The 128944-nt window shown below is 39.4% G+C and overlaps 1 protein-coding gene across 2 annotated transcripts; it reads left to right on the forward strand.

Annotated features, from left to right (window-relative positions):
- Positions 1 to 24660: 24660 nt before the first annotated feature.
- Positions 24661 to 107918, forward strand: CACNB4 (calcium voltage-gated channel auxiliary subunit beta 4). Of its 2 annotated transcripts, XR_011601656.1 has the most exons (14): positions 24661 to 24833; positions 73806 to 73925; positions 77998 to 78120; positions 81472 to 81602; positions 83548 to 83624; positions 84775 to 84794; positions 84886 to 84966; positions 87585 to 87643; positions 96279 to 96388; positions 97493 to 97644; positions 99576 to 99671; positions 104229 to 104414; positions 105544 to 105609; positions 106985 to 107071. XR_011601656.1 is itself a non-coding variant. In XM_070957003.1 (13 exons), the coding sequence occupies exons 1-13, from the start codon at positions 24789 to 24791 to the stop codon at positions 107243 to 107245; spliced, it is 1461 nt and encodes a 486-aa protein (XP_070813104.1). In that variant the 5' UTR covers positions 24661 to 24788; the 3' UTR covers positions 107246 to 107918. The 2 variants fall into 2 exon arrangements, 1 of the variants encoding a protein (XP_070813104.1); XM_070957003.1 differs by lacking the exon at positions 105544 to 105609 and having other exon boundaries at positions 106985 to 107918.
- Positions 107919 to 128944: the final 21026 nt, after the last annotated feature.

Below are 128944 nucleotides of genomic sequence, written 5' to 3' on the forward strand. Positions count from 1 at the left end.
CAGGACTTGATTTCATAAATCTCCATGTTTCTAGCCTAGTGCCTTAACTACTAGATTGTTGTTCCAATGGCAGATTATGCTCAAATGAGATCCTGAGTATAAACAGCTCTCAATCTCCACTTGTATCTAGTTGGCAGTGATCAATTCAGTTTTTCTGTTCAGATTATTACTAAATTGCCCTGCTTTTGTCTCTCTGCTTTCTACCTATTTCATATGGAGAAAGCAATGTCCCACCCCATCTGACTCTTCCACCAAGACATGGCACATGCACAACTATCTCTCACAATCTTAATTGTGTTGATCAGACAAGGCAAAATTTTAAGCATGTTTTTTTTTCTCATGTATGGTTTTACCAGGGTGAGCCTGAGAAATATCGCTTTCCTGAAACAATTGCAAAAGTTTATTTATTTGTCTATGCAATTTATAAACCATCTCGGTCTCAAGGCAGTTTGCAGGCGCAATAGTGACATATCCAACTCAAGAATGGAATACTACAATGAACTACATCTTTCTATATAAAGATATCACATTAACACCTGATGCAGTTAGATTCACAAGCCATCAGTTAGGTAGGTGCCATTAAGTTGCGTCAAACCATGAACTGTATTCAGAAATAGCTTGTAGCTCTTCTGAGGACAATCCTGTCTTTGATTCCACCTTAACTATTATCTTCCATTTCCATTCTTGTTCAGCATAGTATTTTTCTTTCTTTTCCTTTCTCTGCATCATACAGGACTATTAAGTGACCATTTGCTTGCTGATCATTACTTCAAGGAAAAACAAAACCTAACTACAATATTTGATCAAAATCAAACCAACCATCAGTCAGTCCTGGATCAAACTGGTTGATGTTTTTTTGAGGTCTGTGGTACTCTTAATCATTTTCAGATTGATAATTCGGAATTGGAAGCTGTTTTTCACCTCTATCTCAGTCACGTTTCCCAGCTATATCTTATTACTGAAAAGGTCATTGTGTTAACTATTCTGATCTTTGGCGTCACTAAAATATTATTTTCCTTCATGATTGTCTAAGTTTGTGATTGACTTCTTCCTTGGGATTAATCTATTTTCTAGCATGCTGTCCATCTAGACAGCATGCTAGATTTATTTTTGAGCTCAAGAAAATAAAACTATCTTTAGTCCTTGGCTGGCTGCTCTAAGTTCACTAAGCATATTCTTTGGCAATACCTAATACTTAACATTCAGCCAGATTTTTCACTTTACTTTGTTTTTTTAAAAAATGGATCATGAAGAAATTGTAGGAATAAAGGTAGAAGAGGCACCAAAGGTAGCATTACTCTCACTATTGGAAGATATAAAGTGTAAAAATGAGACTAAAGAGTTGATAACAAATTTGTTGACCGCAGCAAGGTTAATGATTTCTAGGAACTGGAAGACACGAGGTGATTATTGTTTGGAAGAATGGTATAAGGAAGTATGGGATATTGCCATAAATGAAAAATTGACTTATAATATTAAAGTAAGGAGGTGCATAATGAAAGTAAATGAATTCAATGGAATCTGGAAACAGTTCCTAATATATGTGTTTTCTGGAGGAAGGGGGATACCACCACCAGAAGAAGCTTTAAGATTTTGGAAGCAGGAATGATCCCGAGAGGTGGGGGAACACTCGTTGATTGTTTGTATTGTGTATATTGTTATATATTATATATTATGATTCATGTATGTTATGTATGTTAAATTTATTTTTATTTTTTTTTTAATAATAAAAAAATATAAAAAACAAACAAACAAAAAGTTTCCCCCCATTGTGGATATAATCAGTCATGATTGCATAGATAACTGTCAACTCTTGATTGATAATCCTAACCCTCTTCCATTTAGTGGGGGGAAAAAGGGTGAGGCGGCCAAAATAAACAGACATAATCAATTGTGTGCAAAACCCACAAGTGGGCAAAAAATTCTTTGACAGGCAGAAAAGGAATAAGATTGATGAACCTTTTCCTGTACTTTCAATTACGAAGTGGCATTATTTGTTCTTTCCAAAATTTAATGTTTTTATGCCATCTCTTCTAATCCTGTGATTCCTGTGATATATTTGCTATATAGACTGAACAGTGGAACAATATAGATTCATTCTCTTTCCTCTTCTAAAATACTGTGTTTCTCCAAAATCATGCGTGCAGTACTTCTTGTTCATTGTAGTCAAACTTCCGGTATACGTATTAGCCTAACTGTAGCAATTTAATCCACATTAATAGAAGCTTTACTGTAGTCAATGAAGCAAGGGCAAAATTCCTTAAATTATCTGGCTCTCTCAATTATCCATCATATTTATTTTTATTTTATTTTATTAAAATTTATATTTCAATATCTTTGCTTTTTTAAGTTTCTCTGTCTTTTCTGAAACCTGCTCATTCACCTGGAATTTTATTTGGTATATATGGTGGAATTCTTCTTTGGAAGATATAAGGCAAAACTTTGTGGACTAATATACTGGTTACTGCTCTGGGTGAATTATAGCTTAGGTACCACTTTGGAGGGAAAGTAACAGCATTCTGTTTCGTCATAAGCTCTGTGTTGCGGTATGATGTCGTGTTGGCTGCATGATGGTGAAATCGTCTTTGGACAGTGCTCACTCAATGGCTTACAGAAACAGAGTTTGGCACCACCCTCTAAAGTTGGCTATGACTAGTGGAATAAAACATGCAGGGACATTTTTACCTTAGCTTACCCAGCTTAGATCTTAGATCATGTAATACCAAGTTCCTCCATTTCTCCAATATTTATTTGTTTCCTTGTCGTTTCTTCAGGTGATTTATGTTTCATCTTCCATTTAGGACTCAAAGCAGCATTCATAACACTTCTTCCTCTTGTTTAAAGCAACCATGTGAGATAGGTTGGGCTAAATAAGAGTGTGAAGCCCAAAGTCACCCAGTAGTCTTCCATAGTTGAACATGGACTTGAACCTCAGTCTCTCATTCTTGTCCAACATCTTAATCAGATTCCAATCGTCCAACCCTCCTATGGCAAGTACAGCAAAACTCTACAGTAGATTAGACAGTGAAGCTCATTATGAGAATGTAAGACAAGGGCTCTTTCTCTCAGTACAACCTATGTCCCAGGCTGCTCCAAAAATAAACTAGAAGAAAGTACAGGTAGTCCTCAACTTGCAACAGTTTGGTTACTGACCGTTCAAAGTTACAATGGCACTGAAAGATGTGACTTATTACCATTTTTCATAGTTACGACCTTTGCAGCATCCTCATGATTGTGTGATCAAAATTCAGATGCTAGGTAACTGGTTCATAGTTATGACCTTTGCTGTGTGCTAGATTCACGTGATCACCTTTTGCGAACTTCCGACAAGCTAAGTCCATGGCGAAGCCAGACTCACTTAACAGCCGGGCTACTCACTTATTAACTGCAGTGATTCACTTAACAACTGTGGCAAGAAAAGTTGCAAAATGGGACAAAGCTGATTTAACAAATGTCTCTCTTAACAATAGAAATTTTGGGCTCAATTGTGATCCTAAGTTGAGGACTACCTGTATGTTTGCTGCATGGGTTTTTCAAGCAATGGTTGAACATAATAATGAATGAATATTGCTCCTTTTTCTCTCTCCTTCCTCCCCCCCCCATCTCTGCATCTCCTATTTTCTTATAGAATAAATTTAAAAGTGATGATAGCCCTGTTTGGCCCACTTCCGCTAGGTTTGTGACTCACTGGTGAGTCAGACTCAGCACTTGACAGCTAAAACCCAACACTTTAGACAAACAAACTTTTGGAGTGTGTGTGCATGTATTTTAAACATTTATATCTTAAAACTCAAAAAAAAAAGGGGGGGATTCTATCTTTCTACCTTTCTATCAAGAGAACAGGTCCTTTCACAAGGACGTAGTTAAATAATGCAGGCTGGAGGCAAAAAAAGGAACAAAAGTTTGTTCAAGATAAATGTAGATGCTTGTCTTTTGAGCAAGTATCCTTGAACTGTAAATGATGTGCAGTAACTTAGTGATAAGAATAGAAGCTGAGAAAGAGGAATGCAAATCTCCCTTTTTCCTTATTCTTCTTTTCTCATCATACATCAATTGGACAGTTCAGAAATCAATCAAGAAATTTAACTTGCTAATAGATAGGGCATGAATTTTTCAGCAGTGGAACATACATATCCGTTGAAATGGATCACCCATTATGTATTCTTCCTCTTGTCCCAGAATGATGAGAACACCCTTGGCATTGGACATTTCATGGAAATTTATTCCTTGTTATGGTCAGCATTTAAAGGGGTGGTAACCTACTCTCTGGTTTTAATCGGTTTAAATGCACAACGTGTTCAAGTTTTCTTAACACTTATTTTTGCTGAAAGATGCTTCCGTTCTGAGTTTGCCTCCTTAGGATAGTTGCTCCTATGGCAGACACCCCAATCTGGCATCTTCCAAATATGGAGAGCATTCTCATCCTCCTTCTGCTCCTGAGCTTTGAGTCCTATAAGTGACTTTTCCTTAGACGCTTACCCAGAATAAGCAAAAATGAATTTGACCAAAAAGAACCTGAACACAAGTGCCAAACTCTTTGGGTTTCTCCCATATATACCTCTTTCTTTCCATTTTGCGGCTGCAAGATATTCACTCGTGTGGGGTGTACTGATATTCACTCCTTAAAGTTTTAGCGTTGGTACAAGTGATGATTGTCTGCATCTGCTTCCACTGTTTGGGGAGTGAAAAAGGCCAGTGTGGCAATATATCGTATTTTTCGGACTATAAGACGCACCGGAGTATAAGACGCACCTTAGTTTTTGGGGAGGAAAATAAGAAAGAAGCTGATTGGCGGGTGCATCGGCCTCTCGGAATACCCCCAATCAGCTGTTCCCAGAGGTGAACTTTAGCAACAGGTTCGTTGGTTGTGAGCTCTGTGCCTTGCTTTTTTTTCAGCCTCTGAAACCTCCATTACAGAGGCTGGGCTGGGCTACATTCAGTGTATAAGACACACCCAAATTTTCACCCTTTTTTAGTGGGGAAAAAAGTGCGTCTTATACTTTGAAAAATATGGTAATCTTAGGGCTGTGGAAAAGGGACAGAATGAATAAGAGGTAGGATGAGAAGGCAAGGGCCATACCCTATAGGGAACAGTCACATAGCTTGGAGTTCTTTATTTAGAAAAAAAAAATACCACACAGTGAGTAAAGTAGGACAAGAGAAAGGTGTATCAAAATTGCACAGGATATTGAGAAAACATTACAGAAGTTGATGGAGTTGGCAGAGATGGCTAAATCGACCGTTTTGATCAAAGACAAGAATATAAGTACTTTTGTTGCTACACGAAGACAGCTTCTGGATTTTGTGCTTGAGGTGAGAAAAAAAGGAAACTTTGATTTTGGATTTTACTGATTAGATTGATTTGTCATTATAGAAATGGCTAGTTTTTATTATTATGGAAAAGTAAAAAGTTGAGGTTCGATGTTAGTCCTTTATTCCACTGCAACAGAGGGAGTTGGAAGTCAACGCTTCTTTTTTCTTTTCTCCCTCCCCTCCTCACTTTTCTTTCCCTTTTTCCTCCCCACTGGGTCTTACTATTTGCTTTTGTATTTTATTCTATAATAAAAATGTTTAAATCTTCGGTGGGGGGGGAAGAAAATGGATGTAGACGTTTCCCCTTTCACATTAGAGAACCTATACCCGTGATGGCGAACCTATGGCATGTGTGCCACAGGTGGCATGCGGAGCCATGTCTCCTGGCATGCCAGCTCAGCTCCGGCGCTAGGAGTCTCTGGAGGCTGGGGATAGCAAAAAAGTCACATCCTGTCCAACCGGAAGTTGGGAAATGGGGCATTTCGGGCCTTCGGAGGGGTTCCGAGGGGGTGGGGAAGGCTGTTTTCGCCCTCCCCAGATGCATAGAGAGGATCTGGAGCCAGGTGAGAAAGAAAAATGGGCCTACCGGGCCATCGCGTGCCAGGAGTGGGGGGGGGAAGGGGGTCACACTCACATGCGCGGGGCGCATAGAATTATGGGTGTGGGCAGGTGTGCGAACCTCCCCCATCCCCCCCCCTTCCTGGCACGCGATGGCAAAAAGATTAGCCATCACGGACCTAGACTCTTCCATTAATGAAACAATGCTGCGTGTAGAGGACTGCAGTGCAGTAGACCAACCCTGATAACAAAAACCCCAGTTCACATCTCAATGCTCCGTGTCTCTTGATCTGTTTCCATTCTTGTTACCTGCTCTTTAGGTGAGAGGGTATGACTTGCAAGCAGAGGAAGCGGGAAGTGATGAATTTTGGACCCCGATAATTTAGTCAGCATGAATATGGAGAAATAGCTTTGCATAAATTATGCATGACTTCTTGGGAAAATGTGAATAAAAATGTCTCCCCTCTTCCTCCCTCCCTTCATGAATCATGCCCTAGATTTCGGTGGCACACACACATTCATTCAAATGGCACTTTGGGTTGTTGTTGTTCCACCTGTATTTTTAGTTCTTCCATATGCTGCTCAGTCAACTTGCTCTGAACATTTTGTTCTGGATTTTTCACATCTAGAAAATGCAACTCTTCAGCCTGATTTCCAAAGAGACGCCTTCACTTAGAGCCTAAACTTGTATCAGTAGCCTGCTTCATTTTTAAGGAAAGACCTGCCTTGAGAGTCTGCAGTTCTGATAGAAGGAAAGAGGGGTGCTGTTCCCCTTTAATGGATTTATGGAAAGTCCCACTCCTGGAGGGGCCCCAAATGGAGGCAGAGATTTTAGCAGATTTTGGTAAGAGAAACTGTTTTTGCTCACTTTCATTACTTTGATCAGTTAGATGTAGAGGAAGTGACAGGATCCAATGCTTTGGTCAAAAGAAGGAAAACGGTGTGACAGTTTTGCAATGCAAGTTCTACCTCTTTCATACATGTTTGCAGGGTCACACACCACATACAAAAGAAGCAGAACATGGTTGCTGAGCTGTTTGAACGAATCACCCCACCCTCTACCCTCTGTGGGGGTGCTTCTCGTTGGAGATTTAAACCATACCTCTAGCTTGTCAACTACAGGAAAAAGAACCATGGTTAGGACAGATGTTTTTCTCCTTCCCTTGGAGGCTGCCTCTCAGATGCTAAAGTCCAGAGGTTGTATTTAGCAGTTCTGACCAGTTCTGGAGAACCGGTAGCGGAAATTTTGAGTAGTTTGGAGAACTGGTAAATACCACCTCTGACTGCCCCCCCCATCTATTCTCTGCCTCCTGAGTCCCAGATGATCGGGAGGGAATGGAGATTTTACAGTATCCTTCCCTTGCCACGCCCACTAAGCCATGCCATGCCCACCAAGCCACGCCCACAGAACTGGTAGTAAAAAAAATTGAATCCCACCACTGCTAAAGTCCAATAAAAAATGAAACTTTAGCAACTAGAGAGACAATGTGCTTAGTACAGTGGAACCAGATTTCTGTAAGTGCTTTTTAGGATGTGATGAGCCCTTCACACGTAGCCCCCAAACCGTGATTGCCCTGCCCAATTCAGTACAGTTGGCTGGTATGGTAAAAATCATTTGCCTATAGAGAGGGTATGTGAAATATTTTGTGTGGCCTCCGTAGTCCACAAACAGACTACACAATTAATGAAGTTAACAATCTCCTTCAAATTTCCTGGAAGAGAAAGCTCTACCTTGCATACTTCCAAGTCATCTGCTAAAGATTGTTTAGGGGCCTATCAAATAATAAATGAAAAGCATTTCTCTATATTTCTTCTCATTATATCTTCTTTCACACCTTGCTTTTAAGGCCAAAACTATTTTAAAGCTATCACTAAAAGTTAATTATATTTGGCGGGGGTTTTCGTGTAAACATTCACTTCATTTATATTATCAGACAATACTCACATTATACTCAGATGTGATTAGAGAAAACACAAAACTCTTGTCAAATAGAGTGATTGCTTTTGTCCTGCCAAAAAAGAGATGTGTCATCAAAAAAAGGTCATAAGGAACATGCAGTGCCTTCAGACATTAATTATTAATACGCTTCAGTGCCAACTGAGGAATAATTACTGTATTGTAATGCAAATAGATTTCCAGTAGTAGAGATTTCCAATGAAAATAATGCCCAATGGGCCAGCCTGCCAGATGCTTCATATGTCCCTTGGCTGCTAATTTAATGCTGAATAAGAACCTCTTTATGGTTCTTTGTCTTTACATCAGAACTAGGTTAGACTGTTTATCAAAGAGAAGAGCACCATCTGATGTGAGACAGATGCGTCACTCTCCTGTCAAATTTGCTCTAAAATGTATGTAATGACCTGCAGAATTTAAGAGGCCGGATTAGGCAGTGCCCCAATTCTAGTAGCCAGCAGACCCTGTTTACTGTTCCTGGATACTGCAATATCTATGAATGTGTCTTTGCTCTGCCTTATTGCTACTGAGAGGTAAAATGCTTTGATTAAGTAAGTCAGAATGTTTCCAGAGCAACTTAAATTGCAAAACTAGAAAGAAAAAGATTCACTGATTTGATGGTTTGGTCAGCTAGTGGCTAGTGGTTGTTTGGGGTTTTTTTGTAACAAAATTGCTTCATTTAAACTACTGGTTGAATTTTTGAATTACTCCAATTCTTTCCTTGGAGGAAAAATAATTTTTAAGACATTATAACCGTAATCTGTAGAAGTTGTCTAATGGTAAATGACATGAATTTCAGAGTGTCTAATCTACTGGTAGCTTAAGTTATATTCTTAGCATCACCCAGCCATTGCTGAAGTGATGTAAAGCCTGTCCTCACTGCTGTTATCTTGGCACAATGATGGTTGGATGATTTAAGAAGAGATTATAAATCACTGGTAAGAAAACAATTTTAATCTAGCCAAGTGGATCTGACATTTTACTTGAAAGACCTTCAGCACCAGTTTTTGATTAAAAAAAAAATTCTGAAATGGAGAACTCTCAAAGTCCAAGAAGGAAAAGAAATAGAATTTTTTTCTACCATAGTGCCTTCTGTTTGTAATGATGTTCGTGACTGTATTTTACTTTTGTGTTACAATTTTACCTTCAAAACCGACTGCATCTTTACAACTCACAGTTGAATTCTGCCTAAGTGCCTATTGCTGATAGCAGGCTTCCTCTATTATTCGAAAAGAAAATCCAGCCACATTGGCTACTCCAGAAAAGGCAGAAGTCTCTTGTTTTTTTTTTCCCAATATGTGTTATGCAAGTATCTAGTCCTTCACTCTGCAATTCTCACCCTTCTGAAATTTTTGAAGCACTTACATTAACATTTTTAGTGGCCTATTAAATGCCTTCTTATTCCCAGGTCTTACTTGAATGAAAATGTACATATGGGTTTTGCTTCTGCATTTGTTCTTTGTTTGCTTCCAAATTAATTGTCGCTTTATACCGTTGATATTGCATTAATCCATTTTTATAAAATTGGATTGATTGTAAACCGCTTTAAAATGGGAAGCCATATGTCAATACATTAAATAGAAAAAAATGAAGGATAATTTTATACATGTGCCACTTTTGGCATATTTTTGAGCTGTGAATTACAGATTCTGAATTCCAGGATATTTTTTATTTCTGTTTTATATTCAGCAAGCCTAGAATTGGTGTGAACCTAATTCTTCACATTCCCCCTGTCTTATAGTTCATTGATTGGTGGTCAGTTATCTATTAAATAGGTTTAGATATGAATACAGCAATGCCAAGAGGACTTTTGCATCTTAAGTTAATATGTCGATGCATAAAAAATCCTCTGAAATATTGTATCTGGAAGGCCAGCTATATTCTTTCATAGCCTGTTCATAGAGATGTTTTTGCTCTTATAGATACAGATACAGATCTTTGTCTTAAAACTACAGTTGAGCTCAACAGCAATGGGCTCATAACTAGATATCCAGTTCATCAATCAGGTGATTGTCTCTGGTGTTATTTCCTGCAGGTCTTCTAGTAAATAAGGGAAGGCATGCAGTAGGCAGTCTTGCACAATAGGTTTAATAGTTTTGTCAGATGATAGACATGTGTTTATCCCAAGCAGGTATAAACTCAGTTACTGATGATTGACCTCTGCTGTATTGATGGGATTAAATTTGGGATTGAATTTGATATGATTGGCCTCTTATGTTAGAAGCATTATAACTCAATAACAGCTCTAAGAAATCTGCACTCTGGATCACAGGTAGTTCACCCCTGCTCTGAACCAATTTATTGTCGCTCCTCTCCATGTAAAATGGAAATTTTTGCAAACACTTTAAGTGTAATTGTAAAGACACAAAAAAAATCCTACAGATCATAAAGAACTTTGCCCATTAAAAGTCCTTTTTAATATTGCAACCCCCCCTTTTTTTTTAAAAAAAATCCTTTTTTGTGATAAATTGTCATCCTTTCTATTTTTCTTCCCATTCAATGCTGGAAAAATGTCTTTGAATGAATTTTCAGTTGCAGTTCTACTTTTAAGCCACATGGCGGAGGTGTTACTTTAAAGCAGCAAACAATGCTTTAATTAGGTTTGGCCTTATCTGCCCTCTGCCCCTGTTTTCAAGCAAGTTTTATTTCTTGGTTTGTCATTATCAAAATTATTGTGACAATGGTTGATCGCAATAATGTAGCTTTGTGTAAAGTTGCTAGCTAGTTGATCCCAATAAATGGCAAGATATTTAAAATTGGCAATATCAGAAAAAATGAGGGAAAGATATATCTCATCACCAGGTCTAATATTTTCCAAATTTGAAATATAGAATAGAATAGAATTCTTGATTGGCCAAGTGTGATCGGACACACAAGGAATTTGTCTTGGTGCATACGCTCTCAGTGTACATAAAAGAAAAGATACATTCGTCAAGAATCATAAGGTACAACACTTAATGATAGTCATAGGGAACAAATAAGCAATCAAATCATATTAGGAAACAGTCAATATAAATCTTAAGGATACCAGCAACAAGATTACAGTCATGTAGTCATAAGTGGGAGGAGATGGGTGATAGGAACAATGAGAAGATTAATAGTAATGCAGACTTTGTAAATAGTTTGACAGTGTTGAGGGAATTATTTGTTTAGCAGAGTGATGGCGTTCGGGAAAAATCTGTTCTTGTGTCTAGTTGTTCTGGTGTGCAGTGCTCTATAGCGTTGTTTTGAGGGTTGGAGTTGAAACAGTTTATGTCCAAGATGTGAGGGATCTGTAAATATTTTCACAGCCCTCTTTTTGACTCGTGCATATGTATATGTATATGTATATGTATATGTATATGTATATGTATATGTATATGTATATGTATATGTATATGTATATGTATGTATAACAATACAACAAAGATATAGCCAGTCACTTCTCATATAGCACTCGCTTATACAACACAAAGCGGCTAATACACAATTGATAAATAGGGAAACGATGTCGGTAGAGCAGAAAGTGCATCCATTGATGCACCATTTTTCAGAATTTCAATTTTAAACCAACAAAAAAATGGCAGGTAACTCTATGCTTACTGTAGATGAAATCAGTTTTTACTCATAATAAAAGAGAAAGCATTAACAATATATATGAAGATATCATAAAAATAGCCGAAAACTTTGAAGAAACATTTCTTCCAACTGTGTAAGTACTTTAGTGGAATTATTTATTGAGTTTGGTAATTTTTTGGTTACAAATGTGTTTTTATTCTTGAGTGGTGTAAGCCTATTTTTTCCCCATAAGCCCCGTTATTCATTTTGCTCAATTTTGCAAAGTACTGGCATTTTTAGGAACACAACTATCATGCTTTACAAGAACTGGCTGTACCTACATTCCAATAAATCCCATTTTTTCCTTTTGATCCCACTCTATCTTTGTTCCCAAAACCCCTTTAAATTTAAAACCCCTTTTGAACGGGTTTCCAGTCTGAGGCCTAATATCATAGTGTTAAAATCATTTAATGAAACTTAACAAAGAAAGAAGTAGAGTGAAATAGAAAACAAACAAGAGAAAAGATTTGACAATATTGTGCTCCGTTTAAGTAGCCAAATTTTGATCTATTCCCCTCCCAGCTTTTGAAAGGGCTTGGGAATGTAACCCTGTGACAGTCTAGTAAAGATACATAATTCTAGATTTTTATGGCTGTTGCAGACACTGTTACTACAAATGTTTTTGGTCCTTCTGGATTATATTTCATTTTTTAAAATCCAGAGTTAGCTGCTGAAGTGGTGTTTGGCTGAATTTCTCTGTTGCAAAGGTGAAGGAACAGAAGCGCTTCATTTCCGTTCCTTTTAAGGTACACATAACATATCTCTAGTGTGGGGTTGCAGGCTCCGAATGTCACTTCATATGCTGCATTTTGCTTTTGATAACAATCATCTTATCTGACCAACACTGTACCTGAGAGAGGTCCCTTGGCACAAACCCCATTCTTCCCACCGGAATAAATCTTGCTCTTTGCCTTGGACAGGTTGCACTCCAAATTAGTATGAAATATCTCCCAACTTTGCATAACCTTTTCCCATGGACTATTACAGGTAGTCCTTGACTTACGACCTGCATTGAGCCCAAAATTTTTGTTGCTAAGCAAGAGAGTTATTAAGTGAGTTTTGCCCCATTTTACGACCTCTCTTGCCACAGTTGTTAAGTGAGTCACTGAAATTGTTAGCAATATGTTTGTTAAGTGAATCTGGCTTCCCCATTGAATTTGCTTGTCAGAAGGTTGAAAAAGATGATTACATGACACCAGGATATTGCAACAGTCATGCCAGTTGCCAAGCATCTTAATTTTGATTATGTGACCAAGGGGATGCTGCTACAGTTGGAAATTTGAAAAATAGTCACAAGTTACTTTTTTGAGTGCCATTGTAACTTTGAATGGCCACTAAGCAAATCGTTGTAAGTCAAGGACTACCTGCAAACTTGTGATTTCCTCTGCAGCATCTCTGTGCAATAGATGTGGCTTGCTTAGCACTCTTTTTTTCTTTCGATTTCCAGCTGGGCTATTCATCTATATAGGAAATACATTAATTGGAATTTTAATGAAATTTGGTCTAATGAATTAGAAGCTCGCTGCAGTAATTTGATCTCTCTTTATGCTATTTGAGCTTTGTGTGCCATATCTATCCATAGGCTTGATTTGGTCCTCTGTTCCAGAAAATCTTGGGAATTGCATTTTTATTTTTAAAAAAATCAATTAATGCTAAACAACTCAAATAGATGTCTAATGACTTTGCCAAAATACAATTCCCAGAATTTTGGAGGATTTTTTTTTCTGTGTGTGGGGTATTGTATTGTATAACGATATAAAATACATCGTAATATATATAGGGCTTTGTGTCCAAGTTGGGCCACCCATCTTACAGTTACCAAGGTATCTACAACATTCACAGACTGTGGAATCTCAAACATTAAATCAAAACGAATTAAAACAAATTAAATGTGGCTACAGTTTCTCTATCTACCATAAAATGCCTGAAAATTCTGTCATCTTAAAATCAAAATAAGGACATAAGTGTCAATTTATAAATAACCAGATCACAGTTTTGCTCAGTATTTCCAGCAAGAGTCTTTGTCTGTTTGATGATGACATAAATTGAATCTGGATCTTTCTCTGAGGAAAGTGTGTGCTCTCACTCTGAGAGAAATATCTAATTATGGATAACCAATCTGCTGAAAGGTGTACTCTGATGCCCTCCAGATGGATTGTTGCCTTTAATTCTAGGAATTTTAGTCCATTTCAGAAAGCACCACTTTGGAAAACCAATATACCCAACATTTTCAACATTCTGATGAAAAATGATTGATAGGAATTTAGGTGCAGAGCCCCTATACCTACACTTAAATCACATTTGATTAGCCCAAGGCATTGCGTTTAAATTTTCTTATTTTGTCGGTTTACATGATCACATAGATTGAATCATAAATCCAATGCCAGCATTCTACCCAATCTACAGAAAAAGTCAGTCAAAGTTGAACAACCATGGCCAAGTACAAATGAGTTGGACCTGAGCATATCTGGAGAAATCAATAGAAAACATTTGATTGGCCCATTGAATTGAAACCAGCAATACCGTACAACTTCCATGTGGTTAGATTTGCAAGCAATTTGTACAAAGCTGTAAATACTTTTTTTTTTTCTAAGAAAGGATATTTGGTTCAATGGCTTTACATTTACAAAATCTATCAATGTCCAGAGATCTTGTACTACAGTAGTGGCCAAAATTGTGGAAAACTTTTGGGAAAAGTATATTTTTGAGGTTTGATGGCTAATAACACCACTTTTTTTAAAAAAAATTGGAGTTTCAAGATAATCATATTCCACTGCTGGAATGGCCTGGGAATAGCCCAGACCTTAACCCAACTGAAAATCTATGGAGCCGACTAAAGAAACTAGTTAGTCAGAAGCAACCCAGCAATAAAACCCAGTTAATAGAAGCAATCATTGTCCTGGTTTCACATTTTAGAATGTGCAGAACTAAAAGACTTGGTTCGCTCCATGGGAAGATGTTGTAAGGCTGTAATTCATGTTAAAGGTTACCCAACTAAGTATTAACTGATGTGATAATTTTTCTATATCTTGTTTTTTCTATGGTGATAATTTTTATATATCTCGTTTTTTCTACGTGTTTCACTTTTCTTCTTTATACTGTAACTGCTATTCTAATAGGAAATTCTTCATATTCAAAGTTATTGCATTATATTCTTGATTAAATTATCTTTCCATTGATATATAATTTTATGGTATTACTCTGAAAGAAAGTGGTGTTATTAGCTAGTTTTAGAAAATACACTTTTCCCAAAGGGTTTCCACAATTTTGGCCACTACTGTATTTACAATGGCAACTCAGATAAGTATCTGAAGGGGGCCATTTGAGTTTCAAACCACATTTCTAACCCCATAATTGATTTGTTTGGGCTCCTTAGTCTATTTTGAGGGGAAATCCTTTAGCTTTGAACAATTTCTTTAGTCAGTAGGGTCAACTGCATGTTCAGGCAAAATCTACTTCCTTATGGAATCATGAAATTCTAGCTCAGGGATGTAAGAATGGAATACAGTGTCCTTTTTCAAAAGAAGCTAAGATGGGACTGAGCTATTTGCCATTTAGTGAGACGAACAACTTTCATCCATATTCCAACAACTCTTTAGAAGTATAGGTAACCCTCAACTTATGACCACAACGGAGCCCAAAATTTATGTTGGTAAACGAGACATTTGTTAAGTGAGTTTTGCCCCATGTTATCACCTTTCTTACCAGAGTTGTTAAGTGAATCGGTGCAGTTGTTAAGTTAGTAACACCGTTGTTAAGTAAATCTGGCTTGCCACCTGACTTTGGTTGTCAGAAGATCACAAAAGTGGTTACCTGATCCCAGGAAACTGCAACCGTCATAAAATATGAACCCGTTGTCAAGCATTCAAATTTTGATCATATGACCATGGGGATGCTACAACTGTCATAAATGTGAAAAACAGTCCTAAGTCCCTTTTTTCAGTGCTGTTGTAACTTTGAACAGTCACTAAACGGACTGTTGTAAATCGAAGACTACCTGTATACAGATATCTGTCAGTGATCTGTACCCCTTCTGGCAATCTGCAATTTGAGATAGTTGCTTCAAAAGGCACTTGTGGATAGTATGGAGCTGAAATGGCAATAGATGCAGCTATATGAACTCTATAATCTACCCCTTGACCCTATGTTAGCCAGCTACACCCTGTCACCAGTGTTGGGATAAGTTTCAGCTGCTATCTACTTGGTATCTGTAGCGTGTATCATCTGGCAGCAAAGTCTCCCTGGCTGACCTTGGAAGAGTAAAAGGAAGGCAGAGATAGAGATGGAGGCAGAGATAGAGATAGAGATGGAGCACGGGTGAAATCCAGCAGGTTCTGACAAGTTCTGGAGAACCGGTAGCGGAAATTTTGAGTAGTTTGGAGAACTGGCAAATACCACCTCTGGCTGGTCCCAGAGTAAGGTGGGAATGGAGATTTTGCAATATGCTTCCCCCAGGAGTGAGGAGGGAATGGAGATTTTGCAGTATCCTTCCCCTGCCACGCCCACCAAGCCATGCCCATCAAACCACACCATGCCCACCAAGCCACGCCCACAGAACTGGTAGTAAAAAAATTTGGATTTCACCACTGAAATGGGGGTAGAGAAAGGAAAGCCCCTGATATAGTAACTGCACTGAGCACTGAGAAAGCAGGAAGTTTCTCTTTTCTGCTCTAGTACCGGATCCTCTTCCACTTCCTAATAACGTCCAGCCTGGATTTTTAACCTTTCACTTTCCACATAATAGGATTCCCAGTGTTGATTTATGGAGCAAAATAAGTACTATAATCCTTAAAAAACAAACAAAAAACCTCTTGCCATCCAGAATTTTGTTGGTTGCATGGGCGGCTCTTTATATATAATAACAAAAACTAATATATCTGAAAATACATCTCTCCCACCTTATCTTTACAGTCCAAAAAACTAGGGAGGGTCCCTTCTGTGATGTTTGCCACGCCCACATTCCTTCTGTAGGTTCAGCTGCTTCTTATGTGATTGTTTCCTAGTCTGCAGTTCTCCATCCCGTCTCCCAAGATTGTTCTTCGTGTTTCATTCTGAGTGCCAAAGTTTATGCCAGGTGAGATTGAACCAGACTTTATGAAAAAGCAAGTCCTACTATTAGACAGAGCAAGAAAGCGACTACCAATGGTAGATACTGAGAGCCACAGAGAATCAGCCTTTCTCTTCTTAGCTACTTTACTGGTTTAAGATTCCATGTTTTTTTTCCTCATTAAGCTTTGACTGCTTAAAATGGATTTCCATATAATGAGAATGGAAATTAACTCAGCTGATTTGGTTGTTCATGCCAATTCTCGGTACCCTTGTCTCCAACTTTCTCCCATTCTTATGCAGCCTACATGCTTGCCACCCACAGCCTGCACAAATAATGAACAGACTGGAAGACCCAGTCAGTAAGAGAAGAGGCTCAGTATGCAGAAAGGGGGTGGAATGGCTTTGATATCAATCAAAGGCATTGAGCCTGCTACCTTTTGTATATTCATCAAACGTAGCAGACCTTTTTAGAAAGGGCACTTTATGCGATTTGGCTTCTGAAGTCTGCAAGTAGGTACTATTAAGTATTTCAAAAATAACCTTTTTTAAAAAAATTCATTTTCAAGTTTTGGGAGGGAAGTTAATACAGTAATGTATAGAAAGAAAGTTTAACTCACATCAGATCGTCATGTGGCTGGTTTAGCTGGGCTGACAGATGTTGCTAGAAGTAAACTAGGAAGGGCAGGACTTCCTCATGCATGAAGCTTGTCCCTCACCTCAACTTTCTGGGCAATGGGGATAACAGGCACTTACTTCTTCAGAAATGTTCCTATCCCATTCCTCCTCCTCCTCCTCCTCCTCCTCCTCCTCCTCCTCCTCCTCTCCCCCCCTGTAAATAATTCAGATATCTTAAGAAAAAAAACAGCAAAATCTCTCTCATCATCTCATGAATAGCAGGGATGGTGGGGAGAAGACAGATTGAAGGTTGGTTTGAATTTTGCATTAAAATGATTCTGAAGCAGTGGTGGTTTACAGTAAGTCAAGGATCTCCAACCTTTGGGCTGCGGCACGCTAGCAGACCACGTGGCCTATTTGGAATTGGGCTACATGAATGGCAGAGCAACAAGCAATCGCACTATGTGCGCTGGCCCACCACGTATGCCTAAAGGGCGGTGTGTGGACACGTGCCAGCCTGCCACTCCTGCAGGCCAGTTCTGCTCTCCCCCGTAAGGCCACCAAACTACAAAGGTTGGGGACTGCTGATTTAAGTTCATGGGTATCCTGACAATAAACACTAGATCAAAATATCAGCTGAGGAAGGATAAGTGAGAAAGCCTTTTTCAAATTTGACATCTAAACTACAGCATAGCTTCCTAGGAGTGGCGCACCTAGTTCCTTTTAAAACAGGCTCTTTATCCTGATGTGCATTTTCTTATTCTGTGTCTCTCATGATAGATGAATAACAATCATGTTTGCATAAAACTGCTTATTTTGCATAAATATTTATGAGGCTAAACATGGAATCCAGTACTGGGAGCAAAAGCTCATATGCCAGTTTCCCTGTGACAGGGCCTTAGAGTCAATTGTGCCTGGACTGCTATAAATAGACAATGTGGATGCCAATCCTGTGAGATGGTACACTTTCATCCCTCAGAAATGTACAGAAGTGGTTCATGTACTCATTTCATTTTTTCATTGTCCTCTGTACAAGCAATGCCTCAAATGGACTTGCCTATTTGGAGGGGACATTTATTTTCTTGGCCTTTTGTTTATGTTGGTAGAGAGGCAGAGTAGCAGGGGAAACAATTAGAAAAATTCTATACCTCGAAACATTCAGGCTATCTCATTAAAGAGCCTTACAAACTGGAAGAAATTAATGGGCATATAGGTTGTCTGCCTTCCCTGGTGCAGTAATTCACCAATCAGTTATAAGGTTGCTGGGAAGGAATGCTGAAATTTTCCTATTTAGGGGCAAATAAATGTCTTTCTAATCTGAAATGCTTCTCTCAGCCTTGCCTATGCCTTGAACATTAGTCTGTAATCTTCCCTTGCTGCTTCACCAAAACAAAACCCTCAAAGACCCCTTACAGATTATGCTTAGTCGGATATCAAAGCTGAAACCAGTGGACAACAGAACACTGCAGTCGGTTGCTGCAGTGATGTTAGAACATAATCAAAAGGTACACCCAGCAGTATCAGACTAAAATCCCTGGTAAATTTTCATTGCCAGACTCTAGAAGGGATATAAACCAAGTCTTACAAAATAGTAATCAAGGATGTTAATCTTTCTTATTCTTATTCTTTTTTTTCTAACATTAAAATACAACACTTTGGGGTGGTTGAATTAACACTGCCTTTTACTAACGGAATAAATTAATGGTTGCTTGAGCCCTTTGAGGGTGTTTCTCATAAAGATAATAGGATACTGTTTCAGTCAATTTGCACAAGCATTTTAACCTATCGCTAGGAAGTCTAACTTGGTCCTGAGGTACATAACATACCTCCCAAAATATCCTCCGTAGCTACAATGACCGTAATTTCTTGGAAAAAATAAAGGAGGAACCTGAAAAAGGGGCAAATCCTTTTTCTATAAGGATAAAAAATTACATTTATAACGAAAATAATATCTCAGACCATTCAGTCATTGATACCTGTTATAACAAGTGCCATCTGAATGCCAATTAATGTAATTCCTTTTGTATTTGCTGAGTAATGGCAGGAGTCCACTACTGAAATGAATGTCATAGCCCTCACAAACTTTTGAAGACTGTTGTAAACATGTACTTTTTAATATGAATATTGCATTTCTTTTTATTCTTTTTTTATTTTATTTTATTTATAAGAGCCGAAGTGGCACAGTGGTTAGAGTGCAGTACTGCAGGTTATTTCAGCTGACTGCTAACTGCAGTTCAGCAGTTCAAATCTCACCAGGCTCAAGTTGACTCAGCCTTCCCTCCTTCCGAGGTAGGTAAAATGAGGACTCAGATTGTTGGGGGCAATATGCTGACTGTAAACTGCTTAGAGAGGGCTGTAAAAGCACTATGAAGTGGTATATAAGTCTAAATGCTATTGCTATTATTTGGGTAGGTTTTTATTCGTTCCAATTCAACAGTCTGCGGGAAAGGAATTTCTGATAACTGACATGTTATTTTTTTTTTCTCTTGGCTCTGCTGTATTTTAGAGAATGGTTCTTGGTAAGTATATATACATACTGTAAAGGGATTTAGAATAGACTCTGACAGAGATAGGAATGGGGGAAGAAAGGAGCAAGCTGAAGGGGGACTTTAACAAAAGAATACATAGTCTCATGATAGAAGGAAGTATGAGAAGGAAACTCAAAATAATATATTTATATCAGCCAGGTAGGGCAGGTTAAGAGCCAGGCATGGCAGGGATTCCAATAAGGCTCTTTATTGTTACAGGGTAAAATAACAGAATCTTGGAAGTATTTCAGTCTCTCTCTGACCCATCATACACTAAAGAAAATGGACTTCACCTGGAATTGGCAAGCCTAGATTAACAAGATGGGGAAACTGATTTGTACTGGATTTCTATCATTATTGAGACTTTTTTTTTTTGGCTGTGCCTTGCCTATTCTTTCTTTGGACAGGAATTATCCTATATTCAGATTTTCTTTTTTTGTGGTAAATAGTGTAATTCATTAGTCATTTTTCCTTGCCTCTTCTCTCGTATCTATCATTAGGAAATAATAATAAGCAACTTGGAGAGTTTTTTGTACATTTCATGCAGTTCAGATTAATTTCTCTTTGATGGAAGGATGCTGAAATCTATTTTAAATACCTAACTATACATTTCTTGCTAAGTAATTTCACTGCATTAGCTAAAGATGCCTGTGAGTGTGATAGTTGATATGATATGGAACAGAATTACTCAGAGGAGAGTGACGTTAGTTTTATTTCTCTTAGTGATTCATTGTTTTATACCTCCGGATTGCTGTAGGTAGGAGTAACTATAAACCCTCCTGCTACATTGACCTGATTTACACAGTAAACTAAGCCATGATTTTCTTACTAGGGAGAAATGTGGTGTACAATACTCAGATGACATTTTAGGCCAAAAATTAAACATCCAAAATAAATGTATTAAGCCCAAAAGTTGACCATACCCATTCATTTCCCGAAGATACTGAAAAAAATGATAAAAGTGCAGCTCCCAGCAAAAAAAGAGGCAGATGTGTCCAAATTAGAATGACAGGTAAAGTCAATCATTGGATTGCATCCAGTGGTATCTAGTCATCTCAGGTCTGCTTTAAAAGTTTGGGGGTCCATAGGAAAACACTGGAAGGAGATTGCATATATGACAATAGGTATTAGTCAGCATTTCTCTCTCTTTTTTAAAAAAAATATATTTATTGATAATTTTACATAAAGTAAAAGAAATCTAAAGAAAAGGAAAGAAATTAAATATTAAGAAAGAAGTTCAAGAAGGAAATGAAAGTTACAAAATATGACTTTGGACTTTTTCTTCAAAAGATAATTATAATCTTGTATTAGATATATTAGTTACTATACAAGTCCCTTTAACCCTTCATTTAATTCCTTTTTTAAAATCTTCATAGATTATCATATTGTTTTCTTCTTTCAGCAAAAGGCCTATTTAAGGTTTCCAGTCTTCAAAAAAGATTTTGGTGGTGGCTTGTTCCCCCTCACCTTCCTCACCTTTCCTCAGTTTTGCCATTTCTGCAGATTTTTAAGAGTCCCTCTTTGAGGGAGATGGAAGGTTTAGAAACATGAAATATAAATAAAATTCTAATTTCACAATCTATTCCTCCATTCTGGGAATGTCATTGTTTTTCTATTGTTTAGCCAGCTTTTCTTAACTTTGTGTCCTCAAGACATATTTGACTTCAGCTTCCAGCTGATTTTGAGACATGTAGAAGAAAGTTATTCCTATTTGGAATTTGGGAAGCTGATGGGTGATCAGTAGTCAATCTGTTCTTATGAGATTTATATATAACTGCCATTTGTTTTTTTTTGCTTAGATTATGTGTTATAGCTACAGTTATTTAGATGGTTGTTTTAGTCCTTCAGTTTTGTTCCATGCCCAGGTTTGCTTCCATAAGGAAGACAAAAATGCAGTCCAATAGTTAAATAATTAAATGTTAATAGTGAGGACCCACTAAAGGATTAACATACAGCAGAAATGCAAATTAAGATCTTTTCAAACATGCTGTTGGTTGCAGAGAGATATGTACAGTAATGAAATGGAAAGGAAAAGTGAGGAAAGGCAGGTTAAAAAGAATTGTAATTTTCAGCTGATCCTACCTGCAGATGCTAGGTGATCACATTTTTTAATGGAAAATTCACCAGATGTCTTGTCACTGCAGAAAACTCTGAGCTGGCTTTAGATTAGGCTGCATTCAGGCTTGTCTAATTTTCAGTGGATCTGAGAATTTAAGTGGGTGGTTACATCCATCAACATGAATAACAATCAATGCTAGACATAGGAAGATAGATTGGGGATGGAGTGACATGCTGAGTAACATAGAATACTGGGGAAGGAACGTCTGGGCTAAAGTTTTCCCCACATTTAATAAGTTTTTAAGTTTCTTAATAATGCACAGCTCCTAAAATCTGCTTCCACCACCAAATGCTTAATTCATATAATTGCAAGGATAAAAATTCAGAATGTTTAATGCAAATTTAGAAATAATAGCAGTATTATGACAAATACATTTACGGTATGTATTTTAATGCATGCAAAATTGGATGTAACTTTTAAGAATAGTGCAGAAGCAACAGTATAACTACATTAGTTTTACTGCAGAACTATCCTCCAAAACTAAAAAAAAACCCTTAGTTGATAAATTTAAAAGGCAGCCATTGCCTTAAGATCAGTTTTAAATGTAAATGTTGCTGATAACACAAATTTGGGTGCAACAGATTTTTTACAAGCCAAATTGACAAAATCAATAGATTTTATGTATCATTCCCCAAAGAGAAGTTGTGTCAGGCTTTTTTTAAAACGAGAGATCTGAATGCAGTAAGATTACAACAGTTTGTTCTGTTGGGGTGCTGGGGAGGGGGAGAGGAATTAAAATTAAAAATAGTGATGACACTACACACTATATTCTGTAAAGGGGGGGAAGCTTGTAACCTAATCAAGATAAAGAAACTTGAAATGTGATATCAACATATTTAAATGTCCCCACTTTTTGTAATGGATCTTCATCCAAGACTCATCTGTTTTATGTGACATTTTCTTTTGAAAAAAATTGAAATCTTTGCTTTATTGTAATTTATATTTGATAGTTCTTATTAACAAAGGTGTTATTTCAAAGGTATGCCTCAGTTCTGCTTGCTTTATTTACTGAATACAATACTGCATAATCCTTATAAGGAGAAATGGGCATCTTAACCTCTGATAATGCAGGAGGATGGCAGTGTTCTAGCTTGTTTAAATGCAACTCATGACAGGGTCTTTTCTTGTTGAAATGCAAATTAAAAACAGCACCAGAACAAGGGCACACCCTTACCAGGGCCCTTTAATTGTTAAAATAAGATTAGATAACACTGAAAGGGCTAGATAGAATGTACCCTGTCTTTCTAGCATGCCCACAAATGAGCTTACCAACTGCAGCTATTTTTCCAACAAGTGAGCAAACGCTGTTCCACAATTCATTTCTAGATCTTTTCAGCTTCTATATTTAGAGGTCTCCCATTAATAAAATGTGAAAATCATGCCTCCACTTTAAGCAGTCAAACTTTTATCCAGCGAGCATGTTTGTTGGATTATGCGGCACCCTGAGAAAATATATATCCACTTTGCAGTTTAGACAGCTGAGGTTACTTTATAAATTCTGAGGTTTTTTTTGGTATTACTTCACCGCAGTTCTTTATCATTATCATAAGCAATACATGCCGATTCCTAGGCTGCTTCTAGCTAGTAATTTTAGGGTAGTCTCGCCTGTTTTATTGGCAGAATTCTATAGGAGTTCAGAAGATGATGCCTTACTTTTTTGACTTTTCTTTCCATCAGGAAAGGCAATAGAATTGCTGTTTTCTGATTAGGAGAGTCCATAAATGCCACTAGTTTACTGTTATGTATTTATTTAGATTTGTATTCTGTCTGTTCCCTTCAAAAAGCAGAAGGCAGCTTCTCAGGGAATCTCCTTTTGTTTAATCCTCCCATCAAAAACTTTGAAATAAATTGGGCGACTGGTGCAAAACCACCCAGTGAGTTTCCATGGCTAAAAGTGGACTTGAACTCTGGTCTTACTAGTCTAAGCCTAACCTCCCTACCCATCACAGTGCACCTCTTTTTTTCTGCTTGTGCAAATGATTGCATGTTTATATCCTGGCAATTAAAGTTAAGATTGCTAAGCTTAAGCATACTGTTCCAACTGGGCAGTGGTGGGATTCAAGTAATTCAAGTAATTTAACAACCGGTTCTCTGCCCTAATGATTTCTTCCAACAACCAGTTTGCCAAACTGCTCAGAAAGTTTAACAACCGGTTCTCCCTGAAGTGGTGCGAACTGGCTGAATCCCACCACTGCAACTGGGACAATGGCGGCGGAGCATCTTATAATTGAAGGTTGGCTTCCTTGCGCTCTTCTGTTGTTCTGTTAGTTTTGGCAGAAATATACTTTGCATCCTGTGGGAAAGTTTTTTTTTTTTTAAAAAAAATATTGTTAAATGATTCAAAAGAAGCGGATAGCAAATCCAGCACAGAAATGAACCCTTTCCCGGCCCCAACTATGATAGTGGTCATTAAATCTCTTCCTCCTGGGACCAAAAAAAAAAAAATCAGCCCAGTTTACTTCATTAAAGCCGGCCAGTTATCTCCTGTCAGCCTAACTTCCTTATCAACGACGATGCCTTGTTATTACGATTCTGAGCCCCCGTGGGCAAAATAAATCACGGGAGGTGGGGAGGAGGAGGGAGGGAGGGAAGGGGAGAAAGAAAGAGATGATGCCTGTTCGGAAGAGCCCGTCCTCATGTTTATCATCCCCTTGCACGGAGCACAACGTCTGCAAGTTGACGAGGCGCAGCCACCGAGCCAATCAGGCTTTCCTCTCCTGCCTCCGTGTCATCAGCCTTCGGTCGGAGGCAACGCTTTTGCTTTGCTGTTCGGACTCCGAGAGAGAGAGAGAGGGGGGCAGATAAAATGCCAGCGCTGGGCTGCCTCTCGGGATGACCTCCTCTCCTTCGAGGATGTGAATGAAACAGCGGCGCGGCCCGGGGGGTGGGTGGGGGGAAGCCGCGCAGCCCAACAACTGAACAAGGCAGCCTGAGCTGAGTCGGACTGGCTGGGCCTTTCCCCGCTTTGGCAATCCCAGCGGCGTCTGTGGCCCGGGTGTTTACTTTTTTTTTTTTTTTGCCTTGAAAAAGGGGCTCTTTGGATTATCAGACCTCCATGTATGACAATTTGTACCTGCATGGATTTGAAGACTCTGAGGCGGTAAGTCTCTTTTCCTTCCTTTCCTTCCTTCCTTCCTTCCTTCCTCCCTCCCTCTCCCTCCTTCCTTCCTTCCTTCCTTCCTTCCTTCCTTCCTTCCTTCCTTCCTTCCTTCCTTCCTTCCTTCCTTCCTTCCTTCCTTCCTTCCTTCCTTCCTTCCTTCCTTCCAACCTTCTTCTCTTCCTTCCCTCCTTTCTCTCCTTCCTTCATTGCCCTCTTTCCCTCCTTGCCCCCTTCCTTCCCTCATTCCCCCCCCCCCTTCCTTCCTTTTCAGGCTTTTGGCATGTTTCTCCCCCCACCACCACCACTTCCCCTCCTTCTTCAGCAATAACAAAGTAAGCAGAAGGAAAAGGATACCCAAGAGCTGGGCTCTTTCTTGGTGGGATGATGGCAGTGCATTTGATCTGCAGGCACCTAAAGTAATCCCAGGTTATGTAATTCTTCATTCAGCATCCCTGAAAAGAAAGGCAGGGGTGGAAAGCATTGGGTTGATAGACTGTGCATCCTGGGTTCTCAAGGCAGGCTGGAGGAATGCTTTCCCAGGGGTTTCTAATTTGGAAAAATGTTCTCGCCCTTGTGCCACTATGTTCAACGTCTAAAAGAATGTGGGAATGGTGCACAAAATGCTACCCTCTCTGCTTTGTTTAAGCAGACTGTTATTTTCCAGACCTGATTCCCCCCCTCCCGCCTTTTTATCTAGCCAAATAATCAATGTAGATCCATTTGCTTTTCTTGAACAAAGAAACAGCACAAGTGGTTGGTGTAATGCAATCCTGTAACATCACAAAAACAGTAGGGATGCTTCTAAGAAGCTGATTACTAAGACCGAGGTGTCATGTTGACTGGTCTTGTCATTTTATGAGATGTTGGTACTCCTTAATAAAATACCTGCTCTCTTAAGCCAGGATAGGCATTTATAGGAATTGATTGCCAATTATCTGAAAGCCTGTGCTAGTTGGAAGCCAGTTGAATGTAGATTGGAAAAAGATAATTGAGGATAATAAAGCATAATACTGTAACTGTCTTAGTCAAAATCTTTACCTCTACAGTTTAAAAAAGTCCTTAGGGGGCAATGTTTTCTCTGGACAAAGAGAAAAGTGCTTAGATTGACACAATAAGGTACATGCTGTTCCACATTAAAGGAATGTGTTACATAAGTTTTATCGCAAAGGCATAAAAATGCAGTGATTATAACATAAAACAGTCTATGTATCAATGGGGGCATTTAAGATCACCACTGATAAGATCCATCTGGAAATGGACAAGATCTCATGTATTTTGCAAATGTCCCTGTTGCTCTAATGCTCTTTGGAATACAGCTGCAGAGTACCGCATTTTGAGATTGATTCAGCCACCAATATTTGTTATTGTTACAATTTTTCTAATAGGAAAGTTGAAATTCAAAGTGAGTTAAAACAAAATCTCTTTTGACTTTCAAAACTTGCTGTTTGATTTATTGATTTTATACTGGCATTTCTGCATCCGTCAGATATTTTTTCCACAATGTATATTTTCCCAAACTTCCCTGTCAGTGCATTATTATTTTTTTTTTCTGAGCTAAGGTTTGTTAATACATTCATAACTTTTTTCAAAAGAAGGCAAGAAATTTTCGGTTAATACCTCTTTGGATGAATGACTGGCACTGCCGAAATATACCAGAAATATTTTTAAGTGAAATAGCCAAGCTCAGTGGGAAAATGTCTTGTCTTGAGTTGAGGACACCCGGATTTCTGGATTGCTCATCATTAGCTCTGCAGATGGACTATAACCCCTTCCTTGTCAGGCTCATTTCCCTCATTCAAGGTGTAGCAGGCACAGAAACCTCTCATTCAATATTGTCGTGTGAATGAATGAGAAGCTGCTGTGAAAAAAAACCCGAAACACAAAATATATTGAACAAGAAAAAATAAAGCCAGCTGCGGTACAGAATTTCTACATGATTCACTTTATACACTCAGCCAATACCTGCTGGTTTGTGCATGGACTAAAAATAGTCTGCTTTGGCCAAGATAATCATTTCCTTCCCTGGTTACGGAAGGAACCGTACTTTGTTGCACAAAGTTCATGCTTCTTCCAGAGAGCCTTTAACATTTGCATGGCTCATGCTATTGCCAGCAGATTGTCATGAGTACTTGCTGGACATGGCTGATGATGTGAGTGATAATGCTGGGGCCATTGTGTGAAATAGATTATTTATGCTTAAAATTGATGTGTACTGTCTGGGTTGGGAGAGTAATGGTGGTGAGAGTAGGGAGAGGTCTGTTGAATTGGGGTGGGAGAAGTCCATGTTATCCTTCACCTCACTGGGATGTTTGTCCTTGTAAAACATACCTTTGTGGGTGTGGGTATTTTTAAAGAGATTTCCAAAAAGGAGACTTCAAACCGATAATGATTCCATAATCTCCCTTACTTAAAAAGCCTGTCTTAAGATGTTAAGATTCTGAGAAGTTATTTGCCAGCAAAGGGCAGCCTGCTTGCATTTTCTATTAAGCCAAGATTGTGACCTATTCAAGGGAATATTAATTGTAGTTTTGTATATGAATCTTCTTTCTCCCTTTCCCCCCTTCCTTTTCTTAAAGAGGAAGTTTTAGGACAGAAATTAAATTATACTGCTCATGCTGCATTGATAATAATGCAAAAGAATATATAACTCCGATTTAGTGAATAAGAGTATTATGTTCAAAGTTGAGGCCTTCTGTCACCGAGTTGGTGTTCTGCAGGAATGGGCTGGTAAGAATTTAAAGAAAAAGGGTATTGTAAAAATGCGTTATATGTGTGTTTCTCACTTAAAATGTATGAGTTAAGGGGTTGTAAACAATTCTGGTTTGGTAGAAATCTAAACAAAGCAACCAAATTGTTCAGCTGGGTTTTCATGTATAAAAATACAAAGATATGAATTGAAATTGGATTTTTTGTTTGTAGGGAGAATATCTGTAACTAAAGACCCTCACATTGTAACATGAATAAGTTGGAATGACTCAAGACTGGTACGGCAATTTTTACTGCAGTATGCCTTATAGAATCTAGGTTGCTCAAGTTTGATGCCTGACCCATGCTGCTATGCTGCCAATTCACGAATAAAGTGAGGATTTTGAAGAAAGCCAAAATGTAATTTGAAGATTTTTCAGATTCCAAATTAGTCTTGGATGGAAGGACAATCTGTGGAAATAGGTGCTAATTAATATTTCCCACCTGTCATAATTTTTTGTATGTAGTTTTGTATGTATACCTCAGGCAAGCACAGAAACTTCTCATTCAAGATTGAGAACATTTGGAGACAAATACTGTACCCGTGGCAGGTGGTAGGATCTTGCTGACCTTGGATGATTAGTAGTTGGAAGGGAAACCAACTGTAAAACCAAGATGTGTTAGCTACTCTGGAAAGTTGAAAAAAAAAATTGCAGAAGTGGAAAGTGGCTAGCTAATTCTGGAATCCTGCCCAGAAATCTGCATGGAAGTCTTTATATAGTCAGAAAGACTCAAGCTGAATTCAGGAGAATGTTTATTTTTACCTTATACTTTGTTAGTGAAAGAAGCTCACTCATGTATCATGCCAGAAGAGAGAGTAATTGCTATCAAAGATAAACAAGAAAAAAAGGTTTGTTCATTTAAGAATATAAGTCATATTTTTATTTATGTTTATTTATAAAGTAATAAGGGTTTTTTTATTTAAATGTAGATAGCAATAGCACTTAGGCTTATATACCATTTCACAGTGCTTTACAACCCTCTCTAAGCAGTTTACAAAGTCAGCCTATTGCCCCCAACAATCTGGGTACTCATACCCACCTTGGAAGGATGGGAGGCGGAGTCAACTTTGAGCCTGGTAAGATTCGAACTGCCAAATTGCAGATGGCCAGCAGTCAGCAGAAGTAGCCTGCAGTACTGCATTCTAACCACTGGGCCACCACGGCTCTTATTTGCTTCATAATATCCTGGTCTTATTTGCTTGATGTTCTGTTCAGATGGCTTGCCACAACATATGACCATCATGGAGTCTTCCCATGATGGTTATATGTTCTGACAATCATAAAATGGGTTGGTCACGTGACTGAATAAGCTTTGCAACTTCTTTGCGTGTGCTATTGTTAAGCAAACCAATAACAGCAAAACTGTATTAAGTTGTGGTCCTGTGACTGTGAGATACCACAAATGACTAAGTGAGGCAGTGTTGCCAAGATCCCAAATCTCAAGTCACATGACTGTGGAGGGGCCCCAACTGTTGGAACTTTGAACCCGGGTTGTAAGTTCCTCTTTTCAGGTCCATTGTAACTCTGAAAGGTTGTTAACTGACCAGTTGTAAGTTTGGACTGCCTGTATACAATGCAGTTCAAAAAGCCTTTTGAAGCATGTCTTTGGCCTTCAAAGAGGCATGAGTAAAGACGTGCTTAGAACAAAAAAAAAGGAATTAGTCCAGCTCAAGGTTGACTCAGTCCAGACCTTACATCTTTCCAAGGTCAGTAAAATGAGGACACAGGTTGTTGGGGGTAATATGCTGACTCTAAACAGCTTACAGATGGTGCACTATATATGAAGCGGTGTATAAGTAACAGAATAACAGTCGGAAGGGACCTTGGAGATCTTATAGTCCAACCCCTTGCTCAGGCAGGAAACCCTATACCATTTCAGACAAATTGTCCAATCTCTTCTTAAAAACTTTCAGTATTAGAGCATCCACTACTTCTGGAGGCAAGTCATTTATTCCACTGATTAATTGTTCTGTCAGGAAATTTCTCCTTAGTTCTAGGTTGCTTCTCCCTCTAGGTGGAGACTGCATCCAGGAATGGGTTGTCCTCGTTTGTTCAGTTGAAGGACTGAGTCTGTCAAAGCTGTTAAGCTCCGCCCTTGTTGCTAGGGCTTCCCTGCTTTTGATTCAGGTGCTTTGGAAAATAGGTCGACTCCCTCTTCTTTGTGGCAAAGAAATATTGGAACACTGCTATCATGTTACCCCAGTCTTCAATTTCATCAGACTAGACATACCCAATTCCAGAAACCATTCTTTATATGTTTTAGCCTCCAGTCCCCTAATCCTCTTTGTTGTTGTGCTCTGCACTCAACATCTTTTTTACGTGGTGGTGACCCCCCCCCCAAAATCTTAAGTGCTATTGCTATCTCTCTCAATGCATCTTTTCTATCCCCAACTGTCTTTACTTTTTGTTTGCAATTGCATTTGGATGAAATTAGGAATAATTTCAAAATTGCAAATCTTTGTGATTTGCGATAGTCACCTAGATCCTTTACCCTGAATCTGGTTTACATAGAATGGTTTGAATCTCATAGGAGTTGTGTAATAGTATAAGCTGTCAGTTTATCTGAACATGGGTTTAAATTTTTCAATATATCATCCTAACCTGTGGTGGTTGTAGTTTTCAAAATTTAGGTTTGTAATCATTGTTATAAATTGGCCTTTTAGTAAATTTGGATCAATGCAGTAGATAACACCTGGAGTCATCAGTTTAGTTGTCAGAGATACAGATATCAGCAATAGTTTCTTAAGGGAAGGAGCAGAATGAATGGGTGTTACACAACCGAGTTTTGTAGTGTAAATCTTAATGTCTACTCAGACGAAAGGCTTCACTAGGATTTGTTGGATAGGATAGGATAGGAGTGCAATTGATCACTTTTCTCTAGCCAAATTTAGAATTACTTGTTGTATAGATTTTGAATCATTCAGATTATTTGAGTTTTCCAAATGTGATCTATATAGTTTGAATTTGTTTTCTGACAGATGGTTTAATAACATTGATCTTTGAGGACTCTGATTTCTGACATAAAGAAATACAATGATATAACGATGTTAGATCTGGGCTAAATTGCTTTAAAAACTGATCAGGGAGCTGACTTGATACGGTTGTGGTAAAATATTTGCTATTTGAGAGGCCACTGCCAGAGATGAAAGGTGTTCACCAGGAAGCAAAGTGATCAAAGTGGGTTTCTTAGGATCTGGTCATAATAAATTAGGGTCACAATCCTGAACATACTTAGCTGGGTGGGGATTTTGTAGCATTGTTCTCAGTATGGCTTTTGAATATGTATGCTCAAGATCACCCTTCAAGCTTATGATCTTGCACTTGCATATGTATTTCTAAGGACATTATTTAGGAATGGGAGATATAGAGAACGATATACTCTTTATTTCCTATTCATTTGCTGTTTGTTGAGCTGTTGTTGAGCTGTTGAGCAGAGCAAAACTGTCAGCACATGGTTGTGTTCTCATGACATACTAATCCATGGAAAATTGATTCATGATTTACTTAATTTTATGGTGTACATCGCAACAAATAAAATGAGCTGAGTTTATAAGGTACACTTAAACTTTACACCAAGTTAAAATGTAGTTGGCTGGTTTGTAAGTGGACTATTGTGTTGTATGAATATTATCCACTATCCGGATCTCTTATAAAGTTCTGTGAATGAGACTGGAGCAAGTCTTTGTCCATAGGCTATGAAATAAAGGACTGGTCCATTTGGCACCAAGTTATTTTGTGTTTTTGTGTGTGTGTGTGTGTGATATATACACACACTATGCATGGATTTTTTTCAGTGTTTGTCTTTAACAAAAGAAAGCTGATAGAACTGGGCCAAGCAACTTAGATTTGTTGTGGATGCAGCACAGTGGTGGGTTGCCCCCGGTTCGGACCCGTTCGCAAGAACCGGTAGTAAAATCGGTAGGAGGCTCTGCCCACTGACACCAACATCATTAGGGAACTTCTGTGCATGCGCAGAAGTGCACGCGCACGAGCGAAACAAGTGAGAGCGCGGCCCCGTTGCGAACCAGATAACCAGATAAAGATAAGTACAACCCACCCCTGATGCAGCATGATTCTCTGCATTGCCTTGAAGTGTCTCCACATCTCTTACATGTTAATTGCCAAAAGAGTCTTCCATGCAGGCTCTGCACATGGGCAAAAAGTGGAAAAGTTGGCTATTGGAGAGAGAAAGAACATTCCCTTTAATTTCTGCTCTGGTCCTACTCAACATCCTCAAAGGAATGTTGGGGGGGGTGTAGCCCTTCCCATCCTCCTCATTGAAAAACAGATCTCTGAAAATAGACTAGATTTTTAATAACTGAGATTGCAAGAGACAAGATGAAAATCTGGCTTCCATATGCAAGACAACTTTTTGCTTTCCCCTTAAAGGATACTGTTTTGGGGGAGAGAGGCAGAGGGAGTTTAAGACAAGGCTGAAAAAAGATGATGAGAGCAAAATTTCCATGGCCCCTGACCTGTCTGTTTTTTGCCAATATGGTATCCTGCAGAGAGAATAAGTGAAGTTGTGCAGTGATTCAGAAATACTTTTGGAAGCATTTTGGAAAGGGTGGGATTATGAATTCATGAAAGCAGCCATGTTTTTCCTCAGTAAGCTGCTCTCTGCAGTTGCTTTGAAATCCAGGAAAAGATGTGGCTGCTTTAAAGAGTAACAGGCTGGTACTGTACTTCAACTCTGATGCAACTTTTTGGAATATTGCGTGGTACATATTCTGGATTCTTGTCACCTAGAGAGAAATTGCTTCGTTTGCAGACATGCTCATCACGTTTTGTAATTCTGCCTGCATTTAATTATGTTTTAGTTGCAGTGTCATAATTCGTACACCATAGCGAAGTAGCTCTTACAAAAAACATGGCATTTAGGACTATCTTCATAAAAAGCAATGTAATGATAACAGTAACCACAGAAAGTAAAGCGAACCAAAAATCCCCAACTTCCTCCCCTATCTGTAGAAAATGGATTTTGGATTTAAGATATTAAGCAATTGATTTCCTCCCCATTGCTAATACATCTGTAGAGAAAACAGTGCATTGCTTTAAGCCATCATGTAGAGATAGAAACATTTTCCACTAAAGGAAAAAAAAAACCCCAGAATTCATGATCGCTGCAGGATTAAATAACACAAAATACTAAAACATCCATAGACTGCAGTTTTGACTCCCAACTGTTCAGATGAATTATTCCTCTTCTGTAAAACTGACTTCAGTTTTCTTTGTTGCTCTAGTTTTCATTTGCTTCTCATTTCTTCCTGTCTTTGGAGTTCTAATTACCTGACTTCAAATCGTTGCCTGTGCTGGGATACGATGAAATATTTCTGTGGCAGCAGATCTGTCATAAATCAGCAGCAGCCACATCAGTTTGGTCCTTTTGCTGCCGCTAATAAGTATGGATTTTTGTACACAGGGAATGAATTCTGCTTTTTTAAAAGACGACTACAGATGTGAACTCATTTATCAGAGCTAGGAAGAATTCCTAAGCACAAACAAAACTATTGCCTAATATCAAGGCTTACTGCTTTTCCAGGCTATGTTGGGTGGCCAAAATATTTCGCAGTGTTAAGTTATTGTTTGCTTCAGAATCCAAAATAATTGTGCAACTTTCCCTAAATGCATCATTCACTTTACTGTATACTTGCCTTCCCAAGTGTTGGCGAACACTTACACCTTCTAATGTGTAAGAATTATTGTAGGGATATAGGAGGACACCAAGTTGAAGAAGATTATGGTCTTTCATAAAGGTTAAAACAAGATTGCATCTAATAAGATCTACTAGATTTGGTACAGTTCTTATGTTTTACTTGATTTCCATTAGCTAGAAACCAATGGTTGACCTTCATTGAAAATAGAGTAGTAGATTCCAGAAAGATGAGCTCACCTCAAAAAGAGAATAATTATCATGGACTCTTAAGATGCATTTTAGAAATCAACTTCAGTTTGGGATGAGGAGAATGCTACATGATTCAATTCTGATATTGTAGCTGTTTACTTCCGAACTGCTTTTATTCTTTTGTCAAGTGCTTATGTTCTTTTTTGTTGTCCAAGCTTGAATGGAGGACATGAAGTCTACAAAATTCCAAACTACCAAATATCTGGTAAAATCCTGCTTGGTTCCTTTTTCAGGAAGCCTTGGTTGGATCAAACTTAAACTTCACACAGTTGATAATACAAATACACACAATTATCTTTCTCACACCCTATTCCAGTTTCATGATGCTTTAGTCTTAGTTTTAACAGTCTTCCTCAACCAAGAATCTTTCAGTTATACTGTTTCAATCCAAGGTGTTATTTTCAGAATGATTATATATGTATTCAATTCAGACAATTAAGCTCTTAAGCATTGCATTAAGCCATTAAAAATGAAGGTAGTGTGCAGTTTGAAGGCAAGAGGTAAGTGTCCTGTTCTCTTCATGTCATGTCAGTGTAAAAATTATACACTGTTCCCTCTATGTGCATCCTCTGCTAAAAATTCTTTCCTAATATATAGACTAATTCTGATTAATCCACATTGTTACTTAATTGAAAGCAATGGAATGCATCAGGAGTAACTACAATGAATTATTTTAAGTTAAATACATTTCATGTTAAATGAAGTAAGCCACTGTTCACAGTAAAACATACTTAGTCAGTGATGGTAAATTTGTGGGCCTCCACATGTTGCTCTTCAGCTGAACAATCAATGACAGAAATTTGTTGGGATTTGTATTTCATCAACATTAGAATGGCCAGGAATGTTGCCCATTGGACCATAATAGACTGCTGCATTTCATATTAATTATGAAACAAATTACTATGAAAATATTCAATCCACCATGCAAATGCTTGACCACAAGAAGTTTTGGATAATTCCCAGATTAGTTCAGTATGTCACAATTATGTGGAAAACAGAATTCTGTATTCAGTTACACAAACTTCATAATCTTTCCACATAAAATAAATGGTCAGACACTGAACAATTATTCCATGGATCAATTAGTATGCAATTGTATGATCTGTAGATACAACATCTGTGTTTGCGTGAGAACGGGCTGCATTTGCAAATAGAGAAAGAGGGCAGCCATTCATTTCGGGCCTGACAGATGGCAGTTATCAGCAAGAAAAGAAAACTTACCATAATAAGCTGCTTGACATGTTTTTGTGAAGAGAGTTTTGGTGGTGGCAGTTTTAATGAATAATCAGAAATATTGAGGTATCTACATTTTGCTTTAGTAGAGAAGGATTTGCTGCATCATTTTTGCTTCCATTTCCCTTTTTCTCAGATTCAGTACATTTTTTTTTTTTGGATGAAGCCAACACGGTTATTTTGTGGAGATGCTTCAGTCTCCTGCATTAAATTTGGCTGCAAAAGGCTCCAATATTTTAAGATATCACTTCGTAGGTTTTGCAGAGAAGCAACAGCCAATCACCATTTCCCTTTATGTTCAGCAAGCTTTTCATTGCTGGCAGGTGTGTGTATTGCATATCCTGTCCCTTAGTTTGCACTCAAACATCAACTCCTTTGCCCTCCCCTCTAAATAGATGGGGAGGGGAAGCTGCATGCCTCTTGTCTGCCCACTAGAAAGGCATGCCTCCTTACATGATAGTCCTTTTTGAGGACTATTAAACAGCCGTGCCATCTCCCTGCCATGGTTGGGTGATAGAAGCTGAACAATGAAATGAGCTGGGCCTCTGCCCAATGGCTGCAGAAGCTACCCTATGCATGCTGTCATGTTATTTTTCTTCTACGGCAACTCTTGCTGTTTATAAATGGAAGTTTCACATTTGTGACAAACCAGGCAATGATAGTTGAAGAAGGCCAAGAAAGAGCATCACATGTGGCCAATAGTGGCTTCAGCCAACTACAGAAGGAATCATTTCACTCCATGAATAGTTTGGATCTGATCATCTCCTTAATTTTGGCTCCTGAAACAGAAAGCAAAGGTATGCCCCATTTCCCAAAAGGGCGTACCATGAAATAATACAATTATCATGAAATAGAATTTATCTGAATAATAGAATCCTATGCTTTCTATCGTCTATCTGTTTTTTTAGACATACTTGGATGTTTCTAAGTAGATCAGTTGAAGTCTAGCATGACATTTTAGGAGGGCCCTAGCAATAGTTGGAATTTGGAAATGAAATCGGTAATCCTATTTTATAGAGCCAATTTGATGTAGTGGTTAGACGCACCAGGCTAGAAACTAGAAGACCGTGAGTTTTAGTCCTGGCTGAGCCATAAAGTCAGCTTGATGACCTTGAGTGAGTTGATCTTTCTTAGTCCTGGGAAGCAGGCAAGAGCAAATTATTTCTGAGGAATTTTGCCAAAAAACTTGCAGGAATTTATCCAGGTAGTCAACACTGACTGTGTGTGCGTGCAGTCCTATTTATGGTTCCCCTATCTTTACTGTTGCTGGTAAAATGCTCATTCCAAACAAAGTTTCAAAAAAGGAGAAAAACTGCTAAATGGCTAATTTTTACATGGTATTCCTCTGCCAGCAATATAAATAGGTCCTATTTAGGTAACAGTAGTTTTATGAATGTCTATCTGATTTTTGCTACTCAGACATACTGATCTGATTTGCTAAACCATGATCTTTCTCAGTCAAAGATGGGTAGACGAGTACAGAGAGACGCTAATTGCTTTGTGGAGCAAAGTCTAAATTAAAATTTAATTTGGTGAAAGATCAGTTATACAGTTATACACCCATTTTATTATTTTCCTCTTTTGTCCTAACATCGAAACTAGGCTTTTGAAGGGATTCTGGCCCTTGCAGGCAAAGCTCTGGAAAGTTCCATGAGGCTGTAGCGGTGTAGCTTAGCTCTCCTGTACCAGAAGGAGTGGTATTTAAATCTTTTTATTTTGCTGTCCACCCCCCTCCCAAATGAACATTACTTTCTTTCTGCAACCAGAAAAGAGACATCACAGTTATTCACCATCAGCATTTAAAATGCAAGCTGTGCTGTGTGTAGGTGTGCTCCCTTATGTACATATGCACACTTCTTGCTTTTTTTTTTTTTTATCCCCATAGGGAATTGACTTTTTATTGGGATTTCTAAAAAAATATTTATTTTCTCTTGCTAATCCCAGGATTCACTTGAGCACTCGTGCATCTCCTTTCCTTTGGCTTCTTTCTGCAAGCCTCTTTGCTAATAAAACAGAAATATTTTTCTAAATCTGTTTGGAACTTTATGCCAGACTTTTGAGACGTCTGGCTGTAGATGATTATATTGGTTTTGGCGTTGGGTTCCTTTTAGTCTTTTGACTGTATAGCCAGATGTCATCCTTTTTGGACTCTCAGCTGGGACTGCATTGTAACTCCTGTATTCAAATTAAATGGACATTTTCATCTCTTTTCATTAATGAATTGTCCCGTCCCCCTCCAAAGTTACTTGCAGGAAGTCAGCAAGTATTGCTGAATCTTGTGGTCATATAAAAGATGTCTATATCTATACAGGTAGCCCTCGACTTACAACAGTTCATTTAGTGACTGTTCAAAGTTACAACGGTACTGAAAAAAGTGACCATTTTTTGACCATTTTTCATACTTACGACTACTGCAGCATGCCCATAGTCACCTACTCAAAATTCATATGCTTGGCAATTAGTTCATAGTTATGATTGTTGCAGTATCCTGGGGTCACGCAATCCCCTTTTGAGACCTTCTGACAGGCTAAGTCAACGGGGAATCCAGATTCACTTAACAACCGTGTTACTACCGGTTCTGTGGGCGTGGCTTGGTGTGGGGGGGTAATGTGACTGGGTGGGCGTGGCCTTTTTTTTTTTTAACTTTTAAAACCATTTTTTCTACAACCTCTTCGGTGAAGAGGTTGTAAAAAAATGCATTCAAAAGGCTCTGACGATCCCAGCTGAGTTGCCTGATCGGCAGAGGCTTTTTTTCTTTTAAATGCCTTTGCTGATCAGGCAACTCAGCTGGGATCGTCAGAGGCATTTAAAAGAAAAGAAGCCTCTGCCGATCAGGCAACTCAATTGGGATCATCAGAGGCTTTTAAAAGCATTTGACGATCCCAGCTGAGCTGGGCGATCATCAGAGGCTTTTTTTTTACTTTTAAAAGCATTTTTTCGGCCGAAGAGGTTGTAGAAAAAATGCTTTTAAAAATTAAAAAAAAAAAAGCCTCTGATGATTGTGTGGCTCAGCTGGGCATGGGGGGGCCCAGGAATTTTTGCTACTGGTTCTCCGAACCACCCGCCTCCATTGCTACTGGATCGAGTGATCCGGTCCAAACCGGGAGCATTTCACCCCTGGTATTACCGATACTAATTTAACAAATGCAGTGATTCACTTAACAACTGTGGCAAGAAAAGTTGTAAAATGGGGCAAATTCATTTAACAAATGTTTCATTTAGCAGCATAAATTTTGGGCTCAATTGTGGTTGTAACTCAAGGGCTGCCTGTATATGTACACACACACAAAACGTCTTTCATGTTTTAATGATAACAGTAGGTAAATTAAGGACTGGTTTTTTTATTGTCTGTAAGTGAATGTCTATTTGCTCAAATGATTCTGTTTCTTTCTCTGCTACTTTTCTGATTTTTTTTTCGAGTAGTTGCATTTTCAAGTGCTATAGAGTCATTCTTCCTCTCTGGCAAGGGTATATGTGTCTGCTTCAATGTATTCAAAATGAATGGAAGAAAAATGGAGAAAATAAACGGGACATCTTGTAAAGGCAGTGACTCTGAAAGAAGAGGATTTATCTGCTACGCAAAAAGCACTTAAAGCATTTTCTGTGCTTTTCTGGTATCCTCCAGATGTTTGGGATTTACAGATCCCATAATTTGCAGCTGCCAACTCCCAAACATCAGGGCAAGATCAAAGAAGTAAGAACTATACAGATTTCAGGATTTATCTGAATAAATACAGATAAATACAGAATTAGGATAAATACAGAATCTTGGAAGTTTTCATAGGAATTTCTCAGCCTCATTTTTAGTGAGTGAAGTAAGATGGAGCCTTTGGCAGATGTCTCTCTACCTGGACTAAGCATATTTATTTATTATTGCCATTTATGAAATAAGCTGTCAAGTGATAAACTGGTATTCTATCTCTTGGTTGCTTCAGTTGGTATTCTTTCTCCCATAATCTCTTATATCAGGCCGAATTGTCATTGGTGAAAGCTGATTTAGTCACATAATGTTTCTCTGTTACAGAGCAAGCAGTTTTGTGAGTGATTTAGTTGGTATCCCCATATTACACCATCACATTTTAATATGATATTTATTGTCTGCAGTTCCCAATCTGCTTTCACATTCTAGTCTGCTTTGTCCTCCATAAGTAATGCGCTGACTTGAAAGGCATAAGCTGTTCATTTTATTGAATTTGTTGTTGTGACTTAACAAGATATCTAAGCAAGCATGTTTTATTTCTCTGTTTCCCAGGAATGATTATGGCTTACTTGCACGATCAGAATGTTGTGGAATCAGTTGTCAGGTGGAAAAATGGTAGATAATTTGGTGAGAAATTGACTGTGATTGTTGCAGTGCTTGTGACTGCACTTGAGTAGATATATCGCATAAATTGGGTTGAGAACTGAATAGCAGTGGTCCCTAAACAAGATTCTTTTGAGATCACCTTTCCAGATGATGTGTTTAGATGATGTTGGGATTCCTGCATAATTATACTTAGGAATTCATTAATTCATTAATTAGCATTCCTAAGTACAGGAATCTCATAACAAAAAATTTGAGAAAGAATCTTGAGTTCATTAATCTCTTTGTATTTGCACATGTTTTGTAGCATTTCTTTTCCATATTCACAATCTATCATCTATCAGGTCAATGATACATACTGTTTTCCATATTTTCATATATAATAGCTTTGCCATGATTTTAATAATTTCATCATTTATACTCACGTGTCTACACACATACACAAACACACACAACAGCAGATATTTCCTTACCTGAACAGAGAAATAGAATAGAAATAGAGTGACCAGAGGAGGGGCAAAAAAGCAATGTGAGAGGGAGCAGCTTTGAACTTTCTGCTGGCTTCTCTTTTGACATTGTGTGCTGGCAACTGGCAGGTAGCTTTGGAATTCCTTCCTTCCTTCCTTCCTTCCTTCCTTCCTTCCTTCCTTCCTTCCTTCCTTCCTTCCTTCTTCACTACCTACCTAAACTCTTATCTCATATTGAATTCCATCGTGGATTATACCCATTCTCACTTCTATGCTGTCTTCAAGATCCATGAAGTAAATTTTAATAAAATTGGCTTGCAGGATGAGATCTGGTATTAAATGTCTGATGTAATGATGGGGTTACCCTTGCATAATTGCAAAAGGATTTGATCTATCCCTCATTGGAAGGGCTTCTGTAACACCAAAGGATGTTATTTGGAAGAGTTGTATTGTCTGACGTTCTTCTTGAACTCAATTGCAATTGATTCATCATTGCTGTATAGATTGGGGAGTGATGTTGCAAATTTCCTATCCTGACTTTTTCCATCATAAAACATAAATTGGTGGTTTCTCTGAGGAATATGACATATGGCAATGAGGATAGACTTTGGCCATGGCACCAACATCAGCAGAAATATTACATTGTGCAATTTGTGCATTTGCTTCATTCTTTCTCTATTGAGATCTTGTTGGATGTGGGTTTGGTTGTATTGAAGAACATTCTCAATGTTCACCATATATTCTCGAGTTGAATCATCTTCATCTTTTCTTGTGTCTTCAATCTGTACCTTTTCTTGTGATTCTGGAGAAGTGCAGCCCTTTCATCCTCCATTTCTTCATCTCTCTTCCACCTTACCACATCTCTACTCCATTTGGTGTTATCTCTTGTGTACACACACAATCTCTCTCTCACATACATAGTTTTTTTAATTAAGAATTTTAATTACAATAGTAAATTCTAATGCAAACTAAGCTTAAAGAAAGAAAAGAGAATAGAAAAGGTAAAAAGTGCAAGAAAAAAAGAAAAGAAAGAGAAAAGAAAAAGAATATAATAAAGAGAAAAGAAATATATAAATCTCCAATCTCCTTCACAACAAATATAAACACATTTAGTAATTCTTCAGTTTCTTAACTTAAAGATATTTATCTCTTCATCCCATCTCCCATCTCCCATTTCTTATATATGAACAAATCCATAAAACATTATTTTTTCAGTTCTGCGTCACAAGTAACAATATATCTTGTTTTAGCTTTGATCAAATAAACCAAAGTTACATTCCTTCCTATTATTTCTAACAATCTTTAGCTTGTTTAAATATTGTAATGGGATTGATTTATCTTCCTTTCTTTGCCCCATCCCACAGAGTTCTTCAAGGCTTTAACAAGTCTCTTTTGTAAATCTAATTGGAATTAGATAATTGGAAACAATTATCCAGGTCACTTTCTTAATTTGTTACTTGTTTTTCTCTTTTAAATGTTAAAACCTTAGCCATTTTCTTTTGTAAATTATAATCTCTAATAATTTAGAAATAGTTAATGAGCTACTTCCAAAAGTGATTAGAAGAAGTGAAGTTTGCAAACTTAATGTCCCTTAAAATCTCCACAATATCTGTATTTGCCTGCTTTGCAATATGTTTTTCATAACTTATCTTTACCAGTAATGTTATGTGATATTTTAAAGTCATAATTTATTAAACAAGCCATGGGAATCTGGTTCACATGTTACATTAAGCTAAAAACAAACCAACAAACCATATTAAAATTTAGTGATCTATGAACCCAGTGAAATGGATTGGTGAGTTAATGATAATTAAAAAAAACCCTACAAAGCTGGAAAGTTTATTTGAAAAATATTACCTTAAATCATTGGTGGGCTGCTGTCAAGTGTAACAACCGGTTCACCTAGCACCGAAAATGTGAGCGAGCGGCCTTCCGTGCATGCGTGCGGCTTCAAAAACACGGCGATATAGGACGGGATAGCGCTGGGGCAGGCCCACTCACGGGTCGCAACTACCGGTTTGCCCGAACCAGTCCGAACTGGCAGCAGCCCACCTCTGCCTTAAATTGATTTTCTCATGTGAGGTATTCCAGACTAGGAGAGTTTTGTATATCATAATTCCCTTGACAAATAAATCTCAATGAAGTACGTGTGCTTTCAGAGTAAACTCTGAACAAATTGTTTGATTAAAAAGTATATGTATGCAAACCACCAGTTATGGGTACAGTTTGTAATACTTACTTGTTACAATGCTCTTTTTTGAATTAGAAAAGTTCCTGCCACTTCATGTAAACACAAGCTGTGGTTTTCAACACTTGTATTTTTATTTCAGATCTTTTCGCGAATTCTTTATTATAAAACTTGCCTATCTTTTTTTTTTTCTTTTTAGTTTTGGTTAAAATAGCAGGAATCAACCCTATTCCTTTTGCAAAAGATAATTGCTTTGCCTTATATCTCTAGACTAGCAATTTATCTGTTACCATTTAGTAATAAAGTAATTATAATTATCACTACCCTTGCCATGAAACTTGGGCATTTGATTGCAGTCCTGTTAATTGAGTCTTATTGGATGGAGACTTCATTTTCCCTCCTCAGCCATTCTGAAGTAAGTTCCTATTGTTTCAGTAATGACCAGAAGCAATCCAGTTAATAGCAACAACAACAAAATAGTTGATACCAAATTTCTAACAAAATTTAAATGCAGTATGCATCCCTCAGGTTACAATGGCAATTGGGACTGGAATTTTTGTTGCTAAGTGATGTGGCTGTAAAGCATGATATCATGTGATCACATTGCTTAGGGATGTTGTATTGCATCGGTTATTAAGCAAGATCTCATGTGCCATTGATGTGAGAAGAGGCAGGAGTCCCAGGCAAGCAAACTAGTAGGTAGAAGCTGCAGGTAAGAGCTGCAGGTGTTTGGGCGCTGCACGCAGGTACTGTGGTGCATGGTTGAATGCACAGGTGCGTAGGTGGTTGGGTGCCATAGGCAGGTGCTAAAGAGGTGGGCAGTTGAAAAAGCGGTGGGAGCAACTCCCTAATGACTTCCCCATTGATTTGGGAAGCTGGCAAGGAAGGTTGCAAATGGCAATGATGTAATCATGGGATGCTGTAACCATCATGATTGTGAGCAGTTTACAGGCAGCCAAATCATGTGACTGTGAGAATGCTGTGACAGCTGCAACTTTGCATACTGGTCATAAATTAAGTTCCCTTCATTGTAACTTTGAACACTTGCTGAATGAATGGTTATAACTCAAGGACTACGTGTGTGTGTGTGTGTGTGTGTGTGTGTGTGTGTGTGTGTGTGTGTATAAATTCTGATAGACAGAGAATATACAAATTAGAAAAGTATTCTCTTAAAGTTGGTCTTATAGTATACCCTTTGCTTTCTCTTTATTTATGCTCCTTTTATATCACTGCCTCTTCTTTATGCTAAATGTGTGCCTCAGTATATATAGAGAGAACTTTTGAAGAATTTGAGATTGTGTTTACAAACTTTGGCTCAAGGAAGAGCCTTTTGCCATGTCATTCACTATAGACTTGGGTACCAGTATGCTTTTCACAGAATTAAGCCTCCCTTGATTATAATTTTGTTTTTAAAAGGTATAAAAATATTTTCACGAAACCTTGTTAGGAAATGATGATTATCTAACTAGTTGGGTTGGCAATATATAAACCATCAATATAACTTTAAGACTGCTGTATTGCATCATACTGTGTCCTGATTGGTTAGCTCTGTAGCCAATGTCATTAAGAGGGAGCTAGAAATATGGTTTGATTCTTTTTGATGCTCTTTATTGATCTTTACTGCTTTTTGCTGCTCTTTGCTGTGTTTGCTACTGTTTGCAACTGTAAGAACTTTTAATGTGTATGACTACAACGATTGGTAAGAAGACTTTGTTATTGGATTATCCCTGGACTATTGTTTGACTATCTACTGCTTTATATGTGTATGACCTGGACTGTTTATTGGACTGTGCCTTACTATTTTCCTGAAAGTAAACACAACTCAGGGTATCTGTGTGTTGGCTGTGTTTTATTCGTAACTACTCTCAATCGCTTTCCTTCTTTGGGATCAGTGGCTCAAATCCTTGAGTTTCTCCAGGAAGGCTTGGACAAAGGTTTGACATCTAATACTATCCGGAGACAGGTGGCAGCACTGTCTCCAGTCTTGTCATGTGGAGTATGCGGTCTCTCACATGACATACCACTGTGCGAAGGTTTCTCAGGGGTGCCACTAACCTGCAGTCCCTGTGGTCCACAGGTACCCTACTCGGGACCTGACAAAGATGCTGAACGCCCTCACCGGGGGTCCCTTCGAGCCACTGAGATCGGCTAGCCTGCGATTCCTCACATGTAAGGTGGCCTTCCCGGTGGCAATCACATCAGCCAGATGAATTTCAGAACTGGCAACTCTTTCAGTGAGGAAAGACTTATATATCTTTCATACTGACAGAGTGGTCCTGCAGTTGAACCCCTCCTTCATTCCAAAGGTGAATTCCTGATTCCACAGGGCCCAGGAATTGATCCTGCCTAACTTCTGTCCAGGGCCAAAACATGCCCTGGAGAAGAAATGGCACACCTTGAATGTAAGAAGGGCCCTCCGCATTTACATCAAATGGACATCCTCCCTGAGGAGGACGGAGTCTTTGTTTATTTCTTTTCAGCCTTCGATGCTGGGACAGAAGGTCACTCCATCGACTGTGGGACAGTGGATTCGGGCATGCATTGCCAAGGCATATGAGCTTCAATCCCTGCCAGTGCCTTGGAATGTGACGGCCCATTCCACCAGGAGCACGGCCACAACAGCGGCATGGGCAACACAGGCTTCCATCGAGGAGGTCTGTCGAGCGGCAACTTGTTCTCAGTCACAGTGGAAACGCCAGTCACGCTTGGGAGGTGACTCATCCAGTTTCCATAGGACCGAGTCTGCCAGTCAAAAGAAGTCCCACCTCTTCCTGTATCCAGTTTTTTGACTCGGTCTGGTACAGGACAGTTGTGTCTGTTTAGTTCTCCTACTTATTTCCACGTGGGGAGAGCTTTTCGGCTTAGATTCTTTAATTTGCTGGCTAATTCCATCGGAGCAGCAAGGATCTTTTTAAAATCAGCTGGGGAACGCTAGAAGTGCTCGGGCGGCTGCGAGCAGCCCCGGAGTAGTGCGCACGTGCGTAAGCACCGCCGCGCTTACAGGCAGCATTATTTTGCTCTTTTGAGGCATTTGGGAAGGTTTCCTTGTCTCCGGCCTCTATTAGAGCCCTGTTTGCTGCAAATCCTTGGTGTGAGGCTTTTCCGCGCCCAATTTTGCCGCGTTTTAACGCCCTTTGGCTAGCGGCTATTTCTGAGCTTCCACAAGGCCATCCTGACTACTGGCAGCATTCCAACTTCACTCCAGCTTCCTTCCTGGCACAGTGAGTTACCTGAATCACCAATAATTCCCTGGGTGTGTGTCTAAAGGGTGGTTATTCCCCATTTGGCCTCATTCTCCCAAAGGAAGGGGAACATTTTTAGAGCTCCAAAATGGTGGATGCTACTGCAAGAACGGCTCCCTGCTTCTGATGTCCATTCTCACCAGGACATTAATAAGATTCTCGCTGCAGTTGAGTTTTCTGTTGATGCAACTATGAACATGGCCAGGTTTTCTGCGAAGGCTATCGGAGCTTCTGTGACTTCTCGCTGGCTTCTTTGGCTTCGACAGTGGCAGGGGGATGCCAGAAACAAATGGAGGCTCGCTTCAGCTCCTTTCTTGGGGGACAAGCTTTTCGGCTCGGCGTTGGATCCTCTTCTCATTGAGACAAAAGATCACCGCAAGGTTCTGCCTTCCCTTCCGAGGAGGTCTGATTTTTGTCAGCAGAGTTCCTTTCGCTCCCACTCCTTTCGTTCTGACTACTCTACGTTCCATTCCAGACCTCAATGTTCCTCACAGCCCAGAGGTGGACAACAACAGGAATTCCAGGTCAGGCAGGGGTCCCATTTCTCTTCCCGCAGGCCCTTTAGAGGAGATAGGGGTCGTCCTTTCCGCAGATCCCGTTAGTTCTCCCAACCCAGTCCCTGACTCCATAATTGGAGGTCGGTTGGCATTCTTTGCTGACCAGTGGGAAGTTTCAGTTTCAGACCCCTGGATTAGGCGCACGATTAGATTTGGCTTAACCCTTGAATTCTCTTCAATTCCCCCGAATTTGTTTGTCAAGTGCCCGGTTTCCCATGTCAGAACCAAGAGGGTTCTGCTGGATGAGGCTATACAATACCTATTAGACATTAAGGCTATTCAAAGTGTTCCCCAGGTGGAGATCCGCCAGGGGTTTTATTCCCGTTTATTTTTAGTTCCTAAGGCTTCTGGAGGCTGGAGGGCCATATTGGATCTTAAGTCCTTGAACAGGTATGTAGTCTATCGCCGGTTCAAGATGGAATCCCTCCAAACCATTCTCCTCTCCATCCGTCAGGGTGATTTTTTGTCTTCCATCGACTTGACGGAAGCTTATCTCCATGTGCCTATTTTTCCTGACCACAGAAAATTTCTTCATTTTTGTTATCAGGGTAGGCATTATCAGTATAGAGCCCTTCCCTTTGGTCTCTCTTCGGCTCCTAGAGTTTTCATGAAGATCATGGCGTCCCTTACGGGCCATAAGAGATCCTTTCCTGTTAGAATTTTGTTTTACTTAGACAATATTCTTATCTAGTTCAGAAGCCCTGGGTAGCAAGGATGTTCAGATCACCCTTCAGACCTTGCAGTCTCATGGCTTTTTGGTTAATCGTTCAAAAAGTAATTTGGTTCCTTCCACTTGCATTCAGCATTTAGGGGCAGTTATTGATACTGTGAGTCTATAGGTTTCCCATACGCAGGAATGTCAGGCCAGCATTGTTGAGTTGGCTGGTCGGGTTAGGGCTTCCCGTTCATTTTCTCTCCTGGGTCTTTCATGCTTATTGGGGAAGATGGTTTTGGCCTTTGGAATCACTCCCTGGTCTCGTCTTCACAGCTGGGACCTTCAGTGGCTTCTGCTTCCATTTCAACGGTCCCGCAGGAGCACATTGGTGACTCGGGTCTCCCTCCCTCCAGCAATCCTTCGATCCTTGATTTGGTGGACCTCCCGGGCTGTAGCAAAGGGTTGCCTCTTCAGAGAGCCTCAGCGGGTAAGCATCACCACGGACACAAGTCTCCTTGGATGGGGGGCTCATCTGGGGTCTCATCTGGCTCAGGGACAGTGGTCACTCCAGGAGAGAGGTCTCCACATCAACATTCTGGAGCTCAGAGCAATCTACAGGGCCCTTCGCCATTTTGCCTCCCACCTTCGGGGTCGGGATGTCTTGATACCGACGGACAACGTGGCGGCCAAGGCCCACATAAACAGGCAAGGAGGGACCCGTTCCAGGGCCCTCATGCGGGAGGCTTCCCGCCTTGTCCAGTGGGCGGAGATTCAAGTGGCCTCCATCCACGCTACACAAATATCGGGGTCCTCGAATATCCAGGCGGATGCTCTCAGTCGCTCCATGGTGGACCAGACGGAGTGGAGTCTCCATCCACTTCTGTTCCAGGACATTGCAACACGCTTCGGTCCTCCAGCAGTGGATCTCTTTGTGTCCGGATCCAAGCACCAACTCCTGAGGTTCTTCACATACTTCCCTACCCAGGGAGCGGAAGCCGTGGACGCCCTGATCAGCTCGTGGCCTTGTGGTCTTCTTCTTTATGCTTTCCCACCTCTTCCCCTCATCTCCAAGGTCGTAAGGAAGCTGTTGCAGGAACGGGCCGAGTTGGTTCTTCTGGCCCCCTACTGGCCCCGGCACCCGTGATTTGCGGATCTGGTGGCGCTATCCGTAGCTCCTCATTGGCAGATTCCGGACGACAGAATTTCTCTGTGGCAGGGTCGTCTGGAACATCCCAATCCTCAGTGTCTCCAGCTAACCGCTTGGAGGTTGAGCGGTTCCTCCTGTCCAAAGCAAGGGTCCCTTCGGAGGTAATATCTACTATCCAGGCTTCTCGTCGTGAGTCAACCAACCGTATCTACAATGCCACCTGGATGGCCTTCTCTGCTTGGTGTCGCCACAAAAAGGTTCTTCCTACTGCTGCTTCCATCATTGATATTCTAGGCTTTCTACAGGACAGGTTCAAGTCGGGTCTTTCTCCCAATACTCTCAGGAGGCAGGTCTTGGCCATTTCTTCTATTCTCACCTGCGGTGTTTCGGAGACGGTTTCTACTCATCCTCTCATTCGTTCATTCCTCAGAGGTGCTTCCAATCTACGACCTCCTGCCATCCATCGTTTTCCAACCTGGGACCTCAACAAGGTGCTCTTGGCCCTCTCTAGACCTCTCTTTGAACCTCTTCGAGAGGTCTCCTTGAAATTCCTGTCCTTTAAGGCAGCCTGTCTCATCGCGATAACCTCAGCTCGGAAGTTGGTCGCTCTTTCAGTTCGTCAGGATCTCTGCATTATTCATATTGATCGGGTGGTCCTCCGTTTGGATCCAACCTTCATCCCGAAGATCAATTCGGCCTTTCATCGTTCTCAGGAGATCATCCTACCCAACTTCTGCCCTTCGCCTCGTCATAGGCTAGAGAAGGTTTGGCACAAGCTTGATGTTCGTCGGGCCCTCAAGGTTTATATCGCCAGGACCTCTTCCTTTTGTCATTCTGAGGCCTTCTTCGTATCATTCCAATCTCACTCCATGGGTTTGAAGGTCTCCTCCACAACTCTGGGTCGTTGGCTCAGAGCTACTATTTCTTCAGTTTATGAGACTCAATCTCTACCTGTGCCTCGAGGCATTACTGCTCATTCTACCAGGAGCGCAGCTACTTCAGCTACCTGGTCTACTCAGGCTTCTCTAGAAGAGGTCTGCCATGCTGCCACTTGGACTTCACCACCTCCATTTATCCGACATTATCGGTTGGATGTTTATGCCTCTGTGGAGGCTTCTTTTGGAAGACGAGTTCTTCAGAGGGTCTACACCCAGGACAACGAGCGGAGCCGACCTTCTCCCTCCCAATAGGTACCTGGGCTTTGGTATATCCCAAGCGTGACCGGCGTTTCCACTGTGACTGAGAATGGGCTTTGGTCTTATCTGATATGCCCTTTCTAGTTCACTAGGAAACGCCGGTCACCCCCTCCCTGGTGGTCCGGCACCTCTCATGCTGGGCTTTGGCTGTTGGGGGGGGGGCAATGTCCTGGGGACTTCTTACTTCTCTTTTCTCCTTTCCAGACACGACAGTCTGCCTAATGTCCTAGTCTCAAAACTGGATACAGGAAGAGGCGGGACTTCTTTTGACTGGCAGACTCGGTCCTATGGAAACTGGATGAGTCACCTCCCAAGCGTGACCGGCGTTTCCTAGTGAACTAGAAAGGGCGCATCAGGTAAGACCAACGCCCAGTCTCCTCCATCCCCCTTCATATGTCATTACAAGTTGGACACCTTCGCTTCGGTGGAAGTGGCCTTTGGATGACGAGTTCTCCAGAGGGTCCACACTGAAGGGGTGACTGGGGACCAGGCTGCTTCCCGCCCTTAGAGCACCCCGGCTTTGGTAAGTCCCACTTCTGGATTCCCTCCACCCAGCGCCATGGAGAAGAGACCTTGGTCCTACCTGAACATTCTTTCTCATGGCGCTAGTAGAGGGAATCCAGGCCCACTCTTCAGCTGTCTGGTCCATTGTCCAGGGTGGGGGGGGGCTTAGGTTTCCACAGATTATGAGCCTCATCATTGCTGCGCCTTTGTCGAACTGGGGAGTCACCAGGCAAGGGAGGCGTTCCCAAAAATGATGACACGCTCAGTCTCCAGGCAGAAGAGAGAGAGCAAAACCAACTCCTATACCAGCACCATGAGAAAGAACATTCAGGTAGGACCAATGTCTCTTTTGGGTCATTGCCCCCAGGGTATATAAAGTCATTTTCGTCACTCAATATGTTCCAGCTTTTATAATATAAACTGTTCTGCAAATGAACAAGAAAATGAATTCGGTGGAAGTTGTAGAAGTTATCTAGAAGACACTGCTAGAGGCATATTAACCCAAGGCTACAAAGATAGCTTTCTATTAATCTGCTAGTCACAATGATTCAAAGCTAGCAAAGAATCGTAAATGGTATGAATCGTACATAATTTTCTTTTCTGTGTTTGGACTTCCAAAAAAGTATATATAAACGATGTTTCTACTCCTTAAGGTTTTTACTTCATTTAACATCTTACTATGATTCTCAGTACATTTTTAGTATGGGAAATGGAAGTTAGTTTTCTTAGATCTATAATTCAAAGGTCCATAGAAGTTTTTTTTTTTTTCCTATGATCCTTCACAGCCTCTCGGCAGTAAATAAGAGTACAAGATCATTTAAGGAATTGGCACAAGAGTGCTGTATGTAGATTAAAAGCTGCAATTGTTTTGACACACTTCAATGAGTTTTTTAATTACATAAACCAGAGCCTACTTCATCTGCTGTGCTTGTTTGATTGTACTTGTGGCATAATGGCACATATGTGCCAAAACTGATCAATACTTTCTTAACTATTAGTAGGGAATGCTGCATGTGGAAAGGATAATATTCACAGACTTAGTCTGTGACTTAGTCTGTGAGAGATTTAGTCTATGCCATGTCTATTTACTTAAAGTAATACGAAAGTTATATGAAAGCTTAAATTGACCAAGATTATAACAGATGACCATTATATGTATGGACCCCACTAGTGATAACCATGGCATGTGAAAGATTGCAACTTGGAATCCAGAAGAATAAAACATAAAGAATATTAATTAACAAATGCAATGAAAAGAAAGATAATGTGTGTTTATAATATAAGAGAAAGATGAAATATTTTATTTACTAGTGGAAATAAATCTAATTTATATAACCACCCATTCGGCAGGTAATAATTTGAATGGAAGTCTACTCTTGTAGAATGTATGTGTGTGAGAGAAAGAGAGGGGGGGAGGGGAAGAGAAGAGGTCAATTTAATTATGAATTGAAGGGTTAAAATATATTTCAGTACCATATGAATTGATGTCATATAGGTTCTCCTGAATCTATATAAAAATAAGAATCCATGGGATAGTGATAATTATAGGTTATTATTTCAGTGAAGACTTAGAGAGATAAGTTCTGGAAAAAATGTGCAAGTTCTGAATTGAAGTGATCTTAAGGGGAAAATGCTTTCTTAGGTGACATGAAGGGGTAGGTAAGAACAAGATGAGAGAATATAGAAAAAGTGATTTATTTGGGTACCCAAAAATAAATGAGAATGATAATCTCTGACACAAAGGTGATGAGGTGCTGAAGGTGGAGAGATCAATTGTTGGTAATTCAACTTTCTTGGGAAAAATAGTTGACGTAGATTGAGTAAAGGTTTGGTTGTAATCACAGATGATGGGAAAGCTACTCAGAACAGAATTAAAGGATCTGTTTGGATTTCAATACATCCACATACAAAGGAGCAGGACTTCAAGTCTGCTGCCATGATGACCACCAACTTGTATCTTGATTTTTTAAAATTTTTTTTACCCCCATCAGCTGTTTCTGCCTTTTTTGCGATGTTTTCTCTCCTCGATGTATTTTGAATCTATTTTCTTGCAAGTTAGTCTTTATAATACATGGCTGTAGCTGAGGGTAATCAGAATTTTGTTTCAAGGTTTATGGAATGTTTCAATGTCCTTCAGGTAAAGAATCCATGTACATTGGTTCATAAAATTTTGTTTAAAAGGGGAAAAGGAATACAGTACATTAAAAATAAGGAGAAATCTAGTAAACCAGACTTTAAACTATCTATTATTATTATTATTATTATTATTATTATTATTATTATTATTAATAATAATAATAGTCTAAAGCTGTTTGGAGCTTTAGCAGCAGGCATTGGAATCCCATGCTGCTTATAATGAAGGATGTGGGTTGCATGGCAATTCGGTTCTGACTTATTAGACAATTAATTCTATTAAAGGAAGTAAAATTTAAGATTAGCAGGCACTAAAAATAACTTAGAAACTCTCGGGTCCCTTTGCTGCTACACAGCTCTTAACTAATGCTATTGTTGTGCGCTGCCCTTAGTCACCTTTGGTAAGTTGGGTAGCTATATAAATTAGTTTAACAAATAAATAATGCAGCTGAACACCTCAGCTTTTCCCTATCCTTAAATCTGATGCTGGAGGACTGCCCTGATAGGTTATTTGACTTCTGTTCTCTATATTCTTCTCAATTATTGTTCTCTTTTTCTTTCTTTCCTTCCTTCCTTCCTTCCTTCCTTCCTTCCTTCCTTCCATCCATCCATCCATCCATCCATCCATCCATCCTATTGGTAATTATAACACCAGAAAGAACAACCTGATAAAGAACAACCAAAAATAAAGCAGTGCTAATAAAATCATGAAAAAATATAGATTAATGAATAACTGAATGACATTTGTAGAAACTAGTAGTATATCCATATTTATCTCTTCTTTGAACTCCAAGATATGCTTGTGGCTGCACTCATCTTTAGTTTGTCTTAATACCATGAGCTGTAGCCTAACATGGTCCCTTTTCTGCTAACCTTCCATTACTTCAGTTTGTCCACGAAGGCTTCCATGTTTAGTAGGATTAAGTCAAGGATACATGACCCCCCCATACTTCCCTGCACTTTATGAAGGAGAACATTGTCAACAAAGTGATTCAAGAATTCCTGAACAAGCTTACTTGGCAAGGTTTGGCCTCCAACAAATATCAGTATAATTAGAATTGGGGAGATAGGGAAACTATAGAGATGACCTAATAAGGCAAGTCAGTATTTATGGACCTCAGCAATTTAAGATGTAGTAAACATTTACAAATCATTTAAAACATAGCAATTATTTACACTTTGTCAAAACCAATTATAGATTAGAAGGTGTGTGGGCTATTAAGACATCTGTCTTGATTTAGTGTACTGCAAGTTTAAGCAGTGAGCATGCTGTAGTAATGGTTTGTATATTTTTGACTCTAAGTGTGTTATATGAAGCCAACCATTGGGATTAGTAAACCTCTAAACTAAAACATGGTTTAATTTACTGCAATCTCTGAACGCAGCCAGCTAAGTTTTGTTATTAATAAGTGTGGCTTAGAGCCTTGTATGTAGCCAGTCATGGAAAGCAGTAGTGAGTTTCAAAAAGTTTTACTACCGGTTCCGTGGGTGTGGCTTGGTGGGCGTGGCATGTCTTGGTGGGCGTGGCAGGGGAAGGATACTGTAAAATCTCCATTCCCACCCCACTCCAGGAGAAGGTTACTACAAAATCCCCATTTCCTCCCGATCAGCTGGAATTCGGGAGGCAGAGAATAGATGGGGGCGGGGCCAGTCAGAGGTGGTATTTACCTGTTCTCCGAACTACTCAAAATTTCCACTACCGGTTCTCCAGAACTGGTCAGAACCTGCTGAAACCCACCTCTGATGGAAAGTCACCATCAATCATAACATAGACTTTTTTTTTTTAAAAAAAAGAAGCTTCCTATTATTCTTAAGAATCCATAACCCGAGTGATCTTTGGCTCCAGCATTTGATGAAGTCTGCAGCAGGCGCTAATAGATAGGCGATGGCAAAGCAGACAAAAAAAAAACCTTTCTTGAATTTTGTTCCTGCCTAAATATAATCCCACACTACTGAAAGCAGTAGCCCTCTATGTAACAAACACAACTTGGCTGCCTACCAAGGTCACAAAGTGTGTCCTATTGAAACCATTCCTCCTATGAAAACAGGTGGCCTCATTCAGAATCAGGGATGGGTTCCTTAAAGAGATCCAGCATTCTAGAGCCTGCTTGTCTTTTTGCTTCAAAATAGCACAAAGAAGAGTAGGGTAATATTTTGTTAATTGGATAGTTCTTCGAGCCACTCAGTTTATTTGAATACATTCAGTCACTGTTACTAAATTAGTTTCATGCCAAGCTGTTAAAAAGCTCTTTTCATGGTTCTGGGCTTGTTTTATGTATTTCTCTTTTAATAAAGAAGCAGCCAAGCATTGGTGATTCATTTTAAAACTTTGTAAAAGGAAAAATACATTCCTTAAAATCTGGTAGAGCAGTTCAGAATAACACTAAGGTAGACTTTGAGATAGTTCAGAACCAAAATTACAGTTTTAGTAACACTATGGGTTAATGTTGTTTGTTTGCTATTTTTTTCCTGTCATCTCATTTTTCATTTTTTGTAAGCTTTTAAGTATCTATTTGTCTTTTTTGGAAGAATTTCTTCTGATACCAGAGAAATAGCTGTTTTATCAATGCAAGGCATCCCACCAATCCTGAGGTATTTGCTGCTTTTAGCTTCATGTCATTACCACCTTGCCTTCTTTTTCCTGAATTTGGAATCCAACAATGTTTCTCAGCCTCATCCTTCCTTTGAATCTTTCAAAATGTTTGAATGTTATTACCGCAACTGATGAAAACCAATAATACAGTTTCAGTTGTTTTGAGGTAGGACACACACATGTATAAAACACTACAGTTGTCTTAGCAACAGTGTAGAAACAGCTGTCATAATCTTCAAGATGCATTTTAACTTCCTAGTCCCATGATGGCGAACCTATGGCACGCGTGCCAGACGTGGCATATAGAGCCTTCTCTGTGGGCATGCACGCCATCGCCCCAGCCCAGCTCCAATCATGTTTCTCCATCACGTTTCACTCAATCAATTCCAACTTCTTGCGAAAGAAAAAGATCTCGCAAAGTTGGAATTGAACTTTTTCACTTGCGCACTTCACAGTGGGCTTCCTGAAGCCCATTACGATGCCAAGCCACAATGGGACCCATGCTGCTCTTTCAGCCCTCTGCTGTGACTCCCTGTGACCCTGTCGTGGCAGAGGGATGAAAGAGCTGTCACCCTGTCATGGCAGTGGTGATGGGCGGAGCCTTAGTGCTGGAGTGAAGCATTCCTGTACTTGTCTTTGCGTGGCAACAGGATTCCACCTTCGTTGTGGAATTTGCTGTTGCCTCCAGCAAAGAGGACTGGGAGAAAATGGCGGGGGGTGGATTTTGCAGGGTGGGGGCCATCCCCTAATCCTGGCCTTCCTCCTCCCTTGGCAGCGCCAAGAGAAAGAAGGGTGTGTATGGGGAAGCGCTCCACTTCCGCGGCTGAGCGCTGAGCACAAAAGCCCAGCTCTTTGGGGGGGGGGCAGCCCGGCAGAAGCACCCCCATTGGCAAGTCAGACAATGGAGAGACCTGGCTCAGCTCTCACAGCAAGACACTGTTCAGCACCTCCGGACGTGAGCTTCTGCCTTTAAAATGCGCTGCACCTTTGAGGAAGCTGGACAGTGATGGCTGGGGCTGTGGGGGGCGGGCAGCGGAGGCGTCAGGGCTGCTCTGGAGGGAAGGAAGGAAGGAAGGAGGGAGGGAAGGAAGGAAGGAAGGAAGGAAGGGTGAAATCAGAAGAGAAGGAAGGAAGGAAGGAAGGAAAAAAAAAGAAGGAAGGAAGGAAGGAATAAGGATGAGATGGCCCTCCAGAGGTTACTGCATTACACTCCCATCATTCCTGAGTTGTGCTGTCAAGGAAATCCAGTGCCACCAGGGAGAAGTCAAGTTATGCAAGAGTGATTGAAATTCTTCACAAAACCTTATTATTCAGGTTAATTGCTATGTTGGCACTTTGTGATAAATAAGTGGGTTTTGGGTTGCAGTTTGGGCATTCAGGCCCTAAAAGGTTTGCCATCACTGTCCTAGTCCATCTCACAGCTCTGAGATGTCCCAGTAATTTCCTGTTCAACTGCTAACAGAGTCTGATATGCTTAGCATCCAAGACAGATAAGATCATCAAAATGCTAGTGCCTCCTGAGTACATTCAAAGAAATAAATAACTTGTTTCACTGCATGCGTAAACCAACTGTCTGCCTTTCAAAAAACGGATGTTACTTTTCATACACAAAAGTTGTAGAAACACTAAACATCTTTAGAGAGCAGCCAGTTGAGGAAAATTGCAGAACACTGAATACTTTTAGGGAATGACATTTTATTTATTTATTTAAAAGATTTATACGGCCATTCATCTTAAGCAACTCTGAGTGACTTACAACAACAATTTTCATGGATATCAGATTGTTGAACTTTATCTGTGTGGATAATTGCAGGTAATTTAATAGGAGAAATCCATCAATGATTGAAGAATAAATGATAATTAAGATGCGTTCCGCACATAATTTCATGACTTCCTTGTTTTATATACAACATACAACAATCCTAAATGTTTGAGAAGAACCAGTGTAACTGAATAAGGGAGACAGACACTTGGATTCCATCTCAACTCTGAACACTTCTTGGAAACATGTATGTTGTTACGAACTCGCTGAGGGAAAAGCAATAATACAGGATAATATTGTAGTATATTCTGCCAGGAATTAAAAAGGAACTGGCTGGCATTGTTTGTAGACTCACTTCTTGTTTAATTAGCATAGCTCTTCAATGGAGTTTGATTAATTAGTTTCATTGTACATGTAACTACTCTAATTAGTATTTTCACATAGGTGTTTTATATTTAGTTTCAAAATCTTAAAGAATTTTAAACAAACCATAGGGAAGAGTCTTGTAATTAACTTCAAACTCTTATTTCAAATCCATCTAACCCCTTAGTAACTTCCCAAAATAAACATTCTAATCACTCTTTTTGCTATTTATTCCAACATTGGAATTTTTAAAAGTTCTTAAACTTGTATAAATCTTATTTTGGCAGCGATAGGAGGAAACTCACCTGGTGCAATGCAAGTTGTCAATTTGTAGATGCTAATATCCAAAAGCCATTGACAAGAAACTTTCAGGAGTGTTTTAAGGAAGAAAATATTGCAAACCCAGTGTCTTTTTGAAGATTTTGACTTGGGCAAAGACAGCTTTCCCTTAGCTCCCAGAGCTCTAAACCCTGCTGAAGACCCTGTCTTACCGTTTCCTCATAGGGAGCCATGTATGGAGGGCTTGTGGGCAATTTTAGGTTCTCTCCTTGCTCTGGAGAGGAGTTCTAAGGAGTGATCTGTTTGCTAGCTCCTTGTTCTGCCATGGCCATCGACTCTACTGTCAGCAGAGCCAGCTTTCAGTCTCTGTCCTTTAAACTCCTTTAACTATTGTTAAAGGGAATGCTAGCCATAATAAAAGCATTTGTATTTGTGTATGTACTGCACTTTCAGAGTTACAGGAATCATGACTATAGGTAAAATGCTGAAATATTGAAAGTTTGCAATGCCTTTTCAAACATGATCCCTTTTCCCAGTGTATATAATTCCACCTTAGTTGTATATGAATATAGCTATAGTCACGACTGTAGCTTTTAATAGCGGCTACATTCATGTACTAATAAGATGGAATTTTATACACAGAGTGCCAATATATTTGAAAAGCCAGGACCCACCATTACACCATTTAACTAACTTTCTGGAGGGTCACAGGAGACTGCCTGCTGACATTGTGACTGAAATTAGTAAAATTGCATGCATACGTTTAGCTGAAAATTTTAGTCCTAACACATTTGGAGGATTCACCAAAAATGGGAGAAAGAACAGTGTGGGATATATACTTCAGGAATGTCTGCATAATTATGTGACCTGGCTTTCAAATACTTAGAAAACCACATCCCTTATTTTCTTTTGAGGGTTCATTATCTGAAACCCATTAGATCTTTTTTTAAAAAGTTCCCTGTTTTTTTCTTGCCATGCTCTCAACTTTTGAGATTTTTTTTCTCCAGTCTCCTCCTCCATTGTTGAATAACAATACATTTTGTTGGAATGATGAGTTAGAATTATTTTATGCTCTCAGTGATTATTCTTTTTCTCCTTGCAGAGAGCAGTCCTCCCCCTCCCTCTTCTTATTCTGCTCTGCCAGCTATGTGCAGTTTTCTTGTAGATCCCTAGTTTGTCATAGAAGCACAGGAAACAAAAAATATAAAGGGCATTTGAGGACTTCTGTTCTATCAAAACAAAAAGTTTATTTTTTTCTTTGCTTCTTGTTTCTAAGTGGCAGATTTCTTCTGGGAAACCAGCTAATTAATTTATAAAATGTTAGTTCTCCATTGAGAGTGGAGACAGCAGCCAGCGTGGGTAGTGCCCATCCAATCAGCTTCAAGGACTGAGCCTGTCAATTTTTCTTAGTCCCGCCCTGTTGCCGGGCATGCCCAGTTTTTTGGCTCAGTCCTTCAGCGCTGACTGGTGTGTGGGACTTCTCTCTGGCTAAAATTCTCCATTTATTTCCTTCTTATTGGGATTTTTTGGAAAAATTGACCTTGGACTGCTTTGACTGTGCTCTAGCTATTCGATTTGGACACTGACTGCTGCTCATGGCTGACTTGGACTGTTCCGACATCGTGTTTGTGAGTTTGAATTAGGGAGTGATCTCCGTTAGAGCGATCTCTCCTGGTTCTTCCAGGGGCGTGGGGACTTTTTGCCCTCGATCTCCTCAAGGGAGGGTTTTGGAACTTTGATCTTCGGGGGACAAGCCCTTCCATTGCGCTCCCCTCGCCCCTCGTTACTTTCGCTTTCGCCTCTGGCAATAGCGGCGTTTCGGGAGGCTTCCCAGTCTGGCGCCCGCCATTTTGGATTGTAAACTTTGCCGCCTTTGGGGGAGAGCAATACTTAAACAGCTTGCCGAAACGCTCTCCTTTGCGGCCGCTCGTATCCCGCTATTAGATTTAAGGCAAAAGGTGGTGGGCTGAGTGATTCTATTGAGGAGCTTCGCGCCCCCCCCCACTGGTTTTTCTTACCGGTAAATGCGGCCTGGCTAATTACTTGGTGGCTAATCTATGCTAATTGCTGTTGCTGGCTGCGTGACTGCAGCTGAGGAGCTTCGCGCCCCCCTCCCCTCTTCCTATTCTGCAGTGGCCTTATTCTGGAGCCCCCTCTCATTGATCCCAGTGGAGCTTCACGCCCCCTTGATCTGATGCAACATCTGTTTGTTTAGCCACTGGCCACCATTAAATTTAGTGGAGCTTCGCGCCCCCACCTGTGTGCTTGAGTTATAACGGTCACAAGTCTGTGACCTTAATTGTCTGAATTTTTGATTGATTGTTTCCTCGCCCACAGTAACGTGTCAGAGGCCTTTCCCCCCCCCACCATTGCCACCACTCCTCCCAGTTCGTGGAGTTTTTTCGCTCCCACCTTGATTTGTTTGGCCTTGAGGGTAACTATTGAGTGGCAAATTATTCGAGACTGTATTCCGTGGAGTTCCTTTCGCTCCCTTTACTGATTAAAGTCTGATTTGAGTCACAATCTGGTGTGTGGGGGTCTTACTTCCAATTGTTACCATGCCTAAGGCCCTTTCAAAGTCTAAGCACGGCCGTAAGGCCAGTGCAGGTGAAGTTGGCCAATCAGACTCCACGTCTGTTACCCAGCAATCTGCCAGGGAAAATTCCAGGTCACATTCCAAGACTCCTCAACTGTCACGTTCCCATCACAGATCTTCTAAAGTGGAACAACGTAGAGACAAAGTTTTGACCAGATTATGTGACAAGGCCTGCGCCCAGTCGCCTCCTCCCACTCTTCAACCACCTGCCCCTTCTAATCCATCCACAGCTCCTTTGCCTCATTCTCCTACTCCTGACCAGCTATCTCTCCAAGATTGTCCAGTGACTATTTCCGAGGAAGATTTGTGGGGCCCTGACTCAGTTTCTCAACAGCCAGTCCCTGATCCAGCAACGGTACCGGAGGCTCCTTCTTCTGGGCCTGTACCTGTCTCTTCCTTGAATTCAGTCGTTCCTCCAGATCAGCTACAACAAATGATTGAGGCGGCGGTTCAACGGTCCTTGGCCACCCGTTCGGGCTTCTTCAGTCAACATGGATCGGTCAGAGAGGCCTCTCCCTTTTCAGCGGACCACGGTGACGAAGGATGTTCACATTCAGTTCGATCCGCCTCCCCTACATCATCTCACTACAGTCATCATTCAGCCTTGATCGATGAAGGAGATCCTGATTCTGACCTTTCAGAAGATGAGAACCTTCCTCCAGATCAGCCTGCCTTCACAGGTCTCTTTCCTCAGGCCTTATTCAAATCGTTGCTGTTCAAGGCTGTCAATACGGCTCGTTTATCTTCTCCAAACGCTGATCCAGTACCCCCTTCTTCTTCCTCTGCATCGTTGGACCCGATGTTCGCGGAACCAGCTAGACCTATAACATCCGTTCCTACTCCTCCTCTCTTTCTGGATGTAGTGAAACGACAGTGGGAGTCCCCAGCTTCTGCCCCCCTCCCTTCGTCTAACGACAAAAGGAATTTTCAAGTATCTTCGGACCTTGAAGCTCTTCTTCAAATTCCTTCGGTAGATGCTCCAGTGGCAGCTCTTCTTCCTAACTCCAATGTTCCGGGCGAGCCGGACGAAGGGCTCCGCCCTGATGAACGCAGATCGGATCAGGTTCTTCAAAAGGCCTTTCAAAGTTCTTCCTGGGCGATTAAAGCAACCACCACAGCATCCTTCTTCAATCGGACAACCTTGCTGTGGTTGCGTCAATTACAAGACAAGCTAGCTCCAGGAGATGCTCGTATCAGACAAGACCTGAATAAAATTGTGGCTGCCGTGCAATTTTCAGCCGATTCTACTCTGAATGCTGCCAGGTTCTCCGCTAAATCTTTGGCTTCAGCGGTCACGGCTCGTCGTCTGCTGTATCTCCGTCACTGGCAGGCGGATGCCAGACACAAGTGGCGTTTGGCTTCGGTGCCCTTCAAGGGCACGAAACTCTTCGGGGATGCTTTAGAGCCTTTCCTCACAGAAACCAGGGACAAAAAGAAAGTTTTAGCTGCTGCTTTCCGGAGAGGAGCGCCCCGCTTCTCACCTTATCCTTCTCGCTCCTTCTCTCGAGGTGCAGATGGGGGGTCCTCCTCTTCTTCTCCCTTTCCCTCATTTAGGAGAGATGGGTCCTTCAGCAGACAGCGGGGTTCTTCCGATAGATCATTTAGAGGGCGCTCCTTTAATTTCAGGCGGCCCTTTCGAGGAGGAGGAGGTCGTTTCGCCCGTCGCCGTCGCTGATTGCCCTTTGAATCCCCCCATTGGTGGTAGATTGGGTCTCTTTGCCACTGTCTGGGAAGAATCCACTTCGGACAAGTGGGTACACGCCACCTTAAGATCTGGGTTGGCCATTGAGTTTCTTGCCCCCCCTCCGCGCACCTTTGTTTGTTGCCCGATTTCCCGTAATCCCGCCAGGAGATCCCTTATGGATTCTTCTGTTCAGCATCTTCTATCTATCAGGGCAATTCAACCTGTACCTCCTGGTCAGGAAGGATCGGGATTCTATTCAAGGGTGTTTCTGGTCCCCAAATCCTCGGGGGGGTGGCGTCCTATCCTGGACCTCAAACGTTTAAACAGATACGTCGTGTATCGAAGATTCAAAATGCAGTCATTGAAGTCTATTCTAGACGGTGTGCGGAGGGGCGATCTCCTCTCTTCCATAGACCTAACAGAGGCTTACCTTCATATTCCTATCCTCCCATCCCATAGACAGTTTTTGAGATTTTGTTATAACGGAACTCACTACCAATATAGGGCCCTACCATTTGGCCTATCTTCTGCCCCCCGCACCTTTACGAAGGTGCTGGCTGCTTTGGCGGCTCGACTCCGTCTCTGTTCAGTCCGCCTCATGTGTTATTTAGATGATATCCTCCTGTTGTCCCCTTCTGTGCAACAGGCTGCCCGGGATATTCGCCTGACGGTTGAGACACTAGCGGCTCACGGCTTCTCTGTTAACTTGGAGAAGAGCCACCTTTCTCCCTCCACTAGATTAGTACACTTGGGTGCCCTGATTGACTCCCTTCAGGGCAAAGTTTTTCTTTCTCCCGATAGGCAAGCTAGTCTGAGGCAGTTATCTTACCAGGTTGAAGGAAGTCGGGTGGTCTCCCCCTATGTCTTATCTCAACTCTTAGGTAAGATGATATCGGCGATAGCTATTGTTCCCTGGGCTCAACTCCATGCCAGGGAACTCCAATGGTTTCTTTTACCTTTGCAGAAGGCTGGCAGAGGCACTTCATTGAAGCCGATTCCACTCCCTCCGGCGGTACGAAGATCCCTCCGGTGGTGGCGCTCCCCCGCTCTATCGGCGGGGTGTTCCTTCCTCGAACCTTCGAGGGTAGTGGTGACGACAGATGCCAGTCTCCTGGGTTGGGGGGCCCATTGTCAAGGTCAACTGGCTCAAGGGACTTGGACAACCTCGGAAGCTCGTCATCCCATCAATTGGCTGGAATTGAAGGCGGTTTTTCTCGCTCTAAGGTCATTCCGTCACCTGGTCTCCGGAGCCCACGTCCTCGTCCTCACGGACAACGTCGCAGCAAAGGCTCATTTGAACAAACTGGGGGGCACCAGGTCGAAGTCTCTTCTGACTCTGGCAGTCACGCTGGGTGTATGGTCAGAGCGCCACCTGTGTTCCCTTCGGGCGGAACACATATCCGGGGTACAGAATGTTCAAGCGGACTGGTTGAGTCGCCAGCGGATAGACAATGCGGAATGGCATCTCCTCCCATTCCTCTTCCAGGAGCTGTCTCTTCGCTTCGGCCGTCCAGTAATCGACCTGTTCGCAACTCACGAGAACGCTCAACTTCCGCTGTTCTTTTCTCGGTACCCTCATCCTCGAGCGGCCGGTGTCGATGCTCTTCGAACTCCATGGCCGTCGGGCCTTCTGTACGCATTTCCTCCGACGACCCTCCTCCCCAGGGTCATCCGCAAGATTCTATCCGAGCGAGCGGAAGTGATCCTTGTTGCACCTCATTGGCCTCGGAGACCCTGGTTTGCGGACCTCGTGTCCCTATCGGTGACCCCATCGTGGCGCATTCCTCTCTCGGACAATATGCTTTCACAGGGCGCTCTGAAGCACCCAGACCCGGCCTGGCTCAATCTAACCGCTTGGAGATTGAGCGGTGCACTTTGAGGGAGGTTCAAGTCCCGGCAGATGTTGTACATACCTTATTATCCTCCCGACGACCTTCTACAGAACGCATTTACTCTGCCACCTGGAGGAGCTTCTATAACTGGTGTAATCAAGTCGGTGTCATGCCTCTACAACCGTCTATTGTACATATTCTGATGTTTTTGCAGAAGGGCCTTTCCCAAGGGCTCTCCCCTAATACTCTCCGCCGACACATTGCAGCCTTATCTTCAGTACTCACCTGCGGCTCCTTGTCGTCTCTCGCTCAACACCCTTTGATCCGTCGGTTCCTTCGGGGAGCAAAGAACTTGTGCCCTCCTGTTCTGCATCGCTACCCTACTTGGGACCTTCCTCTGGTCTTACAATCGCTTACGAGTCCTCCATACGAGCCTCTTCAGACTACTAGCCTCAGGCTTCTCACATGCAAGGTTGCCTTCCTGGTGGCCATTACTTCAGCTCGCCGCATTTCTGAGCTCGCCGCCTTGTCTACTCGTCCGGATCTTTGCGTTTTCCACACTGACCGGGTGGTGCTCCGTTTGGACCCGACCTTCGTGCCAAAGATCAACTCCGTGTTCCACCGTGCCCAGGAGCTTATCCTGCCTAATTTCTGCCCCCGACCTACTCACCCTCGGGAGCATCGTTGGCACTCCCTTGATGTCCGACGGGCACTGCGGGTTTACCTGAAGAGGACGGCTCCCTTCCGTCGTTCGGAGTCTCTCTTTGTATCCTTCTTACCTACTTCTCAAGGCAGTAAGGTCTCGTCTTCAACCATCGGTCGTTGGATTCGCCAAACTATCGCCACAGCCTATGATGTTAGATCCCTTCCGCGACCTTCAGGATTGACAGCTCATTCCACCCGCAGCGCAGCTACGACGGCAGCTTGGGCGACGCAGGCTTCGTTGCTGGAAATTTGTAGGGCTGCCACGTGGTCTTCTCCTAGCCCCTTCATCAGACACTACAAACTCGATCAGTTTGCGTCAGCCGAAGCCTCGTTTGGTCGCCGGGTTCTGCAGAGAGTTGTTGCCGGAGAAAACAATGCGGTCCAGCGTGATCCCCCCCTATCATCGGGACAGTGAACTTGGGTATGTCCCACGCTGGCTGCTGTCTCCACTCTCAATGGAGAAGGATCGTTGGTCTTACCTGATACGTTCCTTCTCGTTGAGTGGAGACAGCAGCCAGACCCTCCCTCTCTTTCTGCACGCTGGACTCAAAAGAACCTTTCTGTTTTTCTGTCTTGCTTTCCTTGTCCCACACACCGAGTCTGTCTTCCAGTCTTCGCCAAAACTGGGCATGCCCGGCAACAGGGCGGGACTAAGAAAAATTGACAGGCTCAGTCCTTGAAGCTGATTGGATGGGCACTACCCACGCTGGCTGCTGTCTCCACTCAACGAGAAGGAACGTATCAGGTAAGACCAACGATCCTATTCACTGCCCATTGCCATACTTCTATGAAATTAGTTTTTTTTTTTTAATTTGATTTATATGCCGCCCTTCTCCGAAGACTCAGGGCGGCTTACAATGTGCTCAGCAATAGCCTTCATCCTTTTGTATATTTATACAAAGTCAGCTTATTGCCCCCACAACTGGGTCCTCAATTTACCTACCTTAGAAAGGATGGAAGGCTGAGTCAACCTTGAGCCTTGGCGAGATTCGAACCCTGCAGTAATTGCAGGCAGCTGGTCTTAATAACCAGCTTAATAACAGGGTGCCTTAAACCCCTGTAAACCCCTGTACTACCAAGGCTCTTTTTCTATGAGCTATAAATGTAAATGTTCTGAATGTAAATAATATGGGCAAAAGAGATTTGATACTGCTTGGTGGGCTTATATTTTGTCATAAATTTAATTTGTTGCTTCTTCATTGCCTGTTAATGTGGCCATATTTTTTACTTTGAGAAAGTATTAATAAATTTCAGTATTCAATTTCTAAGGAGAGATTATTCTATGCATGTGGTTACCCAAAACTTCCCATACTTGTAATACATAAATGGCACAAGTCAGTTTTGTGATGGACTTTACACATTTAGTCACATGAAATGTGAAAGTAAACCTGGAAAAAATGCATAGGTCTTTTAAGAGATGGTATGGAGAAGATAAGGAAGAGGAAATGGAATTTACTCTCTTGATAGACCTGGAATGGAGCGATTAAGCAGTAGAGCGTATTTCCCCCTGAAATAGCTCGGCTTCTGAAGTAATCATTTCCAAATAATGAATCATGACACTAATAGTGATTTGATCATTATTTGTAGGATTTCCTGCACAAAATATGAGTCTTTGATTGAACTGGAGTGGTTGACAATTTGGTAATTAATACCAATTGTAAGATCACAATTGTTCTATAGTATAATGCTTTTGTATGTTGTGTGTGTATTGTATGTTTTCAATGTTATTATTGTCTCCTTCATTGATATTATAGTGCGGTTAGCTCTATATAAGGCTTTCTATCAATGAGTGAGTGGTAGGGCAGAGCAAGGGAATTGCCAAAAGAACCAGTTACCCCAGCTCATTTTATATGCTGATTTATCAGTTACTATTTTTGTAGTTCTTTTACGTACTTCGTTGAGATAAAATTCAGATGACTGAAACAATTAGGAATAAGTACTCAGAAGTAGTGTTGGCCCAGAAGAGAGAATCTTTATCAGAAATGGCTGTAGACTGGTTTATATAATTTCAACTATGTGAGGACAAAAATGTTGCGAGATTAAAGAAGGCGTGTGTGGGTGCACGCATATGCACAGAACAGCAGTCCAATTAGACTGTCCAGTGAAACTCTGGTTTAGATCAAAGGATTGCAGAAACTGGCTTGGCCTGTAACTGGATCAAACCGCAATGCTGAATATGCTGCTTTGGGTTTTGTACTGACTTCTTAGAGTGATGTAATTGCTATGGATCCTGAAGTCAGGTCCTGACTTCTTTTTATATCTGATGCATTATAATGAGTTAATTTCCTCCCCAATTTTAAATCCTTTGGAAGGGGTGGCAGTTCACTTACTCCCAGACTGGCAGATAACTCTGAAGTGACAAGAAACGGTTAGCACTTCTGAGTGTATCTCAGCACAGCTGAATATCCTTGCCCTCCTAGAAGACTAGGAGATCAGTTGGTATCTTTGAAGTCTTTATCAGCCTAAGGCCGTGATGGCGAACCTATGGCACGCGTGCCACAGGTGGCACACATAGCCATATCAGTGGGCACGCGAGCTCAGCCACCTGATTTTTGGGCCTTCTGGGCCTAAAGGCCCAGGCTGTTTCCTGCCTTCGGAGGGCCTCGGGGGGTGGTGGGGAAGGCCCGTTTTTTGCTCTCCCCAGGCTCCAGAGCCTTTTTAGGAGTCTGGAGAGGGAGAAAACGGCCTTCCCCACTCCCTCAGAAGCCCTCTGGAGGCCAAAAATGGCCCATTTGCCAACTTCTGGTGGGACCAGAAGGCCCTATTTTTGCTCTCCCCAGGCTCCAGTGGGGACCAGAAGTTGGCAAACGGGCTGTTTTTGGCCTCCAGAGGGCCTCCGGTGAGGTGGGGAAGGCCGTTTTCTCCGTCCCCAGGTTCCTAGAAAGGCTCTGGAGGGATAGCAAAAAACGGGCCTTCCAGTCCCACCGGAAATTGGCAAATGGGCCGTTTTCCTAGAAAGGCTCTGGAACCTGGGGAGAGAGAAAAACAGGCCCACCGGGCCATCACATGCCAGGAGCAGGGGCAGCGGGGGGGTCATGCACGCATGCATGGGCGGGGCGCATAGAATTATGGGTGTGGGCGTATGCACATGCGACCCCCCCGTGCTCCCCCTCCTCCTGGCACGTGATGGCAAAAAGGTTAGCCAACACTGGCCTAAGGCTTGTTTGAGGTGAGAAGCTTGTATCACTTCCTACATATGCCTGATGACTGGTAGGGAAAGGACTAGTTGCAGAACCTAAGTAGTGGAGATACTTAGCTAGGTTGTCATTATACTGATTTTCTGTATCTGGGGCAAGGCAATCTTTTTGCATGTGTGGATGATGTAACCAGACCAGTGGGATTTTTAAAAAATTAAATAAGAATATTTAGTCTGTCAGATGGTTTAACATTCTTAATTCAATTGTGATTTTTTTCAGATACACAAAATGATTCAACCAAGTTTTGATAATGTAGTTTGGCAATCTCTATGGGGAATTCAGAAAAAGGCTAAAGCAGGGATGGTAACTATGGCCTCTTTGCAACCTGTCGACTTCAACTCCCAGAATTCCTCAGCCAGCATGGTGTTGGTTCACAGGTTGCAAAGGGGGAATAGTTGCTCTTCCCCGCCCCCGGGCTAAAGACAGCAACATGAAATATACTCTTGTGCAATTCAATGAGAAAGACATATGCAGCATCTGAATGTTTTGAAGCCATGGACCTGGACAAATGCAATAATTCAAAATATACAGCAGAAATGTCAATTTTGAGAGGAATATCTATTTTATCTGTTACTTTAAAAAAAATTAGGTATAAGTATATGCACTGAAAAAGAAAATGAATGTACTGATCACACATCCAGTAGTAGTATGTGGGTATATCCTTGATACTTTTTAGTGAATGCATCCTAAAGGGAGAGTACAGGTAGGCTGTGATCAGTGCAAGTTTGACTAATACGTTTGATTTAGTGCAATTTGTAAATTGATAGTAGCTTCTGTTTAATGTGATCCAAAATTCAGTTAATGAGAGGCTAACCCATGTTCAGTTGCTGTTGGGATTTTAGATGCTGCTAATCTTCATGTGTTCAAAATGGGAAAAAAAGAATATATTGTATGAGAGAAACAATACAAGTTTTGTTTTAAAAAAGGCTTATTACATTATAGCAAACATTTGATGTAACTGACAGACATGAGTATGGTTATAGTAATCCTAAAAAGGATAAGATGGTGGAATGCCTGAATCTGAAGTAGATTTTGTTTTTAATGATGTTTTCTATAGCTACTCTGTGACTTAGTTAACCATAAATTTAAATTAGTATATTTCTATCCCTTACTATAATATTTCATTAATATACATATATATGCTTATGTTTAATTTTTTTCATTGCCTATTTCTGTCAAGCTGTTACCAATTATCACAATTTCTATAGAAATATCTCTTAGAATATGGCAAATTCAAGTAATGCAGCCATTTCATCGTATTCACTAACTACATTAATTGAGACCTACCTGTAATTACAAATAACCTGCAGTTAGAAATGAATTTGTTGCCTTTAGGTTGATAATTATTAATTTTAGGGGATTTAAAAAAATGATTAGTGGATTATATCAGTGACAATTTAGTAGAATATTCTATATACTTTCTTTAGGATGTTACTAACATTCGAACTCCACACTTGATGAAATCAAAATACTGATAAAACATCAAGGGAAAAACCATTTATGTTGGTACCGGGTTGAAATAATTCAGGCAGAATTTTAAAGACATCCTAATTTTTTTTTTGCATAATGAATCTGATCAGGATAAAACTTCAGAACCTTGGACTTGGTAAATGCCACACAGGGAGCTGCTGATCATTCCTAAAAAAAAGTGAAAATACTTTTAGTAGTGTTGTGGTGCCTATGAAAATAGGAACAAAGAATAAACAAAAAGCTGAATCACAGGCAATCTCATTTGATCCCATAACTGGACTGAAAGCTCTAGTCTATAACTTTCTTTTATTGCCTCTGTTGCAATGATAATATCTCCCTCCCTCTCTCTCTCCCTCCCTCCCTCCCTCCCCCTCCTTCCCTCTCCCTCCGTCCCTCTCTCTCTCTCCCCCTCTCTCCCCCTCTCCCTCCATCCCTCTGTGCCTCCCTCTCTCTCCCCCTCTCCCCCCTCCCTCCCTCCTTGGGAGTAATCATTTCTAGGTTATGGATCTTCCTATATGTACTTGATACATTGTTGTCTACATAATAATAGCTAGGAACCAAGCCAGCATTCTCCCTTTATATATCATATGTATTTATTAAGCCATTTTATTTAATATGTCCAAGTCCTAATTTTTCTTTTTGCTACTAGTGAGAATAGGTAGCTGGTAAAATAGTTGGGCCTTTACATTTTCCAAATGCTTTAAGGACATTAATTAATCAGCTGCTATCTTTGGAACCAATTCGGACCAAATTCTCAGTTTGAGGGTTCTGCTAGACATAAACTTTGAAGCCCATGTCAAAACACTGTTCTAGTAGTGCATAGTGATATCCTATTCTAAGATTACTAAAACATCTTTAGTAAGATAATAAGTCAAGATTCAAGCTACAGAAGATGGAACTGCACTGTTTGATAAGCTGCAACTCTGATGTTTTATGCTGAAATTTCTCTTTCAAATTTTTAGATTTAATCAACATCAGTCTGCTCCTACGTACTACGTACAATCCTTGCATTGTATGTTGTTATATTCATATTATTTGTTGTAAAATCTCTCTTTCACATGCTTAGCATTTGCTGGCTAAGATTATGCCTTGCAATAAACAAGCAACATTTTTTTTTTTATTAAAGAGTTTTACAAGACAAAAAACATTTTTACAAGAAAAACATAAACCATTTGCCATCTTTCCATATATGGATTGTACAATCACATTTACAAATTAACAACCTCTTAAAAAAAACAGTTATGTAAACTCCAAGAACCTCTCCAGATTCTTTACACATGTTTTCCCTTCCCTCCTCCCCCATCCTCCCCCAACCTTCCCCCCCACCCGGACTTCCCAGAGCAAATACAGGATATAGCATCTAACAAACATATAGAAAGAAAAAAAAACTTTAACTCCCCTTTCATATCTAAATATAACTATTTAAACCAATTATTATTTAAAAGTAATCGATCCAACTTCTTTCTTATCCGTTCTTCAATAATAAGCGAGTCTTCTTTCTTCCAGCATTTCACAATCAAAATCCAGATACAATTAACCATCACATCTCCAACCCTTGCATATATAAACACATTAGCAAAATATTTTAACAATCTCGAATAAAATATATTGTAAAAAAACCTTATTTTTACTTTTTGCCCCACAAACTTATATTAATTCTGCCTGGAAACATTCCTTGCTTAATAACTTTGTACAAACTTATTCATCTTGTTCTCTACAAATCCATTACGTATAATCAAATAACATCTTGAATCTTTAAAAAATATTATAAAAACCTTCCCTCAACCCTTGCACTATTTTTAACCCATAAGCATATATAGATTCTTCAACAAAACATTCCTTGACATATAACTTTAGTATTAATATACTTCAAGACAATGATAAAACATAACATTATTTAATGTAACTTTTCTAGACAAATCATATCCCTAAATATAAGTAAATCATTCATTTTCACTATAGTATAACTTTTCAAAACAAATCATATCCCTAAATGCAGGTATAATCATTCATTTTCACTATTACTATCCTCCCCCAACAAAAAGATTGTAATTTTTCCATCTCCATTTTTTCCTAACTTTTTTGCGAACTTGCTTTTTCAGTCTTATTCATCCACCTTCATCTTGTTCTCTTCGCAAAGTAGTTCCTCTCAGTGAACGCATCTCCTTAACTGCGATTAAGAATCCATTTTTGTAAAAAAATTGTAAAGTTCCACTTAGAATCTTCTTTCTTATATTAGGAATCCCAACACCTCCTGACAATTTTCCAATTGACTGTAACAAAGCCTTTGGGGACACCTCAGTCAGTATTAATAATAGCTAGGAACCAAGCCAGCATTCTCCCTTTATATATCGTATGTATTTATTAAGCCATTTTATTTAATATGTCCAAGTCCCAATTTTTCTTTTTGCTGCTAGTGAGAATAGGTAGCTGGTAAAATAGTTGGGCCTTTACATTTTCCAAATGCTTTAAGAACATTAATTAATCAGCTGCTATCTTTGGAACCAATTCGGACCAAATTCTCAGTTTGAGGGTTCTGCTAGACATAAACTTTGAAGCCCATGTCAAAACACTGTTCTAGTAGTACATAGTGATATCCTATTCTAAGATTACTAAAACATCTTTAGTAAGATAATAAGTCAAGATTCAAGCTACAGAAGATGGAACTGCACTGTTCGATAAGCTGCAACTCTGATGTTTTATGCTGAAATTTCTCTTTCAAATTTTTAGATTTTTTAGATTTAATCAACATCAGTCTGCTCCTACGTACTACGTACAATCGTTGCATTGTATGTTGTTATATTCATATTATTTGTTGTAAAATCTCTCTTTCACATGCTTAGCATTTGCTGGCTAAGATTATGCCTTGCAATAAACAAGCAATATTTTTTGAGTTACAAGATAATAATATTATATCATCTTTATTGTATCTATAAAATGGCATTTGTTCCAATAAACTCTTAAATTAGTGAGGAAAGTTAGGAAAATCTGACTGAATTGCAAGTTCAAAGAAAAAGCCCCAGGTTCAATCCTCAATAATTTGAATCTCGAAAGAGCCAGAATCAACCAGTGTAGACGAGACTGAATTAGAGATTTCCATTTCTCCACACAACAACAACAACAACAACTGATTTAGTCCCAATGAATGGGGTTTATTTGTTTCAAAAATGTATGAGTTTCTCAGCAGCACTCAATGGTGATACTCCATGAGAGAATAAAATCAATGCAAGTAAAAGAATAGATAAACCAGCATCAGCTAAAATAGCAGATAAATGTCACAGAAACAGAAAAGCCACCATAACATTAAAAATGCAGCAGAAGTAAAACCAATAAAAAAAACTTTGCCTAGTATGATAATGATAACAAAGAAAGTGCATTTTGATTTCTTGAAGCAGTCATGGTGATTAAACTCTCTCCCCACTCTGCAATCTTAAACAGACTTGAGAATGTTTGATAAATTAATTTGTTGCAGAGAAATTAGGAAGCCATACTAGAAGAAGCTAACAGCATTCTGGAATCTTGCTCTCTAGTTAGTTAGTCTCCAGGCTTAAATCCTGGTCTCTTCTCCCATCTTTTCAAGTCAAACAGCCATTATATCTGCTTGATCCTGATCTTGAAGATTTCTAGCATCTGTCTCATGCTTGTAAAATAGGTTTTAATAGTATGAGATTCAGAGATTCTACCTCAGTAATTTCAACTCTGAAACCAGGAATTGTCTCATGGGCCTGATACAAAAGTCTCCAGTGATTCACAAATTAATAAAATGTATCATGGTTTGCCATCATATAAATATACCAATATTTTTTTTAAAAAAAAAATATTGCAAAATGAAGCTGCTTTTTCAGCATGTCATTTTGGCCACTTATCTAACCAAGTGGTTTTCATTACCCAAAACAAATTTAATATGAATGTCTGTGCATAAACAACATAAAATATTGAGCTAAATCATCATCTTGAAACTTCACAAGAAATAAAAAGTATAGTAATGTTGCTTTTCAATTTGGCATGCGTCCCCTTCTCATAAGAACATTTGCTTCCTAAAAATTTAGCTCAAAATTTTATGGAAAGGAAATTAAAGCATGCATTCTGTCACAATGAAAATAAGCAAGTATCGTTTGGAATTTTCCAATTTATCACTTAAGAGAAAGCATGGGGCTTCGAGTCAAAATTTAAACTAAAGCCTCACCTTTCTCACAGATGGATGTGGTCATAGAGAACCACGTAGATGAACCCGGCAAAGATATGAAGACCATTAGCAAAACATAAACTCAGTCTGGGGGGGAAAAAGACAGTTTGAGAAAGTTGCCCTGTCTTGACTCTCTTGAGTTGAAGAGGGAGAGAAAAGGAAATGCTGCAGGGCTTTAGAGATTCTGTTACTATATAGCCTAAATACAGTAAATAAAGGAGAGTTCCAGTATTTCTTGGAGAGGATATTTCCTGACTTGGCCAATCTAGAACGGCTGACAGGTGGAAAGTGGCCATCTTAGCGCAGAACTTGGGACCATCTCTGTTGGGATACACCAAGGAGGGAGTGGAACTTCATGCCTCAAAGCAATAGGTCAGAGCTGCTCACTTGAGGGCAGCTCCATGGTGACGGACAAAGGAGAGTTCAGGATGGAGAAACCTGTGGAGGATGCAGAACCTTCACATCAGCCCCAAATAGCAGAGCTCCCTTGGTAGATTGTAAGAACACATTCTTGTTCCTGCCACTCTGTTGGGGATGGTGTTCTACCTTTCTTCGCATTAGAAAGTAATGCTTTTCTCCTGGCCAAGTTCGTTAAGACGCATCGCCACCACTGTTGCCTCCTACCTATGCCCTCCTTTCTAAAGGGGCCATCCTAAGTAAAGGCTGTAGAGCAGTGGTGGGATTCAAAACATTTTACTATCGGTTCTGTGAGCGTGGCTTGGTGGGTGTGACATGGCTTGGTGGGTGTGGCAGGGGAAGGATACTGCAAAATCTCCATTCCCTCCCCACTCCAGGGGAAGGGTACTGCAAAATCCCCTTTCCTCCCAATCAGCTGGGACTCGGAAGGGAGAGAATAGATGGGGGCGGGGCCAGTCAGAGATGGCATTTACGGGTTCTCAGAACTACTCAAAATTTCCGCTACCAGTTCTTCAGAATTGGTCAGAACCTGATGAAACCCACCTCTGCTGTAGGGTGCAAGGGGGCCCTGAGGAAAGTCAGCCTGTCTTTAATTACTGTGTTGTTTCCCCTGACTGATGCAGGTGGAAGAAACCTACACATGCTTGTTAGCAATAGAGGAGGCTTGGAGAAAGGGGAAAGTATCAGAGGAAAAAGAGTGTTGTTTCTTAAGGGTGCATGGGCCAGATTAAAGCCCCACAGGCCCAGGAGGCCCAGTCCTTGCTTATAAAAAAAGGCAAGTTCATATGTTGTCACAATATGTATTCTAATACTGATTGTCTTACTGTATGTTATTTGTTGATGTAATTGTGGAATAACTTGAAGTAATTGGAGGCCCAATTTGGACCTCAGTTCTAAACTTATTTATTCACTGATAAAATTGAATATTTGCAAAAGGTCAGGATGCTTGTGAAAAATGTGCACACCATCCTACAGTTTATCATGAGAAGTGAATTTTATTGAGTTGTGCTACGTTTTGATTGAATCCTGTGACCTTTCCAAGGAGAGAATCTCTGTTTTATTGCCATCTATTGAACAAGTTCTGAACCTTGCTTGAGCAGCCCCTAGGTTAAACAAGAGGATCTGTTCCAGGAACTGTTACTTAAGCTGATTTTTCACATATGTCAGATTGCTTGCCAAGTACGGGCATGAAAATAGTAGCTGCTATTTTTGTGTCTCTTTGCATAAAGTTGGAAGAGCATAAATCATGACTTACAGTATTCGAGCTCTGCCTGCAATAGGTTGCTGCGCTGTGTCCATTGCTTTTATAGAATACATTTAAAGTTTTTAGAATACATTTAGAATGACATTTGAACAAAAGTAGCCACTGTTGAACAAAAGGTATTTTCTGTGCTTGAGCTTATCTCAGAAGCAAAAAAAAAAGGAGAGAGAAGGAACTGACTGTTAATGCGCTATTCGGTCAGAAAGAAGAAAAAGGCCAACTTCATAAATAAAACATAACTTGGAAAGAGAGTTAAAAATAAATGCCTGACCTTGGATAATTTTTCCTCCACATTTGCTTCTTTATGTATTCTATCCATCATTTTGTTAATAATCTTCTTCTCTTTGCAGGGATCAGCAGATTCATACACAAGCAGACCATCAGATTCTGATGTATCTCTGGAAGAGGACAGGGAAGCCATCCGCCAAGAGAGAGAACAGCAAGCAGCTATTCAGCTTGAAAGAGCAAAGGTATCCCCCTCCCTCTCATTTGTTCCTCTTGTCTCCTTCCTTTTATTTATTTACTCCCCCCCCCCCAATTTTTAGATTTCAAAAGAGAGAGAAAAATTATGCCATGGGGAAATCCAGCCACACCTTCAGTAATTTTCTGGAGTGGGTGGGTGGGTTATTTTTCAGCATAAAGTACCTTTTAAATCAGTGGTTTTGTGATACTGTCTCTCTCTCCATCTGTACATATTTGTGAACAGGTTTTATAATCAAAAAACCCCCTGGAACTCACACTATCTTCTGTCTGCCCTGTGAGAAAGATCAGGCCAAGAAATCGATGACATTTATGTCTAAAACTACTGTTTTGGAACAGTTATAGTAACAGAATTTTGCAAATCTGAATGTGCTTCTTCCTCTCTCCCTTTATCTTCATGTCAAGTAGGAAAGGCTTGTCTGAGGTGTTTTTTCAAATTAGTTTCTTGGAATAGACTCAAGCCAGGCTTGTCTGACTATTGTCTTGGTAGGGCTGTTCCTCCTGTCCTTCAAGGCCATTCTCCCTGCCTCTTATATCTTTTGTTATATCACACCTTATTCTAAAGTCGTCTAACTTAATAATCTACCATATTTTTCGGAGTGTAAGACGCATCTTAGTTTTTGGGGAGGAAAATAAGAAAAAAGGTGATTGGCAGATGGATTGGCCTCCTGGAATACCCCCAATCAGCTGTTCCCAGAGGTGAATTTTAGCAACAGGTTCCTTGGTTGTGAGCTCTGTGCCTTTTTTTTTTTTTTTTGCCTTTTTTTCTGCCTCTGAAACTTCTGAAACTCTGTTTCAGAAAAAACTTTTTTTCCTGCTTCTGAAAGCCTCCGAAACAGAGCTTCAGAAAAAAAGCCTCTGAAACTCTGTTTGAGGGCTTCGTTTCTGAAGCTTCGTTTCTGATGCTTTTTTCAGCCTCTGAAACCTCCATTTGAGAAGCCAAGTGGGGCTACATTCGGAGTATAAGACGCATCCAGATTTTTACCCTCTTTTTTGGGAGAAAAATACTCCGAAAAATACGGTAACTGCTGAAATTGAGTGGAGAGGTGTTTTTGTTTATTAAAACAAACTTTCCTCAGATATCTCATATTTAAAAGTTAGAATTTTCATGCTCCCCATAAAAATTCTTAAGATTTGCCCAGCCTCCCTAAAGGTTAATTCAGTCGCCAGAAGATTTCTTGCCCTACCTCTCTAACATTTGTGTAACACTTGTTGCCCTCTTTACAGAATGTTCTTGGTATTGTTGTTAGATGTTCTCTGTTCATACATACATATGGACTCTCATGTGTAGGTGGTTACATTTAAGAGCCAATATATATATATATTTACTGACATGAGGTAAGTGGAGAGCAGATTGATGCAATGATGCTTCACTAATCTGGGAAATAGTTATATATAACTCACAAAGGCACTTTCATTAGCCCAACTCTTTCTCAGATGATGGGCATTATTATTAAGCTTGAGTATATACATTTGCAAGAATTCAGAAAGCATTAGCTGAAACAAGTATTAAGATGGAAAATGTTTAAAAGTACGTAAACACACATAAGAGCATAGGGAAACATTGGAGTTGGGCAGCTAAGAAAAAAAGGACTATTTTCAGTGAAAAGTGGAAAATGTTTGGTGAATTGGATAGAATTAGATATTGTGAGTGGGTTCCTGTAAGTGACTGCAGACGGGAAAGCATTGCTCATCTATAAACTGATTGGAAGGAGGACATTAAAAGCAGATTAACTCGTTTGAGTCAAGCTCAGTTCCTGGTGACTTATAAAGACACGTTCTGGACAACAGTATAATTAAAAATTGCCACAGTCTTCTTCCAGAATATATGTGTGTGTGTGTATGTGTGTGTGTAAAAAGCTGTAATCCATATTTACGTACCTTTGTGTCATCTTCAGAAAGCAGACATGCTTGCAAATAAAGTACTGATTAGCAGCTGCCCATCAGTTCCAATGTCTAAAGGAAGTTATGGTGCGAATTGAAAAACCGGTTTTTCAATCCAGTTCAATCCAGTTTCCAATTTTCAAAGCTAATTAGCCCACCAAAATGTCTGTGGATATATTGGTAACATATGATGTCATCGTGTTTGGGGAGCTCAGTTTTGAAAAGTACAGCCAGAGCAGACAGCAAGGAAGATGTGAAAAGAAAAACACGTGTCCCAGCTGAAAGATAGTTGGAACCCTTCAGACAAAGATGACAGTATTTATCCTGAGCTGTGAAATTTTATGGCAATGTGAAACTATTTATTCATTTGTTTAATCTATTTATATGGCTGCTCATCTTGCAATAGCAGCTCTTGATGGTTCTAATAAAAGACAAGCTGTTATAGAGTAAAGAGGGTAATTTGCTGAATTTGGAGCTGCAATGAACTTCTTGACTGTTAAGGAGGATATTCATGTTTCCCAATTGGGCTTTTTTTTCCACACTGGATTCTGTAACACAGCATCTTTTCAGATGGACAGATGCTCTTATAGATTGGCATTTGTCAGATACTAAAGTCCACCTAAAGAGGGTTTTTTTCCAGACTAATTAACAGAGAAATGCAGATGACTCTCTTTAATTTAAACAACAGATGAATTAACTGAACAAGAACAGGCATAATCTTTTACTCCTAGCAATTGCTAGTAATTCTGATTGGGTAGCATTTTTCAGAACAAAATGAGAATTTGGAACTAAACTGTTGAAGAGTAATTAAAAAAAGCAGAGAAGGTATCAAAAGGCATGTCATTAGAGACCCAGCATATCTGAAACTATAATATTTACTGAGATATGTAAGGGAAACCAAGTTACTAATAAGTAAATGAAAAATCACCAAATTATAATTTTTCCTGTAATGGGATCCCATTCAATTAATTTAAGGTGGAGGTCTGTACACATTTTGCAAGGGAAAAGACAAAGTTGCAAAGTCAGCCCCACACAATTCAGATGTTTGATATCTGTGTTTTTTCTCTAAGGAGGATCACAGATATTGTGTGTGTTTTGCCAAGTAATTTCATACCTGGCATCTACGTATATATTTTTGGTACTTTAAAATACATTTAAAATACCATTAACATTTTCAAAAGATAGCATCCACTAGAACCGTTGGGCTGCTATCTTAGTAACAATAGAGAAAGAAACTGATTTATGAGTGATTTAATAGTTTACCTAGTGATGAAATGTAGTGAGTTTAGCAATCACTGAAGATTTGCTGGATTCAGAAATTATTGTAGTTTAAGTTGATGATGAAATGTAACTCATTCTGCTGCTACAATTAGTGATTCTCTACCTTCTTTCCATGGTTCAGTTCCCCATTTCCTCCTGCTGACTGCTTAAATAGGGCACTTTGCAACACACCTTTTTTGCAGTCAGCAAAAAAAAAGAAAAAAAAAAGAAAGAAAGAAAGAAAGAAAAAAGAAAAGAAAGAAGCAGCAGGAGAAACTGACTGGACTGACTGTAAAATAAACTACTTTGTTATCTGGATCCTGTATAAATTTCCCTAAATCATACACATTGATTGCAAATAAATGACATAATCTCTGAAAGTATGGCTGGGTTCACATGTCATGTTAATCTAGAATGCGGTGTGTTTGCTTTTAGCTTTGTGTGATATGTGAAGTGGGTCATTCTAGCTTGAGCAACATGTTTTTTTAAAAATTTTTGTGTGAATTCAGCCAGGTAGGGTTTAGAAATTAGAAAATAATTAATATGTATTTGAGACCAATCTAATTGTCATGTAGTGTTTAATGATCAGCTGAATGATTGTTGTGCATAATAGTATACATTTGTCCTAAGAAAACAGTATAATACAGAAGAAACCAAACCTTCAGAACTATTCTGTAGTTATAAAAATGGTCATGTCCTAAATTGCCATTCTCTGGCTGAATTTTAGGGCATTGCCCTTTCAGGCTCCTATGCAGTGTATTTCTGAGATGGTGATAATGAGTTGCTGATTTTTTTATTTGTTTCAGTTCTTTTATTCAGTATTAAGTCATTTTAGTATTTATTTTATTTTACCCAATTCCTTATCTTCCTTTCTCCCTTACTTTACTTTTAATAATTAGAAACTGTATTTTTTCCTAGTCCAAGCCTGTAGCATTTGCTGTAAAGACTAATGTCAGCTACTGTGGAGCGCTAGATGAGGATGTTCCCGTACCAAGCACTGCCATTTCTTTTGATGCCAAGGATTTCCTACACATTAAAGAGGTAAATCATATAACCAAATGCTCTTTTTTTTCCTCCCAGGAGCTTGAATCTAAGGAAGGTTTGGCTGTGCAAGGTAGAAAACGAAGTGGAAAAACAGCCAGTGTTTTATACAGCAGGGCACTCATTTAGAAAAGACTGGCCCAATCTTGTTGTTCACGAGGAGTGTTGACTTTCAACCTTCCTAATTTTCAGCACCATGGCCTTTTAGTCATTCATGCCTGGAATTATGGGAGTTGAAGCCAATCTATCTCAGTAGCTTTGCTTTGGTAAAGGCTGGATGAAAGATTGCTATTAGGAATTGCTTAAGTGACATTTCAGTTTAGAGGTTGTATACTTGAGAATGTGACATTTGAAGCCAGAGAAGCCTCAGTGAGACCAGTGGGGATCTCATTCATTATTCCTTGAACAACAAACAACAACAACAACAACAAATATAGGCTCTAACACTACTGGATTTCCTTAGTGAATAATTAGGAGTCTTTGGGGTGCCATGAGGAGTAAATGGTTTTATTTGTGCCTTGCTTTAAAAATACTACCTTTGCATTTCATATTTTTAGAAGACATAAAGGTAGCATATGAATAGGACTTCAGTGCCATCTCTCTTTTAATAGTCAACTAATACCAGAACATTTATTTTGTAAGTGGTTTAGTTATTTTTGCTGTTTCTACTTTGTTTGTGAGAAGACATCCTTCTCTTCCATCCTTACTAGGTAGAAATGATTCCATCTCACACTAAGCTTTTCTCATTATTTCATGCAAGACTAATTTTACCAATTACAGATCCACATCACTTCAACATTACAAAATTTATTATTATTTGGGAGTACCATTAAGTTGAATGGTAGTTATGGTAAAACAGAATGTACAGGATCTTGACCCTTGTTGCCAATGTTCAGATTCAATCTTGAGATGAAGCTGGGTATGTTTTATTTTGTTCAGTGGAGAAATCTGGAACGAAAAAACACTCAGGGCAAAATCTAATTCCAAAGTGGAGCTATGTAAGTTAGTTTTCTGAAATAAAAAATGTATTCTCAATATTTTTTTTATTGAACTAACTTTCAAATGAGGATCAGGAGGATTAGGTTATGATCACAATTTTATGTTAATTTCTAATTATTATGGACAAAGAGTGTTTATTGCAAATAACCAGAGGAATCCTGCGATTAGGATGAGAGGTAAAGATACTTAAGAGAGTCTCTGCCCTTTACACCCCCCCCCCCAAAAATGCTGGTTCTTGGCAGTATTTAAGTGGGCTCTTATGGCTGAAACACAGTGCTTTATGGTACATACAATTGTTTTTAATAAGACATAAATTATACTCGCCTTGGTGTTTGACACTGAGCTTGGAAATTATATATTAGAACAACGTGCAACTATATCACACACTCAGCCCCTCCCCCACTTCCCCTGAACAAGATGATGGAAAAATGATTGAATAAGTTTATGCCACTGCTTGAATTAGCGGTTTCTGGAGGCTGTGTATTTTGGATCATAAGTCCTTAGGGACCAGACACCCTTAATTGTGTCTAGTTCAGACATCAAGCAAAGTCACTTTGGTAGCAAGCTAAAATGTCAGCAAGAATGGATAACTGCATATTGAAGACGTCTCATTCATCAGCCATTAGATAATATATTATGTACTTTTAAACAGACTATGTGGCAACATTTATTGCAATGCATAAACCTCTCATGCTCAGTTACCAATAGAAAGAAGATAGATCTCTTCTTTGTATACTGCCAAGTGCATCTGTATTTATTTTTATGGATTTTTTTTTTGTTATGTATACTGGCCAGAGTTCATTGGAGTTGGGTGGCTGATATATTTGAAGAAATGAAGGAATGAATACATGCTTTGAAGAACATAAAGGAAAATGCTTTTAATGAAATAAACATAGGTATTCATGTAACATCCAATTAAATCAACTTTGTAAATAGAACAGATTTTTTAAAAAAGTAGTCTATAGAAATCTGGTAGTTCTCCTGATACATCCTCATAAACCCCCACAATTAATAAATGTATGAAGTGTTTCTGATATAACAGTTCTTGAACTTGCGTCTGTGGTGAATCTCACAGGTCTCTCTTTTGCCTTTTGCTTTTCTCCTTCTTAGCTACTTCATCATTGTCTTGATCTGCTCAATAGAGGCACAAAAAGCCTCTGCTTTATATGTCCATTGGGTTACACATTCTTCAGTGTGAATTTACTTCTACCAGTGGGGGAAATGGGGGAAGGAAGATACAAAATTGTAACACTGGGATATTGGAGAGAAAGGAAATCTAGAGGAAAATTAGGGTCATAATTTGGTTCTTCCATAAATGCATAAATGCATGCCTACATAAGGATCTGTAGAAAGTTCTGTTGTAGGTAGCATAACATCAACAGAAAATACAGCTCAGAAGTTGGCAGCCTTTGAGGGCGAATCTGTCATTTTGAGGGTACTATGTCCCTTTCACCAAATGCCTGCCCCAAGGTCCTACCCTGTTTCCCCCAAAATAAGACATCTCCTGATAATAAGCCCAATCGGGCTTTGGAGCGCATGGCAATAAGGCCAAGTGCTTATTTCAGGGTTCAAAAAAATATAAGACAGGGTCTTATTTTCGGGGAAACACGGTACTTCTCTATTCACAAAGTCCTACGGTGAATATGACCGTTCATAAAACACCCATATATTTTTCCCCTTCAGATGGCTACAGCTATTCAAAGTTTTTATTTTCTAGGAAAGCTTGCAAGGTTTACATGGGAGCCATATACATTCTTGTAAAATAAAGATTTCGAAGCTGGCGCTTCCATTTTGCAGAACACCGTCTTCCCATTTATTTATTTTTTTCTAAATAAAAGAATGCTTTTAAAAAGTCATTGGAGCAGGGAGTCTGGCTAACTTCATTTGAGATATCCAAGGCAACACTATCCACTTCTCAGGAAACAGTCTATGGAGAGCACCAGTGTGAAACTAATATTAGTTAAGACTCACCTGATTTTTGAATTGAACCAAAAGGGCTTCTTTCCTTAAAGTGATGGGGCTAGAACCAAAACTAAATCTGAGATATTTTAAATTATATAAATTTATATTTAAAAAGTCCACAGTAATATAATTACATAAACTTGAGTGCTTATTAAGATAGTTAATTTATTACTCCCTATATTATTTAATCATTTCTCACATCTTCAAATTAAAGGTTTCAGTTCAGCAGCAAAGCTACAGCTTTGATTTAAAATATTGTAGAGGTTATACAGGAACCAATTATGGTGGGAAGGGATGTAATAATGGGAAGAGAGAACAGGACAAGGCATGCCAAGCTAAGTGGAAAGAAGGGCAAAGGAAAGACATAAGCAAATATTTCCTTTGTTACAGAAATATAACAATGACTGGTGGATAGGAAGATTGGTTAAAGAAGGTTGTGAAATTGGATTCATCCCAAGCCCATTAAGGTTGGAGAATATTCGGATCCAGCAAGAACAGAAGAGAGGACGTTTTCACGGAGGGTAAGATAATATACTGGCTTTATCAAAACTGTCTTTTTAAATATTAGCTGAATTCAGCTTTTCAGTGATTTGCCCATTACTTGTAAGCTCTCAAAATGTGGCATTTGTTTTCTGACAGATGAGAAACTATTCAAATTGGGGCTAACAAAATTGGGACTTCAGGTCTTTGTAAAGGATTAGATCACTGTTCCTGAATTTTTGTGCCACCAGAATGGACTTGACTGATCTCAAAATTTCTGGCTAATACAGTGAATAATGTTGCTCTAGATGGGAATTCAGTGACATCTGGAACACACACCAGCATTTAGTAGCCTAGTTTTGATTGTGCATGCAATCGCTCTGCCTTTTTGGCATTCTTTTTACATCTTTCTTTCTTTCTTTCTTTCTTTCTTTCTTTCTTTCTTTCTTTCTTTCTTTCTTTCTTTCTTTCTTTCTTTCTTTCTTTCTTTCTTTCTTTCTTTCTTTCTTTCTTTCTTTCTTTCTTTCTTTCTTTCTTTCTTTCTTTCTTTCTTTTACATTGCCGCCTATTCGCCCATGGTGACTCAAGGCGGCTTACAGAATATAAAAAAACCACATTTAAAAAACAGTAAAACTCATAAAAAATCAAATAAATTAATGTAATAAAATCACCCCTGACTCCCGCCCCAGCGACAACCGATCACACGAGCCACTTAATGGGCTCCATCCCACTCTGGGTTCCCCTGGCCCACTGGCAGAACCAGGTCTTCAGCACCCTCCAGAAGAGAATTAGGGTGGGGGCCGTTCTAATCTCTGGGGGAATGATGTTCCAGAGAGAAGGAGCCACCATGGAGAAGGCCCTTCTTCTGGGTCCCACCAGGTGTATTTCCCTCAGGGATGGGACCTGCAGCATTCCCTGCTTCCCCGTTCTAATGGGTCGGGTAGATGTGACCAGCAGGAGATGGTCTCTCACGTAACCTGGTCCCAAGCCATGAAGGGCTTTAAAGGTAACAACCAGCACCTTGAATTGCACCCAGAAGCAAATTGGCAGCCAATGCAGCTCCTACAGGAGAGGTGATGCATGTGCACACCGGTGTCTGCCCAAAACCGAGTCAGAAATTTACAGAAATCCTTAGTTGCATTCATTTGTTACAATAGAAGTTTATTATTAGACTAAAACCAATTGTCAGTTTTAATTTGTATACGTAGGAAATATCCTACTCAATTTAATGGCACATAATCCTAGATGGGAATATGATTACTCTGTAAGAAAATATATCATCAGTCTGCCCGATTTTTATAGATTGTACTGCTTCCCCTTATAGGAAATACAAGATATTTCATTTCATTTCATTTTGCATACAGCCCATTATTTTAACTTGTCAGATATCACAGATGACATTAATGACAGGTTTAAGCATTATCCACCATGTGCCACTGACAATTCTTATAGTACAAGTAGTACAAATGATATTAATGGCACATAAGGAACACAATTGTGACTGGCAATTCAATTGTTAAGTGAGATGGTCATTGTGAAGCATGCAAATAACAATCATATGACCATGGGGCACTGCAACGGCCATAATTCCCACCACTTGCAAGGGCATCTGAATCTGAGTCATCGGAGCCAAATGAAATGAATTACTTCCACCAACAAAATCAAGTTCTGTTCAAAATCAAGTTCAAAATCCAGGTGGTTTTTTTTTCCATAGCTCTTCTAAGTATAACTCTCAGAGGCCTCCTTGAACATAACGGCAGTTGCTTTAGTGCATAATCTCAAATCTCACAACCTTTCACTTAGTCAGTTCCAAGTAATTGCCAATTACTTGGAACTGACTAATTACCCAGCTCAACCTGAAATTAAGGATGGAAGGAAACATTGTAGGCCTATGTAACCTTCAGGCACATGTAAATAGTACCAAAGTCCTGTTGTGCAACATTCTCACAGTGATCCAAATATTTAATGGGGTTCTTTATAATATAGAAAGTCAAGTGGAAATTCATCTTCAAGCCTTGGAGAAATGGTGTCTGGTACGTTTCGAGCTACACCCACTACCACTGGTAAGCTTTCAAAATTTTCAGAGGAAATAAATTCCAAATAATTTTGATTTGGGAGGTCCTACATATAGTTCTAATGCGGATCTGCTTTGTGCTGATGAGAGTCATGCGTGCCTCTTAGATGGACAAAAAAAAACCGCATTCGTGTAGACTGGCCCTCAGAATAATTGTACAGTGTCTGTGAAGGATTTTCAAATAGACCCTACTGTTTTGTCTCTTAAGAATAAAACTAGTCCCTCCCCATTAAAGATTTGATATCAAAATGTTCTGATTCTGAAAATCTCAGTATGATGTCTGCACGCATGTGAGGCTGTTACCGTCTTTGCACTTTACTCAACATACTTTTTAGTTGTGTGCCTTAGGTGGAGCACAAGGCAGTAATTTGAAATATGTCTAATGTATTCTTATTCTGGGAAAGAGCAAGAGAAAGGGACCTGTGGCAGCATGGAGCATCTATCAATTTTCTTTGTGTGGGTGCCACCAATTGCACATGTTTTTCAGACATGTCAATTACTGAGGTTTCAGTCTCGGGGACAATGGTCCCTGATAAGCACCTGTTGTCAAAGGCTTTCAAGAGCTGGATTACTGAGGGGAGAGAAACTATTAGGATATAAATGAAGGGTGAACAAATGGCTTATACACCCCTTAATTTCTCTCTTGAATGGCTTCCCAGAGATCCCGGACTTTACATCACTGAAATATGGCATATTGATGAATTGTAGTCGATAATTTGGTAGGAAATGAAAGGAAATAGGTATGCTAAGCCTCGGAGAATTCCAGTCGCATCCATTCAGATGCCATTATTATACCCAACCTCAACCTCTTCAGCCTTGCTAAGTGATAAGGATAATAATCTAAAATTGCCATTCTCAGCCATAAAAGTGGAAATGGATATATACTAAAGGTGCAACTTTCTGAACAATTGATGGGAAGTGAGGAACAAGGCAGATATCCTGAAGTGGTAGTCACATTCCTGTGGAAGGAAGGAGTAGCTGAAGACAGAGACTGATTCATTTCTCAAGCAGCAGCAGAAAGACACAGGAGTTTCAACTTAGATGTCTCCCCACACCAAATTATTTCGCAAATGAATTCATGTTTGTATGGCTGCTATGCAGCAATTAAACAAAATCATCTTTTTTTTCTTATCTTTCAGCAAAACAAAAACAAAAAGTGGTAAGTACACAAGCGCTCCCTAAAGCCCACTAAAAATTTCTTACTGTACTCTTGCAAAGAGGTGATGTTTACTTAACATATTTTTTTTCAGACAGAACATGTGCCTCCTTATGATGTTGTCCCATCCATGAGACCTGTTGTGCTTGTTGGCCCTTCTTTAAAAGGCTATGAAGTAAGTGCGCCTGTTAATAACTGACATACCAGACTTCTTTTAAACTGTATCAAATTGTTTGACCATTTTGTGTGATCGGAGTGGGATCAGATTATAGCAACTAAGGTTGTCTTATGTTTTCCCTCATCTGATAACTATACAAATATATTTGAATTTAATGCAAATATTATCAAGCCAGCTGTGAAACTTCAGGCACACACATCTGCAGTGCCCAGTTTGGGCAAAGCCTCTTTGCCTTACTATTTCCTGAAAGTAAACACAACTCAGTGTATCTGTGTATTGACTGTGTTTATTCGTAACTACTCTCAATCGCTTTCATGTGCACACCCTTGCTACTCAAGGGTTACTCTGTGAATTCCTTAACAAAGGTTTATTACTGGGTAAACCTGAATCAGATAAAGTAGTCTAATATCCATGAAATGAATAAACCAAGATTTGCAGAGAAAAGGGAACTGTCTTGAGAAATAGATGGCTTTGCCAGAGCTGCAACATATTCCTTCCTTTAAAAAAAAACCTACTGTTAAGGAAGATACATACTTTCTTAGATAAAATGGACATCAATCTTTCATATGACTTTTTGTTTGTCTTAAAACAGAAACAAAACATATGCACGACAGATGGTGCGTAAGAGGAAGGATTTAAGCTTTGCTCACTTGGAAATTTTAAAATGTTTGTTTAAGTGCACAAAAGATATCTCCCATGGTGCCCCCCAGGTCCCTTGCTTCCAGTCTACAGTTTCATGTCTAGAGTGTTATCTTTAATTTTAAACAAAAACTTAAAAGGAGCTGGTTTGCTGTATAGCATAGCATCAGCCTCTATAATCATCTTTGTTTCCAGTGACTTTGCAATGGGTCCGATAGGTGTAAAAAAAATAGTAGGAGACTACAACCCCATATTTTGTTTACAGTGTGTCCATTTACCCAGGAAAAACAAAGGAAGTTGGATGGTGATTGAAAAACTTCTAGGGCAGAGGTGGGGAATTATGGCCCCTTTATGACTTGTTGGCTGGCTCAGGAATTCTGGGAGTTGAAGTCCACAAGTCATAAAAAGATCATAGTTTCCCACTCCTGATCTAGGGGGACAGAATGCACTTTTGGATGAAGTGTTTTGTAATTGAACCTATCCACTGTGGTAGCTGTCTCTTTCTCTTTCCTTTCTTCTGTGCAGACTGGTCTGTTTTGGATCTACTGCTAAACCATGATTTACACACACACACATACACATACACACACACAGTCTGATGGATGTGCCTCCATGATTGATGCATCTTGGTTACTTTTGCATAACTGTCTGGGTTACATTTATGTTTGCATTGGGATGAGAGAGAAAGGGAAAGAAAAGCAATTTTTTTTAAAAAATTGATTTATATGCCGCCCTTCTCTGGAGACTCAGGGCGGCTTACAATGCGTTAAGCAATAGCCTTCATACTTTTGTATATTTTTATACAAAGTCAGCTTATTGCCCCCACAAGCTGGGTCCTCATTTCACCTACCTTAGAAAGGATGGAAGGCTGAGTCAACCTTGAGCCTTGGAGAGATTCGAACCAGCAGTAAATTGCAGGCAGCTGTGTTAATAAGAGGGTGCATAAACCACTGTACTATCAAGGCTCTTTTAGAAGAATTTTAGAAAGAGAAGAAATAAATTTTGGTTATGTTCACTACTAGCTCTGATCTCACCTATTAGTGATGTGAGCACCTGAACATTTCCCCTACCCAAAATTATTTTTACACACACACACACACACTTACCTATTCCTGGTTTATGGATATAAGATGGGATCATGAAACATGGATTAAAGTTGGTCTGTTTTGCTAAATCATAATTAATCTTAAATACGGGTTGGTTAAGTCCAGACATAATAGCTGGATTAATGCATAATACTAAACCATGTGGTTTGTTTGATGATGGTTCAGTTGGGTGTGCAAATCCAGCCATGATGGTGATTTCACATATTAAGACTTAGTGCCTAAATATTTCAGTAGAAAAATAAAATGCTCTCAATTTCTTGGGGATTTGGAGAACAGAAAAATGCATCCTGCAAAAGGAACAAGATAAACTTTGGGTAGCTGTCAATAAAGATACTTCTTATCAAATTTAGCAGAGTTGATGATTTCTTTCATTTTTATCCTGCCCTTCTATCCTGTAAGGGTGCATTTAAGCATTTAAGTTAAGTAAGATTTGGCTTTATTTTCCCCTTCTAACTCTATAGTTTAGATCTCAGTCAGAGAACAACCTGCAGCATGAGCCAGCAAAGAGGAATCATTTCTGACAGTTTCTGGCAGGCATAAACTGGAACCGAGGATTGCCAACATATTCTGGAAAGCCCAGAGAGTAGTTGTGTATAAAAAGCAGAGCAATTTGTGATATTTTGTGTTCTCTCACTTGCAAGTGCCGAGGCATGTCAGAAAACTTCCAGGATCTGCTGCAGAATATTTAGTTCTTTCTGTCTACCTAGAAAATGTCAGTTGAAGGAGAGCTAACTCGCTAAAAGCACCATAATCGGTGTATAGAACTTAAGAGTATCTGCGATGCCTTACTTTTCCACTTTCTTCTTTGACTTGGGACTTCTTTTTCTCTGTTGTTGATCTTATTACTTCAATTTTTTTGATCTCTGCAAGGTGACAGACATGATGCAGAAAGCCCTGTTTGACTTCCTGAAGCACAGGTTCGATGGGAGGTGAGCGGTAGTGTTCTTTTCTCCCCGTTTTGTATTCATGGTTCTCCCTAGAAGGTTTCTAGATGGATGTCTCAGTCAAGGGTATCATTATACTCTGTAATTGATTTCGGCTGCCATAGCATTATGTATAGAAGCATAAGTGCATGAAAGCACATATATCCATTTATTTATTTTATTTATTTAAAGTGTTTTTATACTATTTCTTTCTGTAATCATTATATTATATATACTTAATAGGACTAACTGATTAGATATTTTAGGATGTAGTATAAATACCCAAAGTAAATAAAATATGATTGTTCAAGTTAATAAGCGCATCTGCCATCTTATGCCTAGTTCTCTTGCAGAACTAAACTCAGTGTACTTATTTCTGTCTGTATGGATTCAACTTGTAAAATATGTATCGAATTTTAACAAAATGTTTTCCGCTGAAATGAATATTTTAAAACTTGACTTTTGAGCTTTCTGTTCAGTAAAGTTAGATAAAACTCTGTTGTTTCCTCTAAAAAAAAAAAGAAAGAAAATACAAAATCTGGCTCAAACAAATGTTGCCACCTAATTCATTATCAAAGGACTGAGAACTGAAGTTGACCCAAATTCCTAGGAATTATAGGAATTAAAAGGTAGGACAAACATTTATGGGAATAAGAAAGTAAAAAATGGAAGTAGTTTAAAGTTTGGAAATTTTTAATTTCTTTGGCTTAATCATGCTTCATCATACTGTGGTTCTGTCACTTATGTGAGCCCGATAAAATTGTCCAGGTTTTTTTTTGACAAAAATATTCGCTCTTATTAGTCTAGCTTTTTCACAGAACTTAGTCTCTGATGAATCCATGACTGGTTGCCTAGTTCTATTAATCTGAAACTAAGTCTTGCTTGTTCTTCATCTAAGGAAGGTTATTTGCATGTTTAATAATTTCAGATCCAGGCTTAATTAACTTCTTCAGATTGCAGCTTTAGGATTTCTCAAGCTTTTCTCTCCTCTAAGCATTCATTTTAGATTGCTCACTGTTCCGGCTCCTTAGGTAATCCTTACTATTGAGTTGGATGGAATAGGAAAACATCGCCCTCTGGAGGAAAGATATATACTGTATCTCCCATTAGATTTTAATAGCTGAAGCTGTCTTTGGATGAAGGGGTCTTTGTGAACAACGAAGTCTGGGTTTTGAAACTAAGCAGCATTGGGCTTGATTAATATTGGGATAGGAGAAGTCCACCAAAAACCACAGGGCTATAGACGAGACTAAGAAATCAGAAAAAGGCAGTGGTGTCCATGAGAAAATCTACCCTTTTCAAGATCAGGTTAAGAGCACAATGAATTGACAGGTCCCAACTCCCAATCTGCACATGATTGATCATATGTGAGCAGTGATGAAATGTACACTATGAGTTTATGATACAAACTTCAGGCATCAGGTTGCAAATACTTAAGAGTGGCACCTATGTCATGGCATCATTTCTTGCACTATGCCCTTTTTTTTTTTTTTTAATTTGATTTATATGCCGCCCTTCTCCGGAGACTCAGGGCGGCTTACAGTGCGTTAAGCAATAGCCTTCATACTTTTGTATATTTATACAAAGTCAGCTTATTGCCCCCACAAACTGGGTCCTCAATTTACCTACCTTAGAAAGGATGGAAGGCTGAGTCAACCTTGAGCCTGGCGAGATTCGATCTTACTTTTTTAATTGCAGACAGCTGGTGTTAAATTACAGTGCTTCTGTCTGTTGAGCTATCCAGGCTCCTTTTGACCTAATCTTGGTTTGTTGCAGATGCTTATGCATATTAGATATGTTCATGCATATGCATGCTCCTATACACACATATTTCAAGTTAAGAAGCTGTTTTATACCAGCACCATGATACATTTTAAAAAATTATGGCAGCTAACAGCAATTAGTAAGGTCTTAGGAGTCTGGATCTGAAGATATGAGGAGGGATTGGAGAGTAGAAATGCTAGTAGTGTAGAAATGCTGTATCCCACAGAAACACAGACTGATTCATTATGAAAAGAATGGCTATCAAAAGAGGTCAGGATACTTATAGATGGACAGGTAGTACGAACCTAACATTTTGGGATACTATGTAGATAAGTAAATCTCCTCCCAATTTCTTGCTGCTAAAAAGTCACTACGTTCTTATTATGAATATGAAAATTTATACTCTCTGGAAATACAACTTTCTTACATTGCATGAGAATCCAAAGTAAATCTCAAAGGACTAGCTCTGCCGTGAGTGGCGTCTTATTCGCATACATCATAGCCAAGTTGCATCTAGTGATTTGTGTCCCAAAGCTATTGTGGGACCACTAAATCTGAAAACATGATATGAGCTCTCCTACTAGAATTCAGGATTTTAAGACATCTTCTTGCATCATGTTTGCTCCCATCCATCTTCTGTCTATCTCAAGTATATTTTAATAGCACCTATAAATCTGGTGACAGCATTTCTGAATTTTGAAACTGTTTTTTCAGTTGATCTTCTTAATTTACTGCTTAAATATTTCTGTGACATTTTCTTAATCTGAAACGATGACACAAAATAAGTTTGAGTTTATGAAGAGATTTAATTACATTTTTGTTTTTAAAAAAATCCTTGCAAGATATACATTTCAGAAATATAGACTGCTTAGCCAAAAACAACAACAACAACAACAACAACAACAACAACAACAACAACAACAACAACAACAACAACTGTATTTTACCTATTTTCCGGAAATTCATCTTGGCCTTTACCTCATGGAATGATTCTGTGATATCTTTTCTCTGATGCAGAAGCAATAATAATACTGAAATATTTTTCAAGACTGTTGCAAGGATTACTGAGATCTAATTGAAATCTATATAGAAAAGGGCTGTATGAGACTACAGTAATATATATCAGGAAAAGGATTGTAAAAGGATTGTATTATTTTTTCTTCCGCTCCATCCCCATTACATTGGCTGTACTATTCATCTCCTGTGTCTTTGTTTTTTGCCCGTTAGGCTAGAATACAAATCAATCAGATTATTTGGTGAGATTGTGACCGAGGCCAGTCCAGGCCGCCATGCCTACTTTTTGGAACTCATTTAATCCAAGTTGGGAAGCTAAAAGGGAGAAAGATGCAAGGGATGGTAGAAATGACAGGGCAAACCTTAAAGCCTCATAAATATAAGGATTATACTGGCCATTTTACACTCTGAGGTAACACTGTCAAACTAGTGACTAAGTCTGCATTACTATTAATCTTCTCATTGTTCCTATCAATCATCTCCTCCCACTTATGACTATGACTGTAACCTTGTTGCTGATATCCTTAAGATTTATTGCTTTTGGTTAAGAAATTAATTGCAACTAACTCTTCCCCTTGCAAAAAAATAAAAAAACCCAGGAGTGCTTCCCTTTGAACTGGGGGAACAGGCAGGGATGGGAACAGAGCGCTTTTACAATTTCCTTTTCTTCCTTTCTAAATCTTGAATGGGATGTTTGCCAACATCTCCCCCCCTTTTTGGGAGTGGGAATCAAGGCCGTAAATTATTCATTATCATTAGTTATCGATTTGGATAACTGACCTGAAAAGGGTTTTTCCTCCTCTCGAAAAAAAAGCCAGAGTTGGAAGTCTCCCTCTCCTTCTCCCTCCCATTTCACTAAGGCTGTTCCTTCCTTCCTTCCCCCTCTAGCTGATTTGTTGGGCCCTAACTGTCCCAGGTGTCAAAAAACCTAGGATGAAATCTCCTTCTGTGTATGGGCTATGGCGAAGCGCCTGGGAGGGAGTGGCCGTGGCCGTTGTGCCGTGGCGAAAGATTGGCGGAGGGCCAGCTGAGGAGAAAAGTTCATGGCTAATAACCCAGAGGCAAAAACCTCGAGGCGAAACAGGCAAAGAGAAGGGATCAAGCCGAAAAGTCCCATTCCGCCTGCTACTGCCAAGATCCTTAGAGCATATGATGCCTTTTCTTCAGTATTTGTTCAAATACTGAAATGGCTTTCCCGAAATAAACGAGGGAGGAAAGATGGAAAAGTTAGGCCAATTGGAAGCTCAGGTGTTATCTCTCAGATTTAAAGTGAATATGCAAGTTTCTAACTGTTCTAACTCTGAAGGTGATTTGTGGTACCAAATGTTAGCTTCACAGGTTCTGTTGTTGGCATCAGCTGGTAATCTGCTGGGTAAGAATTAAAAATTCTCAAAGCAGCTGGTAGTTGCTGGTAGATTCTTCCATTTTAGGCTACTTAAGCAGTATTTTATTTCAAGAGCTAGCATGAAACAATTTATTGCCATCTCAGAACATTATGTGATGGAGTATTTACTTTGGACTCATGCCACTTTAAAAGGACATAGTGTTTTTTTTTGATGTAGATGAAAAACACTTTGGAATTACATTAGTATAGATATTCTCTGTGTGTGCGTGTGTGTACATAAACGTCAGAGTTCCAAAACCTTTCTGGCTTTGCGGACCAGTGGAGGGGGAGGTGAGAGGGGATGGTTCCAAGTGAGGGGCATTCAAGCACACGCACAGTTCCATTTGCACGAGCGGCAAGCAATTGCATCAGCTGTTCACACAAATGAAGCACACGTTTGCCTCACTGCTTGCAGAAGTGGGGATGTACGAGTGCGCATGCTCGCCTACCACCTCTGCGCAGAGGTGGGTTTCAGCAGGTTCTGACCAGTTCTGGAGAACTGGTAGCGGAAATGTTGAGTAGTTCAGAGAACTGGTAGTAAAAATTCTGACTGGCCCCGCCCCCATCTATTCTCTGCCTCCCAAATCCCAGCTGATTGGGAGGAAATGGGGATTTTTCAGTAACCTTCAGTAGCTGGATTGGGGAGGGAATGGAGATTTTACAGTATCCTTCCCCTGCCATGCCCACCAAGCCACGCCCACAGAACTAGTAGTAAAAATTTTTGAAACCCACCACTTTCTCTGCGGCCTGGTTCTGAAAGGCTCAAGACTGGGCAGTGGACCACAGCCTGGGGGTTAGGGATCCCTGATATATGCCATAGACACACACATCACATGCAGTTGAGGAGCACCAACTAAAGAACATGGAGGAAAGAAAAACAGAGCCAAATACGTTCATATATCATTTATCCAAGAGCAGCTTTGAAGCCTCAGAGTGGCAAGTTAGGGCTTACAATTACATTCCTGGGCCAAGCTGTACAGCAGTAGATAAACCAAGGATGGGAATTTACAGGCATTTGTCAGTTTTGGATAATGTGGACTGTGTTTCATTTAATAGGAACTACTGCGTAGAAAATACAATTGCACTCTTGACTGGATACAGGAAAGGATTACAATTAACAGTACAGGTAGTCCTTGATTTATGGCAAAAATTGAGCACAAAGTTTCTGTTGTTAAGCAAGATGGTAGTTAAGTGATTTTACGACATAACTTGCCACAATTGTTAAGTGAGTCACTGCAGTTGTTAACTTAGTAATACAGTTGTTAAATGAATTCCGCTTCCCCATTGACTTTGCTTGTCAGAAGGTCACAAAAGGTGATCACATGACCCCAGGTCATAGCAACTGTCATAAATATGAACCAGTTGCCAAGCCATGATTTTTGGTCATGTGATCCATCTGGATGCTGCAATGATCATAAGTCACTTTTTCAGTGCCATTGTAACATCAAACGGTCACTAAATGAACTGTTGTAAGTCAAGGACTACCTATAAAAAACAAAAAACAAAAAACAAAACCCCCCAAAACATACTGGGTATCTCCAAAGCTGGATGCTCAAATTATCATCTTTATCTACCTGATTCGTATACAAACAGTATTATTATTTATTGTGTTAATGCTTCTTACACAAGCATTATTTCATTTTTTTTTAAAGTGACCAAACATGGGCATTTATCATTTTAATTTGCCTGGCTAAAAGGAAAAAGAATGTATGAATTTCCCTGATCCCATTTAATTGATAGTTGCCTTATAAAAAGCAGATGCAGATACACCAGGAAGAGATATGTTATCCACATAACCCCCCTTTTTAAAATACAGGAAAATATATAATTAAAAGTCTCCGAATTTAAAAAAGCAGATGAGGTTTTGGCCTGGTTCACACATCAGCTAAGTCAGGGATGGGCAGATTTTCGGCCTTGAAACTACTGCTGAACTACATTTTATAATAGGTCTCATACCTCCATTTAAAAATAAAGTGGTTGTTTAAGTTTGGTTCAGCACAATTGCTTAAGCACCAAATTTTCCATGTGAATCGAACTGCTCTTACCTTTTTTAAGGATAAAACGACATATTGATTGAGTGCTGTTGTATTAAATTAGATGGCTAAATAAATTGCATTTGCAATTGCCTCTCACCTAGCAAAGAAAATAGAAATATGAATATTTTTGCATACACTATAGTATTGAACCTTCTTTCATTTGTTTATGCCTACAACTAAGAGGATGTGAGCAAGCCCTTTAAGGTGATCCTAGTTAAATAGGAGCTCCATTGGATGTTTCAGCAGTTAAATGCATCATATCACTGAATGTTAGTTTAAGTGATGGTACTCATTAATATTTTCACTTTGCCTGGAGCTCTAAATTATCTTACTTACCATAAAGCTTGTTGCTTGGTTATGAGAAGGAAACGTTTATATTAAGTACAGAGCAAGCATTTCGTCATTCCTGCTGACAGATGTCGTTTGGTGCAGCATTTAAATATGAAAACTGGGCATCATTGTTTTCCTATAGGAAACCATGGTAACTGTCAATGGCAAGTCAAGGGTTGCTATGAATAAATCATCTGCAGACTGTATTTTTGTATCACACGTGAAAAAAACTGAGGAGCACCATAACCCATAAAGATCAGCCTTGTCTGTTCAGCATAAAAGAAGGAGATTTGAATTTCTCTTAGGCCAGATTTTTTCACCTTTTCTGCTTTAAAGAAGAGTGTTTTGCCAAATTGAACATATGCCTAAATGTACATTTTATTGGACTAATTCCTTCATTCTTAGTAGGTCTCTTTAAATAAAATCTCTCCAGCTTTGAAGTTGATGTCAGTTCCCTTCTTACGAAGGCAGGATAGCACTGATTTATAACAGTTGTTATTTCTTAGTGCATTTCTTGACTTTTCATTTTGTTATATCGATTCACTTTTGCATCCACTTCCATATTGAAATTTTTTTAAGGCTTCATCAACCTTCTCTTTCATATCTTCACTAGATTGTCCTGTAATTGCTGTCAATCACAAACAGAATTGTTTCACTTTTGAATCAAATAGTATCATATTGTCAAAAACTTTTTTAATCTCTTGTTTTAATGTTTCTGACTTACCGTATTTGCACTGGAGAGTCTTCATTTTTTATTCATCTTTTGTTCAATCTCCCCATTCATCTTCAGTACAGAGTCTTCAATTTTGTAATTCATTTTTTCTTCTTTGTTTACACATTTTTCCTCCATGCACTCTTCCTTATTTTTTCCCCTTTCGCTATATCCTCAACTCTTTGGACCCATTTAGCACTCTGTAGTTTTATAGTTAGATAATCTTTCATCTTATCTCTTTGCTTAACAAAACTGTGTTCTTTGGCAAATCTAAACCATCCTTTTTCCCATGGAACTATGCATAATTTATTTAATTATTTCAACCGTACTTAAAAGTAAGTAATTCCAAACTGAACTGCCCTCTTCGTTCATTTTAAACCTTCCTGCTTTAAATTTTTAGGCAGCTTTTTGCTTTTTATTATTTTTAAATCCTCGTTTGTCTTGATTTAGTTTTAATCTTTAATCTTGGTGAAAGGAACCCTCACCAGGTCCTTATGATTTTCTGCTCACAAGATCTCTGTAGCTTTTTAAAAAGATTATATTTCAAATGTGTTTTAGAAAGTGGGGATTTGAGGGAACCCAACATCTTTAAATAGGCTCTGCTGAGGTTGTGAGCCTGATGTTTCTTCCTTGGCTCTCAGTGATCATACTTATGAGGAGCCCTGCAAAGTTCTGCAGATCTCCTCACAAGGAACTGCCTTCCAGAATGCACATGGGCCATCTCCTGGTTTCTCCTTATCCAGAGAAACTCCACTGCTTCAGGCTTACCCCCAAATCACTAATCTTCACCTCAGCATTGTCTCCACAGTTTGTAGGCACATCAGTGGTGAAATCCAAATCTTTTTATTACCGGTTCTGTGGGTGTGGCTTGGTGGGCATGGCAGGGAAAGGATACTGCAAAATCCCCATTCTCACCCCACTCTGGGGCCAGCCAGAGGTGGTATTTGCTGGTTCTCCGAACTGCTCAAAATTTCCGCTACCGGTTCTCCAGAAACTGTCAGAACCTGCTGGATTTCACCTCTGAGGCACATCATTTCTCATTTTCCCCACCCGGAAGTCCCTTTCTACAATAATTCTAATAAAGTAAATATCCATATTGTATTTTGAAATTAAATTAAATTGTATACAGAAACAGTGAACAATAATGGTATGTACTTTGCTTTGTTTTGCTTTATGTTTGTTAGCATGGATGATGATAGGGTCTATCGGTAGTATTCTGTTGGCTTTTTCATAAAATGTTTTTGGTAAACGAAATAGCTTTGCTTTTCAGCAGAATTATTTGCCTCCCTGATCATACAGTATAGTGCTTCTTTTAGAATGTTGTGTTGTAAAAGGCAGTTTAACATTTTTTCACAAACAACTTGCATTTAAATCATTTTGTTCTGTCCTGTTTTTTGGTAGGATATCAATAACTAGAGTGACAGCTGACATTTCTCTTGCCAAGAGATCTGTTTTAAATAATCCAAGCAAAAGGGCAATAATTGAACGGTCAAATACCAGGTCCAGTTTAGGTAAGTTTATTTTTTTCCAGAAATAGATTGTGATAGTTTTGCATGGTGATGGCTATTTCCTCCCCCCCCCCAATTTTGTGGAGGAGGGGAGAAGTATTATCTTCTGTTACAAAAACATGGAATTGCCATGCTCTGATCCTTGCCAAGAGAGGAGACAAGGACAAGACAGTGGTCAGTGCTTCATTTTGGAAGCAGAAGATACTGCCCTTAACTCCTTCAAGTCCTCAGGAGGCTTTCCTTGGACCCAGCAATTTTGAGCAAATACTGTCCTGTCCCTGACTTTCCCTTTCAGAGGAAGATCAACATTACCAAGGATTCTGGAAAAATCAGATTGTTTATATTGTTGGGCAACAGTTTTAGCCCTGAACATGGGATGGAAACCACATTAACAACTCTTGTGGATGACCTAGTGGGGAGAGAGAAATAGCCTTTGGTCTACTAGATCTCTTAGTGGGCTTTAGTGTCATCAATCATGGTATTCTTTTGTGTCACTATGTGGGTTGAGAATTGAGAGCACTTTATTACAGTAGTTCTGCTCTTTCTTAAGCAAGCAATTTCAATTGGGGATAATGGGAGAGAAGAGCTGAAGACCCTGGACCTCCAGTATCAAGGTTGCCCCACTCCCCACATGAAACTATTGGGAGACATAATGTTTTGATACAGAGTAAAGCATGTAGATGCTAAAACCTTTTCTTTTTTTACCATCCATCCTATAATGGTAGTTTATTATTTGTTTTCTTTCATAGTTCAGTTTTGCATTATTGATGCTAAATACACAATGATTAGAAGGCACATCTCTATATTAGATGGATCTTCTCCACAGAGATACAATACATATATACAAATACAGTATATGAAGTTCAAAGTTGTATGGAGAGAGAATGAAGCTTGATCCTACAAGAATCAAGCTTCATTCTCTCTCCATACAACTTTGAACTTTTCAAAGAATGCAGTGTCTTATTTTACTTAGAATTAGCGATGCGATTGAAAGCTTGAATATCAGAAATTACAAGTCCAGCTAAAATGGTATCTATGTGTAAACATAAGTACTTTGATTTGTTCCAAAATATGTTACTCATGTTTTCTGGGTCTTTCATTTTTCAGCGGAAGTACAGAGTGAGATTGAACGAATTTTTGAACTGGCACGATCCTTGCAATTGGTTGTTCTAGATGCAGACACAATTAACCACCCTGCACAACTTATTAAGACATCGTTAGCTCCAATTATTGTCCATGTTAAAGTGTCATCTCCAAAGGTTAGCCTCTTTGTCTCTTGGCCTTTCTCCATTCATATCTGTCCTTGTAGAAATATTTTTCTTTGCTGTGTGTATGACATGTTACCTGCATGTGATCTCTAGCCCATGATTGAGGTAATGTAGCTTTAAGTTGTCCTTAGATATAATTTCACTCTTCAGTGGACACTATCCCAGAATAGCTGAACATTTGTAAAATGTATTATGTTTCACCATGTATTAAATTGGAAGTTATATCAAGTGAACAGTACAGGTAGTCCTTGACTTATGACCACAATTGAGCCCAAAATTTCTGTTGTTAATTTGCTGAGTTTTGCCCCATTTTATGACTTTTTTTTTTTGCCACAGTTGTTACATGAATCACAGCAGTTAATAAGTGAGTAGCCTGGTTGTTAAGTGAATCTGGCTTCCTCATTGACTTTGCTTGTCAGAAGGTTGCAAAAGGTGATCACATGATCTTAGGATACAGCAAAGGTCATAACTATGAACCAGTTGCCAAGCATCTGAATTTTGATCACATGAGCATGAGTATATAGAGCAGGGATGTGAAACTCGTGGCCTGCGGGCTGGATGCGTCACATGCTGGCCACGCCAACCCCCGGTTTAGCGAAGGGGAAAAAAAGTTGCGATATGTCACATGACGACAATGTGTCATCGCAAGTTTGACACCCTTGATATAAAGAAAAGAAAATCTATGAGTAATTATTAGGTTGCAGAGAAAGAATGGAAAGAAATTAGTAGCCCTTGAACAACATTTACACCAAATCATGAAAGGGCACAAGTAATGTGCCTCTAAAAATAGATTTATTTTTTTTTAAATTTGATTTATATGCCGCCCTTCTCCGGAGACTCAGGGCGGCTTACAATGTGTTAAACAATAGCCTTCATTCTTTTGTATATTTTATACAAAGTCATCTTATTGCCCCCACAAACTGGGTCCTCATTTCACCTACCTTAGAAAGGATGGAAGGCTGAGTCAACCTTGAGCCTTGGAGAGATTCGAACCAGCAGAAATTGCAGGCAGCTGTGTTAATAACAGGGTGCACTAAACCCCTGTACTATCAAGGCTCTTATAAATTTGAGAAATACTTGGAACTTGACTGATTTATACTGACTTAGTAAAAGTGGAGAAGATATACCTTTGATTAGAAACCACCATAAATGATATTCAGGAAATATTCTGGTCTGTGATGGAGAATGCTGTGACATTGGATTATTTTTTTTTTCCCAAAGAAGATCTTATTTTTCACTATCTTGCCTTCTGGTCTTAAGACAGTGTACTTTACTACTCATTCAACTATTTGTTTTTCTTCAACTTTCAATGCAGACTCCTTTCTTTGGTGAAATATGCCTGAAATCATCCTGTTGATACCATTTTATTCTTCTCTGCTTTTCCTTTGATCCCATTCAAGTGTAGAGGTCAAATCATATGGATAAAATTATTTTATTTTGGCATTTTGCAAAGCATCTGGTGGTTGTTCTTAAAATAAATGCTAAGAAATACTAGTCCAGGCCTAGATAAGAGTTCAGCCAGTGATTTATGTAGACACCAGTGGTGGGATGCTACCGGTTCACCCCGTATTAGGCGAACCGGGCGCTTCTGCACATGCCACTACGAGCAAACCGGTAGCACGCACGCCACCATGAGCAAAACGGTAGTGGCAGGATTTGGAATCCACTAGCAATAGACACCATGTTTCAAGAGGATCCATTCCCCTGGTGTAGGATTTACCCAGACTTAAGTTGACCCTAATGTACATAGATCCAGCAACAACATTGAGAATTCTACCAAAGGAGGACAAACTTATATAGAGATACAACAAGCTTTCGAGTTTAATACGTGAAGCGTAAAATGCAAAGTATCGTGTCACACACAAAAAAATGTTTGACAGCCGTGAAACAGCCTCACTGTTGCTTTTGCATTGTCTTTTCAGGTTTTACAGCGACTCATCAAATCAAGAGGAAAGTCGCAGAGCAAACATTTAAATGTCCAGCTGGTTGCAGCCGATAAGCTTGCACAGTGTCCGCCAGTAAGTTCAGGACTGCATTTTTAAAAATTATATAAATAATAAACATAGAGATAGCAGAATCTTTTGTATTAATGTAGTACTGCTTTATTTCCCAATACATTTATTTTCAGGAGAAGAGTGCTATAACGGACAGCTGATCAAATCCTAAATGTGTTCAAAAATAGGTCACAAGTCTCGACAAAGAAGGTCTCCTCTTTCTATGTACAGCCAAAAATCACGGCCAGGGCCTGCTGTGATGTGTAGGATTATAGTAGCAACTGCACTTACTGTTCTTTTCTTTAGCAGCCCACTAACTTTCCACCCACAACACCAGAGAAATGTGCACTAGGAAAACGGAAGCCCTCTGTGAGGTCCAGTGCATTACATTTTCCTTACTAAGTAATTTTCCATGATTTCTGTATTTCTTCTAATGAAAGGCAAGCCAAGGCAAGCCAAGTGCCTGATGTTCAAACAATATTATTAGGAACTAAACTGAAGACAGAAAGCGGTAACTCTGTTTCTTATTATATTGTGTGATTTGGTGAACATCCACGAAACTATTCAAATGTTATGAAAACATCTGAAGTACCAATGCAGGGAGAAAGAGACAAATGAAAAGTAAGGTTGCTTTACTCATAAATATAGCTGTCTTAGTTTGGGTTTTAGTGCAGGTAGTCCTCAATTTACGACCACAATTGAGTCCAAAATTTCTGTTGCTAAGTGAGAAATTTGTTAAGTAAGTTTTGCCTCATTTTACAATTTTTCTTGCCATAGTTGTTAAGTGAATCACTGCAGTTGTTAAATTAGTAAAAGGGTCTTAAATGAATCTGGTTTCCCCATTGACTTTGTTTGTCAGAAAGTTGAAAAAGTGATCACGTGACCCCGGGACCCTGTAACCATCATAAATGTGAGTCAGTTGTCAAGCATCTGAATGTAAAACATGTGACTGTGGGGATGCTGCAACGGTCATAAGTGTGAAAAATGGTCATAAATCACTTTTTTCTGTGCTGTTGTGACTGTGGTTACTAAGCAAACTGTTTTAAGTCAAGGACTACCTGTACAGTTTTTAATAATATTTTAATCTGTGTAGTTTTAATGTTTTATAACTCATAAACCACTTTGTAGGGGAGATGGGTGGCACAAAAATTTAATAAATAATAACATAACAATAAGAAACATACATATACATGTATTTTGAAAAAAAAACAGCAGATGTGTGAGCGACAAGGTGTCCATGGAAACAATGAGCATCCACATTTTTGTCTTTCTTGTAGTTTTATTTACAACAGGATTGAAGGCTGACATTGTTCAGGAGCTCATATCTAAAATCTTTGGCAACTGCTGAAACCAACAGTCAATCTTTAGAGAGTTTTTAAAGAAATTTATCTCCTATACTGACTTTCCCAGTTGATACTACTTGTTCACTGATTTCACCCTTTCCATATTAAAACAGTACATATTGTTCATTTAACGATTGTTCAACGTCACAGTAACACTAAAAAAATTTACGTGACAACCGATCCTCGCACTCAAGATTGTCACAGTGTCCTCACAGTCACATGATCAAAATTGAAGATCATGTGACAACAATAATTTACAACAGTTGCAGCATCCTGGGGTCATGTGATCACCATTTGCAATCTTTCCAGGGGGCTTCCAACAAGAAAATTCAGTGGGGGAAACCGGATTTGTTTAACACGCATGTGCTTTACATAATGACTTCGGCAAGGGTCATAAAATCGGGGGCAACTTATTTAAAGACCTTATTCCTTAGTGATGGATGTTCTAGTCACTATTGTGGTCATAAGTCAAGAACTACCTTTAGTTATTAATTGACGCATCGTTTCCTTTACATATACAAGATCCATTGAGAATATTGGTTTTGAATCTATCTATCTACAGTACATTATACACCAAATTTCTTTCTGTATATCTGGCAAGTTTGGGTATATTTATGAACAGAGAAAACATTTTAACATACAGCAAGTGTTTTAACTTCTTTAATTTACATTGTATTGTAAACCTAGATTCTGAAGTAGAATATTAATAATTAAGAATCCTTTATCAGCTCCAAATCCTTATGAATTTTTCATAGTGGCAGTATATGCTGATGCTAAGATCAGCTCTTATTATGCAAATGCTGTAAGCATCAGCATTTGTTACACAGAATGTCCTGATGTAGGAGCTGTGTAAAGAAAGAGTTTTTAAAAACAACATAACATTTTTGTTATACTGTACTCTAAATGTCCTCATTCTTTTATCTTGCACAGTGTAAAAGATATTAGCTGTTATTCTGAAACAGCTATTACAAAACTCGTTTCCATTGCAAACATTTTCTTTCAGAGTTCTAAGTTGTTACTGGAAGATTAACTATTAATTTGGCTGTGTCAAATTCTCACTCACGTGCACATGGAAGACTTCTATCTGAGAAATGTGACAGTATATCAAGGATAAAGTTATAGCAGTCTTCCATAATTTGGTAATCTCCACATGTTTGGAGACTACAAGCTTTCATAGTTTGCTGTTAGCGAAAGATTTAGGTCAGGAATTGTAGGAGTTGCAGTCCGCAGAGGTATGGAGAACAACAGAGGAGGAAAGCTGTATTAAACTACAAGATTCCAGGTGAATTAAAGAATCTGGCATAGGAGGCTAATCCAAAAGAAATTGGAAAATTATTCCATAGAATAATTTCCAGTTAGGTTTGAAACAGCCCTGCTGTGGCAGAAGATGTTTTATTCTTGAATCTAAGCTGCTTTCTTTCAGAGAACAACATATAGTTATTTGGACTGTTGCTTTAAGAAAGGATAGAAAAGTGGTCTGCTACCCTGGACTTCCAAACCCTGAGATTGTTCTAGGAAAAAGAACAGAAAACTCAGAACCCAAAAGGAGAGGAAAACAAAACTCCTTCTTACCTGCATTTTTGAGACTGCACGCTACCCAAACATAGGAAATACTAAAAACAGGAGCTGTCTCTGCCCCCTTTAAAGGTCCTGAATCCTCAAATGTTACGCCAACAGATGAGAACTGGGTAAAAGCTTTCTGTATTAGTATGGTGCTAGAATCTGTTGCCTTGTATCAGGGGTGTCAAAATCATAGCCCGTGGGCGAGATGCATCACGCGCTGACCACGCCTACCCCCATTTTAGCAAAGGGAAAAGTCGTGATACATCACGTGATGATGTGATATCACGAGTTTGACACCCCTGCCTTATACCAATAATAGAAATGCACTTGAATATTATAGCAATAGCAATAGGACTTAGACTTATAGGTATACCGCTTCATAGTGCTTTACAGTCCTCTCTAAGCGGTTTACAAAGTCAGCATATTGCCCCCAACAATCTGGGTCCTCATTTTACAAATTTCGGAAGGATGGAAGGCTGAGTCAACTTTGAGGATCTTCGAACTCCTGGTGTGTTGGCAGAGTTAGCCTGCAATACTGCATTCTAACCATTGTGCCACCATAGCTCTTATCATATTTGTACAGACACCCATCTCACAAGACAGTGACTGAGCAGCATTAAAAAAGGAAACAAATAAATGCATTAAAAAATCATTATTAAAAACTAACTCCCAAAAAATCCCACATGAAACAAGAGAGGAATGATGTTAGCCGCAATAGTCTCCCTTTCAAAGTCTCTCTGTTCCCCTTGAACCCTCAGGCCTGAGAACATAGCAAGCTCTTGATGTAGAGCTTGCTATGTACAGATGTACTTACATACTGTTAAGAGGGGAAGCTAATCTCACTTCTGGGGAGAGGAGATTCCGTAAGGCTGTTTTGTCTGTTAAGATGAGAACTCAAATTGTGTTTTTTTAGTGTTCATTGTTATGTATGCAAAACAAATTGCATGTACGATACATTTTTAAAAATAAATAAATATTGCATAGATTTCACCATGTATGGAGCAAAGCCAAACATAAACTTATAACTGTGCATGGATTCCTCTGAAGGAATACTTCCAGCAATGCTTGCTTGTAACCATTTTTGAAGCATCACGACTGATGGGCATTATTTTTGGATTGCATTCATGTATTGCACTATGCATTCCTATGTGTATGTATTATATAAAACATAGAATTGCCTAAACTCACATGGCCATGACTAAGTTATGACATCTGTTCAAACTGCGGTCATGAATCTAATTGCGTGCTGTCCTTAGGTGTAACATCACATGACTTCCTGCTAGCTTTCCCATTTACTTTGTTTGTCAAGGTTGCAAATGGCAATAACACAACTGCAGGACACTGTGATTATTATAAATGTGCATTGGTTGCCAAGTGCTTGAATCCTGATCATATGACTGGGGAAATACTGTAATGGCCACAAGTTCAAGATTTCTTTTTTCAGCAATAACGTAACTTTAAACAGTCACTGAATGAGCAGTCATTAATTGAAGACTACCAGTATGAGGCTGCAGTAAGAAGTGTAGGGTTAGGTTTGGATTTGGTTGCGAATTAAGGTTAACCATCTTGCTACATAAGTCTAACTCATATTTGAGATCAAGAGTTTTTTAAAATCACCAATCATTCTTAGTTTGTGTTTGATAATAACGTAATATAATGCTTATTTTCTGAACAGGAAATGTTTGATGTTATTCTGGATGAAAACCAACTTGAAGATGCTTGTGAACACTTGGCAGAATACCTTGAGGCCTACTGGCGTGCTACACACACTACCAGTGGCACACCTATGACACCTTTGCTTGGAAGAAACCTAGGCTCCACTGCACTATCCCCTTACCCTACTGCGATCTCTGGATTACAGGTATGAACCCATGAGTTTGTCATTGGTGGTGTGCCCTTACGTATCCTGTATCGGAGCTAAATGGCTCATAAGAAGACACCTATATTCCGAAACCAGCGTGCCTAGAGATTTAAACATGCAGTGGTTTTATTTGTTTGTTTGTTTAATTTCTGTAGCTGCCCAATTGAAGTAAGTGACTCTGCCCCATTTTCCATTAAAGATGAGGTTACTTCCATTAATTGGTATAAAGCAGTTGATAATTGAAAAAAATATGGGAATTCTCCTGTAGTTTGAAATTCATGTGAGCCTCACAGTGCTTTCGAATGCGTTCTATGGGTTTGTTCCATTGGAATACAATTAGTAGGGTGAAAATATGCCTGTCAGTGAACATCACTTAATTAATTCACTAGCAAGTATTAGCAAAATACAATCAGATGTGGCAGGTATGTAAATTCCTTTTGTATGATATACTGGCTCCACTGGATTTGTGGGGGGGAGATATATTTCCAGATCTGTATGCAATGATTGTAACACTATTTAGCGTCTCAATATATAATGAATCTCGACTGGATGTGTCTTTTGAAAAGTGGAGTGAACAAGTGATATAAATATTTAGTGATCAATCTACAACTCCTTCTATGTTATTATAATGCCACAGTCAACAGGTAATGCACTATTGGCATTGGATTAACTGATTTTATTAGCCAAGAAAAATAAACCATAGCTTCTTTGGTTGATCTTTAATTCTGGAAAATTTTGTTCGGATACAAATAGAATATGAATAACGTTAAGATTATTGTACGTAAATCAAAGGGGATGATGGAACATAACCAGATCCTCCCTTTTTATCATGAAAAAACCTGCTGCACAAGAAATTCTTAAAAAGATAAGCATGTCAGATATGTTACGGTGCCACCAATTGTTACAGTTGTTCCAAATAGATTAGTTTCAGTATTTTCTCCAGGTTGATCAACTCACAAAAGTTGTGTATTAATATGATGCTAATGCCCTGCCTCTAGTGTAGTTTGCCTCATTTCTTCTTTGAGGTAACAGTTCAGAAAAATTGGTTCATCTGTTCTGATTTTTTAAAAAAATGATTAATAAAATATTATTCCAATTATAAAAAGATTCTGAACATTTTTTTCCACAGGGATAGCTCAAAAACGGCGGGCCTTTGACACTTCAAACGTGGCATGTAAATAGTCCTTAATCAGAAGTACGTGTTTTACTAAGTTGGGGGGAAAATGTCTTATCAGTTCAAGTTGTCTATGTTTGTAAGTGCACAGAGAATGCACGGAGGCCAGTGTCGCTAAACAACTCAGCACAATGTGTGTGGCTTTTACTACGTGTTACACTTCCCATAGTCTGTATGTCCAGTTGGAGGATTAAGCAAATCCCCCAAACTCAATCTGCTAGTCAAATTGATGGCTTTTAATATACTTGTTCACTATCTAAGTGCTCTGTTTTTTTCTGTCACTGCATGGATGCAGAAGAAGGCATTTAACTTTTGAATTTATGTGTAATATTTTAAGGCCAGGTTCTACACATAGCATTGTTTCTGCTTAGTGAGTGGTTGACTGTGCGAGCAACAATTTGAGTTCTGTGGAAACATGCTTGTTTTTAACTGTGAAACTTTTCGTTTTCCATCTTGTTTGTGTTGGCCAGCCCCTTCTCTTGAACTTTGCTCCTAAGCAAGGGCAAATGAGGTGGACAAAGCAAACTCATTTAGATAGCTTTAGCACAATCCCCACACCTACCCCAGTTCCATTCACTGTTAATCTGTTTTCCCAAGGAATGAATTTTAGATCCTAGTTGATTTACAAAGGCTGTTTCATACCATCTAGCCTTTGGGCCAGTTTGCAAATCATACTAAACACGCCTACAGTGGCTGCAGCTTATCTATGAGCTGGTACTAGCCATTGTAGTTACTTCAGATGTTAGTAAGAGACAAGATTGCTTTGCCTATCTGTGTCACCTACTTAATTCTAGAATTGTCAGCAAACAGAAAGAAAATAGTGATATATTGCAGTATTAGCCCTCACTCAAGGATTATACCTTTGATTTGAAGAATTTGGAGATAAGGAAGTTACTTCATAATCCACTACTAAGAAATGTAAATATGAATTTATCCAGTATAGAGAGAGCAAAAATTGTAGGTGAAGGTAAGTTAAGTAATACATAGCAGGAGCGGAGCAGTGGAAAATTTCAGATCTTCTATAAAGCACGGAATGAAAAGCAGATGAATTTAGAACATCAACAGAAGCCTATTTTAAGAACTTGTTCATGGTGGGCCTTATTTTGAAGTTTTAAAAGATGGCTTTTACATTTTTCACCAGGCAGTATACCTGAGATCTGATTTTTCTGTTCTCATTGCCAAGTATTTTAAATTAAATCAAAGCACCACATTCTGCTGTTTTCTTTCCTCAGCTTTTGAAAACAGATGGTGAGCCTAAATATATTAAATAGCAGCCAATTATATGTTAAATCAACGATTTCAGGACAAACTTGCAACAAATTCAGAAGAGTGACACAAACTTGTGGCATCTAGCCCCCCCCCCCTTTTTAATGTTTGACTGCTTTGCTATTTATAGAGCCAACGTCTGAGGCATAGCAACCATTCTACCGAGAATTCTCCAATCGAACGACGAAGTCTAATGACCTCGGATGAAAACTACCACAATGAAAGGGCTCGGAAGAGCAGGAACCGCTTGTCTTCCAGTTCCCAACACAGCCGAGATCACTACCCTCTGGTGGAAGAAGAGTACTCTGATTCGTATCAAGACTCATACAAACCTCAAAGAAACCGGGGGTCTCCTGGAGGATATAGCCATGATTCCCGACAGAGGCTTTGAATTGACGGACCTGGGGGCGAATGGTACTCATTGGTTGGCCACCTGCTGTTGTAACATAGCTAGGCCAAACAAAGCATCTTGATGCTTACAGGCTGCTGTCATTTCGTGCTCTAGAAGGGCAAAAGAGGATAAATCAATGTTTCTCAACCTCAGCAAATTTAAGAATTTAAGGAAAGAATTCCAGGAGGCGAAGTCCACTCATCTTAAAAGTTGTCGAGGTAGAGAAACACTGATATAGATAATGCCCTTTCCATTTAGAAAGAAATGAGTTTGCTCAGACACTTAGATGTGTTTTCTTTCCCATGTAATGTTTCATTTCAAACTGTTATCTTTTCTCTCCATTAGAAATAATTAGACACATCAATTTGTAACGTAGAATACCTGTTGAAGCGCACATATGATAATTTCCTGTTACGGAAATTCCAAATGACCAGTTCCAGTTGGAACCAATTTATAAACCAATTCCTGTTGGAATTTGGGTGAAATTGACTGGAAAGTCAACTTGAGCATGTTGCAGTCAGTGGAAAAAAAAAAGTGAAATAAAATGAAGAGAACGTAAATTACAAAATCATTATAAGCAAAAAAAGATATTTTAAAAAATCTCCAGTACTTGTTTACTGGAAGGTGAATTTATATATAGCTATAGATACAGTTAGAATAAATAATATTAATGTATTTATTTCAGACTACCAAATGTAAACACTCAACTGTGCCAAAAATAATGAATGAATGGAAAAGCTCGAAGCCTTTCCATTTTAAACATCAGTAGATTTTTTTCCCCTCCCGGGCTTATATATTGCAGCAAACCTGTATCGCATTGATATTTTTTGCATTTGCTAGATCATATGAAACTATTTCAGCAACTTGAAATAAACTAGAGGTGAAGACAGGCATGTTTTAAAAAAAACATGGTGGAAATGAATGCACGTTCTGTAGCACAGATGAAATGGAGTTTCACTCAATGAACCTGGAAGGTGTGAACAGTGCTCTTGGTGTGTATAGTTTTACGCATGAAGGGTTGTCTGCATGTTCCAAGTGTGTGATGGCATACCCAGAATGTTTAAAAGATCTATCCATAGTTTCTCCTAGGGAGAACTAGAAAAGGGATAGCTTATCTCATGTTCCTTGTACCTTAGCACTGAAGATGGGATTAGAGCTTTTGGCTTTGCCCAAACAAGGAAAGTCTGGCTCAGCTACGGTAGATGATTAGCAGAAGGATGAAAACAACCATTACTCTTTTGGGGCTGGTAAAGCTAAGCCTTAATGAAGAATCAATATCAGGCACAAGGATCCTATCCATCTAGTGTCCTGGTTTGTCAAAAAAAAAAAAGGCTTTGCAAAGAGTTAAAAGGAGGTGTTTATATTCGGATTTTATCCTGTGCATTAAATGTATTAAAAGTTGAAGGTGTTTCACAGGAAAAGATTAATGTGACATTGTTCACACTGCTTTATAGTCAAGAAAGAGATTTCATCCAGCCAAAGCACTAGAGAAGCAGTATTATGATAAGGCATCCCCAAAGTCTTGGGTGCTTATTTGGCATGCGAATTTTGAACCATGATGGCCTGTTCTCTTTATCGTGTCATAGAATGAGGTGTACTGTTTTCTTAGTCTGAAAGTTATATCCACCAAACATCCATAATTTTTTCAATCAAAAGTAATATACCGTGATAATTATGCTATGTTGGCCTTTCGCCCAGATCCTGATCTCAAATGTGCTGCAGTCCCTGGACTTCCTGCTTCTCCTTCCTCCCTAGAGTGAAAAAGCAGCCCTGAGCACATTAAAGCCCTTTGTATGTATGAAAAGGACGGGTAAACTCTGGCATGCCGGAACTTCATAAATGTATCATCAAGGAGATGTTTTGGAGCTCCTAGGTCAGTAAGGGAATGTCAGGTCTAGAAATATCAGAAAAGATAGCATCACATATACTCCACATCTCAAGATTGTCTTCAGAGTGGGTGGAAAGCATGGTGTTTTTTTTACACAATGCTTTTAATAAGCTAATAATTACAAAATGATAGTTATACACAAGAGAGAGACTCTTCTGACCAATATATTCAGTACAAGATTCTAACGCTCATATTTCTACATAAGAATGGCTGTTTGAGGAACAGGTTTTGAAAAAAAGTAGGCGAGATTAGCATTCAAGTATTAGAAAGAGAGCAGAACATACGAGTAAACTAAACAAATGATGAAAAGTAGAGTTTGATACATGGAAAAAAGTGCACAAATAAGCTATATTAAGAAGGGCTATACCAATAATGTGAAATGAGCTAAGGTTACATTAGTTGGTGAAAGATAAAATAATGTCCATATAAATGATATACCTGATTGCTAGAATACAGCAAATGAAAGAATTGGATAGGACATTTCTGTACCTTTTCTCACTAAGCTACGTTTAAGATGTGTTCAGATAGTTAAAAGAATTGAAGCATGGCATAGGGTGATATTTATATATATATTTCCTCCAATTGAGGAGTGCACACTACTCTCCAGAAATACTTTAAATATATACACATCATAAGGCACTCAGGTAACTGGAACAGAAATATTCATACGTAACCATCAAAGCATAGGGCATGAGGTTTATCACATATCAAAGGCCTTCATTTTAGCACAGAGAATGCCAAATCATACATGATGTTAATTGTCTTCAAGGCTCTGTGGAACTCTTCAAACATTAGGAAATTGAAAAATGGCATAGGCATTTCCCATTGCATACTGCTGGATACTTGCAAAGTAGACATTTTTGTATTTGACCATCAAATCTCAGGTCATGAATGTTACCTCATAATGGAGACCGGTACTCCAGCACAAACCTGCTTAGAGACAGTCAGTGGGCTGTGGAGCTGCAGTGCCCTTTAATTGTTTGGGGTTAACGGGGGGAAAGGACTGTCAGATTTAGAACCAGCAAGGGAGATGTATCCAAGTTGGCCAGACAAAAGGTTCATTTCCTACCATAGTATTACACGCTCTATAAGAATGAACACAAAAGCAGTGAGCTTGTCATAGAATTGCCTCTGTAATTGGCTGCTGCTGGTTGTGTAACCTGGGTGGAATATTTGACGGCGCTGTTTCTTGGTGGACAGGGTATCTTCAGAGCGCTAGCACTTTAATGTATGCCCCAAACTTATGTATTATTGGAAATATTTCCTATAGAGGTAGTCCTCGACTTACAACCACAAATAGAGTCCCAAATTTCTGGTGCTAAGCAATGTTAAGTAAGTTTTGTCTCATTTTATGACCTTTTTGTCATAATTGTTAAGCGAAATTGCTGCAGTTGGTAAGTGATTCCTGGTTGTTAATGACTTTGCTTGTTGGAAGCCAGCTGGGAAGGTTATCAATGGTGATCACATTACCCCAGGACAGTACAACTGTCATAAATATATGCCAGTTCCTGAGTGCCCACATTTTGATTGTTTGCCCATGGGGATGCTGCAACCATTGTAAATGTGAAAACCTGTTATAAGTCACTTTTTTCACTTCCGTTGTAACTTCAAGCAGTCACTAAAACAAATGGCTGTAAATGGAGGACTACCTATAGTGGTGTATTTGAAATCAGACATTTGAAGAACAGAGTTTATCAGAAAAACGTGACTTCTTAAATGTAATTAGAGTTGTATATTTTTATTTAGGGAAATTATATTTTATGACCATCTGAGGCTGTTACGTAATAGATAGAGTCTTCTAATTCAGCTTGCATCTTGTATTTGTCCTGTCTCAAGCATAGCATTTTATTGGATGGGGAGAATCTTGATGATGAGTTCTTTGATTTCTAATTTTCATGTTTTCTCACTTCTTTGTAATTTTTTAAGACACTTCGTTAGGATAGCCCTTAGCTGCAAAAATTCAGAGAACCACTAGATGGCAAGAAAGAAATTAGCTGCTATCTGATGTTTCTCTGTATTTTTTTCCCTCCCCAAAATTGTAACCACTAAGGAGGAAAAGTATTTTCCCTAGGAACTTTAGAAGGTGTCCATTTGGAAATAGCCTGCACAACAAGAAGGCAAACTTAAAGAAGATGCTTCAAATAACAATGGGAGGAAATTGCTTTACTTTAATACAGAGGTGGGCAACTATGGCATCTTTATGATCTGTGGAGGTAAAATTCCTGAGGCAGCATGGAATGCTGGGAGTTGAAGTCCACAGGATGTGAAGGGCCTATAGTTTCCCAGTTCTGCTTTAATATATTCATATTAAAAGCCTGGCTTTTAATTGACATAACACCTCTATTCTTCTTTTATTGCCCATCCCACCCATTTCCTGCCTTTTGACTTCCTGCTGCCCTGCTACCCCAGCTTGTTTTCGCCACCGCTTTATTCCCACTGATGATGAGTCATGCCTAGTCTGGGGCTGGATCAGCCTGAAGCTGACTTTGTTCTATTAAAAAAGGGGAAAAAAGCCAAAAGCAGTCTGAATGTTTTTTTTTTTTTTTGCAAGGTGAAACCAGCCCCAGTGTGGCCCAGAAAACAGGCCAAGCAGCCCCATCAGCAGTTAAAGCAAGAAGACAGTGAAGAGCTATGATGGCGCAGTGGTTAGAATGCAGTATTGCAGGCTAACTCTCCTGGCTGCCTGCAGTTTGATCTTGACCGGCTCAAGGTTGACTCAGCCTTCCATCCTTCCGAGGTCGGTAAAATGAGGACCCAGATTGTTGGGGGAAATATGCTGACTCTGTAAATTACTTAGAGAGGGCTGTAAAGCACTATGAAGTGGTATATAAGTCTAAGTGCTATTGCTATCACCTGGGGTGGTGGCACGCAGGGCAGCAGTGGCCTTGGAATGCAGGTAGTAAGGGTGACTGGGATTGATCTGGGCTGGCTGTGGCTTTCTGGAACATAGTAAGCAGCCCAGAGCCAGGCGGTTTGGGGGTGCTTGCCCATCTCACAAGGTAGGGTGCAGGACAGCCAAAATGACAGTGATGGGGTGTGGGGGGGAGAGATATAGTGGTGGATTGCTCCCGGTTCTGTCCAGTTCTTGTGAACCAGTAGTAAAAGCGGCAGGAGGCTTTGCCCAACCTCCTGGACATCATAATGGATGATCTGCGCATGGACAGAACCATTCGTGTGCTCGCTCCTGTTGCGAACCGGTAGTAAAGGTAAGTAGAACCCACCCCTGGGGAGATAGGTAAGTGGTGGAGTTGGAGGCAATTCCTTACTTACTGAGGTTTGAGACTGGGACAGATCAAGCTTGAAATGGAGTGGATTGGGCTGGGTGCTCAGCTAATAACCAATAAAATTTGCTTAACAATAGCAATGGGGTTTCCTGGAATTGCAGTCGCTAAGCAATGCAGTCACGCAACATCTTGCTTTAGAGCCACATTGCTTAGCAATTGAAATTGAGGTCCCAGCTGTGGGCATAAGCTGAGGACTATTCTGTACCTACTGTTAAGTTCTGAAAATAAAATCTGTATATAGCTGAAGTGGTTTTGTTAAGGTAGAAAAGATGAGTAACTGTGCATTTTCAGCAAGGAGAAATAAATTGGAGCACCTTGGAGAGAAAGATACGTTTGACAATGTCTTGGCTATAGCTTGTTGGGAAGAAATATGGGTTCAGTATGTTTGGGCTACAGGGGAACTTAATTTTTTGAGTCATATTGAGCATCATTTGTTCCCCCTATAGTGTTTATTTATTGCAAGACATAGACAGAATTGTTTCTGAGGTTTTGCTCCCAGACATGCCAAATCGCTTGGCCAATTTTAGATGCTGTGCATCTTGATATGGCTGGATAAGGAGCCCCATTTACTAATCTGCTTCAGGAAACAGCACCTCTGAACCCTTTCTAGGAGTCCTTGCGTAAAGAGCATGAACTCTTAACATATAAGAAATATTATACCGAGTACTGCTGTCCGACACTTTGAATTGAAAGGTAAAAAAAAGATTTTGGCACACCTTGGGATGCTCAGGTAGCACCTCCCCATAGCTCAAAGCAGCGGCGGCAGCAGTTTTTCCTGGGTTACACAGCCACCTTCTGCCCCACTAGCCCAAGAAAAAGCACATTTTCCTTCAAGAGTTGCAAATAGGCTACATGCCTGTGGTGGTTCTCCACACTTGGAAAGACAGCTTTGCCTTCTAATTGGAAGCGTCATAGAGCTCTAGAAAGCCACTTCGGTGTAGTTGGTTAAAGCATCTGGCTAGAAACTGGTAGTTGGTGAATTCTAGTCCCATCTAAGACACGTAGTCACTTGGGTGACCTTAGGCTAGTCACTCTAATGATGCAATGGTGAACCACTTCCAAAAAACTGTCAACAACACTTGTTTAGGGAGTTGCCAGGAGTCAAAAGATGACTCAAAGGCATGAGTGTGTGCGCACACTCATGTGCATGCACACATCTCACACATACACACACAGAGAGAGAGAGAGAGAGAGAGAGAGAGAGAGAGAGAGAGAGAGAGAGAGAGAGAGAATTCCTTAATCAGTCTAAACCTTGAAGTATCACAGAAGTCCTCTCTGCAGATTACATTAGATTCTTAACAAAGGAAATACACACTATAGGGTAAATGTTTGTGTGGATTGTGAATTAGGCTGGAGTTCTTTTATGTTCCCAGAAAGAAACCCACAACCAGTTGTACAATGGGTCAGAAACAGAGGCAGGCCATCTTTTAAAAAAAATACATGAAATAAATGTTACTGCTTGTGCACTATTTGCCAATCATCTCCCTGCCAAAGCAATGCTTTTTTCCCCAGAGGAAAAGGTCCAAGCACATAAAATGAACAAAAAATAAACAGAAGAAAGAAATTCTTTAGTTTCCATGGAAACAGACTGGAAGGCAGTATCTCTATTTTTCTTGTATTACTGCCCTCTATTGCTTTTTCCTCGATTTCCTTAATCCTTAAAACAAATTAGTGATCTTTTAGTTATTCATTTGTAGTTTAGGAGTCTGAACTCAGAAAGCTAAACAGACTTGGCTAGTACCGTATTTGGATAGGAGACCACTAGGAGATAACAAGGCTGAGGACCAAGCTGAATTTATTTAAACATCCAGAGAAAGCAGTGGCAAACCACATCTGTATTGCTGCTTGTCTATGAAATTACCAGGAATTGAGCTGGATTCAAGTTATCTTTATGTATATTACCCTTAATGTAATTGTAAAATTGTTCAGTTCTGACTGTACTCTCTGTGAAGTCTCTTGTTAAAAGCATGTTATGGTATTAAAGTAAGGGTTGCTGCTATTGTTTATGGAATGGGAGTAATGATAAACAGCACTTCCCCATCAGAAATTCTACACAGCACTCCAGCATAAATGCACACTCCTTTATTGCAATTGATGGTTACATTTTTAAGACAGAACTTTTTCAACCATGGTTTAGCCTTCTTTTAATGTCAAAATTAACTTCTGAAAAGTACAATATCATCTCCTATGGATAGGAGAGTTGTGCAGGGTTTTGGATTCAACTAGGAAGAGATGCTTTGGACATGTGGGAGCATGAATGCAGGCAGCATCCCTGACTGATTCATTAATTCAACTGCATCTTTTTCTCAAACTGTGTGGCTGATCCAGGGAAGATACAAATGCTTTAACAAATTACCAGAGCTGCGTTCATATTTGTATGCATTCCACATAAATAAAAAGAATTGTACAGCTCTAACAGATACATTTTCTAAGCAATCTTATTTAAGTAAATTAACAAGCCACTTTTATTTGGTTCTGTGTATAGGTTTTTCTGTTTCCCACTCTCTTCCCCCTTCTGAATAATTCCTTGACAAAAGACAATTAGGGCATAGAATTTATCTGGAGATTCAGTGCAATCCAAAGATGCTGGTTCAGTGATTATGTAAGGCTGCAAATAGAATTATTTCAAAAATCATCTTAATTTGTATTCAGAGTAGGTAAATATATCTGAAAAATTAAATGGGGAAAGAATTGGAGAACATGCAGTTTTGCAGACTGGCAGTTTTTGGTCATCCCAATTGTATATTCAGAAGCCGAGTCCCAGTTAGTTAATAGCGTAGCAATATCAATCGTTGCTGGATCAGTTCACAATTCCAACAAAGTTTCCAACTTTGTGCAGTGATACTTCCAGGCAAAATAGGATATAAAGATAATCGGCCTTCTTTATATTCTGTAATCAAAACATCATTTCTTAGTAATGTTATGCCTGGAGACATGGTAATGGTGATGAGAATGACTGATTAAAGGCCATTCGCAGATCTGTAAAAAGCTCTCCAAGCTAATGGCTGCCATGAGCACTCCTAAATTTGTTTAAGTGGGTTTCGCATTATAATTACAGCACTTCCCATGGACATCACTGCAGTGAATAGTGAATTTGGCTAAATGAATTGCTGTTGAGCTTCTGCTTGCTAGCATGATAGTTGCCCTTTTTACTTAGTACAGCGGTGTCAAACTGGTGGCCCATGGGCCAGATGCGTCATGCGCAGGCCATGCCCATCCCGGTTCTGCAAAGGGAAAAACATCACACAATGTCACGTGACGGCAACGTGACACCATGAGTTTGACATCCGTGACTTAGTATTTTATACTACAACCCAGTAGAGCCTTTCCTTCAACATGGACCCCTTTAAATGCCTTTTGTGGCCACGGACCATGGCCACAGACCCCCAAGACTTAAGATTTAAATCATAACATTTCTTCAAGTCTTCGCGGACCCCCCTGTGCCCCTTGCCATGGTCTACAGACCATAGGTTAAGAACCACTGCAGTAGAGCATTTTAGAATACACTTAATGCCTTGATTACATACTGCATATACATGGGCATGAAAAAGGAGACATTGGGGGGGGGGAAATTCTCACAAATTTTAACAAATTTGGGACCTCATTAAATTGCCACAAATTCTTTGAAATCAGTCAATCTGGCTGGGTTTTGTTTTGTTTTTTTGCGCTCTGGTAGCATTATGACCGGACTATTGAATTGCTTGAGATTTGCATTTTACAGTGGATAGTTTTGCAATGGTGCTTGACATACTTGCCTTAAGGGAAAAAATATAAGGCATTTAGTATTTCAGAAGAAAAATAATTAATTTTGTAAGTTTTTTCCCCCACCCAAGCTGTTGACAATCTAATGAAACACACTAAGGAAAGAATTCACTAAATAACATTATTATCTTATGGCACAAAATTACTTTTGCATATTCATCTTTTTTCAAAAAAATAATCAGTGCTAATATAGAACCTTCCAGATTTATTGGATATATAACTCTTAGGACTCTTGCATAGTATTGCCATCAAGCTGGGCATTCTGGACTAACACATCTGGACAGCCCCATGTTGACTGAAGATTTTTGATGGAGTCTCCTCTTGTTTCTTATATAACAAGTTATTTTGTGCCAACTTTAAATTTACTTGCTGGTGCATGCAACTCTGGCAATGCCTATACAAGTAATAATCACACACAAAAGTCAGCATTGTGTTCTGTAGGTGTAGGAGATCCCACCTACATCCTTGATCAGACTTTTCATTTAAGTCAAGAAGTTCTCAATTTTGTCCTCAGCGTGAGCAGAGAACTCGTTTGAAATATGGCCAGGGGAGAGAAGTCTGAGCCCTCCAGATGTTGCTGAACAACGATTGTCCCAGTCAATGGGAGAGACTGCTGGAAATTGAACTCCATATAGGCCTTTCCTCAATGACTTGGTGCTTTCCAACAATCTTTCTGTATGCAAATGTTTTTTCCATGCTTGACTAACCAGAGCCCAGAATATAACCGGTAACAAATTTTCAATTAAGTAAACGTCTTTTCTTCTCTTCTTTGAAAATTGGGGGAAAATTGGGGGGGGGGATAGAATATTACTGTGCTTATTCAACATTAAAATGTATGTTCGGTTTTCAGCAGTATTGTTGTTTGATCGCTGATTTTCTGTGAAATTAATGAAGAATTGAATAAGACTGTGACTGCAATTCTATGTAAACTGCCTATAGATCCTAAGGGTGATTTCCATGCAGATTTGCGTAAGATTCAGTGTAGGAATGATTTTGCAGTTGTAATGTAAATCCGTATTAAAACAGTGTTACGCTGCCTCATATGCTGATCGGATCCCTAAGACTTTATGTACAGTTTACAGATATTTCAGAATATTTAAGAAAGTGTGTCCCTGGGTGTGTCAATTTTAAGACATTTGAGGATTGTTTATAATTTACTTTCTGGGAGAAAAGAAATCTGTCCTGGGATGATTGCCTTAGGATGCATCTTTATACAAAGCTTTTGAAAGCAGGCAGAAGTGCATCAGTGGCACTTTTGATCCTAGCAAAATATATCCCCTAGCTGAGGGGTTGCACAAATAACTGAGCAGTAGAGAACTGTCTCCCTGGGATTATTTCCCTTTGTCTCGATTGCTTTGCCAAGTTGTATTTTCAAGATTTGATTGTTAGAGGTTATTTTTTGCAATTTGTGTAATTGAAAGAAATTGATAATGGCATGTACACCTAAATACCAGATAATGTTTTAGATCCATGCTGTTTATTAAAATAAACTCTGCAGTAAAGCCTCCTCTGCACAATTGAAGCATAACCACTCACAAAAACTCTGCTTCTGAATTTAATTTGGAGTGTGCTTTGAGATCCATAATACATCGTAACTCTTGGACATTCTGAAGTTCAAGGGAGTTTCACTCAGAATTATTCTACTTGGTAGAGTTGCTTTGGTCTAGTGCAGTGATGGCGAACATTTTTGCCGTCGCGTGCCAAAAGAGGGGGTCGTGCATGTGCATGGCCACACCCATAATTCAATGCCCCCACGCATGCGCGCTCGATCCCCCCCGTGCTCTCCCTGCTTTTGGCACATGATGGCACGGTGGGCCCGATAGGCCCGTTTTTCATCCTCCCCAGGCTCCAGTGGCTTTCTTGGAGCCTGGGGAGGGCAAAAACAGCCTCCCCCCCCAAGGCCCTCTGGAAGGCCCATTTTTTGCTCTCCCCAGGCTCCAGAAGTTGGGAAATGGGCTGTTTCCAGCCTCTGGAGGGCCTTGGGGGGGGAGGCTGTTTTCACCCTCCCCAAGCTCCTATAAAGGCTCTGGAGCCTGGGGAGGGTGAAAACAGCCTTCCAGTCCCACCGGAAGTTGGCAAATGGGCCCTTTCTAGCCTCTGGAGGGCCTCCAGGGCAGGTGGAGAAGACCATTTTTGTCCTCCCCAGGCTCCTAGAAAGCCTCTGGAGCCTGGGAAGAATGAAAAACGGGCCTTCCCCACTCACCTGGAGGCCCTCCAGAGGCCAGAAACAGCCTGTTTCCCGAATTCTGGTAGGCCTGTAAGGCCCAAAAATCAGCTGGCGCATGCTGGAGTTGAGCTAGGGCAACGCTCACGTGCCCACTGATATGGTTCCGCATGCCACCTGTGCCACACATGCCATAGGTTCGCCATCATGGGTCTAGTGGTTTAGTCACTAGGCTAGAAACTAGGAGACCATGAGTTCTAGTCCTGCCTTAGCCTGAAAGCCATCTGGGAAACCTTGAGCCAGTCATTCTCAACCCAACTCACCTCACAGGGTGGTTGTTGTGGGGAAAATAGGAGGAGGAAGAGGTGTTGGATATGTTCAACGCCTTGAGTTATTAGTAAAAAAATGAAGACAGGATACAAATAAATAAACTTGATAGGACCTTTGCTTTGGGAGTGATAATGTGCTATCTACTTATTATAAGGGCACTATAATGAGGGTGGTGATGTTGTTTGCTTTTTTGGCTTTCTGGTTTACCCCAGTGAAAATCTTTTACTTCAGGTAGGCTAAAGAGATGTATAAAAATGTGCAATGCATAGCATTAAGGAGATCTAATATATCCATCATTTTCTTCTGTTCTATCTTTTCTGGGCTATTTATTTCTCCTTATTATTTTATTTTTTTTGTGGGGGCGGGGAAGGTCAGCTATTGCACCTTGGGAGTGAGAATCTGTAACAATAATGAAAAAGAATTTCTGAAAGTATAGTTGATGAATAAAAATGACATATCGGCAGAGCTGTCACCTAATTAAAGAAGCCGTTACAATAATTTAACCATTCAGAATAAAATTCCATAATGTATACAATCTGCATGAATTTATAGTCGACCCAAACAGTATTTTCCAACCACAAAATCTCCCTTGCATAAATTTTAATTAATTTCTGTTGGAACATATGTATCGATGTATACGTATAATTATCCATTATCATCTAAATCAGGGGTGTCCAACCTTGGCAACTTGAGGACTTCAACTCCCAGAATTCCCCAGCCAGCATGCTGTAAGGTTAGACATCCCTGATCTAAATGAACTTTCAGATAATAGCTGTAGCTTCTTCATTCCTCTATTCCAAAATCTGCTTCAGAGGACCCTTCAACCTATCTGGAAAAATCAGTTCAATTTGCCATATCAGATCCTTTGCTGTGTGGCCCAATCAACTGATATTTAGGAAATACCCTTCTTTGTGTGAGACAGACAAATATAGCGCCCCAACATTTCTAGCGTCTTTACAATAATTATTTCCAGATTTTATGCAGGTTCCTTTGAATGTATTATAAATAGTTTTAACTGAGGAAAGAAAATGATAGTAAGGTTTCTAGGCCTAATTTTGGCCGATCAAATTTTGCAAAGGAAATAAACAAACAAAACTTTAAACTTTTTGAAGTTTACCATAAATTTTTAAACTTTTAAAAAATGTTTGCTTCTGCAAAATTTGCCAAATGCCCAATAGTAGTATCAAACACAGCTCTGTTTAAATAGAGCAGCAGCAATAAAAACTGTTCAGAAAACTGGCAGAACCACCTCATTTTTGCCCTCCCACCCAAAGGTTAGGGATGGTAACAGTAGTGGAATTCAAATTTTTTGACTACTGGTTCTGTGGGCGTGGCTTGGTGGGTGTGGTGTGGCTTGGGCGTGGCAGGGGAAGGATACTGCAATATCTCCATTCCTACCCCACTCTGGGGCCAGCCAGAGGTGGTATTTGCCGGTTCTCTGAACTACTCAAAATTTCTGCTGCCGGTTCTCCAGAACCTGTCAGAAGCTGCTGAATAGCACCCTTGGATGGTAACCAGGGAGTTTTTCAAGGGATTTCTTATGGCATTTTCTCTGAGTACTGCTTATGAACCTCAATTCAGGCAGTTGATAAGAGCATAGGCATTCCTTCTTTCAAGCTGTGTACAAAAGTAAATGTTGTTTCCAAAAACAGTGGTTGTGAGTTGAGAATTTCAACCCTATATTTTGAATCATTTGCAATTTAGACTGTGCAAAATATATAAATCCACATATCCAATCTGACAATGCATATCTTTCTATGTGAATGCAAGAAAACGGATTCTCAACATGCTGCCTCCATACAGGATCAGATAAATGACTGATAAAATGGCCTCCTATATATTGCTTTAATTGTACAGGTAGTACTCACTTAATAACTGCCCTGTTTAGCCACCATTCAGACTTAACAATGGTGCTGGAAAAAGTAATTTTATGACCAGTCTTACATTTACGACGGTTGCAGCATCTCATTGTCACCTGATCACCATTTGTGATCTTCACAGCTGGCTTCCAACAAGCAGTCAATGGAGAAGCCGGCAGTAAAATTGCAAGTCAGTATCATATGATGTCTCAAATCACAGGTGATTCATTTAATGACCATAGTGGGAGTGATTTAAGTCTGGCCTGGTCGCATGATGTTTCACCTAATGACCACATTGCTTAGCAAAGAAAGTCCCAATTGTGGTTTGTTAAATGAGGACTACCTGTATTTTCCTGCATGAATCTGGTTTTCACATAAGAAAAGGAAAAATTTTGGAGCAGGCCTAACAAATGTAAAAACTAGCTAAGTTTTTGAGCCACAGTGGCGCAGTGGTTAGAGTGCAGTACTGCAGGCTACTTCTGCTGACTGCCGGCTGCTTGCAATTTGGCAGTTCAAATCTCACCAGGCTCTAGGTTGACTCAGCCTTCCATCCATCCGAGGTGGGTAAAATGAGGACCCAAAAATTGTTAGGGGCAATATGCTGACTCTGTAAACCAATTAGAGAGGGCTGTAAAGCATTGTAAAGCCGTATATAAGTCTAAGTGCTATTGCTAAGTGAAACTATTAAAGATATTCCACGCTTAATAATATTGTCTGTGACAACCTTGCAGCCTAATCCATAGTGCTGAAGGAAAAGCAGCTAATGATAGGAATTGTAGTTAAAAGTTGCTGGTAAAACTTGATTATGGCCATTTCTATGGCCAACAACAGGGGCCTTCTGATTGATTCACCATCTGGAAATTTCAATTTCGGTTGAATCTCATTAACTGAGCTTTGCAATGCTAGGTTATATTGAGCTATTTCATCTTTTTTTAAAAAAAATGACCTTTAAAATGCACATTATTATTTGTATGTAATTTTAAAGTGAATAACATATTGACTTGGGTTTTTAAATCTGAACTCAATAAAGCGAACTGCTTATTTGTAGAATTTAACATGTAAATGTGGTTACGAAGACAATTTATGTAATTTTCATAAAATACTTCCACACATAGAATACTATATTCCAAACTGAAACAGCAAAGTATTATCAATATAGATTTGTCTTTAATTTGTACACTTAATTTGGTCAAATTAAGTTTGTTCGGCTGTAATTTATTTTGCTCCCAATAATTTTCATTCTTTCACATTTTAAAAAGCTGAGGTGTGTACACTGTTAAGTAAATAAAATAAAGACATCATCATCAAATCATTCCTCATTTAATGAGTATTCAGGAATGAATGCATTTTGATTAAACATTGTAACCTAGCCCTGTCAATTTAGCTGAAAGCAACAATGTTTCAACTATTAACATAAGGAAAGATTAAATGAAGTGTTGTAAATTCTATCAAAGAGAAAATATATGAAATCATACACAAAAGAACCATTTGTTCCAATTTACAAGGTTGTTTTTTTTTTTACAAATACCTAGCTCTCAGACAAAAATGCAATTTATCTCATTCTCAAATATAATGTTTTAGAAACATCAAATTAAAAAAAACTATCATAGAACAGTTAATGTAATGATTGTCTTTGAAACTGAAGTGGAAAATAAGGACTATGGACAATATTTGATTGGATTAATAGTGTTCAGTAAATTTGTTTTTATTTATTTATTTTTTACCTCAGGTACCACTAGATTTAACAATGGAGAGCTCATTCCATTATTTTGGAGTCTGGATGTTGTTAACTTGTTGGTTCCACTAAAGGAACAAATCAGAGACTGAATATACTATGCCCAATAGTTCAGTATTTTTATATGTTGTATATGCTTTCTGAAAGTTATTTCAAAAGCCAACATTCTATTGCCAAAACTGCTATGATTTACTGCAGTGTATTAATACTAAAAAAAAGTCAAGCCATGCAGTGAATTATCATAATGTACAGTAACAGTTTTTAGCAAAATGTATTTTGTCACTAATATAACATAGAGAAAAGCACATTTATAATAGCACAAACTATTATTCCATTGCTATTTTTGGCATTGAAATTTTCCAAAAAATAGTGTACTGATTCCAGATTCCAAATTGATATTTTTGATCTTTTTAATGATTTATGTTAGATTTCTTCAGCGGTTCATTTTAAAATCATCATGTTCATAAGTAATTTCATTTGTGTTAAGTATGTATCAGTAAAACTGGGATGAATTAACCTCTCCAAATCAACTGGCTGGATTGATAGAACCTTTTCTTTTTTCTTCTCCCAGTTTTGTACAGTACGCCTTCTTAAAACTGTGTTATGCTTTTTGCCCATAATACAGGTAGTCCTCGGCTTATGACCACAATTGGCATTCGAGTTTCCATCACTAAGTGATGCAGTTGTTAAGTGAGTCATGACATGATCATGCCTGACTTTGACCTTTTTGTCATGGTTGTTAAGTGAAATGGTCATTAAGTAAATCCAGTGCCTCCGCCTAGACTTTGCTTGTCAGAAGCTGGCTGGGAAGGTCACAAATGGTGATCATATGATCCTGAGACACTGCAGTTGTCATAAATTCATGCCAGTTGCCAAGTGCTCAAATCATGATGATGTGACTGCATGACCATTTGATGGTCATGAGAGATTCAGTTGTATGTCACTTTTTTCACTACTGTCATAACTCTGAACAGTTGCTAAACAAATTGTTTTAAGTCGAGAACTATCGGTATCCCTAAATGGGGCCTACTTAGTAAGTATCTTAGTGAACAGTTCTAACAGTGCTCCTTGAAATAATAATAATAATTGCAGAAAGATTAAACCTGGCTTGAATAATTTGGTGCTAAACCAATCGTAGCTCCTATGATTGGTAGAGGAACAGGATGTTTTGGTGGATGAGAGGTTGCAGCAGAGCTGCACTAACTGTGCATTCTGTGCATTCACTAACTGTGGTTGTGAATGTCTATGGAGATTCTCAATCGTCATCCAAGGTCATGATTGTCCCAAAGGTGCTTTTTTCAAGAGGCAACTGGACTTTCTTGTTTTTCTTGGAAGACGTTTCGCTTCTTGTCCAGAGCTGAAGAAGCTTCTTGGATGAGAAGCGAAACGTCTTCCAAGAAAAATAAGAAAGTCCAGTTGCCTTTTGGAAAAAAAAAAACGCCTTTGGGATGTAGCTGTGAATGGCTATAAAGAAGACACCATCCGGTGGAAAAATTGTGCTAGACTTGAAATTCTCCCAGAGGACCTTAGGCGCACAAAATGGAATCTTAAGGTTAAAAAAATAAGATGGTGCAAATTATCCAGCACCTGAATTTGAAATCTCAGAAAATGCCTACTAATCTGTCCTGAACTCTCTTATCGTTAACATAGATTCATTTTGCACTGAATTAATCTGAACAGGAGGACCCAACACTGAGCCCAATAATTTGGAAGTACAAAAATGTATGATGTTACCAAATCAAAGTATTGAACATTTCCTATTGAGTTATTTTCTTTTTGTTCTTCCTTTCCTCTTTTCTACTTCTATAGATACTATACGTGTAGCATTCTACAGGCATGCTGGGTACAATATACTATGCAAATGAGTATAGTGTTGCATGGTTTGCAGCCTCTCTGCTTTTAGTGGCTTTCAATGAAAATGAAAGTGTTTTGTTCTTTTTTTGTGAGCCCAGGACATCTAACAGAAGAAAATGCAGACTGCATGCTTACATTATTCTAAGTTCTATGGAGTTGTTTTATGGAATTTAAATGTATTAAATTGCATTAACATTTTTTTCTACAATAAAAGAGACAAAAACATCTCAGCTACGTTTACATGTTTGACTTGTATATTAATGTCAAAAAGGGTATGTGGTATTAAATTGTTAGAGAAAAATCTCATCAGACGACGATAAAGATATTTATGATAAAGCCAGACATGTTTCAAAAACATCTTGCTTCAGGGGGCTCCACTTTTCCACCTCACCTTGAAGAGGAATTCCTTCAATTTTACTACAAAGCAGCCCTGTGATATTGATTGAGCTGAAAGACAGTGATTGGCCTAGTCATCACATAAGCTTTTGCATCTTTTGCATTTGCATAAGGCTTTCGCCATTCCTGGTGTAACACTTTAGCCAGTAACCACACCGATCTGAACTTGGAACTACTTGTAATTACAGGGTAATTCACACATGCCATTTTATGAATCATCTTTTCTTTGGCAAAATCCTTGACATCAGTGGGGTTTACTTCTAAACAAACATAGCATGGGTTGCGATGTAAATAAATTATGAGGGATCATCAGACTCTGCTTGAGACAATGCCATTTTCTTTCCAGAGTTAAGAGCCATACATGGCACTGCCTATAAACCCTGCTGGGACAGAATCAGTCATGACTGCCCTGAGAAATGACCACCTGCAAAAGAGTTGACTTTGCTTACTCCTTCAGCAATTTTTGGTGCCGCTAATCACAGTATCCTGGCCTGCAAATTAAGTTAGGGTCACTGGGTGATCATCAAAAGATATGTAGTGCTGGAAATCGAAATTCAGCAGGAGCTCTTGCTAGAAGATAGATCTCTGAATACTTCTGAAACTCCCAAAGAACACTCCCTTCTCCTAAAGTCACCTATTTTTGGAGCTCAAATGATTTCTCAGGGCTAAAAATGTCAATCAGCAAGATTGGCTGATCTCCCAGCTACCTTTGGTTGGACAGGGAAAGCCTGAGCTACAGTGGGTCTCACATTCATATTCTCAGATTACTGCGATGTATTTTATGTGTGGTGCGCCTGCATTTGATCCAAAGCTGCAGCTGGTATGGAAGATGCTGGCTAGGTTGCTGAGAGGGCCACTGGCTGAAGCAGCTGTGTTGGCTGCCAATTTTGAACCAAGGGCAAGATTGTGCTTTTGACATGCAGTATATGGCCCTTAAAACTTGCATTAAATGAAAGAATGCCTTTGCCATTACATTCTGGGTTGATCAGGAAGATTACAGATCTGGAAATGTAATGGAAATAAAAGAATGCCCTCTGGTAGTTTCTCATGACTTGGCCTTTTGGGCAGTTACTGGTACGGTACTTTGTAAAGTTTTTCTCTCTTTCCCAGAAAAATGATGAAGCTCCTACAATTACATTTTTAAAGCAGGTATTACACAGGCTTTTTTTGGGGGGGGGGAGCATGAATATTGTAGACACTTTTTGTATAATTATTCTTTTGGGGTTTCTGATTGAGCATTTTCCAATTCTATAATGTACTGTGGTTTACATTTTAATTGACTGGAAATCATGTTGAGATGTGTAAATAATAGGATATAATATATAAAGTAAGTAATAAATAAGGAATAATACCCTTTGGTAGATGTGCCTCCTCTGAGGTTAACACTCTGATGTGCTGAAAAGGTTCAGTACTTCTAATACAGTAACTCTGACAATACCAATATAATAGCAAAAGCAATAGCACTTACTCATATACCTTATATAGCTAGTTATATACATCCCTCTTTAAATGTTTTAAAAAGTCAGCATATTGCCCCCCAACAATCTGTGTCCTTATTTTACTGACCTGGGAAGATGGAAGGCTCAGTTAACCATGAGTCGGTCAGGATCGAACTCCTGGAGTGAGCAGCGAGTTAACCTGCTATTCTGCATTCTAACCACTGCGTCACCATGGCTCAACAGCAATAATATTGTTGGCCTTCTAAAAAGTCTTCAAAACAAAGTCTTATAAACTGGCTGAAGAATTCCATGATACAGCAGAGCCTGCTAGATGGTTATATTATGGTTGTCTAAATGAACTCACTTTACTTTTTTGTTGTTGCCATTTTTAAAAAACCTTTTAAATTTATTTTTTGTGGGGGGTTGTTTTGTTTTTGTCTTTTTATTTATTTTGGTTGTATTTTTAATTGTTTTTTTATCTATTTGGATTGTTTTATTGTCTATCTCACCCAGAGTCAGAACATGAGATGGGCAACTTTATATAAAGTCATAAATAAATAAAACTCCTGGTTGGGCCGCCCATCCCATTAAGGTGAAAAAGGAAGGGGATGAAGGCTAGCTCTTCAAGAATGAGGATGACCAATCCTTAAAAGAAGGAACCTCAAAATCAATTCCAAAGGATGGCAAGCGGAAATACTTTTGTATTTCTATGGGGAAAAAAATGCAATGTTCTGTATAGACTTGGCTAAGGCATTTAGGATGAGGATGCGGTGGCTCAGTGGCTAAGACACTGAGCTTATCGATTGAAAGCTTGTTGATTGGCAGTTCAGCGGTTCAAATCCCTAGTGCCGCATAACAGGGTGAGCTCCCATTACTTGTCCCAGCTTCTGCCAACCTAGCAGTTTGAAAGCACGTAAAAAATGCAAGTAGAAAAATAGGGACCACCTTTGGTGGGAAGGTAACAGCATTCCGTGTACCTTTGGCATTTAGTCATGCCAGCCAAATGACCACGGAGACATCTTTAGACAGTGCTCTTCGGCTTAGAAACGGAGATGAGCACCGCCCCCTAGAGTCGGGAACGACTAGCACATATGTGCAAGGGGAACCTTTACCCTTTACTGTTAAGGCATTTAGGAAGATTGGGTATCAAATGGTAACCTACCTACCTTCCCCCCTATCAATAACCAAATTTCAAAAGGATAGTGAAAGAGCACAGAACCTCTACAAGAGATCTGACAGCAAGGACAGATCCACAGCAAAGCTGCAGGGAAAGCTGGTTATTGATGGTGCCAAGTAAAGAAAAAATATATATGATAGGAACATAGTATGTGGAAAAACAGGGACTATGAAACCATTGAATCTGTCATAGTGGAAAAGAAGCATACTGATTGTTTCAGAAATGTTTTAGAAATAAGCAAACTTAGATCAGAATCAGACATCTTAAATCAAATTGATATAGGACATACGCTTTGCGGCATAAGATCACTACAGGAATGGAGTGATACTGACACACAAAAAGCAGATAGCTAAACATTTATTCAGCTACTTCCATGTAAATGGATCATATCTTCTAGAGCTAGTGGATATATGTTGAATCTCAGTGATATAGACTATATACAGGTAGTTTTCGACTTAACAGTTCATTTAGTGACCGTTCAAAGTTACAATGGCACTGAAAAAAGTGACTTATGAGAGTTTTTCACACTTACGACCATTGCAGTATCCCCATGGTCACATGATCAAAATTCAGATGCTTGGCAACTGGTTCATATTTATGATGGTTGCAATGCCCTGTGGTCATGTGATAAGTTTTTGCGACCTTCTGACAAGCAAAGTCAATAGGGAAGCGAGATTCACTTAACAGCTGTGTTACTAATTTAAGGACTTCAGTGATTCACTTGACACCTGTGGCAAGCAAGGTCATAAAATGAGGCAAAACTCGCTTAACAAATGTTTCACTGAGCCACACAAATTTTGAATTCAATTGTGGTCATAACTCAAGGATTACTACCTCTACTCTTATTATAAGCACAGTAGTGGAAAACACTAGGTTGTAGCAATTTGGAAGAAGTACTAAAGAACCTTCTAGAAAGGCAAAGTGTTACTAATAAGGTAATGCAAAACTTGGGGAAATGGATTGGTTTATCGAATACTGCAAAGGGAACTCTTTGTTCATTGCTAATACCTTCTTCAAGCAACACAAGCACAAACTCTATTCCTGGACAGCACCCGATTGGAATCAAATCAACTACATAATAGGAAAGAAATTATGAAAAATTATAATCCAGCCAGTCAGGATATTTTCCATGGAGATACTAGAACAGACCATGAAAGTTTAAAACTTTCCCTTTTAAACGGTATATGAATAATTTTAAATCTGTTTTTAAATATGGAGATGTTTTAATTCGTCTCGGGCCAAATTGTTTAATACGTTTTTATACTGTTTTAAATTTTATAATCTGTGTGTTTTATCTTTTTGGCTGTTCACCCTGAGTCCTTCGGGAGTAGGGCGGTATATAAATCTAATAAAATAAATAAAAATAAAATAAATTGCAGATGCTAAATCTGGAGAAGGAAAGAGTAGCATATGAACGTGGAGGTTGTCCAGTCACAATGTAGGATCAATTTAAGGAAAAATCGGAAAAGAAATCGAAGCCACAAAATAAACCGAATGAATTCTGAGCAAAAAGTAGGGTAATAAATTTAGCAAATGAATAAATAAAACGTGTATATCGGACAAGGGATACACTGATCTGTCAGTTTAGAGCTAGATACAAATGCATAGATTCATTTCTGGACCCCTCTATACTGCACATATATTTCCAAATCTCCTCCTTTTAACCTCAAGATCAGTGCAATAGATGAGCAATAGATCAGGACATGATAAAATCAGAGGAACTGCCTTTTTTTTTTCCCCCAACGAAATTTCCTTTTTTTCAAGTTAGCCAAACAAGGCGACAATAATAGAGTTCCACATTTTTTTTTTAA

The sequence above is a fragment of the Pituophis catenifer genome, unplaced genomic scaffold, assembly GCF_029215685.1.
Source record: "Pituophis catenifer annectens isolate HBS135680 unplaced genomic scaffold, rPitCat1.0.hap2 SCAF_1, whole genome shotgun sequence".
Classification (NCBI taxonomy): Eukaryota; Metazoa; Chordata; class Lepidosauria; order Squamata; family Colubridae; genus Pituophis; species Pituophis catenifer.

Coding starts and splice junctions, on each gene's coding strand:
- CACNB4 (XM_070957003.1), top strand. CDS start 24,789: ATGTATGACAATTTGTACCTGCATGGATTTGAAGACTCTGAGGCG. Junction 73,926..77,997: donor TTCAGCTTGAAAGAGCAAAG/GTATCCCCCTCC, acceptor ATTTTTTCCTAG/TCCAAGCCTGTAGCATTTGC. Junction 97,645..99,575: donor TTAAAGTGTCATCTCCAAAG/GTTAGCCTCTTT, acceptor TTGTCTTTTCAG/GTTTTACAGCGACTCATCAA.